At 46.5% G+C, this 121,896-nt stretch overlaps 1 protein-coding gene across 2 annotated transcripts; it reads right to left on the bottom strand.

Annotated features, from left to right (window-relative positions):
* Positions 1-51,794: 51,794 nt before the first annotated feature.
* CTDSPL2 (CTD small phosphatase like 2) lies at positions 51,795-114,908 on the bottom strand. 2 transcript variants are annotated; one of them, XM_069766463.1, is made up of 14 exons: positions 114,739-114,903; positions 107,572-107,657; positions 97,441-97,654; positions 95,616-95,754; positions 95,081-95,230; positions 94,750-94,965; positions 94,154-94,232; positions 92,008-92,119; positions 91,838-91,924; positions 91,522-91,584; positions 85,181-85,260; positions 83,674-83,800; positions 55,213-55,308; positions 52,016-53,301 (listed from the first exon to the last, which is right to left on the bottom strand). In XM_069766463.1, exons 3-14 carry the CDS (start codon positions 97,630-97,632, stop codon positions 53,236-53,238), a joined length of 1,407 nt encoding a protein of 468 aa, XP_069622564.1. In that variant the 5' UTR covers positions 97,633-97,654; positions 107,572-107,657; positions 114,739-114,903; the 3' UTR covers positions 52,016-53,235. The 2 variants fall into 2 exon arrangements, with proteins under 2 accessions (XP_069622563.1, XP_069622564.1); XM_069766462.1 differs by lacking the exon at positions 107,572-107,657 and having other exon boundaries at positions 51,795-53,301; positions 114,739-114,908.
* Positions 114,909-121,896: the final 6,988 nt, after the last annotated feature.

Consider the following 121,896-nt stretch of genomic DNA (forward strand, 5'->3'; position numbering starts at 1 on the left):
AGAATACCAGAGTACCTCCTCAGGGTGGGATTACTGCCTGGAGAACTTTTCTCCCGAAAGCAGTCTGCTGGCCAGATAGTACGTCTAGTTTATAATTTGTGTTGAGCCACCACCCCTAGTGTTCGAGTTCGGTTCGGTTCAGTTCGATGAATGTTCGTCAAATGTTCAACGAACACCGTCGAACCCCATTGAAACCAATGGCAGGCAAACATAAACACATACAAACACATAGAAAACACCTTAAAAGGTGTCCAAAAGCTGACAAACTGCTCAGAAGACACAACAAACACATGGAAAAGTCACAACTACATATAGTCATGCGAAAAGAAAAGAGGTGGAGGAGTAAAAGGAGGAGGAGACACAGATATAGGCATGTCATGCCCTTCTAAAATCAAGAAAGGATGGAGTAAAAATCTAAAATCACCCTACCAACACCCAGACATCGTGACAAAATTAAAAAAATATATATCTTTAGGTAGAATGGCGGCAGGTCCATTCAGAGCACTTTCCTTAGAAGACGTAGTGGTACCCCGTTGGGAGTTGTGCCAAAAAAGGAACCCAATACATTCAGACTAATCCACATTTTGTCATATCCAGGGGGCAGGTAAGTAAATGACAACATCGACGCGGAACCAAGTACAGTACTATGTACTGTACCACCTTTGACGAGGCAATCAGGCGGGTCAAGAAGTTGGGAATGGGCACCCTAATGGCCAAAACAGACATTGAGGGGGCGTTCCGGTTACTACCTGTGCCTCCTAATAGTGTCCTCCCATTGGGCTGCTTCTGTGAAGGAGCATACTACATAGATCGCTGTTTGCCCATGGGGTGCTCCATATCCTGCTCACTATTTGAGGCGTTTAGTTGCTTCCTCGAATAGGTCATCATGGACGTTTCTAAGGTGGCAAATATTATCTATTACCTCGACGACTTCTTATGCCTGGGCCCAAAAAAATTGCCACAGTGTGAAAACGTGCGGAAGTCCACCTGTGAGAAGGAGAGAGCTGGAGGGAGAGTGGACACCCCAGAGCCAAGGGGTTAGATTGAGAAAGGAAGAAGGCGGTGTAGCTTGCTTAATGGGTGGGGTACTCTGCTGAGTAGCAGAAATTGCTACTAGGCCCAAAAGGATTTCCTGGGCCAGATGCCGTTAAAAAATAGTACGTAGGTAAACAGGCGGTGTAGCTTGCTTCATGTATGGGGTACTCTGCTGAGCAGCACAAAATGCTACTAGGTAGAAAACAATTTCCTGGGCTAGATGCAGTTAAAAATTAGTAATTAGATCAACAGGCGGTGTAGCTTGATTTATGGGTGGGGTACTCTGCTGAGTAGCAGAAATTGCTACTAGGCACAAAAGGATTTCCTGGGCCAGATGCCATTAAAAAATAGTACTTAGGTAAACAGGCGGTGTAGCTTGCTTCATGGGTGGGGTACTCTGCTGAGTAGCAGAAATTGCTACTAGGCCCAAAAGGATTTCCTGGGCCAGATGCACTTAAAAATAGTATTTAGGTAAACAGGCGGTGGGTGGGCTACTCTGCTGACTAGCAGACACTGAAGCTTTGGAGCAGACGTCTGAATCCCAGGCCATAGTATGAGTAAACAACTCTGCAGACGACCCCACCCACCTGGAATTGACGATGGCAACGTCATGTAAAACACAGCAAGGGGACTCAATAGAGAGTCTCCATTTTTTCCAAAAATTCGGCCACAGACACCACTTAAGTGGCATCAATTTGGCCAGAGTTTTTAAAACGGTTGGTGAGGTGATTTTCAAAAATCATCATCAAGCTTTTAGTCTCCCCAGGATGACACAGGGGTAGAAAAGTCCTTGCGGGTCCAGGATTTGTTCATCTTGATGAACGTTAGTCTGTCTACATTGTCACTGGACAGCCGCGTGCGCTTATCTGTCAGCACACCACCAGCAGCGCTGAACACAGGTTCAGAGAGAACGCTGGCTGCGGGGCACGACAAGATCTCCAAAGCGTGAGTGGTGAGCTCAGGCCATTTTTCAAGATTGGAAGCCCAAAATGAGCAAGGGTCCAGTTCCACAGTCATGGCATCAATGTTAACTTGGAGATACTCTTGTACCATTCTCTCTAGGCGTTGGTTGTGCGTCAGACTTCTTGTCTCCTGTGGCCTTGCAAAGGATGGTCTAAAAAAAATCTTGAAACGATTGGAAAAAATTGCAGTTACCATCAGATACGATGTTACTGTTGAGTGATGACTCGATAGTCCCACGGTTGGCAAGTTAGAACTCAGATTCACTACGTGCACCACTGGTGTTTTGTGGAAAAGCAGATGTTAGATTCTGTAACAGTCTCTGCTGATATTCCTGCATGCGTGAATCCCTTTCTATGGCAGGAATTATTCGGCCAAATTCACTTTTGTACCGGGGATCTAAGAGTGTAGCAACACAGTAGTCGGCATTACTTCGGATTCTGACAATCTGAGGGTCATGTTGCAGGTAGTGCAGCAAGAAGGCACTCATGTGTCTTGCACATCCAGGAGGACAAAGTCCTTGTTGTTTTGGTGGCGGGGAGGTGAGAATCATGCTTCCTTCCTCTGCCCTCACCCCTCAACCTCGCACAACAGAAATTTGATCACGGTCTCCCTCATCTGATGAGTTTTCCATGCCCAGCGCCACTTCTTCCTCGCCTCCCGCACCTTCCTCAACAGTTTGGCTGCTACCATGCGCCCTCGGTAATCTCTCTTCCCCAGCCTCCAATGCCAGCCGCCTTGGTGCTGCCGACCGTCTGGACCTTGGAGATATTATCCCTTTCGCATACGACTCCTCCTCCTCTTGTTCCACCACCTGACTCCGAATACTGTTTAAGGTGTGCTCCAGCATGTACATCACCGGATTAGTCATGCTGATAATGGCATCGTTAGCACTAAACATCTTTGTCGCTATTTCAAAACTGTGCAGAAGGGTGCATAGGTCCCTGATCTGAGACCACTCCTGCAGCGTGATTTGCCCCACCTCTGGATCTCGTTGGCCCATTCTATACGTCATAACGTATTGCACCAGGGCTCGTCGGTGCTGCCACAGTCGCTGCAACATGTGCAGAGTTCAATTCCACCGTGTGGACACATCGCATTTCAGTCTGTGAACTGGCAGGCCCAACGACTTCTGTAGAGATGTAAGTTGTTGAGCTGCGAGATGCGAACGGCGGAAGTGAGCACACAGCGATCGTGCCCTCTGCAGAAGCCCATCTAGTCCGGGATAGTGGGATAAAAATTGCTGGACAACCAGGTTCAAAACGTGAGCCATACAAGGCACGTGTGTGACATTGCCCCGGCAAAGGGCCGCACCCAGGTTTGCAGCATTATCGCACATGGCCTTCCCTGGCTGCAGGTTGAGTGGAGACAACTCGGTCTCCAGAGCTGACCACAACTCCTCAGCTGTGTGACTCACATTTCCCAGACATTTCAATGTAAACACCGCCTGATGCCGTGGAGCCCTGGTGACAGCATAGTAAGGAGGTGTGCAGGATTCCTTCTGCACAGTTAGAACGCGGGTGGCATTGCCAGACAGGCTTTGGGTGCAGGTGGGAGGACCGAGAGGAGGTTGAGGAGGCAGAAGAAGTGGAGGAACTTCTAGAGGATCGACGAGCAACTCGTGGGGACGGCAAGACTTGGACAGCAGCCCCTTCTCCTGATGTCACCATAGTTACCCAGTGCCCAGTCACCGACATGTAACGCCCCTGTCCATGTCTACTCGTCCAAATGTCTGTGGTGAAATGCACCCTGTCACACACAGAGTTTCTCAAGGAAGCAGTGATGTTGTGTGCGACATGCTGGTGTAGCACAGGCACAGCTTTCTTTGAGAAGTAGTGGCGTCTGGGCATCTGGTACTGGGGCACTGCGACGGACATAAGGTCTCGAAAATCGAGCTGCGTCATCCTTTGCAATGCCAAAAAATGCCCAGGCTATGCAAGGCTTAGAGCCCGTGCGACCTGAAGAGCCACCACGACTTCTGCTCAGAGGCACAGTTGGGGTTAATGCAGTTGTTTATGTGCTTCCAGTACTCCATCTCTGTCCAGGAAGGTGCAACCTAACCTCGTCGTCAGGTTCATCACTAGCATCCTCCTCTGCTGACCTCATGGACTGGCGGACTGTGGGTTGACAGTAAGTGGGGTCTCCAACCTCGTCATCATCATCCTGTGTGTTCTCACACCCGTCGTCCTCAGAGTCAACCTCTTCCTGCCTGACTGAAAAGTCAAGTTTTAGTTCCAATCAGGTATCTCAGTCTCATGATCATTTTCCTCGTTGTCTCCACCAACAGAAGTTACAGTTTGGGAACGAGGGTCTACATTATGCTCAGAACCTTCTTCATCTGGGCCTGGATCCGACTCACAAAAATTCTGGGCATCAGTGCAGACCATTTCCTCCTCTGGATTCACAGAAGCTCTGGAGCAGACCTCTGATTACCAGGCTATAGTATGAGTAAACAGCTCTGCAGACTCAACCATCTGTGTTACCCCATACTCAGACGGGCGGCTGGAGACTTGGGAGCTGTGAGGAAGCAAGTGCGATTGGGGTGACAACTCTGAGGTCTGGAGTAGTTGTGATGTTGAAGTTGACATGGAGGAGAGCCCACTTGAACGAGCACTTGATATCCGTTCAAACACCCGCTGTTTTTGTGCCTCATCTGGAATTTTGGGCGATGCTCATAACGATGGTCGTAAGAAAGGGATCATATCAGATTGTCCACGAAAAGAAGTAGACATCTTACTTTGGCTGGAAGATGGTCTTTCTTCTGCAAATGTTACTGTTGCTTCACCCCCTACCACACGGACACAACCTTTTTTCCCTTTCCAACACGCCTATTCCCCTTTCCACCAGCAGCAGGCCTTTTGCCACTCATTTTGGTGCTTAACTAATTGGCAACTCTATATCTGTAGTTGTTGGCATAACAACCGATGGATGAAAACCGAGCAGAACTGAGTGGCCAAACTGTGGTACTAGGCCCAAAAGGATTTACTGGGTTAGATGCAGTAAAAATTTAGATACACAGGCGGTGTAGCTAGCTTCACAGGCGGGCTACTCCGCTGACGTGCAGACACTGCTACTAAGCCCAAAACGATTTGCTGGGTTAGATGCAGTAAAAATTTAGATTCACAGGCGTGCAGACACTGCTTCTAGGCCCAAAACTATTTACTAGGTTAGATGCAGTAAAAATTTAGATACACAGGCGGTGTAGCTAGCTTCACAGGTGGGCTACTCCCCTGATGTGCAGACACTGCTACTAAGCTCAAAAAGATTTACTGGGTTAGATGCAGTAAAAATTTAGATACACAGGTGGTGTAGCTAGCTTCACAGGCGGGCTACTCTGCTGACGTGCAGACACTGCTACTAAGCCCAAAACGATTTCCTGGGTTAGATGCAGTAAAAATTTAGCTTCACAGGCAGGCTACTCAGATGACTATCAGACAATGCTACTAGCCCAAAAGGATTGGCTGAGCTAGATTACACCAAATGCTGTGGCAAACACTAGCACAGCACTCGCACAGACCTGCCTGGCAAAAAGTGCTAGGAACTGCTGTAACCTACCCTGAAAAGGGCTGATATTACAACTAGTCCTGACTCCTCCCGAATCCCTAAACCTATCTCTCTGAAAATTCGCTCCCAAGACTCTTAGTCTGTATAGCGCCCACAGCAGCAGCAGTGCTGTCTAACACTAAGCTGCAGCAGTGAGGAAATGGTGGCGACGGGGCAAATGGCTGGTTCTTATAAGGCAAGGACATGGGACATACACAGCCAATGACACATGCCCTTGCTTGTGTGCGCTTACTATACACTGAAACAGTCTATTAACAATGATAAACAGTTTTAATGTGAAAATCAAGTTAGGCTTTTGGTGATTGAACAGTTATCGAAGAGAAACTCGAACAGCCGAGATTTAAGCAAATTGTTCGAGTTCGACGAACGACTCGAGCACTGCCCAAAACAGCTCGAATTTGAAATTGGCGAACAGTTCGACTCGAACACCGCTCATCTCTATTTATAATGCCTGCAAAATGTGTCAAGCCTGGCCCAAGTTGCAGCCCTACAGATCCGTCCTAATGAGGTTCCCGCTCTCTCTGCCCAAGAAGTTGAAACTGCTTTAGTTGAGTGGGCTCAAACCTTTGGGGGGATTAACGCCTTTTGACTGGTAGGCTAAGGAAATAACAAAGGTAATCCATCTGGCAATAGATGCTTTAGAGGCTTTCTTCCCCTTATTTCTACCCCCAAAAAGGACAAATAAGTTAGGATCTTGTCTCCAACTACAGGTAGCCTCCAGGCAATCAAAAACCACCAGTCTAACGTCCAATGAGTGGAAGGCCTGTTCCTTCTCATTTGAGGGCTTCTCACAGAAAGAAGGCAAAACAATCTCTTGGTTTAGGTTCTGGTGGGATGCTACCTTAGGTAAAAAGGTGGGGTCCAATTTTAAGATTATACGATACTCCCAGATTTGAAGATATGGGTCCTGAGTAGACAGGGCCTGAATCTCCCCTACCCGTTTAGCCGTGGTAATGGCCACTAGGTATGCCGTTTTTAAAGTGCGGACCGAGATAGGCATCTGTTCCTCTGGAGCGCAAGGTTCCTTGCATAGGGATCTCAGGACCAAATTTAGATCCCAGGGAGGGGATGACTGCCTGATGGTAGGGCGCAGTCTCTGCACTGCTGACAAACCTTATTATCCAAGGATGGGTGGCCAGGGAATAATCGAAGAATGAGCTCAGTGCCGATATTTGGACTTTTAGGCTGTGTGCCCAAATTGTGTTTTTTTAAGCGTTTCCTCCGCGTTTTTTGATGCAGCGGAAATGCTTTAAAACGCATTCCCATGCAATCCTATGGGATTCCGAAGTTGATGTGCCCATGCTGCAGATTTTCCCGCTGCGGAATTGCATAGCGGTAAAATCCGCAGCATGTTCATTATTTCTGCCATCATAGTATTGCATTGAAACGCTCACTTTACGCATGTGGTTATGCCCACCATGCGTAAAGTGAGCGCTTCATGTGCGGATGGTACCCAGGGTTTGGAGGAGGGGAGACTCTCCTCCAGACCCTGGGTACAATATTCCTGTAAAAATAAAAATTAAAATAGGAATATACTTACCTTCTGATGGCACCTGGAATCCTCCCGCCTCTCAGCGGCGCCTTCCACTCCCAGGGATGCATTTCGCAAATCACCTGATATGATGTTGCGGTCACGCGACAGTGACGTCACAAAGGTCCTTCGCGCAAAGCATCCCTGGGAACGGAACGTACCAGGAGCGCTGCTGTGGAGATTGGGGGCTTTCGGAAAGTGAGAATAGCCATATTTTTTTAATTCTTTTTAAAATTCTATCTTTTACTATTGATGGCTGCTGCATAGGCAGCATCAATAGTAAAAAGTTGGTCACACTTGTCAAGCACTATGCTTGACAAGTGTGACCAACCTGTCAATCACTTTTCCAAGCGATGCTTCAAATCGCTTGTAAAAGCGCAAGCATTCTGCAAGGAAAATGCATGCAAATTCCGCATACATTTTACCCGCGGTAGGGAGTTGTGGAAATGCTGCGGACATTTCCGCAGCATTTTTGCAACGTGGCAACAAAGCTTTAGGGTACTGGGTCTAAGTCCCTTATTAAATCCCACTTGTAGGAAATCTAGGATCCCTGGGATATCAGGAACCCCTGCCACAAGGTCGGATCTGCCACCCTCCAAGCAGAACCTCTTCCAAATTTTATAATACACTGTTCAAAAAAATAAAGTGAACACTTAAACAACAGAACTTCAAGTAAATTAAACTTCTGTGAAATCAAACTGTTCACTTAGGAAGCAACACTGTTTGCCAATACTTTCCATCTGTTGTTTATTCCATTTGCACAACAGTATGTGAAATTGATTGTCAATCATCAAGACACACTCAAAGGAGTGGTTCTGCAGGTGGGGACCACATACCACATCTTGGTACCAATCCTTTCTGGCTGATGTTTTGGTCACTTTTGAATGTTGGTTGTGCTTTCACACTCATGTTAGCATGAGATGGACTCTGCAACCCACAAAAGTAGCTCAGGTAGTGCAGCTCATCCAGGATGGCACATCAATGTGAGCTGTGGAAAGAAGGTTTGCTGTGTCTGTCAGTGTAGTGTCCAGAGGCTGGAGGCACTACCAGGAGACGTGGAGGGGGCCATAGGAGGGCAACAACCCAGCAGCAGGACCGCTACCTCAGCCTTTGTGCAAGGAGGAACAGGCTGAGCACTGCCAGAGCCCTGCAAAATGACCTCCAGTCTGAGTGCCCGACATCCACAGATGGAGGTTATGCTCACAGCCCAACACCGCGCAGGACGCTTGGCATTTGCCACACTTCCCCTGACGAAGCTGCGGAGGCAGCGATACGCGTGGGGTGCGCTCCCACCTTATCCTTCTCCTACCTCAGGGCCATTTTGGGGCTGTTATGTTCCCTGGCTCTATGTGGATTTAACCCTTGTGGTGCTCTGTGCCCTTTGACATTGCTGCATCTCCATATGCCAGAATTGACGCAGGACAGGTTGTATCCACAGCTGTTATATAGCATGCTATCACATTCCAATCTCAGGACTATGTATTGCATGGATGTTTCATTTTTTGGTTATTAGCAGTGGATACTGACATATTGTGGTCGAGTCCTTTGCGGCCTGTATAGGCACATTTTTGCAGGAGAGCATATGTGACTAGGTGCATCTAGGGTAGCGCAGGGCCGCGCTTAGTAACCCGATGTTTACCCTGGTTACCATGCTAAAAGTAAAAAAAAACAAACACTACATACTTACCTACCGCTGTCTGTCCTCCAGCGCTGCGCTCTGCTTCTCTGCTCTCCTCTTGTACTGTCTGGGAGCCGGAAAGCAGAGCGGTGACGTCACCGCTCTGCTTTCCGGCTCACAGCCAGTACAGGAGGAGTGCAGAGCGCAGCGCTGGAGGACAGGCAGCGGTAGGTAAGTATGTAGTGTTTGTTTTTTTTTACTTTTAGCATGGTAACCAGGGTAAACATCGGGTTACTAAGCGCGGCCCTGCGCTTAGTTACCCGATGTTTACCCTGGTTACCAGTGAAGACATCGCTGGATCGGTGTCACACACGCCGATCCAGCGATGTCTCCAGGGAGTCCAGCGACGAAATAAAGTTCTGGACTTTATTCAGCGACCAACGATCTCCCAGCAGGGGCCTGATAGTTGGTCGCTGTCACACATAACGATTTCATTAACGATATCGTTGCTACGTCACAAATAGCAACGATATCGTTAACAATATCGTTATGTGTGAAGGTACCTTAAGAAACTAGCTAGCCTGAAGATAGAAAAATAGGCCTGACTTGCCCCAGAGAAATTCCCCAAAGGAAAAGGCAGCCCCCCACATATAATGACTGTGAGTAAGATGAAAAGACAAAACGTAGGGATGAAATAGATTCAGCAAAGTGGGGCCCGATATTCTAGGACAGAGCGAGGACAGTAAAGCGAACTTTGCAGTCTACAAAAAACCCTAAAGCAAAACCACGCAAAGGGGGCAAAAAAAACCCACCGTGCCGAACTAACGGCACGGCGGTACACCCTTTGCGTCTCAGAGCTTCCAGCAAAACAAAAGACAAGCTGGACAGAAAAAAAGCAACAAAAAAGCAAAAAGCACTTAGCTATACAGAGCAGCAGGTCACAGGAACAATCAGGAGAAGCTCAGATCCAACACTGAAACATTGACAAGGAGCAAGGATAGCAGCATCAGGCGGAGTTAAGTAATGAAGCAGTTAACGAGCTCACCAGAACACCTGAGGGAGGAAGCTCAGAAGCTGCAGTACCACTTGTGACCACAGGAGTGAATTCAGCCACAGAATTCACAACAGGTTTTATGATGGAGAATAGGGAGGAATAGTGACCCTTGCCCACCTCTGCCAGGGGAACCGGGACTATGACTGCTGAGCTGGCCAGTTCTTCCAGGTCTGCTAACATAGCTTAAAGGGAACCTGTCACCTGAATTTGGCAGGACCGGTTTTGGGTCATATGGGCAGAGTTTTCGGGTGTTTGATTCACCCTTTCCTTAACCGCTGGCTGCATGCTGGCCGCAATATTGTATTGAAGTTCATTCTCTGTCCTCCGTAGTACACGCCTGCACAAGGCAATGCGCAGGCGTGTACTACGGAGGACAGAGAATGAACTTCAATACAATATTGCGGCCAGCATGCAGCCAGCGGGTAAGGAAAGGGTGAATCAAACACCCGAAAACTCCGCCCATATGACCCAAAACCAGTCCCGCCAAATTCAGGTGACAGGTTCCCTTTAAACTGCTACCACAATAGTAGGGGCGATGTATCTTTTCGAGGGAGGAGGAGAATTCTATTCTGTACCCTTCTGATATGGTCCTGAGGACCCATTGGTTTTGGGTAAACAGACTTCCAGTTTCCCGCAAAATGTTTGCGCCTCCCCCAATGAAATTGGCGTCATTGTCTCCTGGGTCTGAAGCTTGACCCAAAACAGGGAGCCTCTGCTCTTTCCTCTTGTACTGTAGGAGCTGCAGTAGGTTCCTTTATTGGCCTTCCCCTGATTTCTGTTTTCATGCTGCCTCTGGTTAGGGCTCCCTCTCCAAAAGGACTCAAACCTTCTTGACCTGTCATCTGGGAACCCCTTCTTTTTGTCGAAAGCCAGCCCCAGATTGTCCAATGCTAGCCCGAAAACTCTCAACCCGGAAAAGGGGATGGAGCACAGCTTGGTCTTAGATGCATTATCCCGACCAGGATTTTAGCCAGATAGCTCTACGGTCCGCATTGGACAGTGAGCTGTTCCGAGCCGCGAATCTAACCGATTTGGCTGAGGTATCGGCCAAGAAGGCAGTGGCGGATTTAATTATGGGAAGGGAGGCCAAGAGGTCGTCTCTAGGGGTCTTATTGGACAGATATTCCTCTAATTACCCCATCCATAGCAACATAGACCTAGCCACTGAAGTAGCCGCTATTTTTGCCCTGATCAGGGCCGCAGTGACTCCCAGGCCCGTTTCAAGAGAATATCCACATTTCTGTCGATTGGATCACGTAAACTCGAAGAGTCCTCAAATAGGATGAATGTCTTCTTAGCAACCTTAGCCACTGCAAAGTCAATCTTAGGTATTTCTTCCAGGACCTTAATGTACTCTTGGTCAAAAGGTAGTCGATTCCTGAAGTCACAGGACAACACCAGCCGACGTTCCGCATCCTCCCAATACTCTAACACCATGGCGCGAATATGATCACTTAACGGGAATACTTGCTGCTTTTGCTCTCTAAGTCCCCTGAACATTAAAGGGAACCTGTCACCCCCAAAATCGAGGGTGAGCTAAGCCCACCAGCATCAGGGGCTTATCTACAGCCCGACTGCCATTAGATACCGAGATGAGATCCTCAGACCCCTTGTGAGACCATATGCTGGTGCGGTTGGCACTGGGTTCCTCCTAATGCAAGACAATGCCAGACCTCATGTGGCTGGAGTGTGTCAGCAGTTCCTGCAAGATGAAGGCATTGAAGCTATGGACTGGCCCGCCCGTTCCCCTCACCTGAATCTGATTGAACACATCTGGTACATCATGTCTTGCACCATCCACTGTCACATTGCACCAGACTGTCCAGGAGTTGGCCGATGCTTTAGTCCAGGTCTGGGAGATCCCTCAGGAAACCATCTGCCGCCTCATCAGGAGCATGCCCAGGCATTGTAGGGAGGTCATACAGGCACGTGTAGGCCACAAACACTACTGAGCATCATTTCCTTGTCTTAAGGCATTTCCACTGAAGTTGGATCAGCCTGTAACTTCATTTTCCACTTTGATTTTGAGCATCATTCCAACTCCAGACCTCTGTGAGATATTAGTTGTGATTTACGTTGATCATTTTTAAGTTTTATTGTTCTCAACACATTCCACTATGTAATGAATAAAGATTTACAACTAGAATATTTCATTCAGTGATATCTAGGATGTGGGATTTTAGTGTTCCCTTTATTTTTTGATTTCTGACCATCGGATCACATAAACTCGAAGAGTCCTCAAATAGGACTTAGCAACCTTAGCCACTGCAACGTCGATCTTAGGTATTTCTTCCAGGACCTTAATGTACTCTGGGTCAAAAGGTAGGCGATTCCTGAAGTCACGGGACAACACCAGCCGACGTTCCGCATCCTCCCATTCCTCTAACACCATGGCGCGAATATGATCACTTAACGGGAATACTCACTGCTTTTGCTCTCTAAGGCCCCTGAACATTAAAGGGAACCTGTCACCCCCAAAATTAAGGGTGAGCTAAGCCCACCAGCATCAGGGGCTTATCTACAGCATTCTGGAATGCTGTTGATAAGCCCCCGATGTATTCTAAAAGATAAGAAAAAGAGGTTAGATTATACTCACCCAAGGGCCGTCCCAATCCAGCACCTCCCATCTTAATCAGATGACGTCCTCTTCTAGTCTTCACACTGCGGCTCTGGCACAGGTGTACTTTGTCTGCCCTGTTGAGGGCAAAGTACAGCAGTGTGCAGGCGCCGGGCCTCTCTGACCTTTCCCGGTGCCTGCGCACTGCAGTACTTTGCTCTGCCCTCAACAGGGCAGACAAAGTACGCCTGCGCCGGAGCCACAGCGTGAAGACCCGAAGAGGACGTCATCCTATGAAGATCGGAGGCCCCGGATCGGACCGCCCGCCCAGGTGAGTATAATCTAAACTCTTTCTCATCTTTTAGGGTACATCGGGGGCTTATCTACAGCATTACAGAATGCTGTAGATAAGCCCCTGATGCCGGTGGGCTTAGCCAACCCTCGATTTTGAGGGAGACCGGTTCCCTTTAAGTCCTGCCTGGACAGCGGTTTAGGGATCTCCTCCACCTGCATCGTATTCCTCAGAGAATGAATGAGCTCGTCTGTATCCTCGGCTGAAAACAAATATTGTCTGGCCCGATCCTGATTTTCTTTCTCGCCCCCTTCCTCCTGGTCTGACCCCAGGGGGTGGGATGCCTCATCTGAGCTCAGTTCCATCTCCCAGCTAGGCCGCTTATGGCACGGCCCCGGGCTGGGGAGCTGCTGACGGGAGAGGCTGGATATGGAGGTCTGTACTTCTTCCCGGATCATGGACCTCATCTCAGACAAGAGGGATGGCTGCTCTTCCCTTAAGACCTTGGTAGTGCAAGTGACACAAAGCGTTCTGTTGTAGGTGTCAGCGAGCTTAACGGGACATACGAGGTATTGCTTGGATTTTGCGGAGGCTTTGCCAGACCATTTGGGCATAGGCAGGGGCAGAGCTGGAGTTCCCTTATCCTGTACGGCACAAGAGAGGGAATAGTCAGGGCAAAGTGCTCGAGCACTGGCTTTGTGCTGAGGACTTATTAGGTGCTGGGACGGGTAGTGTGCTGAGGGCTGACTAGGTGCTGTGGATGTTCTGCGAGCTGAGGGTAATCTGCGCACAGCGCACTTACCCCATCATGTTGTTTCATTTTGCTGGAATCCTCCATAACACCGCCACACTGATCACCCTGTAACACACACCAACCTTTGCCCCAAACTCCTGACGTCACCGGAAGTGCGACGGCCATGGTTCCCGACTTCCGAAAGCGATGTCTAGCCGGCCAGTGTCCGAGCCAAGAGCCTCCCACTGGGAGAAGCAGCTCAACCCAGGAGCACATCCGCTGCCTTGTCTCTTAGGCAGAGGGACTCGCCACTGGGGAGTGGTGGCCCTGGGCCTCTTGAAAGGGGGAAGGATCTTGGACAAGCTGCACGATCTCCCTGAGCCCTCCGGTAAGCTCCACTGCACTCTGCTCTCGTGTGTCCCTCCATGCAGGGACAGGAAAAACACTAAGGGATTTGGGCTGAGGCAAGACCTTTTAACTGCTTGTCTGCTTTTCCTGTCCCTGTAAGGAGGAGGACGTCCTCCATGGTGCTGTCAGGAGGGACGTCCTGGAAAACAGGGATCTCACGGTAAAATCCTTTTCTCTGAGCCACTCATTTGGGGGGGGGGGGGCACAGGACCATGAGTGTATGCTGCTGCCACTAAGTGAATACATAAAAAGATTAGTTCCTCCTCTGCAGTATACACCCACACACTGACTCCAGCCAAATCAGTTCAGTGACAAAGCAGTAGGAGATCATAAACATCAAATAAGGGTACAACATGTCAAACCAAGGAACATACTTAAGGCTTCAGGCAAACAGGGTGGGTGCTGTGTTCCCCAATGAGTGGCTCAGAGAAAAGGATTTTACAGTGAGTACACAAAAATCCCTGTTTCTCCTTCACCTCATTGGGGGGACACAGGACCATGGGATGTCCCAAAGCAGTCACTGGGTGGGGAAAATACAAACGGAATGAACCCCAAGTGCCAGCTGCCTAGAGGTGCGCTACAACTGCCTGCAAGATTCTTCTTCCCAGGCCTGTATCTGCGGAAGCCTGAGTGTGAACGTTGTAGTGTTTGGAGAAGGTGTGCAGACCGGACCAGGTCGCAGCCCTGCAAACCTGTTCCAACGCCTGGTTCCGAACAGCCCAGGATGCGCCCACCGACCGAGTGGAGTGTGCCTTTATCCCCACTGGGATAGGCTTTCCTCTGACATGGTAGGACTTCTGAATAGCCGAGCATATCCACCTGGCTATTGCTGACTTTGAAACGGCCAAACCCGTCCTGAGACCCTCAGGAAGAACGAATAAAGTGTTGGTCTTTCAGAAGGATGCTGTCCAGGAGATGTACCTCCTAAGAGCCTTCACTAGACTCAGAGTGTGGAAAGCCCTTTCAAAACGATGCACCGGTGCCAAACTAAACAAGGGTAGGACAATGTTCTCGTTATGAGGAAAGGGAGAGATCACCTTGGGCAAGAAGGATGCAGACGGACGGAGAACCACCTTGTCCTGGTGAAAGATTAGAAAAGAAACTCAGGAAAAGATTAGAAAAGAAACAGGAAAGGGAGGATAGCTCCGAAACCCGCCTGATCAACGTCATCACAACCAAGAGTGATCCCAAGAGAGTCCTGCAGCAGCTCAGACGGAGCCTCCTATCGGACCCCCAGGACTAAGTTAAGGTCCCAAGGTTCCAACGGCCTTCCATAGGGGGAACCCTGTGGGAGACCCCCTGAATGAAAGTCGTGGCTTAGACACAATTCAGCGCTGGAACAAAACTGATAAGGCAGACCTTTGAGAGAGCTAAGAGCAAGACCTGAGTCCCTGTCTGAAGAAACTCCAAATTAGTCGTTATAAAGAGCCGAGAAGGTAGTGGGCTCGTTCCGTGCACCATGTGAGGAAAAAAAAAAAAGCTTTCCAGGTGCGATGATAAATGTGCATTGATGCAGGTCTTCGAGCGCTAATCAAAGTGGAAACCACTTCTTAGGAGGACCCAGCTTGGGTTAGGATTCAACTGTCAGGCCATTAAACACAGGGCTTAAGTTCTGGTGGCAATCGGTCTTGTGAAAGATCTGGTCATTCCAGTAGTCACCAGGGAACGTCGGCGACGAACTGCACCAACTCCGCGTACCACACCCAGCAAGGCCAGCCCGGATCGACTAGAATGATCAGATCCCCTTCCGTCTTGATAACCCTCAGAAGTAATCGAATTGGAGGGAATCCATAAGGCAGACGAAAGGGACGCCACAAAAGGATTAGTGCGTTCACCCCGATGGCCTCGATCTCGGGACTGAGCTATGACCTCAGGCACCCTGGCATATAGCCCTGATGCCATGAGGTCCACGTCCGGAGTCTCCCGGTGATGACAATCTGTTGGAAGACCTCCTGATGAAGAGACACTTCCCTGAGGCGAGACCCTGACGGGTGAGATGTACCGGCCAGTTTTTTTAAGCCCAGGATGTGAATCGTGGAGATCACCGGCTTATCTTGGCCCAGCTGAGAATGTGTTCCACCTTGCGCATTACCGCCCTGCTGCGGGTGCCCACCTGATGGTTAATGTACTGACTATAGATGGGGCGACCAGCTAGACTGGATGGAACTGCCGCCAGGACAACTGGATGACCTGCATTTCCAGGATGTCGATCGGAAGAAGCGCTTGTAGGCGTTGTGATGATCAGAAGACTGCCTCCCAGCCGAGGAAACTGGCGTCGGTGGAGACCACCAGCACTTGCTAGGAGAAATGAATTCCCCTGAGGAAGAACTGAAGAGTCCACCACCTAAGCATCCGCTTGATCTGTGGAGACAGGCGGCACAGACGATCGAAAGAGAAGGGATTCCTGTCCCAGGCCGACAGAAGCAGAATCTGCAGAGGACAGAAGTGTAGCAGAACAAAGGGAACAGCTTCCATCGCTTGCACCATCCTGCTGAGGGCCCACTTCCCAAAACAAAAGAGATGGGCAACAGTGCCCAGGCTCCTTGTTGAAGGGCTATCAACTTTCCCCCAAGGGCAAAGTATTAACCCTCATGAGGTATCCAAGTTCATCCCTAAAAGAGATATCTGCTGAGCCCTGGCTGGGGAAGACTTGAAGTTTATCAGCCAACCCAGATGATAAAGTGCATCCAAGGTTATATGGACGCACTCTGCGCAGTCCTGAGAGGAAAGCCATTTGATCGAGAAGATCATCCAGGTATGGAAGGACGACCATGCCCCGAGAGTGCAGAATGCACATGATGGCCACCATGACCTTGTGAACACTCTGGGAGCAGTAGCGAGGCGGAAGGGCAGTAAAATTGGAAATATTCCTCACTAACAGCGAAATTCAGGAACCTTTGGAGTAACTTCAGGTCCAGGATGGGCCTATTGGTGTCCGGAAGACCCCAGGTCTCTGACCCATTCTTCGTGGACGGAGAGTCAGTTATGACAAAATAGAAGTAGACGTCCACCTACCCTGCTGGAGTCGACTGGCTAAGAATCATTTGGCTAAAAATCTGTGGGACTTGAGCACAGATTGGTTGGTTTACGCGAGACCTGGGTACTCCTGTTGTTGAGGGAGGATCTAAAGTGATCCTTCACGGTTGACTCAGTGATTTCCAAATTAATCTAAAGGGCGTTGCCGGCAACTGAAAATGACCAGACGGAGACTCGTGCCTCTGTGTGGGGGATCGAGCAGATCTCTGGGCTCCCGTTTATTGTGTATGAGTTTTCATAGTCATAGAAATTATACTTCAACCAATCAGCATAAGAATACGCTCACAATTCTTAACCTATAAGAATGCAGGAAAAACTTAACCCATGAGGATACAGGAAAAATGGAAACTACAGATATGGTCATGTCTTTTTGGCATAGAAAAACATATTAACAGATGCCTCAGTCTTGTATAGCGATACACCTACGAGTCTCTTATCTGGCTCACTCGAGTTAGAATACTCAAGGTCTTTATACCAATTATGAACCATAGACTAGCTGAATAACAAAATGTTATCTTCGTGAGAAACAGGACAGTTACTTCATAGCAGCTGTAACCTTCTACCTAAGTAAATAACAGAATTTATCTTTAACCAACAACAAAATGGAGTCAAAGCACAAAATGGAGAATCTTTCATAATTTGTTCCTTCACATTTCCCCCTAGATAAATTTTGTAAATTAATATCCAGCATCAGAGGTACTATCCCAAGCTATAAGCTCGAGGGGTACTGGTCTTCACATGACTGGTGCCATGTTACCAGCCATGGCTGTTGCGGCGTACCCGTCTTCCCTGTATGCTAGAATTTACGAATAACAATTGTTGATGACGGTGGTGGGGATCTTTTGAAGATAGCCATGCGCTTGGCTTCAACATCTTCATCTGGTAACTTTGTGAAATCGGTGTAGAGAGCAGGGGTGGCAACGCTTTTGGTTTCATCATTAGTTGTCTTAGTGCAGAATTTCCTAATACATACAGAAATACACCAAAAAACAAATTTTAGTATTACATACATGACAAGGATAAAGGCAGCGATGTGTAACAAACTTCACAAGATTCCAGCTATCCAGCCCCCAAGTGCCTCCAACCAATTGGCTGGATTAAGAAAGGAGAAGGTGTCTGCCCACCAACTGTCCTTATTATGGTCATTGTCTTTATCATATTGATCTCTAAGTCTTTGAATGTCCTCTAACTTTAACTTCATTGTACTATTGGGATCTATATAATGACAGCAAGCGGGTCCAATAACCTGACACATACCACCCTGTGCTGCTGTTAAGTAATCCAGTACTACAGTATGTTGATTAATAACTATGATAAGTTGGTTTTGGACAGCGACAGTAGTATTAAGTATATCCAATATATCCCAAATTTGATCATCAGGATAATCTGTGGCCCTAAGCAATTTATCCCACATTTGTGTAATCATAGGGTAAATGAAAATAGAACTGAATTTTATTGGCTATACCCATCTGTACTATTAATCTTTCATGATATTGTACAAACTTATTATTCAAGGATGTTGGAGAATTTAGGCTGTCCCATTCGGTTATCAATATTATTATATGGAAATACGAAAAACCAAAACATCATGTCCCCTTATTTGCCACTAGTCTGTTTGACCAGCTTGCAGTGCGATATGTGGATCCACGTCGGCCTTCCTTCCAGCTTTACTGACATAGGAATAATGAGGAGGACTTGGTAGGGACCGTCATACAAGGGTTCTAGTCCGTGTTTTCTGACATAGCTTTTCACGACCATAAAACCACCAGGCTTCAAATTGTGACAAGTGTCGGTTTCTGCTGAATCTGGAAGGGAAGAAGAAACTAAAACATGGGTGTTAGCAAGATTTTTACTAAACTGAATAACATATTGAACAGCACGGTCAGTTTCTTCTGATAACTACTGAGGCTGGAAATTTGTAACTGAGAACCTAGCACCAAACAATATCTCATATAGGGACAGGCCATGTTTTGCAATAGCGGTAGTACGAATGTGTAAGAGCCCTGGCCATGGAGCCGTAGTCTCCTGCATCATTTTGGTCAATTGTCCCCTCAGTGTGCCGTTCAGCCTCTTAACTTTCCCACTGGATTGTGGATGGTACGGAGTATGGAGGGCTACAGTGGATCCAAGCATTGTCAGAAACTCCTGATACACATGAGAAGAAAAGGCCGGGCCTTGGTCACTTTCAACAACTTCTGGAACACCATATCTGCATATAACTTCCATCACCAGTTTCTTTGCTGTGGTCTTTGCAGTCACGTTGGTAACGGGGAATGCTTCCGGCCAATTGGAGAACATGTCGACAACCACCAGACAATATTCATACCTTCCAGACTTGGGCAACGTGATGTGGTCCACCTGGAGCCTTTGGAAAGGATAGTCGGGCTTAGCAAGGTGCTTTGGGGTACACATTGAAGTTGACCGGGATTGCAGGTCTGACAGATATTACATACACGGTTGAGTGCTGTCAGGACTGTAGAAATACCTGGAGTCCAGTAGAATTTTTGTACCAGGGCTAGGGCCTGTTTTTTTTTTCCCTCGATATGTGGGCCCATGCGCCCACGTGGCAATAGCAGGGTACATCCGCTTAGGGAGACACACAAGTTGGTCCTTTTTCCAGTGACCATTGTCCATACATGCTCCATCAGCTTCCACTGCTTCACTTCTTCCTTTGGAAACATTCTCTGCATCGTCATTAAGCGGTCTCGCGGGGTCCGGCAGAAAACCTCAGTCTGGCATAGATCATCAGGTTCCTGTAGAGTCAGTGTTTCTTGTAACTGTTTACGCTGAGAGCGTGTGGTCACCATAGCTGGTATGGGCGGTTCAACGGGTAGAAGAGCAGCAGCTTTTGCTTGCATATCCACAAAGGCATTACCACCAGTCTGTGGACTGTTCCTAGGACCGTGCTCCTTAACTTTGATAATGGCCACCTGAGTAGGTAATTTGATTGAGTCCATGAGGGTTTTAACAGCTTCAGCATTTTTCACTGGAGTCCCGGCAGTAGTAACAAACCCTCGATTGGCCCATAGGGCTCCGAAATCATGAGCAATACCAAATGCATACTGTGAGTCCGTGTATATTTTAGCCCGCCTGTCTTTGGCTAGAACACATGCAGTAGACAGAGCCTGAAGTTCTGCTTCTTGTGCCGACTGTGAGGGAGGGAGTGCAGCTCCGGGCAATACAGTGTCTTCCGTAGTAACAGCTTATCCGGTGTGGAATCTGTCAAAATCATCACCATATCTTGAACTGTCTTTCAGGGCATTGTAGAGGGGTAGCATTATGCGGGATGCGTCCGGTATTCACTGACAACAATAAGTACATAGTCCAAGAAAACGCTGGAGTGCAGTCTCATCTTTTGGGAAAGGAAGGGAGCTGACGGCTATTTTTTTTTTCTTCTGTGAGGTGTCTGGCACCCTGAAGGAGACAGTGACCCAAAAATATCACTTGACCAAGGCAGAACTGAAGTTTCGAGGCCGAAACCCGACAGTTCAGATCTGCAATATACTTGAGGAAACTAACAGTGGCAACAATGGCTTCCTGCTCTGTCCATACACACAAGAAAAGATAATTCACATACTGAAGCAGCGTGACATAGGGGCGATTTAACTGCCAGGGTAAAAGACATTGGCCCATATTTTTTTTTCAAACTGATTGGGACTGTTTTGGGCTCCTTGTGGCATAACTGTCCACGTCAATTGTCGTCCCTGATAACTGAATGCAAACAGAAACTGGCAATCTGGGTGTAATGGAATGCTGAAGAAGGCATTGGCGAGGTCGATGACTGTGAACCAAGCAGCATCCTGAGGTATCTGGGACAAGAGTATGTGGATTAGGCACCACTGGAGTTTCTAGAACAGTGGCTGCATTAACTGCCCGTAGATCTGGTACCAGCCGGTACACAGGGGGTTGGCCGGGTGGGGTCTTTTTCTTAACGGGAAACAAGGGCATGTTACATGGAGAAACACAGGGTTCCAGGGCACCATTATCAAGTAACGTTTGTATTTGCCCCTTGAGGCCCTGCTCCTGATCATATTTCAAAGGGTACTGATGGACTTTGGGGAAAGGGGCACCAGGTTTGAGAAACACTTTTACTGGTTTTACAGGCATTATTGGGGGTGGTGTTGTGAATTCTGTGGCTGAGTTCACTTCTGTGGTCACAAGTGGTATTGCAGTCTCTGGGCTTCCTCCCTCAGGTGTTTTGGTGAGCTCGTTGGCTGCCTTGCTATTTAGCTCCACCTGAGTCTGTCTTCCTTGCTCCTTGTCAATGTTCCAGTGTTGGATCTGAGCTACTGCATCTTTCCTTGGGCCTGCTGCTCTGCTAGATAAGTGCTTCTAGTTTGTTTTCTGTTTTTTTCTGTCCAGCTTGCTATTATCTTTTGCTGGAAGCTCTGAGAAGCAAAGGGGTGCACCGCCGTGCTGTTAGTTCGGCACGGTGGGTCTTTTTGCCCCTTTGCGTGGTTTTCGTTTTAGGGTTTTTTGTAGACTGCATAGTTCTCTTTGCTATCCTCGCTCTGTCTAGAATATCGGGCCTCACTTTGCTGAATCTATTTCATTCCTACGTTTGTCTTTTCATCTTGCTAACAGTCATTATATGTGGGGGGCTGCCTATTCCTTTGGGGTATTTCTCTGAGGTAAGTCAGGCTTGTATTTCTATCTTCAGGCTAGTCAGCTCCTCAGGCAGTGCCGAGTTGCATAGGTAGTGATAGGCGCAATCCACTGCTGCTTATAGTTGTGTGAGGATAGATCAGGTACTGCAGTCTACAGAGATTCCACGTCTCAGAGCTCGTCCTATTGTTTTTGGTTATTGCCAGATCTCTGTATGTGCGCTGATTACTGCACGCTGTGTTGCCTGATTGCCAGCCATAACAGTACAAGGAGCCCCACCAATGATTCCCAATAGAGGGAAAAAAGAAATCCTGACATCATTTTTTTTTCTTAGCTCTGTCTTCAGTCTTTTTTTCCCCCTAGACATTAGAGTGCTTCAGGACACAGCTGTGGACATGGATATTCAGGCTCTGTGCTCCTCAATGGATAATCTCGTTGTAAATGTACAAAAGATTCAAGATACTATTGATCAGAAATCGATGCTAGAACCAAGAATTCCGATTCCTGATTTGTTTTTTGGTGACAGAACTAAGTTTCTGAGCTTCAGAAATAATTGTAAGCTATTTTTGGCCTTGAAACCTCATTCTTCTGGTAATCCTATTCAACAGGTTTTGATTATTATTTCTTTTTTGCGCGGCGACCCACAGGACTGGGTGTTTTCTCTTGCACCAGGAGATTCTGCATTGAGTAATGTTGATGCATTTTTCCAGGCGCTGGGATTGCTTTACGATGAGCCTAATTCAGTGGATCAGGCTGAGAAAAATCTGCTGGCTTTATGCCAGGGTCAGGATGATGTAGAAGTATATTGTCAGAAATTTAGGAAGTGGTCAGTACTCACTCTGTGGAATGAATCTGCACTAGCGGCTTTGTTCAGAAAGGGTCTCTCTGAAGCTCTTAAGGATGTTATGGTGGGATTTCCTATGACTGCTGGTTTGAATGAGTCTATGTCCTTGGCCATTCAGATCGGTCGTCGCTTGCGCGAGCGTAAATCTGTGCACCATCTGGCGGTATTGTCTGAGAGTAAACCTGAGCCTATGCAGTGCGACAGGACTATGACTAAAGTAGAACGGCAAGAACACAGACGTCTGAACAGACTGTGTTTCTATTGTGGTGATTCTACTCATGCTATTTCTAATTGTCCTAAACGCACTAGGCGGTTCGATAGCTCTGCCGTTATTGGTACTGTACAGTCCAAATTCCTTTTGTCCATTACCTTAATGTGCTCTTTGTCATCGTATTCTGTCATGGCGTTTGTGGATTCAGGCGCTGCCCTGAATCTGATGGATTTGGATTATGCTAAACGTTGTGGATTTTTCTTGGAGCCTTTGCGGTGTCCTATTCCGTTGAGAGGAATTGATGCTACACCTTTGGCCAAGAATAAGCCTCAGTACTGGGCCCAGCTGACCATGTGCATGGCTCCTGCACATCAGGAAGTTATTCGCTTTCTGGTACTGCATAATTTGCATGATGTGGTCGTGTTGGGGTTGCCATGGCTACAAACCCATAATCCAGTATTGGATTGGAACTCTATGTCGGTAACCAGCTGGGGTTGTCAGGGAGTACATGGTGATGTTCCATTTTTGTCTATTTCGTCATCCATTCCTTCTGACATCCCAGAGTTCTTGTCGGACTTTCAGGATGTATTTGAAGAGTCCAAGTCTGATGTCCTACCTCCGCATAGGAATTGTGATTGTGCTATCGATTTGATTCCTGGTAGTAAATTCCCTAAGGGTCGTTTATTTAATTTGTCCGTACCTGAACACACCGCTATGCGCAGTTATGTGAAGGAGTCCCTGGAGAAGGGACATATTCGCCCATCGTCGTCACCATTGGGAGCAGGGTTCTTTTTTGTAGCCAAGAAGGATGGTTCGCTAAGACCGTGTATTGATTACCGCCTTCTTAATAAGATCACTGTTAAGTTTCAGTATCCCTTGCCATTGATTTCTGACTTGTTTGCTCGGATTAAGGGGGCTAGTTGGTTTACTAAGATTGATCTTCGTGGTGCGTATAATCTGGTGAGAATCAGGCAGGGAGATGAATGGAAAACGGCATTTAATACGCCCGAGGGTCATTTTGAGTATCTGGTGATGCCGTTCGGACTTGCCAATGCTCCATCTGTTTTTCAGTCTTTTATGCATGACATTTTCCGTGAGTATCTGGATAAATTCTTGATTGTTTACTTGGATGACATTTTGATCTTCTCAGATGATTGGGAGTCTCATGTGAAGCAAGTCAGAATGGTTTTCCAGGTACTGCGTGCTAATTCCTTGTTCGTGAAGGGATCAAAGTGTCTCTTCGGTGTGCAGAAAGTTTCATTTTTGGGGTTCATCTTTTCCCCTTCTACTATCGAGATGGATCCGGTTAAGGTTCAGGCCATCCAGGATTGGACTCAGCCGACATCTCTAAAAAGTCTGCAGAAATTCCTGGGCTTTGCTAATTTTTATCGTCGCTTCATCTGTAATTTTTCTAGCATTGCCAGACCATTGACCAATTTGACCAAGAAGGGTGCTGATTTGGTTTATTGGTCTTCTGCTGCCGTGGAAGCTTTTCAGGAGTTGAAGCGTCGTTTTTGCTGTGCCCCTGTGTTGTGTCAACCTGATGTTTCTCTTCCGTTCCAGGTCGAGGTTGATGCTTCTGAGATTGGTGCAGGGGCGGTTTTGTCACAGAGAGGTTCTGGTTGCTCAGTGTTCAAACCATGTGCTTTCTTTTCCAGGAAATTTTCTGCTGCTGAGCGTAATTATGATGTGGGCAACCGAGAGTTGCTGGCCATGAAGTGGGCATTCGAGGAGTGGCGTCATTGGCTTGAGGGTGCTAAGCATCGCGTGGTGGTTTTGACTGATCATAAGAACCTTACTTATCTTGAGTCTGCCAAGCGCTTGAATCCTAGACAGGCCCGTTGGTCGTTATTTTTTGCTCGTTTTGATTTTGTGATTTCATACCTTCCGGGCTCTAAAAATGTGAAGGCGGATGCTCTGTCTAGGAGTTTTGTGCCCGACTCTCCGGGGTTATCTGAGCCGGCGAGTATCCTCAAGGAAGGAGTCATTGTGTCTGCCATCTCCCCTGATTTGCGGAGAGTGTTGCAGAAATTTCAGGCTAATAAACCTGATCGTTGTCCGGCCGAGAAACTGTTCGTCCCTGATAGGTGGACTAGTAAAGTTATCTCTGAACTTCATTGTTCGGTGCTGGCCGGTCATCCAGGAATGTTTGGTACCAGGGAGTTGGTTGCTAGATCCTTCTGGTGGCCGTCTCTGTCACGGGATGTGCGTGCTTTTGTGCAGTCCTGTGGAATTTGTGCTAGGGCTAAGCCCTGCTGTTCACGTGCCAGTGGGTTACTTTTGCCCTTGCCGGTCCCGAAGAGGCCTTGGACACATATTTCGATGGATTTCATTTCTGACCTTCCCGTTTCTCAAAAAATGTCGGTCATTTGGGTGGTCTGTGATCGCTTTTCTAAAATGGTCCATCTGGTGCCCTTGGTTAAATTGCCTTCCTCCTCTGATTTGGTGCCTTTGTTCTTCCAGCATGTGGTTCGTTTACATGGCATTCCTGAGAATATTGTTTCTGACAGAGGTTCCCAGTTTGTCTCGAGGTTCTGGCGAGCCTTTTGTGGTAGGATGGGCATTGACCTATCTTTCTCCTCGGCCTTCCATCCTCAGACTAATGGCCAGACCGAACGAACCAATCAGACCTTGGAAACATATCTGAGATGTTTTGTTTCCGCTGACCAGGATGATTGGGTGTCATTTTTGCCGTTGGCTGAGTTCGCCCTTAATAATCGGGCCAGCTCGGCTACCTTGGTCTCTCCATTTTTCTGCAATTCTGGGTTCCATCCTCGTTTCTCTTCAGGACAGGTTGAGTCTTCGGACTGTCCTGGTGTGGATTCTGTGGTGGACAGGTTGCAGCAGATCTGGACTCAGGTAGTGGACAATTTGACCTTGTCCCAGGAGAAGGCTCAGCTTTTCGCTAATCGCAGACGCCGTGTGGGACCCCGACTTCGTGTTGGGGATCTGGTTTGGTTATCTTCTCGTCATATTCCTATGAAGGTTTCCTCTCCTAAATTTAAACCTCGTTTTATTGGTCCGTATAGGATTTCTGAGATTCTCAATCCGGTGTCTTTTCGTCTGACCCTCCCAGACTCCTTTTCCATACATAATGTATTCCATAGGTCGTTGTTGAGGAGATACGTGGCACCTATGGTTCCATCTGTGGAGCCTCCTGCCCCTGTTTTGGTGGAGGGGGAATTGGAGTATATTGTGGAGAAGATTTTGGATTCTCGTGTCTCTAGACGGAAACTCCAGTATCTGGTCAAATGGAAGGGTTATGCTCAGGAAGATAATTCCTGGGTTTTTGCATCTGATGTCCATGCCCCAGATCTTGTTCGTGCCTTTCATGTGGCTCATCCTGGTCGGCCTGGGGGTTCTGGTGAGGGTTCGGTGACCCCTCCTCAAGGGGGGGGTACTGTTGTGAATTCTGTGGCTGAGTTCACTTCTGTGGTCACAAGTGGTATTGCAGTCTCTGGGCTTCCTCCCTCAGGTGTTTTGGTGAGCTCGTTGGCTGCCTTGCTATTTAGCTCCACCTGAGTCTGTCTTCTTTGCTCCTTGTCAATGTTCCAGTGTTAGATCTGAGCTACTGCATCTTTCCTTGGGCCTGCTGCTCTGCTAGATAAGTGCTTCTAGTTTGTTTTCTGTTTTTTCTGTCCAGCTTGCTATTATCTTTTGCTGGAAGCTCTGAGAAGCAAAGGGGTGCACCGCCGTGCTGTTAGTTCGGCACGGTGGGTCTTTTTGCCCCTTTGCGTGGTTTTCGTTTTAGGGTTTTTTGTAGACTGCATAGTTCTCTTTGCTATCCTCGCTCTGTCTAGAATATCGGGCCTCACTTTGCTGAATCTATTTCATTCCTACGTTTGTCTTTTCATCTTGCTAACAGTCATTATATGTGGGGGGCTGCCTATTCCTTTGGGGTATTTCTCTGAGGTAAGTCAGGCTTGTATTTCTATCTTCAGGCTAGTCAGCTCCTCAGGCAGTGCCGAGTTGCATAGGTAGTGATAGGCGCAATCCACTGCTGCTTATAGTTGTGTGAGGATAGATCAGGTACTGCAGTCTACAGAGATTCCACGTCTCAGAGCTCGTCCTATTGTTTTTGGTTATTGCCAGATCTCTGTATGTGCGCTGATTACTGCACGCTGTGTTGCCTGATTGCCAGCCATAACAGGGTGGATCTCGGCCTATTAGGGCCATCATCACTGTGGAAAGGGCATGTAAGATACAGATCTCATTGTGTTCATCTGCATAGGGGTTATATAACGTAAATACCATCTGACCATCATCTTGGAATTATATTCTGGAGCGGAACTGTGATAATAAATCTGCCCCCAGTAAATTTACCAGACATGAGGGAGAGATTACAAACTGAGCAGTAACTTCAGGGAAAGGTCCCACAGGGATGGGTTTTGTGAGAGTATATTTATTGAGTCTGCCATCTACTCTAATTAAAACAAGCTCTCGATCTGAGAATTGACATGCCGGGGCTTGGGAGGGAGATTCCCAGACATAGGGTTAAAATGGATATTGGGGTATGGGACTGGATTTGTGTAAGGTGGGAGGAGGGCTGGAGCTGGAGTCTGTTGGGCCACTGATAAGGAATGGAGCTGCGTCCTTGCAGCTGTGGGGGGGGGGGGGGGGCTGAGATTGGAGCAGAAATCCCTGCAGCTACTGCAGCTACAGTTTTAACCCTTGATTTTACTGTTGATGCAGAACGTGCTAAATTCTTTTGAAAACTTTTAATTACTTTTAGTGCATCGTCCGGAGTGGAATTCTCGATGTCAGGTCTAACTGACATTATTGCCTCTTTCAATTCAGATTTAAGGCCGGACATCAAAGCTGCCACAAAAAAATGTGAATGGGCTTTATTATACAGTGAAAACCCCAAATCTTTAAGTACTACCATAAGACGCCCATAGAACTTCTCGGCAGTCTCCCCCTTGTCCTGTGTGACATCTATGAGGGAGGTAGCTTGGTCCGCTAATCTATCTTGTGCCCAAACCTTTAAAGCATTACAGAAATCAACATCACTCTCATAGGTTCCCCCTCAATAATTGGAAAATACCCCTCTCCAGCCTTCACATGGAGTAAGTGTAACAGATCTCTCCGGGGAGTGGAATAAATCTCTCGATTCGCTGCTATTTGTCTATAGAAGGCCATGGGGGAGGTTTCTGAATCGGGTAACTAAAGTAGGAGGGGGTGGATACTCATAACCACTAGCAATACGAAGCATAGCAGGGACTGGTGCTGGCGGTGGCTGATAATAAGTGCCGTCAGCGTTTAGCAAGGGAAAGGTGGGGGCTACAACTCTGGGTCTTCTTGCTTCACAATTGTAACAGACCTGTCTCCACTGAGAATTATTAACTCTGCATACATTACAAATCCACCCGGCAGGATCATAGGGTGGGGGCGTACTGAGTTTTGGCAACCCAGGATATATTGGAGCTTTGGGGTTAAGGGGCACAGAGCTTACAGTCGGGAGAAGAGGCTTGATTTCCTGGGGAGGGACCTTATCATCTAGCAGGGAGACTCCCTGTTTCAGATTATTATTTTTAATTATTTGTCTTTCTAACACATTACCCTCAATCGCTTTCTCAGTTCCTTCTTGCACCACAAACATCCAGTTTTTGTCATAGTAATAGACAACTTTCCTTTTTTCAACGTAACAAAAACAAATCAGAATTCACTTTCTCTGTTAATCCTTAATTTGCTATATATCAACCACTCAACTTGAAGCAGGTGACTCTTTTACCAATCTTTCAATCACGCTGATAACCAAACAATCTCTTTCAAGTTTCCTTCTAAAACTAGGCGCCATTTTTTACTTTAAACTTATAATATTTCTTTCTACTTCAATACAATATTGTACTATTGCTTTAAATAAAGCACAGATCTCCCAGCATATACTACACAAGGATAGAAAATTCAGAGAGGATGCAGCATTGTGCCCCCTCCATACCAGAAACACAGAACAGATAAGAACATAACAGCATTCCTCAACACAAAAGAAAGCAATAGCGCAGCTGTTTGACCCCTCCCATTTTGGAAATTTTGGAAATCTATACACAGAAACAGAATACAGCAGTTCTCAGACTTAATTTCTACAAAACCTTCATCACACAATTCATATGCCAGAACACCTTAGAAAAACCAATGATTGAGAATATTTTCCCCATCTTTGGGCTAACAATATCAGATTCAACACACAAATTCAAAGTCTTCTCTTACTTCCATGGAAACATGATTCTCCTTTAGAGCTAAATATCCTCACTTTGTCATGCATAGTACCAGAGTGGCTGTATATAGTCTATTCCACTAGGTTTACCTGTCCCCCGCTGGGACAACCCAAAAACGCGGTACTCAGTGAAAGGAGGAGGGCGTCTTAGACTTCCCTCCGAATACCTCTGGATATATATACTGTATACTTCTATATATTCCTGAGTTACGTATCCTACCCAATCTTCAATCACCTCACCGCGCCTGATTCTAACAATGATCAGGAATTCAGGATATTTTGACTATAAACAGAATTACAATCACTGGTCAATCCGGGGTGTCCGTCCCTTATGAGGTACGGTTCGAGCACTAGGCTCCCAACGGAACTACACCTCTATATGATTCCACCCAAAAATCACCCACCATCGGGGACAAACCTCAGATCCTCTTTGCAGCAACAAACACAGGAAAACCACACCAAACGGTCAGTCTGGACAGTATAACTGCCAACTTACCGTGGTTGTTGTGGGGGATGATCAGTCCCAATTTTCCAGTGCCTGTGTCCGCTCCGAGGGTCCTTTGTCTTGTTGTCCTCCGGGGGGCAGAGGCGTTCCTGTTTGGGGCCCCACGTTTTCGGGCGCCAAGCTGTTGAGGGAGGATCTAAAGTGATCCTTCACGGTTGACTCAGTGATTTCCAAATTAATCTAAAGGGCGTTGCCGGCAACTGAAAATGACCAGACGGAGACTCGTGCCTCTGTGTGGGGGATCGAGCAGATCTCTGGGCCCCCGTTTATTGTGTATGAGTTTTCATAGTCATAGAAATTATACTTCAACCAATCAGCATAAGAATACGCTCACAATTTTTAACCTATAAGAATGCAGGAAAAACTTAACCCATGAGGATACAGGAAAAATGGAAACTACAGATATGGTCATGTCTTTTTGGCATAGAAAAACATATTAACAGATGCCTCAGTCTTGTATAGCGATACACCCACGAGTCTCTTATCTGGCTCACTCGAGTTAGAATACTCAAGGTCTTTATACCAATTATGAACCATAGACTAGCTGAATAACAAAATGTTATCTTCGTGAGAAACAGGACAGTTACTTCATAGCAGCTGTAACCTTCTACCTAAGTAAATAACAGAATTTATCTTTAACCAACAACAAAATGGAGTCAAAGCACAAAATGGAGAATCTTTCATAATTTGTTCCTTCACACTGTCCCCACGAAGGGAGCGCCCCAAGCTAGACGAGATGCCTAGTTTTTCACTGGGGAAAGAATTTACATTTTCCTCCTGTGGCGTCAGAGATAAGTTAATCCAACTTCTCGCCAAATTAACACCCACTTTGGTAGAGCAAAGACGTCAAGGACCTTTTGGATGCTCGCAATTCTCTAAACCACAGTGCACATCGGGTGGTGATGGCAATTCCGGCTGCAAGCACAGCACAATTAGCCGAGTCTAGGGACGCGTGCAACAAATATTCCCGGTCCAAGGAGTTTCAATTGGCTAGTTTTGCTGCTTCCGGAGGAAGGTCACTGTTCCGTATGGTCCTACACAGGGTATCGGGATTCTATCCATTCCTTTCCTCAACACAGGGTAAAGGAGGGGTATCTCGTCTCTGTAGTCTGCTGACCTGCGAAGCGTTTGTCCGGTCCCTCTCTGTGCTAATGAACTATGTCCTGGAACTCAGGGTAGTTGGAGGTAACCGTATGAGGCGTCTTGTCCTTTTAAAGAGCACCGCGTGATCTGAGACAGAACTAGGGTCCTCATCAACCTTTATTGTATGTATGGTTAATGGCTTCAATGAGCATGTCCACTGTCACCTGTTCAAGCTTTCTAATCCATAATCCAAGAGCTGAACCACTCAGCCATTGGCTCAAATGGCATATCCGGCGAGTCTAGGTCAAGGTGCATGTCAAATTCTGACGCAGAATCGTGAACCTTAGAGTTCTGGGGTCAGACGAGGGGAGAAGACCCATCCGCCTTCCAGCCATCACTGCTGTTCATCATGGGCGACTGGGAGAGGGGACGCACGGACACGGTAAATGCCTCTCTGGACATCCAAAGGGTTAATTTCCTGATTGGTTAGGGCTGTTGGTCCAGTGCAGGATGAAAAGGCTGGATGGGCCTGGGTGCAAGCGACACTTCATGTTCTTGTCTGTTGCTGGTGTGGGGAAAGCGGTACCCTGAAGGGATCCTTCGCCCTGGAACATCACAGGCATGCCCATATCACAAAGACTGGATCAGAACGGGGTAACGTGGAGGCGACACTCCGCTTTTGGATCCATCGCCTCTGTGTAATCTATGGATTTTACGCTTGAGGTCGACCCCTTCTGACCATGAAATAGAGAAGTCCTCCGAGGCAGACTGGCGAAGACCCCGGCTGATAGAAGAGGTGATGTAATGCACCACAGTATGCCCACTGACTTCTTATGCACCAATATCCACTGCTGGGAAGGGCCAATGGGGCTGATGTGTTTGCTGCAGGGTCAGAGCACTTACCCAGGTCCGTTGTGTCCCCTTTAAAGTGCCGCCGGGATCTGCACAGCGTTGAACCAGCATGTGAGAAGAGTGTCCTGGTGGATAAAGATGCCCCCCCTTCAGTTGCAGAGTCTGCGTGCAGAATTCTCGCAGTGAGCGAGAAGCGCCAAATCAGGAAGGAGGGGCTACAGGAGCAGCAGCATCCGGTGGGTGGAGCTCCGTGAATAGAGTGGTGCCCTGAAGGGACCATTCACCCCTAAAATAGAGCTCAGTCATATATTACAACGGTGCAGGAGGGGTACGTTGGGGCGACACTGCACATTCCCACCTGTTGTTGGTTTGGGGAGATCGGAACCGTGAAGGGATCCGTCACCCCTGTATTCCTTGAAAAAGTGCCAGCAGCATACACCCATGGTCCTGTGTCCCCCAATGATGCGAAGGAGAAAGTTAATTTACTTCAGTTCTTCAATACAAAAAGTGAAAATCATATTATAAAGGGAACAGCTTCAGATAACTCCTTATCCAAATAGCTGCATTAGTAACCCGGATTACCTGGAGCGCTACCGATAATCAGCTGTTTGGCACCACAGCTGCATGTGTCGCGACTGTGTGACAGGCTCTCCATGCATGTGTTGTGACTGTCACACAGCCGTGATACATGCAGCTGCGGCACCGAATAACTTATTATCGGGAGCACTTCAAGCATCCAAGTTACAAATGCAGCTCTTGGGGAAGCGCTATAGCTAGTCGGATAAGGCAATATAGAGAAAAACAGAGCAGCACAAGAAGCAAATCGAGTTCAGGTGCAAAAGGAGATATCCGAAGCCAATTGCTGATCCCTAGTCATTACAGAGTGATTGGTTTCAAGTGTTTATTCTGGTAATGTTTATGGCTTACAGCAAATGAAAACCCAAAAGTAATTATCTCAGTAAATTAGAAAATCTTTGCAGGTGTTTTTTGCTAAGCATTTAAAAAAAAAAGTCCCTTAGTTTCAGTAGGCTCCACAATCATGGGGGAAGACTGCTGACTTGACAGATGTCCAGAAGGCAGTTATTGACAGACTGCACAAGGAGGGTAAGCCACAAAAGGTTATTGCTAAAGGAGCTGCTTGTTCACAGAGTGCTGTATCCAAGCATATTAACCCTAGCATGCGTATTGGGGGCCTTTCAGGCCCCCATGCTCACTTTTTTGCTATTATCTGCAAAATTACTTAAGTTAGAATTTTGAAACTCCAGATAATCCTCAAGTATGTCGTTGTTGGTAATATCCAGTTCATATAATTTTTTTCATAGACATTTCGGTGTAACAATGCTTTTTTGGTGAAAACCACATCAGTACGGATAGGGGGCCTTTTAGGCCCCCATGTATTTATCATGTTCTCAGTAGTGTTTGTCTCAAGTTAATTTATTTGTACTCAGTAATGCTGGTGGAGGGGCCAGGGTGTGGATAATGCCATATGAGGATGTCATGTGATTTTTGGAGAGAGATAAGGTTATGACATCATCTCAGGTCCATCTGCACACAGTAATGAGCTGTGTAGAGAGTAATGAGGACAGTATACACTGTGAGCTATTTGTGAAGGACCTGAGATAAGATGTTGAGAGTTAAGGTATCGTCACACTCGGCAACGCTGCAGCGATATAGACAACGAGCCAACCAAAACTAGATCGCTGGAGCGTTGCTGTTTATGTCGCTGTAGAGATGTCAAACACACCAACTCCCGAACGATGCAGGAGCGATCCAGTGACGTAACAGCGACTCACTTATCGTTCTCGCTGGTTGTTAGCTCCTTGTCAAACAGCTGGGGTGTAACGATCCAACAAATTGCAGCGTATCCAGATAGGCGTGTTTCTCCACAGGGAGACACCCAGGATGTGACGTCCCGGAATATAAACCGCGACTCTACAGTGATTGAATCTATATTGGTTGAGAGCTGCATCTTCACGTTATTCTGCCTTTCCAGCGTCCTGTCCGGAACGATCCTCCGCCAGCTAAGATCCTCTTCTCCCGTGAACGTTCTGTCCGGAACGCTGTACTCAGTATACTGCAGGCGTCTTCATTGGTTCTTTTCTTGCTCATCAACGGTATGAAATATCTTGGAGTTGTTGTTTGTTTCTTCTATGTATAGTTATGGCTATGCAGCAATGCTTATCTATGTACACGGTAAAATGATGTATAAAACATCTCTGGCAGCCATCTTGTGCATCTGGCAAGCGGACGCACAAGATGGAGGCACTTTAGGATGCGGTTAGCAAACTCTTTTGCGCTGGCTGCCATTTTGTGCACACACTATATGGAAAGGTAAACCAACTCTTTTGTGTCTGCCTTGGGTTGGCTGGCCCTGGCCTGCTCCACTAGTTAATTAAAACAGCACACAACATAACGGTAATAAACTTTTTTTTTTGTGAAAAAAAACTGGGAATATAAACTTTTTTTTTTTAAACAATTAACAAACAATAAGAAAAAAAAAATTACATCCTCCCACGGCCCAACAGGTGTCGCAGCGTGCGGCCCTGCTGCTTTACTTGCTCCAGCAGGAGCGCTGCTGTCCTTTCAAGGCGCTTTTGCTTCGCCAGCAGCTCTCTCACGGTGGGCGATTCTGTGGATAGAAGAGGTCGGAAAACGGACGGTGATTACGCTGCAAATACGGCATGTGTGAACATACCCTGAGATTTACTACACACTCAATTTGGTCGTTTTTGTCGTTGTCAAATGTGACATCCCACCGATATAGACAGTGGGAGGGGTTACTTACGGAGAAGGGACGCCGGTTCTTCATCGCCGGAAGAGCTGCTCATCTCCCAGCCCCTCGCTCGGGCCACAGCTGCCACAGCTAAAAGGAAACAAATACATATCTGGTTAACAATTGAACACGCCGTTGGGAAGCGCTCGCAGTTTTGGTCACTTACGAATGCTCGCCTGTGGGGAGAATGTCGCCGACCCGGGGGAGGAAGATGAGTGGCGGAAGGGAGGTGTCGAGGATGGTGGAGGGGTGCTAGGGCGCCTGGTCCTTACTGCGCCTGTAATGTATACAATATTTCAGCTCCCCTCTAATGTCCCATATGCATTAATTCAATTGCAATGAATGATGGTTAACATACGTGAAGTCCCGGGCTGTGGGCTGCCGCTGGTGGCGGAAGAAGGCGTGCTGGCAGGTGCTGGTGCCTGTTGTCGGCGCCATTGTCTCCCTACACAAACATTAAAGAACCGCAATGTTTAGACAGTAAAAGTACAGGGCTCCAGACTAAAAAAAATTAAATACCTAGGCCATTGGCGGCAAGGAGTAAAATGAAATTTTGAGTCGCCAAATGTACGTACATATATAGAAAATAGTGATCACACTTCCCAGTGATGCTATACTCTGCATTGTCTGGGGGCTCAGGTGTTCAATGGTCTGCCTGGCCTGGGACACGTATTATTGCATCACTAGGAAGCGCGCGTCTCCTGATTCCCCCCTCTCAGCAATTGCAGACATCCCAAAATTTTATATGTTGGTGGAGATTCTGAAACCCCTTACCTGACCATTTTTCACATTCCCCCCTCCCGGCAGCGTGCGTCACCCGATTCCCCCATACTGGTACTTGCCTTGACTGGTATCTGCCCGCAACTCTGCCAGAAGCTGTGGGGTTTTGAATTTAAGGTCCACCCACTTCTTGCGCAGCTGGAGCGCACTGCGGCGGATGCCAAAACGCCTCTCCATGTGCCCAGCAATGCGGCGCAGAACCTCCTGCTTGTGGAAGTTGATGTGGGCAGGTGCCGTCTGAAGACCCTCATAGTCCCAGGCTGTCATTTTCCCTACAAAAAAACACAACTCTGCCTGGCCTAGAGGAGCGCAACATAGTCTCGCCGCCATTTTACCTGAAATGACGCTGAACGGCACCGCCTAACCACGCCCAGAGGACCGCGATCCGCATCGCTATAGCGTCTCCCTTTAAGCACAGCATCGCGGTTGTGACGCCGGCTCGTGAAATCACTCTTGGGTGTTCCCAGTTTCAAGCCGCAGCGCTTTTCGTCCTGGTATCAATGTTTCAGCGGCTTGTACTGTGATTTTAGGGTATCTATGGGGTACGGCAGTTGCGTTAACGCAGCTTATTAGCCCTGTGTTTTTAACGTACGTATGATATGCGGTAAAAACGCTTTGTGTGAATGCTACATTACAGTATTGGATGTTTTGTGTCAGTTTAGAAAATCATAAGTACGAATTATTTTTTTTTTGGCTTTTTCAGGTTGCCATGTCTATTTCTGATGTACCTGTGATTGTAGCGGCTGCATTGTTGGTTGAAGCTGACCGCCAGCTGGAGGCTCACACGCGGAACACTCGTACTAAGCGACAGCGCCGCATGTGGACCAGACAGTGGCTGCAGAAGAGGAATCAATTGTCCCATATGGGCCTAATAAGGGAACTGCAGGAAAACAACCAGCATGATTTCAGGAACTACCTGCGAATGTCGGAGGATTCCTTTAATGTGCTACTTGCTGCTGTGGAACCTTATATCAGGCGGCAAAATACCAGGATGCGAGCTGCTGTCCCTGTGGATGAGAGACTGGCTGTCACGCTGCGGTTCCTGGTGACTGGCAGGTCTATGCAAGACTTGCATTACTGCGCAGCTATTTCCCGATCCCTGCTCAGCGTTATCATCCCAGAGACATGTAATGCAATTGTCTCAGCTTTACACCACACTTACATGCCTTTCCCAGAGACCCCGGATGATTGGAAACATATTTCCCATGGATTGCAGCAGCAATGGCAGTTCCAAAATTGTGGTGGGGCCTTGGATGGGAAACATGTCCGCATCACCCAACCACCACACTCCGGCTCATTTTTCTACAATTATAAGGGTTATTTCAGCGTTATTCTCATCGCCCTCGTTAATGCAAACTAAAAATTTATAAGTGTGGCTGTAGGGATCAACGGGAGAGTATCTGATGGCGGAGTTTTGGAGCACACCGATTTTGGGGGCCGCTTGAAAGAACACAAACTGGCATTGCCGCCAAACAGCGACAACTGAAAACATGAACTTTGTGTTTGTCGGAGATGAGGTGTTCCCACTGCATCCCAACCTTCTGAAGCCCTTCTCCCAGAAAACTCTGACACCGGAGCGACGCATTTTTAATTAGACTTTCCAGAGCTAGACGCGTTGTGGAGAATCTTTTTGGCATTATGGCAAACCGATTTCGGGTTTTCCACACTGCACTCAACATGAAACTCATCTATTGACTCTGTGGTGCTTGCCTGTTGCGTCCTGCACAACTTTCTACGCCGCCGAGATGCCAGTGCATACAGCCCTCCACAATATGTTGACTCTGTTGACCCTGCAAACGGAGATGTAACCCAGGGCGAATGGCGTCTAGACAAGCACAGGGTTTCAGGCTTGGAAAGTCTTGGATCCAGAAGGAACTCTGATGATGCGACAATTTGCAGGGAGAAGTACTGTGACTTTTTCAATAGGCCAGGGGCTGTCCCATGGCAGCATCTCCAGCAGTAGCATAACTGTAGCCATTACTTTTACCATGTATTATGGAATACATTTTTTTGGGTTGATGTGCCCTCGTGTACTTGTACCATGTATTATGCAATATATATTTTTTGGGGTTGATGTGCTCTCGTGTACCATTTTGTTGATGACCCATGCAATTCCATTTTCTGTCTCAATGTCTACATAAAGATATATCTATCTATGCACATACTCTAGTTCTGTATCAAACATATCAATAAATATATCTATCTATGCACATACTCTGCTTCTGTATCAAACATATGAATCCTGGGAGTCCGCAGCATCCTCTGCCCTAGCGCCTCCCTGATTTTCATCTCTATATATAGATATATATGGACATGCATATTCTCGAATACCCGATGCGTTAGATTCGGGCCACCATCTACTATATATAGTAGATGGTGGCCCGAATCTAACGCATCGGGTATTCGAGAATATGCATGTCTACGTGGTATATTGCCCAGCCACGTAGCATATTGCCCAGCCACGCAGAATATTGCCCAGCCAAGTAGCATATTGCCCAGCCACGTAGTATATTGCCCAGTCACATAGCATATTGCCCAGCAATGTAGTATATTGCCCAGCCACGTATATTGCCCAGCAATGTAGTATATTGCCCAGCCACGTAGCATATTGCCCAGCCACGTAGCATATTGCCCAGCCACGTAGCATATTGCCCAGCCACGTAGCATATTGCCCAGCCACGTAGCATATTGCCCAGCTACGTAGCATATTGCCCAGCCACGTAGTTTTTTGCCCAGCCACGTAGCATATTGCCCAGTCACATAGCATATTGCCCAGCAATGTAGTATATTGCCCAGCCACGTAGCATATTGCCCAGCCACGTAGCATATTGTCCAGCCACGTAGTCACGTAGTATAGAGACTTAAAAAGTAAATAATTTTTTATTAGTTTTGACATGACATTTTTACTATTGATGCTGCATAGGGGATTACGGAGTGGGCGCCGGGCAGTGAGTGCAGGGGAGGGACTAATCGGACTTATAAAGTTTATTAACATATAAATATATATACACTCACCTTCCGAAGTCCCGTTGAAGTCCTGCTATACTCACCCTACGCCGCCTTTCCCTGGGACCGTAAGCTGCCGCTTGCAATGGAGTGGTCCCGGGAGCGGGAAATGCGGCGGAGGGTGAGCATAGCAGGTGTTTTTTTTTTTTGACATGACATTTTTACTATTGATGCTGCATAGGGGATTACGGAGCGGGCGCCGGGCAGTGAGTGTAGGGGAGTAGGCATAGGGGACTACGGAGCTTATGAAACAGAAGTCTCTATTGTTTTCAAGCCAAGAACCCTACAGATGTTGATAGTAGGTGTCCATCTCACTGTACTGGTGTGTGGCCGTAGGAGGTCCTTGCGAAAAGTCACCAAACGAAGGGGGTGGAGGTGGTGTCCGGAACTGCAAATGATGTGGGCCAGGTCTGCGGACAGGAGTGCTGTGCATGGGCTCCTGCTGGTGTCCCCAATAAAACTGGCCACTGGGCTGACGGTTGCTGATGGTCACTGTTGATGTCTCGCTCAGTTTGCCAGCGGCTGCCGCGTTCAAAACGTCAAACATTAATCTCTCCGCGTGCGTTCGCTGGGTAACGTCCATTCTGTTTAACTGTTCCGCAATGAAGGATGGGAATCCAGTGAGCTGGGTTGTGGCATGCTAGGTCATAATGTTGTTGGCCAGTGCCAGGAGATCCACAGGTGTGCCACGCAGTCGCCTTTCTTTTGCGAGATGGCCGCTGTGGACGTGTCAGCTCCTCGAGACACGGGCTTATGGAGGACTGAGGGGTCTGGTCATCGTTCCCTTCCGTTGTTTCAACCTGTTGCGGAGGCACCTGCGAGTACAGGAAAAAAAAAAAGTCAATAACATACAAACAAATCAGCCCTAGAGAGCCCCCACCTCCCCAACACCTCTATGCCCGTCCATGGGAAGCTATGAGGAACAGTTATCTAGGTAGCAAACCACAGGGGTTACAGAGCTTACAGAGCTGGGCTGAACTACTTTTGCCGGCTATACTGTACGAATGTGCGGAAGACACAAAATGTAAATTTATGTATATTTAGGTTATAGACTTTTGAAATAATAAGACAGCATTTAAAGGAAGGGAAGGACTGTTTGGACATACTTATCTGAACAGGAAGTGGCAACTGTTATTATCTGGGGGATTAAACATGAAAAACGTGAATCATTATTATTGGAAACCGTGCAGTCTCAAACATACAAGACACACGGCATGCTACAAGAAGGGAAGCTAGGGGGTACTTACATGCTCGTCAGGAGACTCGGGCAGGATCTCTTCGGCAGATGGCGCACAAAGGCTTGTGACAGTCTGGCACGGGCGAGGGATTTCCTGGTCACGAATGAACGCCAGCAGGTCATAGTACCACAACTTGGGCACATAGACGTCGTCAGTTCCGGCCCCAGACTTCATGGACTTTTTGACTTTGTTTACTTCTTTTTTGTACACTGTGCGGAGAGCCTGGATCTTCTTCCGCACAATGTTTTCATCCACCGTCTCAGTGGGATGATGCTCCTTGTAGATGGCCACCAGCTTCTCGTACGCTGCTTTCTTTTTGTAGCAGTTGCTGTAATCCGCAGACTTTATCTTCCACAAGCAGGGCAGGGAGCGGTACATATCGATGAGCGTCCGAACACAGTCCTGGTCATTGGCAGACATCTGAAAAAAAAGAAATAGTTAAGTTACAGCAAGCAAGAAAGTGATGGGCCGTGTGCTGTTCCTATTGTTTGCAGCCATTTTTTGTATGGGATGGGCCGTGGGCTTTTTCCTATTGTTAGCAGCCATTTTGTAGATGGGATGGGCTGTATGCTTTTTCCTATTGTTAGCCGCCATTTTGTGGATGGGATGGGCTGTGGGCTTTTTCCTATTGTTAGCCGCCATTTTGTGGATGGGATGGGCTGTGGGCTTTTTCCTATTGTTAGCCGCCATTTTGTGGATGGGATGGGCTGTGGGCTTTTTCCTATTGTTAGCAGCCATTTTGTAGATGGGATGGGCCGCATGCTTTTTCCTATTGTTAGCCGCCATTTTGTGGATGGGATGGGCCGCATGCTTTTTCCTATTGTTAGCCGCCATTTTGTGGATGGGATGGGCTGTGGGCTTTTTCCTATTGTTAGCAGCCATTTTGTAGATGGGATGGGCCGCATGCTTTTTCCTATTGTTAGCAGCCATTTTGTGGGTTGAAAAGGTGTTAATTCTAATGGTGGCTATTTTGTGGATGGCAAATGTTAATTTGACGGTGGCCATTTTGTTGGTGAACATCTTAACATACCACATCACCAAATCCTTGTTACCCAGTAATGACCACTAACAGCCAATACTACAGTGCAAAAGCGTATTTGTTTACAAACTTGCAAGCTCAAACAGATCTCTGCAGAGATGTAGTATACATCACTCTACAATACACTTTCCATAAAGCAATAGCTCAAAAGGGCTGCCAGCCAGCGTAAAAACGTATTGGTTTACCTTTCCATACAGTGAAAGCACAAAGTGGCTGCCAGCCAGCGCAAAAGCGTATTTGTTAAACTTGCAAGCTCAAACAAATCACTGCAGAGATGTAGTATACATCACTTTACAATACACAAATTAGCATTGCTGCATGGCAGATGAATAACAGCACAAAGATATACTTACCGTTGAGCTGATAGAGAACGAAGACGATGCCGAGTTCAAGATCTCCAAACAGGACGCTCACGAGAGGCTAGAGAACGAAGACGATGCAGAGTTCACGATTTCCAACCAGGACGCTCACGAGATGGAGAATGAACACGATGCTGAGTTCAGGATCTCCAAACAAGACGCTCACGAGAGGCTAGAGAACGAAGACGGTGCAAAGATCTGGATTTCCAACCAGGACGCTCACGAGATGATGGAGAATGAACACGATGCTGAGTTCAGGATTTCCAACCAGGACGCTCACGAGATGCTCGTAGATGGCGGAGTACGCACAAGTGATTGCAAAGGAGTAGAGTCGCAGTTTATATTTCGGAACGCAGCTGAGGGCGTCTCCTTTTGTAATGTAAAGGCGTCTCCTTTTGTAATGTAACACGCCACCTCCCAGGCCGTCACGACTGAGGGCATCTCCTTTTGTAATGTAAAACGCCTACCTGGCTAGAAGGAGACGCTGCGACGCCCCCTATGCTCGTTGCTGGCGTCGTTGCTTTTGATGTCAAACATGACGATACACGCCGACCTGACGACGAAATAAAGTTCTGGACTTCTAGCTCCGACCAGCAATATCACAGCGGGTTCCAGATCGCTGCTGTGTCAAACACAACGAGATCGCTATCCAGGAGGCTGCAACGTCACAGATCGTTGTCGTTCTTGTTGGAAAGTTGTTTAGTGTGAAGGTACCTTAAGGCTGATTCAGTTTCTCTGATTTTAAGAAGCCTGCAAAAGGTAAAGCTATTGAGCTACAGCCATCCAGAGAATTGTACAACACCTAAAAGTAAGTATAAAAGGTAAGAGGTGCTGAGGGTGAGAGGAGGGAGGGGGCACTTTACAATTACAGTGTGTCACACAAAAGCAAAGAGTGGACAACCCTGATTGTGTTCATTATTTTTTTCTTTTAGTTTGCTAACATCTAGTCAGCAATGGCACAGTCTTCCTCCAAGCGTCTGAGTGACCAAGAGATTGAACCAATTGTTTCAAAGTGATGATGAAAGTGAACTATCTTTGTCCGATGACGAGTACCTGCCACCAGAGAATCAAACATCTTCAAGTGATTCTTCTTCTGATGAAGTGAATACAGTGGATCCTCAAGAAGTGATAAGTAGAACATCCAAAACGAATGTTTTTTGGGACAGTAATCCTACATTAGTCGGACGTACTGCAATCCATAATATTGTGAGACAGGCTCAAGGAGCTATGGGAAGTCCCAGTTACTTTTCCCCCTAACGACGTATTCTGTACTTTTTCTGACAATATTGCAGAAGAGGTCCTTTTATGTTCAAACCTAGAAGGAAGACGTATCGCTTCTGCAAAAAATAAGTCCTGGAAAAATATCTCAAAAGAGGAATTTTATGCATACACTGGACTTTTACTGCTGGCAGTTAGTCAAAAATTGTATGATGTTCCAATACGAGATTTCTGGACCCACTTTCTGATACACACTATAAGGCGACAATGTCAGTGGACAGATATGAGGAAATTAGAAGACACATTTGATTTGATAAGCGAATACGTGCATTGAGGTTTGAAAATTAGCCCCTATCAGTTATATCTGGAACATATTTATCAAAAATTGCACCAAACTTTACAATCCTAGTACTAATGTTACAGTAGATTAGCAACTTGTACCGTTCAGAGGACGCTGCAAGTTCATATAATACATGCCCAGCAAGCCAGCCAAATATGGAATCAAAATCTTCTGGATGTGTGATTCTGCAAATTATTATGGCATAAATGGCGTAATCTACTGTGGCAAAGAGATTGGTGCACCAGTACAGCTGGGGTCTGAAATTGTCAAAACTCTTGCTGTTCCAATATTCATTTCAGGTAGAAACATTACCACGGACAATTATTTCACCAATGTTGAACTAGGCAATGTTCTGCTTCAAAAAGCTATTACACTTGTTGGTACTATCAAGCCAAACTGACGAGAAATTCCAGAAGCACTGAAACACAATCGTCAGCGAGCACTTTATGAGAGCGTCTTTGGATTCAATAACAAAGTGACTTTGGTATCTTACAAAGCGAAGGAGGAGAAATCAGTGATTTTACTCAGTACCATGCATCACAATTGCAGTATTGACAGCAATGACAGAAAATGAAAACCAGAAATCATCCTGCATTACAATAAAACAAAAGGTGTAGACAAAATGGATGAGATGGTGGGAGAATATTCATGCAAGAGGCAAACAAAAAGATGGCCTGTAGTACTTTATTTTCAAATATGCTTGATGTAGCAGCCCTAAATTGATTCATTTATACAGAAACTCATCCAGAATTCCATGCACGGAGGAAGGACAGGAGACGCCCATTTTTGAAGGACCTTTGTCATGAACTTGTAATGCCTCACATGATACAGCGAAGCGACGTGAAAGGCTTGCTAAGGATACTTTCACACTAGCGTCGGATTCGGCCCGTCGCATTGCGTCGGGCCGAGACTCCGACGCTAGCGTTTGTTGTGCTGCACAACGGGTGCAGCGGATGCATTTCTCCGGGGCATCCGCTGCCCCATTGTGAGGTGTGGGGGCGGAGTTCCGGCCACGCATGCGCGGTCGGAAAAAGCGGTCCGTCGGCTGCAAAAAACGTTACATTTAACGTTTTTTGCTCCCAGCGGTCCACAACACGGCGCAACCGTCGCAAGACTGTTGCGACGCGTGTCAATACGTCGCAATGTGTCGGTAATGTAACTCTATGGGGCAAAAACGCATCCTGCAAACAACTTTGCAGGATGCGTTTTTTCCCCTAAACGATGCATTGCGACGTATTATAAAAAACACCAGTGTGAAAGTAGCCTTCAGCAAATTAAAGAAGCAATGAAACAGTGTGGCGTAGTTTCAGATGATTCCAAGGCCAAGAGAAAGAAAAAGAAAGAGCTGTTTCATGTGTCCAAGAAACATAGAAAGGAAAACAGAGATTTTGCTCAATTTGTAAGGAAAAGGTCTGCAAAGAACATTCTTCCGAAAAAATAACTTGTCAAAATTGTTTGGAAGACTAATATAGAAAAGAAACGTAATAGAAATGTAGCTGCAGCTAGTTTGGTATAGATTTCTATGCGTTTTTTCATATGTTTGCGTGAAAATTAAAAAAAAAAACCTTTTTGTGCTTTCGGTGAAAAGTTATAATTAAAATTTAGTTTACTAATCATTTTATTTAGCAGTTTTAAAATAAACTTGTAAAAGTTATATAAGTGTTTTTCCATATGATTTGCATGGGGGCCTTTTAGGCCCCCAATACGTTAATATGAAGATTTCTGATGTCACGCATACTAGGGTTAATGGACAGTTGAGTGGAAGGAGGTGTGGTAGAAAAAGGTGAACAAGCAACCGGCATAACTGCAGCCTTGAAAGGATTGTTAAGAAAAGGTCAATCAAAAGTTTGGGGGAGATTCACAAGGAGTGGACTGCTGACGTATCCAGGACTTGGGCTGCAAGTGTCGCATTTTTTTGCATCAAGTCACTCATGACCAATAGACGCCGGAAACGTCTTACCTGGGCAAAGAAAAAAAAAAAAAAAAGATCTGGACTGTTGCTCTGTGGTCCAAGGTGTTTTCAGATTAAAGTAAATTTTGCATTTCATCTAGAGTAAGAGTGGAGACTTAATGCTTCCCTCTGCCGACTAGATTTCTGAAGATGGAAATTTCTTTCTCCAGCAGGACTTGGCACCTGTCCACACTGCCAGAAGTACCAATACCTGGTTTAAAAACAACAGTATCACTGTGCTTGATTGGCCAGCAAAATCGCCTGACCTTAACCCCATAGAGAGTCTATGGGGTATTGTGAAGAGGAAGATGAGAGACACCAGACCCAACAATGCAGACAAGCTGAAGGGTGGTATCAATGGCACCATGACATGCCACATTGATGCAGTAATTGATGCGAAAGGAGCCCCGACCAAGTATTGAGTGCATTTACTGAACATACATTTCAGAAGGCCAACATTTCGGTTTTTTTTTTTTCAAAACAATTTTCAAGCTGGTGTTATAAAGTATTCTAATTTACTGACATAATTACTTTTGGGTTTTCACTGGCTGCAAGCCATAATCATCAACATTAACAGAAATAATTTTTGAGATACATCAGTTTTTTAATGATTGTATAAAATATCAGTTTCACTTTTTGTATTGAAGAACTGAAATAAATTAACTTTTTGATGATATAATTTTGTGAGAAGCACCTGTATATTATGACACACCAAGATACTATTACGCAGGACAAGTAAAAACAAATTAAATGAACCGCATCTTGATCAAGTGCAGTAAATTTACAGCTCAAGGTTAAAGCTGCTGCAATTTAGAGGTTGGGAAAGGTCGTCGGCTGTCAAGACACCAGGGGAGAAAAAACACCGGATTACGTACCGGTAATGCTCTTTTATAGAGCCACGACAGCACCCACTTGAGAGAGGGGATCCGCCCCTTAAGAACAGGAAACCCTATGGAGAGAATAAAAGGGGCGGTCCCCCTCGCTCCCACAGTTGGGTTAGAGATTGAGAGGAACCGCCCACCAGTATTAGTAGGCAATCCAATATTATCGTTTATTTTTAGTTAACATAAGTATAGCTAACTACAAGAACCATTCACCCTTATCAGTGCATCTATGAAAGAATAATTATTAGGGAGGGAAGTGAAGGGGTGCTGTCGTGGCTCTATAAAAGAGCATTACCGGTACGTAATCTGGTGTTTTCTCCTTGCCACGACAGCACCCACTTGAGAGACTTACAGAGATAGTCATTTGGGAGGGATCACCGTGTTAAGGACTGATCTACCGAAGGACAAGTCAGATGAGGAAGACAAGTCCAATCTATAGTGACTATAGAAAGTAGTAGGAGAGGACCAGTTTGCGGCCTTACATATCAGTTCTATTGGAACCTCCGCTCTCTCAGCCCAGGAAGAAGACATCGCCCGGGTAGAGAGTGCATTTACAGTCTCAGGAGGGTTCTCTCCACTTGCTAGATAGGCCAAGCGAATCGCATCCCGAATCCCCCGGGATAACGTGCTCTTCGTTACCCCAGAACCTTTTTTGTGGCCCTGGAAGGAAATAGAGAGCCCTGCTCTTCTTCCAGAGACTAGTCCTATCTAGGTATGCTATTACAGCCCTTTTTTACATCTAAAGTATGGTATCTTTTCCTCTTCCTGATTTGTAGGGTTACTATAGAAGGAAGGAAGGAAGATTTCTTGGGATCTGTGGAATTTAGTCCCTACTTTAGGTAAGTAGGAAAGATCTGTCTTTAACACAATCATATCCTGGAATATTGATAAAAAAGGAGGGTCTACCGATAATGCTTGAATATTGCTTACTCTTCTGGCTGATACTAAAGCAACAAGAAAAGCGGTTTTAATAGATACAAATTTTATGTGGGCCGAGTGCATCGGCTCGAATGGTTCCCCTGTTAGGGCTTCTAGGACTAAATTAAGATCCCATGGTGGTATGTGGGGAATTTGGATCGGTTCTGTTCTTTGGCATGCTGAAATGAACCGTGCTACCCATCTGTCTCCTGCAATATTATGACTATATAGCGCTCCTAGAGCCGAAACCTATACTTTTAGCGTACTGACTGACAAGCCTAAGTCACGCCCCTTCTGGAGAAATTCCAAGATGGCGGAAATAGGAACTTCTCCTGACAGAGCTGTAGGGTAGAAAGTTAGGAATTTTTTCCATATTCTTACATATATGGTTGTTGTAGACCTCTTCCTACTAAGTAAAAGGGTATCAATCAACCTCTCTGAAAAACCTCTGTTTTAATAGTTGCCTTTCAAACACCAGGCTGTCAACCGTAGGCCCTTCACCTGAGGGTGGTTGAAAGGACCTTGAGAGAGAAGGTCCTGAGTCTCTGGAAGAATCCACGGATCTGAGACAGACATGGCTCTGAGGCAGGAAAACCATGGTCTCTTGGGCCAGAATGGTGCTATCAGGATTATGTTCGCTTTGTCTTCCCGTATCTGACTGATTACAGTTGGAAGTATTAATGGAGGAAATGCGTAAGCTTGCCGGAATGTCCATGGAACTTGGAGAGCATCCAGGATATCGGGGTTGTCGGAGAGGAACAATGAAGCGAACTTTTTGACCTGTCTGTTGTCTCTCGTTGCAAAAAGGCCTATGTCGGGAGTGCCCCACTTCTTGGCTATCATCATGAAGATACGCCGACTGAATACCCACTCTCCCTGATGGAGAGTGTGATGGCTGAGGAAATCTGCCTTTGAATTGTCCACTCCCCTGACGTGTAGTGCGGACAACGAAAGGAGATGTTTTTCGGCTATGGAAAGAATGTCGTTTGCTATGGACATGAGAGCTCCTGATCTCGTTCCTCCTTGATGGTTTATATATGCCACAGAAGTCGTGTTGTCTGATAGTATTCTCGTGTGAGTTCCGTGTAACTGCGGAAGGAATTTACATATGGCATAATAAACTGCTTTCAGTTCCCTTTCGTTAGACGAATCATCTGACTCACTAACAGCCCATTGGCCTTGAACTATCAGGTCCTCTAGATGTGCCCCCCAACCAGTAGGACTGGCGTCAGTAAAAATTATCTTGGAAGGTTTAATTACCCAAGGGACTCCCCCGACCAGATTATTCGGCTCTAACCACCAATAGAGGGACACTATTACATTTGATGGGAGGTTTAAACGACTACTTAAATGGCTTTGAAATTTACCTTCCTCCTGTAAAATTAAATATTGTAACCGCCTAGTGTGGAATTGAGCCCATGGAACCGCCGGAATGCACGACGTAAAGGAACCTAAAAGGGACATACCATCCCTAAGGGAGATTACAGAGTTATTAATTACCAACTGTACCATTTTTATTATTATGGGCTGCTTGGATTCCGGAAGGAAACATCTCTGACATTCAGAGTCTAGGATAAGACCCAAGAACGTTTGACGGGTTGTTGGAGATAATCTGGATTTTTCCCAGTTAATCAACCATCCTATTTCCTGCAGGGATGAGATTGTGTTGGATAGACGCTGTTTACACTGTGAGGGGGAGTTCCCAACTACCAGAAGGTAATCTAAATATGGAATTATGAGTGTATCTTTTAATCTTAAAAATGACATCACTTCCGACATTAATTTAGTAAACACTCTAGGAGCTATTGATAGTCCGAAGAGCATGGCCGTGTATTGAAAATGTTGTATTTGCTCATTAATCATTATCGCCACACACAGATACTGCTGGTGTTCAATATAAATTGGTAGATGATAGTATGCATCTTTTAAGTCGATGACTGCCATAAAGCACCCCGGAAATAGAAGTTTAATCGCGGACCTGATTGATTCCATCTTGAAGGTCTGGTTTTCCAGAAAGATGTTCAGCTTTTTTAGATTTATTATAGTTCTATATGATCCGTCAGGTTTTGGGATCAAAAATAAAGGGGAGTAAAAACCTTTTCCCCTCTGATAAGGAACTTCAACTAATACTTTTTTGGAAAGGAGATAAATTATTTCCTGTTCCAAAAACTTGTTGAGATTGAGACTTCAACGCCACTTGGAGCTGTCTTAGCAGCTACTTAAAGGTCAACGACAATCTATATTATACCAATAGGAACCCTTTATGTACTAAAGATAACACAGATAAAATATAGCTTTTAATTAATATACCAATTAAAACCATGCCACAAATACAACCAGATAAACACATAAAACACACAACCGTGCACTCTGGGATAACCCTGCCAAACAATACCTCTTAGTACTGCCTACCTATCAGTGGAGGTTGGCACCCTAAACACAGATACGAGATTGGCGCCCCCACTCACCGTCGGCTGTCCCTATGTCTCCTAGTATGGATCCTAATATAGGTGTCACATACAGACCAGCACTTACACTAGACAGGAAAAAGATAGGCAGACTAACTGGCTGATTGTATATATATATATTTATGAAATAGTCAGCGGAATGGCGCCCCCACTCAGCGACGACTGGCCCTGGGAAGCCCTAATATTAAATCCCAGCCTGATAGGTAGGCAGTACTAAGGCTAGGTTCACACTAGCGTTGCGCCGCCCTGCGTCGGCGACGCAACGCGCGACGCACGTAAAAACGCGCGCAAAAACGCGCGCGTTTTGCGACGCGTGCGTCGTTTTTGACGAAAATCGGACGCACAGAAAATGCTACAATGTAGCGTTTTCTTGCGCCCGACGCTAGCGTCGGAAACGACGCACGTGGCGAAAAACGCCACCAAAACAACGCACGCGTCCCCTATGTTAAACATAGGGGCGCGTCGCCGCTGCGTCGCCGGCGCAACAGCGACGCACATTGGCGGAACGCCAATGTGAACGTAGCCTTAGAGGTATTGTTTGGCAGGGTTATCCCAGAGTGCACGGTTGTGTGTTTTATGTGTTTATCTGGTTGTATTTGTGGCATGGTTTTAATTGGTATATTAATTAAAAGCTATATTTTATCTGTGTTATCTTTAGTACATAAAGGGTTCCTATTGGTATAATTGAGATTGAGACTTCACAGAAGTCAACAGGAATGAGTCCGGAGGGACTCGGGCAAATCTTAACTTTAAGCCTGAGGTTATGAGGCTAGTTGCCCAAGAGTTGGAGGTTACTGCATGCCACTGCGGGGCGAAAAAAGATAGTCTACCACCCACTGGTAGATCCGTATTAACGCGGTTTATCTTCCATTTTAAATGGACGTTTTCCGAAAAAGGAGCCTCTGTTTGTTATCCTTATTTGCACAACGGTCTGGGTTTTTGAAATCCCTTCTCTTATTAAAGATAGGCTTCCGGAAGGCTCTCCTATAGGACGGAAAATAGTTATTAGGGAACCCCTTTTTTCTTTCGCCCGCTTTGGTGAGGATCTCATCTAACTTTGTACCAAAAAGGTACTCACCCTGGGAAGGAAGGCCACATAATTTTGTTCCTGTAAGGAACCCGAATCTTCTACGGGGAGTAAGGATTTTTTGGACGTGGATGCAACCGCTGCGTCTACCTTCGGAGCTTTGGCCCAGATAGACATGTCCTCATCCTTAAAGGGATAACGTCTTTTTGACGAAGATGGTAAACCTCTTTGCCCTTAGCTCTCCCATTCTTTTTTAATTAACTCTTTGATTGGAGTTATTACAGGAAAGGTAGGCCTTTTCTTTTCTGACAATCCTGCAAACATTATATCCTGCGGTGTTTTAGGATCTTTACTACTTTTAATACCCATGGTGTTACATACATCTTTCACCAGATTATCTATACTCTCCGTAGGAAAACACGTATCCCCTTCTGAGGAAATATATTCCAGAGAGGCATCCGTATCTGCTTTATCAGAAGAATGATCGGATCTTGGCGAACTATACTTCCTGCTCCTAGAATCAGGAATACTTTCTGTACTATGGAAGGCCCGTAACTCGTACCTAATCATCTGTCTGATGTCTTCGGATCTTACAGAGGCTTCCTCCCGTACCGTCTTCTCTATACAGACATAACACAATTTCTTTGCATAATTATCCGGGAGGGGCTGGGTACATAAGGCACATTGTTTGTGCTTTGATTTTTCTGATCTTTTTGCCTAGGGTATATAAATAAGAGGGGCCATAATCAGCTTAACAGGGAGGGTACACACTCACCCCAGTGAAGCAGATGATCAAGGTACAGGCCGTAGAGGACGAGATGCAGGCACAGGCTGAGATGAAGATCGGTCAGACCTCTTCTCCTTAGCAGTCTTTGTGGAGGATTTTCTTCCGCTGCTTGCGCTGCTGCGAGGGAATTTGGCTGTGTCCTCTGAAAACACCGTTGAGTCCTGAGGTGGCGTCGCCATGCTTGAACGCCGAGAGATCAGCGCTGGAGCGTTTTAATGCTGGGCGCCGCCATTTTCTTCCTGTTGAACCCGGAAGTACTCACCACTTTCGGGTCGTGGCCATCTTGGATCTCGTGCTGCACTGCCCGGCGTCATCTCTCCTCTGCTCCCACACTGGATGCTTCTACCATGCCTCCAGGGGAGCGAAAATGGCAGCTATACCCCCACACCTACCGCCAGCAGCGGCGCCGCACTCTGGGGTATAATCATCTGCCGCAGGCTCGCCTGATGAGTCCTCCTGCCCGTGACCCATGCGACCTGCTGCCCTGGCCTCACGGAGCTTGCCAGCGGAGGGGGGAAACTGATGCCAGGACCCCCCGACGCTGCTTCCAGCACCGGAGCCCCTGCCGTCCTCACAGGTAAACCGCACAGGCGGCATCCAGGCTAGGAATCCTCTTCTCCATGGGTTCCCTTAGGAACAGGAAACCAACTGTGGGAGCGAGGGGGACCTCCCCTTTTATTCTCTCCATAGGGTTTCCTGTTCCTAAGGGGCGGATACCCTCTCTCAAGTGGGTGCTGTCGTGGCGAGGAGAAAAGAACCGGTTTATTACTTCTCCTTTATTTCGCTGCTTCCTAATCCAGTACTTTGCCTGCAGCCCCAGCTCCCCACACTTGCCTAAAAAGTAAACTGCACAGCAACCTTCCCGCACCACACTGCTCCCTTCAGGGCTCCATCTTTAGGCTAGGTTCACATTGCGTTAATGGGTTAACGCTAACGGACTCCGTTGCACGGCGAAATTATTGCAATTAACGCCATGCAACGGGTCCGTTAGCGCACCCATTGATGGCAATGTAATTTTTATCATTTTCGGCACGCACTGGCGATGTGCCGTTATTTTGTGACGATCCTCGGACGCTGCTTGCAGCGTCTGAGGTGCGTCCGAGGTCCGTTCCTCGCTAGCGCAGATCAGGGATCTGCGCTAGTGGGATAGGCAAACGCGATCCCTCTAAAGAGAGTGCGTTAGAGCAATCCGCTAGCGCTATGCGCTTAACGGATTGCCCTAACGCAATGTGAACCTAGCCTTACTCACCACTTTTCATCACCATGCTTTTTAGGCACTTTTTTTAGAAATATGATGGGTGCACTGCCACCGCCATACTGCTCAGTTTACAGTCTTTAGAGTAGACACTAGCCATCGCTGGGCACAAAGGCCTCATTTTTATTTAATTTTTCTTTAGTCGCAATGAAACTTTTTAACAATGGCTTTCTATCAGTAGCAGTCATGACACCCTACTAGAGTCTGTTTTAGAACATCACACGGTTTTCTATGTCCCCCAATGGAACACATTGGAGGAAAACAACTACACATTAAACAATGCTTGCCTTTGGTTATGTTTTGCTGTTCCTACCTTACCCCTTTGTCACAGGTTTAATACACTTTTCCTAGTGTACAAACTGAATATATCAGTATCCATCAGCAGGGTAACGCCCGAGTAGGATAAGCCAACTTATTCTTCTAAGTGTCACATCTCGTAAGTGGCAGCACACAAATCACAGGGTTTCCTGTATTCACCATTGAAGGGTACAAGGTAAAAAGAAAATCTTTTCTTGCATCAGACTTGACCACTGAATAAAAATTAAGCCACTCTTAGGACAAGGTGGTGCTGTTGGGGAAGCCCCAATCATGGCCTTGGCACAAAAGTAGAAAACACACGACAGTACGGAGTAAAAGAGCCACGCGGAAGAAAGGTTAAAATCTTCATTAATACACTGAAAATATGACAGAACTCATGCTTTTTCTTTAAAATCAAAAATACAAAAATTAAATGTTTTCCTAAAAACTTACTAAAAAAAACTCCTTACTTTAAGGAGTGACTTGAAAATGAATGCATGTGTAAATTTATACAATAAAATGGTATACAGTTAAAACAGGTAATATACATAGAAACAAAAAGAATGAACAGCCTCCACTGTAGAGTTTTAATTTCCAATACTGTACTCTCTGAACACGCTTACAAAATACAAACCTTATTTTATTTTTTATTTTTTTTTTAGAAAAGGAGGGGCAAAAAAAGGGAAAAAAAAAAGGAAAAAAAAAGTGCCTTCTCTTCTTTCTTTATGCATTAAGTGCACAACTGAAACAGTGCACACACCAGAAACCGCAAGCATCCTTGCACCCACATCTTCTGCACTTCTTCCTGCAGGACAGAGCACCTCATACAAAAATACCCACCAAATTAGCTGCATCAGTACCAGAGCTGTGGATGGATACGTAAAGGAGGGAGAGGCTGCGTGGATACATGTGTGAACGTAAATATATATATATATTTATATGTGAATGATGGGTGTTTGGCTCTGCATGTACAGACAGAGGGGAAAGAATGTGATAACAGAAACCTGGCCTAGTCGCAGGTCATATATCCCCTCAACCCTGTACTGTATGCAAAGTCCACACCTACTGTACAAGCCTCCATATTCCCCACTTCTCTCTACTTTGCCTTTTAAAAGCTTTTTTTTTTTTAAAAAAAGGTAATAGAATGGATTACAGATAAAATATAAAATATATATGAATTTCTAAAATGGAGCTTACATGGATTGAACCTTAAGAATTTCATTATCTAAAAAAAAAAAAAAAAAAGAAAGAAAAAAAAATACATTATGCAAGCAGAGAATAGGAACAGCCAAACATATCATACAAAATAAAAAGTAAAATTTGGCTACTAGAACAGATTGAAGCGACTGAAATACAAGGAATGGATAATGAATAATCTACACTAATAAGGATCACTGTGTAGGAAGATAAATCCCCAAACATTTGAGAAAAACTATCTGTTCCTGCTGACACGAACAAACTATTCAACAGCGGATAGGATGCAATCTGCAGCTCACAGACAGCGGGGTTTCTCTCGGAGACATAATTCCTGGGAGGAGGCCAAGCTGCCCAGTGATGTGCCACCAAACCAGTCACAACACGTCACGGTGAAACCGTTCCTTTTTTTTTTTTTATCCCATATAGAATTTTGTTTGTTTTTTTTTTAGACAGCAAAGTAAAGAAATGCCTTCAGCAGTTATGGCAAATGTTTGTGTACATGAACGCTCAGTCCTGTGGTTGTGCAGCTTTGCTCCCCTGCAGGTATCTGAAAGCTGCCCCCCTGTTGGGGGATCCTGCAGGTGCGTGATGTCCTCCTAATCTGGTGGCAAACAGTCATGTAAGCGAAATCTGTCTCTGATGTGAGGCCGCACATCCTCATTCTGTAAGAGAAGGGAAAAAAAAACAACAATAAATGTGTGCTGAAAGTGATTAAATTTGTAGAGAAGTCACCTTCTACAAAAAAAAAAAAAAAAACATACACTGAAACTCTTCATTTTCACAAACAAACCTAAATTGAGCATGTCTGCACTGCTCAAATACTGATATTGAAGGTGTACATTAAAAATGGACATTAGAACGATGCCTAGAGAGAGTAGTAAATCTTGCCCATGACCATTACATTGCATTTCCTAATTATCGTATATACTCGAGTATAAGCGGAGATTTTCAGCCCATTTTTTTTTTGTTTGACTAAAAGTGCCTCTCTTGGCTTATACTCAAGTCATTGTCCCAGGGGGTCGGCGGGGAGAAGGAGTGGCGGCTGTCACATCATACTCACCTGCTCCCAGCGCAGTCTCTGCTTCTCCGATTGTCTCCGGCGCCCACAGCTCTTCCTGTGTTCAGCAGCCATGTGGTACCGCTCTTTAAAGTAATGAATATGGAAGGGTCTCCACTCCCACAGGCGTGGAGCGCATATTCATTACTTTAATGAGTGGTGCCATGTGACCACTGAACACAGGAACAAGCTGCCAATGACTATCAGAAGGACTGCGTCAGGAGGGGGTGAGTATGACGGGGGAGGGTGAGCCATGCAATATTCACCTGTCCCCGTTCCACCGCTGGGCTCTGTCTTCCACATCCTCTGGCTGTGACATTCAGGTTAGAGTGTGCGATGACATGGCTAGTGCGCGCCCTCTGCCTGAACAGTCACTGCAGAGAGTCGGAAGACACAGCGGCGCACGGGGACAGGTGACTATCGCAAGTGCCAGGGGCGACTCCCACACCCCCATAGCGCGCCGGTGTCCCCGCCTGCTCAAGACACCGGCACCTCTCCCCCAACAACGAGAGGAGAGTATGTAATTTTTTTTCTTTTTTAATCGCAGCAGCAGCATCATATTGGGCATAATATTCTATGAAGCATCTTATTGGGCCATCAATCTTTGTGCAGCATCTTATGGGGCATAATATTCTATGGAGCATCTTATGGGGCCATCAACCTTTGTGCAGCATTATATGGGGCATCTTATGGGGCCATCATTAGCCTTTTATGCAGCATTATATAGGGCGTATTTTAATATGGAGCATCTTATGGGGCCCATCATGCACTTTATGGAGCTTTATATGGGGCTCCTGATTCAATATGGATATTCAAAAACACTTAACCTACTGATATCTCAATTAATTTTACTTTTATTGGTATCTATTTTTATTTTTGAAATTTACCAGTAGCTGCTGTATTTTCCACTCTAGGCTTATACTTGAGTCAATAGGTTTTCCCAGTATTTTGTGGCAAAATTAGGGGTCTCTGCTTATGCTGGGGTCAAATATATACGGTACATTACTTGGTTACCTGTTCACACTGAAAAAGACCTTTAAGCTCCCAGAAACGTCAATTTTACTATAATTGAAAACAAATATGCAGCATCTTTTAAGAAATTACAAACTTGATACCAGTTGTCAATTTATTCTCAACCTTAAAAAGGCATTGAGGAAACAAAATGCTTTAGAAATGGTATTCTTGGGGAATACAAGCATTTACTAAAAAAAGACATTACTTATAGAGCAGACAGGTTCTTTTTAAAGGCTTGCTCCAATATTTAACCTTTTTCCGAGATATGACGTACTGTTACATTATATGCTGGGTCCCTGACTGAGATGAGGGCTTGCAAGCCAAGCCTGCATCTTTCTTTTCTGTAATCAATTTTAATTAATAAAAGTTTCATGATGAACAGGCAACACTGATGCAAGAAAAACAATATGGAGAATAGCCGACTTTCTTTTTTCTCTTGCTCCAATTGAACCTGGAACAGAAGCAACAATTAGCCCTGTATAAAAACGTGGGTGAAGCTTACCAGTTCTACAAGCTTCTCCAGGAAAGGGACAAGCTTCAGCAGCTCCTTGTCATTTTTATCCATAAACCAACTCTCAATGGGGATACCGTTTGAAAGCTAAAAGAAGCAAATTATATATATTACTGCATACAGCATATTTGCTATAGGTAGAACACATGTCAGCCTACACAATAATACATCAATGGGGCCACAGTCATGTCAACCAAAAATGCACTGAAACATGTCAAAACATGTTGAAAACCAAATATACAACCAATTCTACTGTACACTCTGATGCAAATGTTGTACCAAAAGGTATACAGTGGAAACAAAAGAAATTAAAACACCAAGGTTACTTACCGGTAGCCATTAATTCCAGAACCCATGACAGCACACCTGAGAGAGGGATCCACCCAGCCAGAGAGAGAGAGAGAATGAATGAGAATATACCGATGCCGTCAAGGGTTCCAGAAACACCGGCTCCCGGCAAGTAACCTTGTTGTTTTCCCCTCACCCATGACAGTACACCTGAGAGATTTCTGGAGAAATGAAAACACCATAGGGAGAGACCACTGCTTGCAGCATCCTTTTACCCAAGGTTAGATCAGCCGAGGAGGACAGATTTAGTCTGTAGTGCTTAAAGAAGGTAGATGGTGAGGACCAGGTAGCGGACTTACAGATCTGATCAATTGATACCTCCGCCTTTTCTGGCCAGGAAGTAGCCACGGCTCTGGTGGAGTGAGCCTTGATGCCTTCAAGAACCTGAGCGCCACTCGCAGAGTAGGATAAATGGCATCCCTGATCCATCTAGCAATGGTACCTTTAGATACCCCGTAACGTTTCTGCTACACTGGAAGGCTATGAATAGGGACTGATCTTTTGTCCACTAACTAGTCTTGGACATGTACTCTAACATGGACCTCCTCACGTCCAAAGTATGGAATTCTTCCTCTCCTGGATTGTTAAAATCACAGAAGGAGGGTAAGGTGATCTCCTGGCTCCTATAGAATTTAAGAACTACCTAGGGAAGATAAGCTGGATCTGGCCGTAGAACAACCCTGTCCTCATACACTTGCGTGTAAGGGGGGGCATATAGACAGAGCTTGTATGTCACTTACCCTACAGGCTACTGTTAAGGCCACTAGCAACACTGTTTTAAGCTTGAGGAATTTCGCAGACAACTCCTGTAAGGGCTCAAATGGTTCCCTAGTCAGCGCCTCTAAAACTAGGTTCAGGTCCCATGGAGGAATTTTTGAAACTAAGCGGTCTAGATCTACTACAGGATTTTATAAATCAGGACACCCATCTATTGGATGCTAGGTTGCAATTATACAAGGCACCTAAGGCCAACACCTGTACCTTGAGAGTATTAGTTGCTAACCCTAGTTGCTATCCCGACTGTAGAAATTCTAGAATAGCCCCTACCGGAACTTCATCCCCCAAGGGCTGTCCTAAAAACTCCAGGAATTTCTTCCATATTCTACCATAGATCCTTGATGCAATAGTTTTCCTACTTTTCAACAGGGTGGACACTAACCTTGGTGAGAATCCCTGCCAACTCAGTAACGCCCTCTGAAAATCCATGCTGCCAGATGAAAGTCCTTCACTTGAGAGTAGCACACTGGTCTTTGTGTAAGCAGTTTCGGGATCTCTGGTAGAATCCATGGATCAGTAATAGACATCCACCTTAGAAGGGAGAACCATGGTCTCCTCGACCAAAACGGAGCTGTGAGAATTACTGTCGCCTGAACCTCTCTGATCTTTCTCACGACCGCTGGAATAATCGCTATCGGGGAAATGCATAGGCCACACTGAATTTCCAAGGTATCTGAAGGGCATCTACCGCGAATGGATTCTCCCTTGAGTTTAATGAGCAAAGGTTCCTCACTTACCGGTTGTGTAAACCGGCAAAACAGATCTATCTCGGACTGCCCATATCTGCAATATTTGCTGGACCATTCTCCCTGTCTCAATTTCTTGCAACTCAGGAAGTCTGCTTATCAATTTTCTATTCCCCTTATGTGAAGTGTTGTAAGAGATAGTAGGTGTTGCTCTGCTAGCTGGAGCAGGATGTTTGCTGCCTTCATAAGGGTATGGGACCTCGTTTTCCCTTGGTGGTTAATATAAGCCACAACCACACGATTGCCGACATGACCTGGGCATGGCGACCCCGAAGGAAGGGGAGAAAGTGTCTTAAAGTTCTTTCCACAGCCCTTCTAAAGTTTGAACCCTGATCTCTTTTTAGAGGAGACCAGGTTCCCTGCACTGAGTAGGATTTCAGATGTGCTCCCCATCCGGTACTGCTCACGTCCGTCGTGATAACGTCCTCCACCGGCCTCAACCCGGACGCCAAAAGCTCTCTTACTGTCCACTAGGCTAGGGAGTCTCTTACAGCTAAGGAAAGATATACCTTTCCCTCTAAATGCCCTTTTAACGACCTCTGTAGCTGCCTCAGGTGAAACTGTGCCCATTTTACTGCCGGTATAAAGGATGTTAGGGATCCTTGCAAGGACATCGACTTCCTTAATGTCATTATAAACTGCTGTATTGCTGACAGTGCCAGGGCCATTATTTTGGCTATCTTGTTCTCTGGTAGGAGACAGACCAGGCACCTGGAGTCCAGAACCAACCCCAGGAAGGATTGTTTATGTTCCGGTCTTGGCTTTGATTTGAGGGTATTTACCAACCAGCCTATCTCCTGTAGGGCCACAGTCACTTTTTTCACCTGTTCTACACTGATTATTCGACCACCCGACTATAAGGAAGTCGTCCAGGTACGGGATGATAATGATGTCCCCAGAACGAAGGTAGGCCATCACCTCCAATATTACCTTGGTAGACACCCTTTGAGCCACTGACAGACCAAATTAGGACAGCCTGACCTGTCCCTGGACATACAGAGCCACCCTCAGGAACTTTTGATGGTCCCGATGGATTGGGATGTTGTAGTAGGCATCTTTTAAGTCTATGACCGCCATGACGCAATCCTGGAACAATAGCTTTATTGCCGTGTTCACGGACTCCATTTTGAAGGAATAATTCTCAACCCATCATTTGAGCTACCTCAGGTGGACAATTGTACTTAGAGAACCGAACGGCTTCTGTATCAAAAAGAGGTGGGGGGGGGGAATAAAATCCACTTTCTATCTCTTCCACCGGGACTTTGCAGAGAACTCGCTTTTGTATCAGTCCCAAAATCTCCGCCTCCAGGGCTAGCTGTTCTGCTGGCGATTTCCTGCTGGGTGTTAATATAAATGTCTGACGGGGTGAATGGACGAAGTCTATCTTCAGACCGTTCTTGACACTTAAGATCCAGCGACTGGGGGAGATGTTCACCCAGGCAATAGAGAGCCTCCCCCTACCTCTGACATGACATCATTGGGGGGGCATTGTTGATGATGCAGAGGGTTCTCGTAACATATATCCAGACCCCTATTAAATTTTCTCCTCCGAAAAGAAGGCCTCCTAGCTTCCACCGAGAAACCCCTTCTTCTGGTCCCCTGCCTTCTCTAAGATGTCCTCTAGCTTCTGACCAAAGAGAAACTGGCCATCACACAGGATGGAGCAAAGTATTTATCGAAGGCGGGTCTCCCGGACACCATTTTAGCTCTAAGGCCCATCTAGCCGCTTTGGATAGGCTTGCCGACCTAGCCGCTAACCTCAGAGTCTAGAAAGACCGTTGCTCCTTGCAACAGAGACATATTGGCCAAGGTTGCATCTCTTGGAACCTTACTCTTCAGTTGTTCCTCCATTTGTTGCAGCCAGACCTTGAGAGAGCGGGCAGTACATGTCCCAGCTATTGTCGACTTCAGACCACCTGCGGCTGCCTCAGGAACCAACAACTTTCTTATCTAATGGGTCTCTAAGCGTGCCGGAGTCCTCCAAGAGCAGGGATAATTTTTTAGAAGACTTTGCTACTGTCCTGTTGATCTTAGGGATTTAATCCCAACCCTCCGAGTCCTTCTCAAAGAGGTATCTCCTTCTGGAAGATGAGGTCAGGCTACCAGACCTCTACGCTTCTTCCAACCTATGAGCACTTTTATCCTAGTGTTAACTGGAAAGGTGCGCTTTTTTTCCCTCCAGGCCACCAACCATAACATCCTCTAAGGATTTAGGTGCCCTTTCCTCCATTACACCAATTGTTGACCTGACTGACCTAACCAGTATATCCGTGCCCTTGGCTGGAAAGCAGGGTCGGCCACCTATATCACTGTCCGAAGAGAAGGTGGATGAGGATTCCGCATGATATTCCTCACCGGATTGTGAGGCCTCTGAATCCGTGACAAGCCCCCGAGCTCTTTTGCTTCTTTTTAGAGAATCTTTCACCTCCGCCCTGATTACGGTCCTAAGGCCCGTGGCGACGTCACGGTCTCTTCCCGTATTGTTTTCTGTATGCAGTCAGCGCAGAGATCCTTCTGCCACTGAACTGCCACCGGGGTTTTACAAAGGGCACACTCTTTATTCTCCCTCTTGGCCCTAGCCTTCCTAGGCCTCTAATGATTAAGCAGAAAATGGCCCCTATTAAACAACAAAGGTGACATTCTGGTAGATCACTTACCACCCACTGTCAAATCAAGGGTACCGGATTTGGAGGCTGATCAGGGGTACGTATAACGTCCCTCCTGGATACTGAGGAGTCCCGCGACCTCTGGTCAGGACGGCTGCCACTCAAGCGGCTGCTCCTCTTAGTGTGTCCAAGTTGGTGACCAGGCATAGACAATGGTGAATGCTCCTGCTGTAAGGGGTGCTGCTGCTGTCCACTGGGACAGTGGTTGTGGTAATTACTAGTTGACACACCATTTGTCTACCTGTTTCTCTTGCTGAACATGTAATCATTACTATTTTACTTATGTTTATTCACTATTGTATGTAATCAATTTTAAATTTTCATGCAATAAATTTATACCTTTTTAGTAATTTATGGACTTGGGCTCCACTTTTTCTTTTTTGGTTTAAGGATTCAGCCTTTGGAGTGTCCCTTTTTTCTCTTCTGCTTCCCCACTTGGTGTGGAGCATGTATAGCAGATTATTTATGTTTCCCGTTTTGGGCTGTATTCATCTTGGCCCTGCCGCACACCCCCTGACTTCACGCGGGAACACCCTTTGCCAGCGTGCCTTGCGCGCGCCCCCGGAAGCCAGGCTCACTATGGAGCGGCGGTCAGGAGGCAGAGCGGCGCGGCGGCTGCAGAAGAGGTTTCAGCACGCGGGTCCTCATCAGGACAGGAAACCCAGCTGAAGTAGGGGGAGAGGTACTGCCCTCTTATGTCAGTAGGTTTCCTGTCCAGGCTGGGCGGATCCCCCTCTCAGGTGTGCTGTAATGGGTGAAGGGAAAAACAATAGATTGTGCAATTTGTTTAACCCCTTCACGCCATGTACCGTACATGTACAGTGCATTTCAGGTCTCCTCCTCTGATGTGGGCTCCGGGATCCAACTTTTATTTCTTATTTTTTAATTGATGACGCTGTATGGCGGCTCGTTTTTATCGAGACAATGATGTTTTCAGCGGTACGATGTTTATTTATATCTGTCTTTTTGATCGCGTGTTATTCCATTGTTTTTTGCTTCTTTATTTTTCTTTTTTACGGTGTTCACATAAGGGGTTAACTAGTAGGACAGTTTTATAGGTCAGGTCGTTACGGACATGGCGATACTAAATATGTGTACTTTTATTTTTTTATTTACATAAAGAAATGTATTTATTGGAACAATATTTATTTTTTTCTTCATTTAGGAATTTTTAATAAAATATTTTTTACACCGTGTAATAAGGAGATTTTTGTGTACCCACCGTAAAATCCTTTTCTCCGAGCCAATCATTGGGGGACACAGGACCATGGGTGTTATGCTGCTGCTACTAGGAGGACACTAAGCAAATACAGAAAGAATAGCTCCTCCCCTGCAGTATACACCCTCCTGCTGGCTCTAAGTGAATATGTGAGGTATTCGTTTATATTCTGGCCAAAATATGTAAGCTCGTAACCCAACATCAAGGGTCCCCACGCTTACGAGTCCTACTCTAACCAATGCTAGCACAAATGCACTCTCAAGATGCAGTGGACCCATATGGTTAAGATAGCAACACAGGTAAGCGTGGGGACCCGTGACGTTGGGTTACGAGCTTACATATTTTGGCCAGAATATAAACTAATACATCGCATATTTTTTTTAGATATGTGTTTTTTACATTTTTTCGGGGTGCAGTTGGGCCCATTCTGTCTTGTAAACTATGGTGTCTGTTCACATGGGATAGCGCTGGGCAGCCCACCTGAGCTAATAGAAGGGCGTCACTAATAGGCTGATAACCTGGATGCTGTGCATTCCCATTGTGTGAACAGCGCCACATGCAAGTCTCTAATGTGCAGTCATATACCAAACAGCCACCCCCTCCATTAATTTGGTAGGTTGCGAGTGGCTGCCTCATCAGTATTTCTGCACCTGTGTTGCCATCTTAACCATATGGGTCCACTGCATCCTGATAGTGCATGTGTTTGGAGGCCTAGGCAGGGAAGCATCTCCTGCCCTTTTTGCTATTTTTCTGGCTCTAAGTGAACCAGTTCGGTAACAAAAGCAGTAGGAGCTTAACATTTAACAAGGATGAACTGTGTCACAACCAAGTCAACACAGAAAAAAACAAAGCCAATAGGCTAACAGGGTGGGTGCTGTGTCCCCCAATGATTGGCTCGGAGAAAAGGATTTTACGGTGAGTACACAAAAATCTCCATTTCTCCTACGCCTCATTGGGGGACACAGGACCATGGGATGTCCTAAAGCAGTCCCTGTGTGGGAAAGCAATCAACTGCAATTGTTCCTTGTACCCACAAGTTACAGATGCGGCACCGCCGCCTGCAAAATTCGTCTGCCGACGGTCGCATCTGCTGAGGCCTGAGAGTGAATATGGTAATGTTTTGTAAACGTATGCAGGCTGGACCAAGTCGCCGCTTTGCAAACTTGTGCTGCCGAAGCTTGGTGCTGGATGGCCCAAGACGCACCCACTGACCGAGTGGAGTGAGCCTTAATCCCTGCTGAGACAGGAAGACCTCTGACTCGGTAAAACTCCTCAATAGCCGAACAAATCCATTTGGCTATTATCTCCTAAGAGCTCTCACTAAATCCAGTGTGTGTAGGGCCTTCTCGATGCGATGTACTGGTGCCGAACACAGTGACGGTAAAACAATGTCCTCATTGAGATGAAAAGAGGAGACAACCTTCGGTAGAAAAGACGGGGATGTTCTCAACACCACCTCATCCTGATGAAAATTCAGGAACGGAACTTTACAAGACAGAGCCGCCAGCTCTGAGACTCGTCTAATGGACGTGACCAGGAAGGCAACCTTCCATGAAAGAAAGGACAGGGAAATCTCCTGTAAAGGTTCGAAAGGAGCTTCCCGCAAGACTCCGAGGACCAGATTAAGGTCCCATGGTTCCAACGGCATCTTATAGGGTGGCACCCTATGGGAGACTCCCTGAATGAACGTCTTCACTTGTAACCTATTGGCAATCCTGCATTGGAACAGAACAGACAGGGCTGAAATCTGCCCCTTGAGAAAACTAAGGGCGAGACCTAAGTCCAAACCCGTTTGTAAAAATTCGAGGATGGAAGGAATGAAAAATTCAAGAGGAGAACGTCCCCGGTCGTTGCACCAGGAAAAGAAGATTTTCCAAGTGCGATGATAAATGCGCATAGACGCAGGATTTCTAGCGCTGATCATGGTAGAGATGACATCCGGAGAAAAACCTGCCTGGGTTAGAACCCAGGACTCAACGGCCATGCCGTCAAACACAGGTCCTCGGAGTTCTGGTGGTAAATGGGGCCCTGTGATAGCAGGTCTGGGCAATTCGGTAATCGCCAGGGAACAGCGGCAAATAGTTCCGTGTACCACGCACGACCAATCTGGCGCAATCAGGATTACCAGTACCCTCTCCGCTCTGATCTTCTTGATGACTCTCGGCAGTAAAGGAAGCGGGGGAAATATGTACGGAAGTCGAAAATGATGCTATGGGAGCACAAGAGCATCTGCCCCGATGGCTGCCGGCTCGTGGGACCAAGCTATGAAGTCGGGAACTTTGTAGCTTAACCGTGAGGCCATCAGATCCACATCCGGAATTCCCCAACGACAGCAGATCTGGTGGAAGATCTCCGCATGGAGAGACCACTCCCCGGAGTCGCGGCCTTGATGACCGAGGAAATCTGCCTCCCAATTGTCCACTCCCGGTATGTGAACCGCAGAAATCATTGAGCGGTTTTCCTCGGCCCATTGGAGGATGTGGCCTACCTGGCGGTTGATGTATGCCACTGCAGTGGCGTTGTCAGACTGAATCCTGATTGGGTGACCCACCAGGAAGGGATGGAATTGGAGAAGCGCCAACCTGATTGACCGAATTTCCAAGATGTTGATCGGAAGGCGTGATTCCTGGGGGGACCAGCGCCCCTGAGCAGTGTGATGAAGGAACACCGCTCCTCAGCCTAGAAGACTGGCATCTGTTGTCAGAACTAACCAATGTACTGGAAGAAAAGACTTCCCTTGATTCAGGGAGGATTTTAATGTCCACCACCTGAGAGACTGTGACTCGCTGGGGAAGGAGGAACCGATAGTCGAGGGAGAACGGGTTCCTGTCCCAAACAGCCAGGAGGGCATGCTGTAGGGGGGCGGAGGTGTAATTGAGCAAATGGAACCGCCTCCATAGCTGCTACCATCCTGCCGAGAACTCTCATACTGAGGCGCAGAGAGTGAGTGCAAGGCTGAGAGAGCTTCTCGTAAGACTGAGTATCAAGTAAGGTTGGTATCAAGTAAGATTGGTAGACAAGACCTCAGCCCAGTGGGTCATAGCCTTAGCCATCCACGTAGCGGCAAAAGATGGGAAGAGTGCGGCTGCTGAGGCTCCAAAGGCTGAACGTGCCATATTGTCGATCTGACGATCGGTTGGATTTTTAATCGAGGCGCCCTCCGAAGAGGCTAAAACAGATTTAGTAGCCAGGCGCGATACTGGAGGATCTACCAGAGGATCTACCAGAGGAGACTGCGACCAATCTTTTCTTAGTTCCTGTGCAAAGGGATATTTTGACTCCATGGGCTTCTGCCCTGTGAATCGTTTATCTGGACAGATCCTGTGAGATTCAACGATTTCCTTAAATTCGGGATGAGTGGCGAACGCTATGAGCTTGCTTGGTCCTCTTAAAGGACACGGCATGATCCGTTTTAGATAAAGGTTCCTCCTCAAGTTTCAAAGCCTTATTCACTGACTTTCCTGAGTTTCCTGGGGAAGGGTTAAGCTATGTTTCTGCAGCTTACCCAGGTCCTATGTCTTGAGTCCCCAGTGTATGCCCAGAAATCGCTAGTCCTGAAGGCTGTGATCCAAAAAAGGCTGCGGCAGCGCTGCAGCAGCATCAGCCCTGTGGGTGTCCCAAGATGGCCGCCGAGATCAGGAAGGGAGAGCGCTTCTCAGGGAACGAGAAGCACCAGAAAGAGTGGGCGGCGGTAACTGCCAGTGCGTGTGGCCAAAACTCCGGCCTGTATGAGGGGGAAAAGCCGGGGGCTAAATTTTTAAAACCTGCCCTGCAGGCCGCAACCGCTATTAGCGCCATCCTTAAGCCACACTCCTTCATTGAATTGCCGCACTGCCAACCACCCACAGACCCGGGCTTTAAGGTGCGGACCTCCCATACCCCGGGGACCAGGACCCCCAGTGCCTCGGCCCCCGAAGTGTACGCACGGTAAATGCGGTGGGCCGGTGCTCAATCCACCTTGCATCATCCGCTATATCACTTAGGATGCAGTGGGGGGCTGCACGGACGCCATCCGGCTATTCACCTGGCTCCAGGAGAGGTAGATGGAGGGCTACTCTATGTGGTCGCCTGCTATGGAGGGGGGAGATCGGAACGCGAAGGAACCGTCGCCCGTAAGGTGAGCTCAGGGCTGGCATCCAACGTTGCTTGAAAGGATATGGGAAGAATGCTCAACGTACTTGCCTGTTGGTGAATTGGGGGAGATCGGAACCTAGAAAGGATCCGTCGCCCCCATTAGCTCCGTTAAGGGCAAAAATAGAATAAAAAGTAAAAAACTAAAATAAAAACGGTGGGGTCTGAAAGCAGACCCAAGTGCCTCCTACAGACACTAAGCAAGAACTGGTTCACTTAGAGCCAGCAGGAGGGTGTATACTGCAGGGGAGGAGCTATTCTTTCTGTATTTGCTTAGTGTCCTCCTAGTGGCAGCAGCATAACACCCATGGTCCTGTGTCCCCCAATGAGGCGTAGGAGAAATTTAAAAAAAAAACTTTTTTACATTGTCCCAGGGTGGGACATCACTATATTGCTGATCTGACACTTTGCAGGGCACTGTGTCAGATCAGCGATCTGACAGACAGTGCAGGAGGCTTGCCGGCGCCTGCTCTCAGCAGGCACTGACAAGCTACCTCCGCGGCAATCTTGGATCCAGGGGCCTGCAGGGAGGAGACGCTCGGAACGTGATCACATCGTGTTGTTCTGAGGGTCTCATGGAAGAACGCAGGGAGCCCCCCTCCTCCCTGTGCAATGCTTCCGTATGCCACCGGAATGCTGCAATCATGTTTGATTGCAGTGTTCCTGGGGTTTACGTGCCCGGAATGGTCCGTGACCGCTCCTGGAACTTCGTGCCGGATGTCAGCTGTGATAATCAGCTGACACCTGGCCACGATAAGCTGCGCTCCCCCAGTGAGCACGGCTGATGGCATAGGACGTACTATCCCGTCGATGGTCATACAGACCAAAGTGACCTCGACGGGATAGTAAGTCTAATGTCAGAAAGGGGTTAAACACCTTCTCCACGGTATTCACGGTGGAAAATGAAATGCTAGGTGAAATGCTGAGAGACAAAGAAAATCCTATATTAAGGGTCACCAATCTAACCCAAGAAGAGGTGCGAAAACTGCTAAATCGATAAATCTCCAGGTCTGGATGGTATACACCCATGCTTAATAAGAGGACCAAGTAACGTAATAGACGTGGCGTGTCCTGGACGGCCATGTGAGCGGACGCTGAGGAAAGCTCCCGTGGCCACAAGCAAAATTATCCTGAACAGACATGGCTGGCTGCCATAAATCTAGCCTTTTCTGGAAGCTGAGTCACCCGAGCGTGAAGGAGAGCTGTGGGGACACCCAGAGAGGCTCGCAATGATGCGGAGGAGGCAGAGAGATGTGGGTGCAGGAGAGGCTGGAGGGACCCAAGATGGCGCTGAGGCCAGAGCGAACGCTGTGAAGGAGAACGCTGCCTGTCAGAAGCGCATGGAAGCTGCAGCAAAACTTCAAAGGTTTGCCCGGGATGTCGGTGGGGAAGAGGCACAAGATACTATAGAGGAGAGAGCTGAAGGAGAGGAAGAGGAGGAGAAAGCTGATGAAGGAGCGAGGGGGGCACAGAAGGGGGAGGAAGAAAGTAGCATGGCTGCGGCAGGAGAGCCTTAGAAGGAAGTGGAATTGAGAGGGGAGCCAACCCTAAAGGAAGTCTTTATCCTCTTGTAACCAGTCCCTGAATGATTTAACCCTTCAGATGAAGGAGGTGAAAGGGGAGATTATACAAATAAAGGCTGCCATACAGAAAATGGATAAACGCATGGGGGAGGTGGAGGAGAGGATGAGTACTGCAGAGGATCATGTGGTTCAACTACAAAAGGCAGAGAGAAAGTTTGCCCAACAGATATCGGAATTGGCGGCAAAAAATGAGGACCTAGAAAACAGATCCAGAGAAATAAGGTCAGGATACTGGGTCTGCCGGAAAAAAAAAGAGGGGAGAAATCCTACTGAATTTATTGAAAACTGGTTGAAGGAGAAGGTTTGAGCCGAGGTTCTGACAAGGGTCTTTGCTGTGGAAAGAGTGCACAGAGTTCCGCCACTGCCCCATCCCCCTGGAGCCAATCCTCGTACCATGTTGGCTAAGACATTAAACTACAGAGACATTGTTCTTAAGAAGGCCAGAGAAATTGAGGATCTCACCGTTGACGGACAGAGGATTACCATCTACCCGAATTACTCTGCTGCGGTCCAGAAACAGAGAATGAAATTTACTGGTGTCAAGAGGCGACAAAGAACTGGGGGCGCAATACTCCGTGTTTTTCCCTGCGAGGTTGAGAGTGGTTGCTCATTTTTTCACGACACCAGAGGACGCTACCCAATGGATTGACATCAATGCCAAGAAACTACAAGCGGCGGCAGACTGACTTTCAGCAGAGGCGTGAGCTGTTGTTGTCTAGATGTTTGGGATAAGAGAACTGGGTTGCTACTCATTTAATACTTGTGTCTCTCACTTTTGGAGGAGTGGAATATGGCTGGGTTTAACTATTATGCCAGTTAGAGTTGTGCTGGAAAATGAGGGGTGGGGATTGTTAATAGGGTGCACTCCAAACGATGTGTTTTTTTTTTTTACTCTCTTTACTTCACTGTTTGTTCTGTACTGTTAATAATTAATGTAAAGAGATGTGGTTCTGAGGGTCGCGGGAGCCAGTTAGAGGAGGTTACCTAGATGAGAGTGCTTCAAACAGGCCAAGGAGCCCCACTCTCGATGGAGGAAAATGCTTTATCTTGGGGGGAGGTAGGGTGGGTTATTAAGTCTAAAGGGTGGGAGAGGGGTTAGATAGCTCAGGTTAAGGAGTACGATTTTCTTGATGACTGTTCTGCATCATGATGGGGGACCGTATTAAAATACGGAGTTGAAACGATAGAGGCCTGGCAGACAAAACTAGACGAGCGGCGGTGTTACAATAAGCACGAGACCAGAGGGCATCACTGATATGTCTGCTGGAGACACCCTTGGATCGTGAGAGGGAGGACGTCTTACGTAGGCGGCGGCTGCAAAAAAGTATCATTCCACCTTCTCTACATACTCAAGGAGGGTATCGGTATTGGTCCCAGCAGGGGCGCGCTATGAAGAGCTGAAGGTGTATGCTGATGTGGATGGACAGTATGTGGTAGTGAAATGCAGAATGTTTGGTATTGTGATGTGTGTGGTGGCTATGTACATTCCTCCCCCTTATTCGAGTAAAAAACTTAGAGAAGTGTTGGAATTGATTGGACGGGGAGATTCGATGCCGTTTTTAATTATTGGAGAACTCAACAATATATGTGATGATTTCTGGGATAAAAACAAAAATACACAAAACAGGTCGGAAAGCCATATTACGCCGTTCGGAACATATATTCTAGAGATCGGTATGACTGATTTGTGGAGAGTGCGACACGTGGGGGAGAGGGGATACTCTTGCTATTCACCGGCTCATGATACTTTATCCAGAATAGATATGGCGCTCGGAAACAATATGTTTGATGCTATGGTGGGAGAAGTGAGATACCTGCCACGGGCGATCTCCGATCATATTCCGATAGAGGTGGTGTTATGGCCAATGGGGACACAAGCACGGCATAGGGGAGAGTGGAAATTTCACCCTAACTGGCTGAATAGTGTCAGTTTGGAGGGAATACAGCGGGAGGTGGAGGAGTTTTTTTAGATTAACGAGGGTAACTCAGACATACCCACTATATGGGAGACGAAGGCATATTTGAGAGGTTTGCTGTTCAGGGACATCAGTAGATGTAAGCGGCAATCAAAACAGGCGGAGAATGTCGCAAAGGGAAAGGCTGAGAATTGCTGAATATGAGATAGCCACACTGGGTACCCCTGAGGCTGGGAAACGTTTAAGAGAAGCCCAGAATAATATGGATAAAATTCTTTTGGAAAGGGCAGTGAGGAAGAGAGTTCCAACGACTAGCCTTTTACCAGGAGGGGGAGGTAGTGGGGCATATGCTCTCGCTGGTGGCGACAGCCCAGATGGGTACACCATTCGTACATTCAGCCTGTTAACGGTATAAACGTGTCAGAGACCTCTGAGATCTTAAGGGTCTTTACGGACTTCTACGCGGATCTGTACTTCTCTGGTGTGGACCCATCGGGGACAACGCAGCATTTCTAGAAGGTATTGTCTTACCTAGACTGAGTGAGGAGGATAGGGAAAGTTTGGAGAGACCTATCACGGATGAAGAACTAAGTCGTGCTTTAAGAGCCATGGCAAGAGGTAAGGCCCCACGGGCAGATGGACTGCCAGGTGAAATTTATAAGGAGATGGAGGAGGTGTTGCTACCCAGATTACGAGTAGTTTTGGAGGAGGCTAGGAATGGGGGGATTCTTCCAGCCTCCATGAGGGAGGCCATAATAGTTGTAATCCCTAAGGAACATAAAGATCTATGACTGCCTGAATCATATCGCCCGATTTCTTTGCTCACAACGGATGTTGAACTTCTGGCTGGGGTGTTGGCGGCCCGATTGTCGGGTGTTATTTCTAAGTTGATTCATCCAGATCAGTCTGGCTTTATGCCCGACAGGTCCATAACAGTCAATCTTAGAAGGCTTTTTTTGAATTTACAATTGGGGGCTGATAAAAGTGGGCATAGAGTTATTGCTTCTTTAGATGCCCATAAGGCATTCAACAGTGTGGAATGGGGATACTTGTGGCAGGTATTGCAATGCTTTGGCCCACAATTTGTGTCCCGGGTTCAGCTATTGTACGTGCACCCATCAGTTAGGATGAGAGTGAATGGGGAGCTTTCTTATACGATTAGGCTACATAGAGGGACGAGACAGGGGTGTCCGCTCTCCCCTCTAGTTTGCTTTAGCCGTGGAGCTGTTGGCCGCCAGCATCTGACAGTCCGCTGAGGTCTCTGGGTTTAAATATGGATAGAGGAAAAGATAGCGCTTTATGCGGATGATATACTGCTGTTCTTGAGTGATTCACATGATTCATTGAGTAATGCAATTCAGCTCATCGAGGGATTTGGTGCTTTGTTGGGGCTTAAAATAAATTGGAATAAGTCAACTTTGTTTCTGGTGGATGATGCAGTTGGTAAGCTTGGATATTCTATGAAAGAGGGTAGACAAAGTAGCAGATCAATTCAAATATTTGGGGATACTAATCTCTTTGCCGATCACGAATTACTTGCATATGAATCTTACACCGGTGCTGGGAACTCTTAAGGCAAAGGTAGGGGCTTGGTCTAAAGGTACCGACACACTGAACGATATCGCTAGCGATCTGTGACGTTGCAGCGTCCTGGCTAGCGATATCGTTCAGTTTGACACACAGCAGCGATCAGGATACTGCTGTGATGTCGTTGGTCGCTGCAGAAAGTCCAGCACTTTATTTTGTCGCTGGACTCCCTGCAGACATCGCTGAATCGGCGTGTGTGACGCCGATTCAGCGATGTCTTCACTGGTAACCAGGGTAAACATCAGGTTACTAAGCGCAGGGCCGCGCTTAGTAACCCGATGTTTACCCTGGTTACCATCGTAAAAGTAAAAAAAACAAACACTACATACATACCTTCCGCTGCCTGTCCCCGGTGCTGTGCTTCTCTGCACTGGCTGTGAGCGCCGGCCAACCGTAAAGCACAGCGGTGACGTCACCGCTCTGCTTTCCGGCCGCTGTGCTCACAGCCAGTGCAGGAAAGCACAGCGCCGGGGACAGACAGCGGAAGGTATGCATGTAGTGTTTGTTTTTTTTAACTTTTACGCTGGTAACCAGGGTAAACATCGGGTTACTAAGCGTGGCCCTGCACTTAGTAACCAGATGTTTACCCTGGTTACCCGGGGACCTCGGGATCGTTGGTCGCTGGAGAGCTGTCTGTGTGACAGCTCTCCAGCGACCAAACTGCGACGCTGCAGCGATCGACATCGTTGTCGGTATCGCTGCAGCGTCGCTGAGTGTGAAGGTACCTTAAGTTGCATTTATCTGTTGTAGGCCGAATTAATCTCATTAAGATGATTCTGATGCCTAAGATACTGTGTGTTCTCCATAACTGGCCTATCTGGATAGCACGTGTAAAATTCAAACTGATTAACTCTTTATTTAGAGACCTGGTGTGGGGGAGGCAACACCCGCGAATTAGATTGGAGACGCTTCAAAGCCCTAAAGGTACCTTCACACATAACGATATCGTTAACGATATCGTTGCTATTTGTGACGTAGCAACGATATCGTTAATGAAATCGTTATGTGTGACAGCGACCAACGATCAGGCCCCTGCTGGGAGATCGTTGGTCGCTGAATAAAGTCCAGAACTTTATTTCGTCGCTGGATCTCCTGCTGACATCGCTGGATCGGCGTGTGTGACACAGATCCAGCGATGTCTTCACTGGTAACCAGGGTAAACATCGGGTAACTAAGCGCAGGGCCGCGCTTAGTAACCCGATGTTTACCCTGGTTACCATCCTAAAAGTAAAAAAAAACAAACACTAGATACTTACCTACAGCTGTCTGTCCTCCAGCGCTGCGCTCTGCACTCCTCCTGTGCTGGCTGTGAGCCGGAAAGCAGAGCGGTGACGTCACCGCTCTGCTTTCCGGCTCCCAGACAGTACAGGAGGAGAGCAGAGAAGCAGAGCGCAGCGCTGGAGGACAGACAGCTGTAGGTAAGTATGTACTGTTTGTTTTTTTTTACTTTTAGCATGGTAACCAGGGTAAACATCGGGTTACTAAGCGCGGCCCTGCGCTTAGTTACCCGATGTTTACCCTGGTTACCGGGGACCTCGGGATCGTTGGTCGCTGGAGAGCGGTCTGTGTGACAGCTCTCCAGCGACCAAACAGCGACGCTGCAGCGATCCGGATCGTTGTCGGTATCGCTGCAGCGTCGCTTAATGTGAAGGGGCCTTAAGGACGTGGGAGAATTTAAAGGGCTGGGAACATGAGTCGTCTTCCAATGTAGCACAACTTTTGATAGAAAGTGTGGTGAAGAGAAGTCTGGCGGTACAGTGTCTGGAAGATGGATCCCTAGGGATACTGGGGAAGAAATACCCAACATTATTTCTGATAAAGTATGGGGGAGAGTTATCCTTGGTTGGAACTAGGCTAGGGGAGGCTACGAGAAGTTAGGCCTGAGGAGGGTTCGCCTATATATTTACAGTGTATTCGTTTACAAATAAAAGTTATTGTATATGGTTAACGTATATAATACCACAGGATATGTTAAGAGGAAAGCGTGAGCTGTCCAAAAGGGAAGGAGGGGGGCGGGCAGGGTAAGGGGGATTAAGAGTGGGGAAAATAGAAATTTTTGTGAAATGTTTTATTGGACTCTTATATTTAATAAAAAACATTTGAGTAAAAAAGTAATGTAAAACAGACAGGCAGATTCGTGGGGTTACAGGGCTGACTAAATTCACACCGATATGGTCTAACAACAATTTAAAGGAATTTGAGGCTCTGGGAGGACTGATGGAATGGCAGACTAAGGGAATTTGCTTCGTTCATCAGATAATCCAGCAGCAAGCATTGAAATCCTTTTCCCAATTGCAGGTAGAGTTTGGTCTGAGATCCGCAGGGGAATATCAGTATGCGCAGATGAGACAGGCCTTTAGAGCTCAGAATAAGAAAGCTGATATCAGGATTCAAGATGATATAGTTTTGGAGTATGTGTGTGGTGACGGGACTACAAGGGGAGTTATTTCTACCCTGTATAAGGACCTTATGCACACGTTTTTGCTAGATTTCCCTATAAAGGCGAGAGCTAAATGGGAGAGAGACGTGGGGCCGATAGAGAATGAAACCTGGGAATCGGTGATGGAGTGGATTCCGCGACTGTCCTTGAGTGAACCATATAGACTCTCGCAGCTATATATTTTGCACAGAGTTTATAAATCTCCGGAAGTGCTACACAAAGCGGGGTTGCGTGCCAATTCTGAGTGCCCGAGGTGTGCGAGTGAGAATGCAGGAATATATCACATGATGTGGACGTGTCCTAGGCTGGCTGCTTTTTGGGTGGTGGTTTTGAGCCGGGTAGAAGTAGCTTATAAGTGTAGAGTTCTTAGAGATCCGATAGTATGCTTACTGGGATATGTGGAAGAAATTGGAGTTGACAACACCTGGAAGATTGCAATCGCTAGGCTACTATACATGGCTAGAAAAGTGATAGCACGAAATTGGATAAACGCTGAACCACCTGCGAGGAGGGAATTTCTCCAGTATGTACAACATGGTCTAAAATTGGAAAAGGGGGTGTACAAAAAAAGGGGGAAAATAGAAATGTTTAATAGAATGTGGTCTCCATGGCTTGAGCTGGATTGAGGAGTAATAAAAGTCGGGTTTCTTAAGACCTGGATAAGGGTAAATTACTCGAGGCAGAGATGGCCTCAGAGGAGTGCAGATTGGGAATGAGCTGTCTTATGGGGGAGGGGGGCTGTAGGGGTAATGTTGGGGTTTATTAAAATAAGAAAATGTGTATGTAACATATTGTAATGTAAATGGCATTCTGATGTTCTTCTTTATATTGTCAATAAAAATCTATTTAAATAAAAAAAAAAAAAAAAAAAAGTAATGTAATGTACAAGCCATTATTTCTTATATTTAGGGACTCTACTGGGATGGGGTTTTTTCCCACAGGACTGGTGTGGTACCAATACTCAAAAAGGGCTCTAAAAGTGAACCTGGAAATTATAGGCCAGTAAATCTAATCTCTATTATTGGTAAAATATTTGAAGGGTTTCTGAGGGATGTTATTGTGGATTATCTCAATGAGAATAACTGTTTAACTCCATATCAGCATGGGTTTATGAGAAATCGCTCCTGTCAAACCAATCTAATCAGTTTTTATGAAGAGGTGAGCTATAGACTGGACCAAGGTGAGTCATTGGACGTGGTATATCTTGATTTTTCCAAAGCGTTTGATACCGTGCCACACAAGAGGTTGGTACACAAAATGAGAATGCTTGGTCTGGGGGAAAATGTGTGTAAATGGGTTAGTAACTGGCTTAGTGATAGAAAGCAGAGGGTGGTTATAAATGGTATAGTCTCTAACTGGGTCGCTGTGAGCAGTGGGGTACCGCAGGGGTCGGTGTTGGGACCCATTCTCTTCAACATATTTATTAACGATCTGGTAGAAGGTTTACACAAGTAAAAGATCGGTATTTGCAGATGATACAAAACTATGTAAAACCGTCAATACAAGGGAAGATGGTATTCTGCTACAGATGGATCTGGATAAGTTGGAAACTTGGGCTGAAAGGTGGCAGATGCGGTTTAACAATGGTAAATGTAAAGTTATACACATGGGAAGAAGGAATCAATATCAAACTGAATGGTTAACCACTGGGTAAATCTGACATGGAGAAGGACTTGAGGATCCTAGTTAAAGATAAACTTAACTGGAGCAGCCAGTGCCAGGTAGCAGCTGCCAGGGCAAACAGGATCATGGGCTGCATTAAAAGGCCTGAATACACAATGAGAACATTATACTGCCTCTGTACAAATCCCTGGATAGACCGCATATGGAGTACTGTGTACAGTTTTGGGCACCGGTGCTCAGGAAGGATATAATGGAACTAGAGCGAGTACAAAAGGAGGGCAACAAAATTAATAAAGGGGATGGGGGAACTACAATACCCAGAGAGATTAGCAAAATTAGGATTATTTATTCTAGAAAAAAAAAAAGACAACTGAGGGGCGATGTAATAACCATGTATAAGTATATAAAGGGACAATACAAATATCTCTCCGAGGATCTGTTTATACTAAGGAAGATGACGGTCACAAGGAGGCATTTTCTGCGTCTGGAGGAGAGAAGATTTTTCCCACCAACATAGAAGAGGATTCTTTACTGTCAGGGCAGTGAGAATCTGGAATTCCTCGTCTGAGGAGGTGGTGATGGCGAACTCAGTCGAGATGTTCAAGAGAGGCCTGGATGTCTTCCTGGAGCGTAACAATATTGCATCTTACAGTTATTAGGTTCTTTAGAAGGACGAACATCTGGTGATTTATTCTGACGGAATATAGGCTGAACTGGATGGACAAATGTCTTTTTTCACTTTGCTAACTATGTTACATGTGCCTTTAACAGCCACGGATGGAATCAAGATCCACCTGTGGCTGTTAACGCGTTAAATGCCGCTGTCAATCTCTGACAGCGGCATTTAACTCACGCTTCTGTGAAGCTTGCCAGAAATCCCACCCATCTGTGACCCAGTCACGTGATCGCAGGTCAATGATGGGTTGGCATGACAACCAGAGATCTCCAGCAGACCTCTATGGTTGTCATAGCCGGATTGCTGAGAGCGCCGCATGGTGGTCGGTGCTCATAGCAAGTAAGAATTTCTGCTACACACAGGTGATCTGCGTGTAGCAGAGCCGATCAGGTTATTGCAGCGCAGCATTTAATCTCCCATAAAAGTTCAAATCACCACCCTTTCGCCCCATTTAAAACAAAAAATAAATAAAAATAAAACACATATTTCGTATCGCAGCGTTCAGAATCGCCCGATCTACCAAGCTATAAAAGATATAAAAGACAAAATTTGGGGGGGTTTTTTTGGTCGCTGCGCTGCAAAATTGCATTAAAATGGAATAACGGGTGATCAAATGATCGTATACACACGAACATGGTATTATCAAAAATGTCAGCTCGCCACACAAAAAGTAAGCCTTCAGTCGGCCCCAGAATCTGAAAAATGGAGGCGCTACAAGGCTCGGAAAATTATGCAGAACAAAAAAACAAAACACACAAATAAACAAACAAAAAACAAAACAAACTTTGGATTTTCTTTTCACAACTTAAATAAAAAAAAAAAAAAAAAAAAAGGAGATTTTTGTGTACTCACCGTAAAATCTTTCTCTTAGCCTCTAACTGGGGGACACAGGACCATGGGTGTTATGCTGCTGTCCACTAGGAGGCGACACTATGCATAATTTGAAAAAGATTAACTGTGGCTCCTCCTCTGCAGTATACACCCCTGGACAGCGTCGGCCTTCTCCAGTTTTGTGCAAAAGCAGTAGGAGGAATGTAACATGAATAACATAACCATGCCTATAAGAAGGCAACTATGTACAAGCTCAATAAAACAATATGAGAACTCAACAGTAACAACGACCCGGAAAGGGCAACAGGGTGGGAGCTGTGTCCCCCAATTAGAGGCTAAGAGAAAGATTTTACAGTGAGTACACAAATCTCCTTTACTCTGTCGCCTCATGGACACAGGACCATGGGACGTCCCAAAGCAGTCCCTGGGTGGGAAGCAATGGATGAATATTGTGCATACAGGTCCCATACACTTGGGGCACCGCTGCCTGCAGAACACATCTACCCAGGCTCGCGTCCGCTGAGGACTGGGTATGAACCCTGTAGTGTTTAGTAAACGTGTGTAGGCTAGTCCAAGTGGCCGCCTTACACACTTGTTGTGCCGAATGGCCCAGGAGGCCCCTACCGCCCATGTAGAGTGTGCCGTTATACCGGCTGGAATAGGAGAATTCTTAAGGCGGTAGGCCTCTTGTATGGTGGATTTGATCCACCTGGCAAGGGTAGCTTTGGAAGCTGGCAGACCCTTGTGGCCACCTTCCGGAAGAAGGAAAAGAGAATCAGACCTCCGGAAGAACGCAGTCCTAGACACATATACGCAATGCCCTGACAAGGTCAAGCATATGCAGAGCCTTCTCCACTCTATGAACCGAGACCGGACAAAGGGATGGCAATAAAATTTCCTCATTGAGGTGGAAGTTGGACACAACCTTCGGAAGAAAGCATGGGACCGTACGGAGAACAACCTTGTCATGGTGAAAGGCCAGGAAAAGCCGGCTGCAGGAGAGTGCTGTCAGTTCAGACACCCTGCGTAGCGAGGTGATTGCCACCAGGAAAAACCACCTTCTGGGATAGAAGGCAGACAGGGACCTCCTTCATTAAGGGGTTTGAAGGGTGGTTCCTGCAATGCTGTCAGGACCAGGTTGAGGTCCCATGTTTCTAGTGGTCGTCTGTAGGGGGGAACCAATCGGGAAACCCCCTGAAGAAAAGTCCTTACTTGCGGCTTGGTAGCAATGCGCCTTTGTAAAAGCACTGAGAGGGCTGACACCTGGCTCTTAAGCGAGCCCAGGGGCAGCCTGGCCTCCAGACCCGATTGGAGAAAACCAAGTACTTTGGGGAGGGAATAAGGGAGTGGGGTCTGGCCACGAGATCCGCATCAGGTAAAGAAAGCTTTCCAGGTACGGTAAAAAATCTTGGCAGAGGCTGGCTTCCGTGCCCTGATCATGGTCCTAATGACGTCCGGCGAGAGCCCTGCCTGGGTTAGAACCCAGGTTTCAATGGCCACGCCATCAAATTGAGAGCCCCTGAGTTCTGGTGGTAGAACGGGCCTTGTGATAGAAGATCCGGGCGGTCGGGGAGGCGCCTGCTGTAAGTTGTACGATGTTGGCGTACCATGTACGTCTGGGCCAGTCCGGTGCGATTAGGATGGTTGGAACTGCCTCTTGCTTTATCTTCCTCACCACTCTGGAAATCAGGGGGAGAGGTGGAAAAATGTACAGAAGCTGGAACTGGGTCCAATCCTGAACCAGAGCGTCTGCTCCGAGCGACTGCGGATCGTGTGCTCTGGCCATGAAGCTGGAGACCTTGGCATTGAAGTGGGGTTCCATTAGGTCCACATCCGGGGTCCCCTAGCGATGGCAGATCTGGCAAAAAATTTCGGGAGACCACTCTTCCGAGTCTATTCTTTGTCAGCTGAGGAAGTCTGCTTCCCAGTTGTCCACACCCGGAATGTGGATCGCCGAGAGAACCGACACTGTCCTCCGCCCAGTGGAGGATGTGTGACACTTCTCGCATCGCCTGGGTGCTGCGGGTCCCCCCTTGGTGATTCACATATGCCAAGCTGTGGCATTGTCCGACTGTATTCTAATGTGAGAGGCTGCCAGTAAGTGATGGAAGGCCCTCAGTGCCAGGAGGATGGCACGAATTTCCAGGATGTTGATGGGCATGGTCACTTCCACTGGGGACCATTTGCCCTGTGGTGTAGGTGCACTGCACCCCAATCCGTCAGGCTCGCATCGGTGGTCAGAACCTTCCATTGACCTGTGAGAAAGGATTTCCCCTTTGCAAGCGAGGTTGGCTTGAGCCACTAGTGCAGGGACCTCCTGGGTGACGACGTTAGCCGGAACTCCCTGTTGAGCGAGTAAGGGTTCTTGTCCCAGGACTTGAGGATGGCTAGTTTGAGAGGCCTGAGGTGAAACTGGGGAGATGGGACCGCTTCTATTGCTGCCCCCATCCTGCCGAGGACTCATGGCAAACCGTAGAGATCGAGGGGGTTTGCAGAGGAGGGTGCGAATTCCTAGGCGGAGAGCCAGTGCCTTGTCCTTGGGAAGGAGCACTAGACCCCTGGAGGTGTTGAATGGCATTCCCAGGAAGGTCAGAGACTGACTCGGGGTTGGTGATGACTTTTGTAGGATCACTAACCAGCCCATGCGACTCAGTGTCGATTGTGATGGAGATACTGAGCTCGCAGTCCCTGAAGGTGGGAGCCTTGATGAGTAGATCGTCCAGGTATGGAACGACTACTATGCCTCTCGTCCATGGTGACTGCCATGACTTTGGTAAACACTCTGGGAGCCGTGGCGAGTCCGAACGGGAGAGCTACGAACTGGTAGTGGTGCTGGTTGATTGCGAACCTGAGAAACCTCTGATAGGCAGGTGCAATCGGTATATGCAGGTATGCGTCTTGTATGTCTATGGAGGCGAGATATTCTCCCTTCTCAATGGACGCAATGATGGACCGAAGGGACTCCATGCGGAAGTGACGGACCCGTAGATATTTGTTGAGCTGTTTTAGGTGCAGTATGGGCAGCACGCTGCCTCCTTTCTTGGGGACTACGAATAGATTGGAGTAGAACCCTCGGAAGCGCTCGGCCGTGGGGACTGGTACTATGACTCCTGCTTGAAAAAGCGAGGAGACCGCTTGTCGGAAGGCACGAGCCTTGGCTGGTGGTTTTGGGGGGACAGAGAGGAAGAATCGGTCTGGTGGGTTGGAAGTGAACTCTACCTTGTATCCGGAAGACACTAATTCCCTGCCCAACCTGTCTTCTGTAATAGGCAGCCAGACTTGATGAAAGAGCAAAAGTCGGCCGCAGGGTGGATTTGATTTAAATCTCACTGATTTAAATCACTAGTCAGTAAGGCTTGATTTAAATCAGTGATTTAAATCAAAAGTTTCTACCTAACTGAATTTGACTCCGCAGAGGCCCCAGCCTCTTCTTCACGGCAAAAATGTTACAACATGAACAGAGTTGAGAAAAAGACCTTAATCCTATTGTTCTACAAACCTATGACTACAGAATCAACCCCTTCAGTGCCAAGTCCAAGAAGTTAGACAATATGTTTCTGATTGTTTGGAGTGGAATAGATCTGCACAACACAAGAAGAATGTGAATTTAAGTGTGAGGAGGAGGAAGGGCAAGCAGACAAGAAAATGAAAGTGAAACTGAGCACAATACTGCAGCATAGCCACAGACAGACAAGTCTGGATCTGTTTGTGTGTACGATCTGAGGTTTATTACATTCTTTCCTTGTAATGGCAGCAGGCCGTAAAAGAGACCCAGTTTGGGAATATTTTAATGAAGCTCATCTTCATCACCGCACTTCTCATGATGTTGCCTCATTCGCGCCACCAGGCCTTGCATTTCTTTGTTGCATCGTTTGCATTTTGCACGCATGCCTGCCTTACCGATAGGCGAAGGAGCTTCATTAAAATATTCCCAAACTGGGTCTCTTTTACGGCCTGCTGCTATTATAAGGAAAGAATGTAATAAACCTCAGATCGTACACACAAACAGATCCAGACTTGTCTGTCTGTGGCTATGCTGCAGTATTGTGCTCAGTTTCACTTTCATTTTCTTGTCTGCTTGCCCTTCCTCCTCCTCACACTTAGATTCACATTCTTCTTGTGTTGTGCAGATCTATTCCACTCCAAACAATCAGAAACATATTGTCTAACTTCTTGGACTTGGCACTGAAGGGGTTGATTCTGTATTCATAGGTTTGTAGAACAATAGGATTAAGGTCTTTTTCTCAACTCTGTTCATGTTGTAACATTGTTGCCGTGAAGAAGAGGCTGGGACCTCTGCGGAGTCAAATTCAGTTTTGAGAACTGCGTAAGTAAAGCGAGCGTCTGTGATAATATAGGAGAGAAACTGCCCACTAATCCTACAGAAACCTCTGGAAGAGCATGGCATTGTGAATGTTACACATATACAGCCTTTATTCTACTGAGTTAAACAACTCAGCTTTATCTCATGATGGAAGAACCTTTGGATGGTAAAATATTTTCCTCAAAAATCAGTTTATTGAAAAAAATCCAATTTAAATTAAAAAAATCCGATTTTTTTGATTTTTAAAAAAAACAAACATTGATTTTTATCCACCCTACTCGGCCGACTACGGGTGTGGTGTCTCCCGGAGTCCGTGAGTCAAGATGAGAAGAAAGTCTTTCCTCCTCTGGGCTTAGACTGGGCTGCTTTTGACTGCCAGGTCTTGTCCGACCTTTACGTCGATTGTGAGTTGTCCTTGCGTGGGGAACGGCTACGATTTTGTGCTGGATGCGAGACCGACCAGCCCGAGGAGTTCCGAAAGGATCGGAATAGAGTTTGTTTACGCTTCTTGTAAGTGCGTTTAAGGTTTCAGTTGGGGAAGAGAGGTGCTCTTACCCCCAGTGGCGTTGGATATCATCGTGTCCAACTGTTCACCAAAAAGTCGCCCACTGGGGTAGGGGAGGTGCGTGAGGGACTTCTTTGAGGCTGCGTCCGCTTTCCATTCCCGCAGCTAGAGGATACGCCGAATTGTGATGGCGTTTGATGCTATCCCCGCTACACCCCTTGCTGAATCCAGAGCTGCATGAAGCATGTAATCTGCTATGACTGCTATTTGAACCGCTTGGTCCGACAACTCAGGAGCGGATGCTTGGACGCCAGCTTGTAAATTTTTGGTCCAGGCTAGAATGGCCTTGGCAGCCCAAACTGAAGCGAACGCGGGAGCCAGGGATGCCCCCGCAGCCTCGAAAATTGAACGAGCCATGCTTTCTACCTGCCGGTCTGCTGCGTCCCTGGGGGTTGAGCTATCTGGCAGTGAAAGGAGTGTCTGTGCTGCTAGTCTAGAGACTGGGGGGTCCACTTCGGGTGGGTCTGTCCATTCCTTGGTATCCTTCTGCAGGAAGGGGTACCTCGCCTCCAGATATTTGGGATTAGCAAATTTTTTCTCAGGCTGTGAGAGCTGCTTTTTAAGGATCGCCTTAAACTCTGGGTGGTTAGAGAAAACCTTAGGCGGCTTCAGAGGTCCTTCAAAGGAAATCTTGTGTTCTGGGGCCTCTGGTGGCGGATCAGAAAAGTCCAGCACCCGATGGATGGAAGAGATTAAGTCCTCAACTAGCGCTGCTAGGGGGGATTGGGATCAGGGACCCCTCCGTTTCCTTGTCTGAGTCGGAGTCACAGATGCCTTCCGAATCCTGTGTATCACTGAGGCGTCCCCTGCTGGGTGAGCTGGGGCGGAGGCCTTCTCTGATCAGGGATTGCGGAGATCTGCATTGTCTGCCCCTGGAAGGGGACGGTCTAGATGACCTGGAACTACGGTGTCTTACCCTAGAAGGGGATGTGACCGTGTGCTATAGGATGACGCAGGTGGGCTGACCTATGGGTCCGCTTGCGTCCTGACCTAGACGTGGACGTGCCAGGGTCGTCCTGTCCCCGAGTCAAGCTCTCCCTTTGCTGGGTAACGGTCATAGCTGAGGCATGACTCTGCAGAGCCTGAAGCAATGTGGAGGTTAGGTTATCTATAGACAGCATCATAGATTGCAACATCTGAGTGACCCAATCTGGCGTGGCATTAGACACTGAAGCATTGTCAGGGGCTTCTTGGGGCTCTGACACAGTAGTCTGAGTGCAATCCAGGCTGTGCAGAATGCATAATAGGAGTCCTGCCTGGTTCTCTTGGACCTTGACCCCGACATAGTGCACAGAGTGCAGAAGGGCTGGCTATGCAGAGGACCTTACAGGGGTAGCTATGCAGAGGAAACTATAGGGGAGCCTTATAGGGAATATGGATTCACAGCCGAGTAAAACCAACCCAGCTGTGATCTTACCCCACCAGTTTGCCCCTAGGTCCAGCGCCGAAGATCCACAGTCCTGTGCCCCCCGGAGACTGGCTGGCCTGGTCCTGCTGACCAGGAGATGCAGGGTTAATCCTTGCTGCAGTAGAAATGGCTGCCGAGGAGAAGAGGAAGGGGGAGAAGGTGGCGGAGAGCAAAGGCGGCAAAGCTGTGTAAAAACGCGCCCTTTCTGTCTCGATCCGTCCCCACTATGACACTGTAGTGTCATTTGTCATCCCGGGGCAGGCCGGGGGGGGGGGGGGGGGGCGGAGAGAAGGCGGCGGCTTCAGCTAGGCCGAAGCCGCGGCCTAAATTAGATGTCTGATGCCCAGAAAAGGCTCCAGGCTGGCGCGAAAGTCTTGGAGGGGGTCGGATCTGAACCGGACCCCCCCGGATTTAAGGCAGGATAGCGGTGGGGCTATAAGAGGAAGGGGGGCTATAAGCGGAAGGGGGCCCTGTGAGGGGTCCCCCTGAGGCAGTATAGAGCTGGTGCTGCCGCAGAGGCAGGGAGCCCTGTGTCTCTATATTGTGCCATGCCTGCCTGCACTCCCCTCGGCCCCGACAGGAGCCCGCAGCTGGGCTGGGGTCCCTGGATGCAGGCGCAGTATGCTGGTCCATTGCTGGGAGCTGCAGTGTGGTCCCTGTACAGGCCCTACCTGAGGCGTCTCAACCTAATGCCCCCAAAGGGGGATTAGGGAGGGTGCTGATGTCACCATCAGGGGGCTTTATCCTCGCCTCGACCCAGAAACCAAAAGGAATTGGGGAAGGAGGGGGGGGGGGGGGGGTCTTTACTTCGAACCAGCACCCAAGGGATTGGGGAAGGAGCAACATGGGGAATAGCCATCTCGACTTCAACCACGCACCCCGTAATAGGGGGCCGTGGAAGGAGCCATGCTGGGAGTCTCACAGGAGACCCAGTTGTCTTCATCTGTAATCCATCGGAAAAAAAACGGAGTAAAAAATTTTAGGTGTGCCCCCTATTTGACACTAAACAAAAACTGGAGAAGACTGACGCCGTCCAGGGGTGTATACTGCAGAGGAGGAGCCACGGTTAATCTTTCAGATTATGCATAGTGTCGCCTCCTAGTGGACAGCAGCATAACACCCATGGTTCTGTGTCCCCCCAAGGAGGCGACAGAGTTATAACCTAGACATGTTTGGTGTCTATGAACTCGTAATGACCTGAAGAATCATAATGGCAGATCAGTTTTAGCATTTGGTGAAAATGGTAAAAAAAAAAAAAAAAGTTGTGGAACTACACTTTTTCGCAATTTCATTGCATTTGGAATTGTTTTCCAGTACACGGTATGGTAAAACTAACCATGTCGCTCAAAAGTAAAAACCCGTTCCGCAAAAAACAAGCCCTCACATGGCCATATTGATGGAAAAATAAAAAAAGTTATGGCTCTGGGAAGAAAGGGGGGGAGGGGGCGCAAAACAAACGCGTAAACAAAAAAGGGCTCCATCATGAAGGGGTTAAAAAGACAGTTCGGACTAACAGGCCCAAAACCAATGGCCATTCATTATGCAGGCTGCATGCACAGCTACGGTTTTGACATCTATTAATATCTCAAATATAACCACAAAATTAACTTACCTGGTATGCAAAGGCTTGTGGTGAGTTATCAATGATGATTGTTTTAGAAAGATCCCTCCCCAGGATGTTCAGGTCTTTGATGTAGTTCCCTTGGACACAAACACAATGCTCCCGAAACAATCTGTGTCTGGGAAATTCAGATATACAAGGTGAAAAATAGTAAGGCTCGTTAACTGGGAAAAACAGATGTGTGTGTGTGTGTGTGTATATACACGATTACGTCAAAGGGTTGCCGTGGCGACGATGTCAATCAGTTGCCGTGGCGACGATGTCATAATGGGTTGCCGTGGCGACGATGTCATAATGGGTTGCCGTGGCGACGATGTCATAATGGGTTGCCGTGGGGACGTCATAATGGGTTGCCGTGGCGACGTCATAATGGGTTGCCGTGGCGACGTCATAATGGGTTGCCGTGGCGACGCTGGCGATGTCATAATGGGTTGCCGTGGCGACGCTGGCGATGTCATAATGGGTTGCCGTGGCGACGCTGGCGATGTCATAATGGGTTGCCGTGGCGACGCTGGCGATGTCATAATGGGTTGCCGTGGCGACGCTGGCGATGTCATAATGGGTTGCCGTGGCGACGCTGGCGATGTCATAATGGGTTGCCGTGGCGACGCTGGCGATGTCATAATGGGTTGCCGTGGCGACGCTGGCGATGTCATAATGGGTTGCCGTGGCGACGCTGGCGATGTCATAATGGGTTGCCGTGGCGATGCTGGCGGTGTCATAATGGGTTGCCGTGGCGACGATGTTGATGTCATAATGGGTTGCCGTGGCGACGATGTTGATGTCATAATGGGTTGCCGTGGCGACGATGTTGATGTCATAATGGGTTGCCGTGGCGACAATGTTGATGTCATAATGGGTTGCCGTGGCGACAATGTTGATGTCATAATGGGTTGCCGTGGCGACAATGTTGATGTCAATGGGTTGCCGTGGCGACAATGTTGATGTCATAATGGGTTGCCGTGGCGGCGATGATGTCATAATGGGTTGCCGTGGCGACGTTGATTGTGTCATAAAAGGTTGCCGTGGTTACGATGATGGTGTCATAATGGGTTGCCGTGGTGACGATGATGGTGTCATAATGGGTTGCTGTGGCGACGATGATGGTGTCATAATGGGTTGCCGTGGTGACGATGATGGTGTCATAATGGGTATATGGGCACGGGACTATGGGTAGAGGATAATCATAATTTGTTATAACCAACCACAGTTAGTTACTATGCCTGGGCAATGCCGGGCTCTTCAGCTAGTTGATTAATAAAGCCCCTTTTCACCAGAAAAGTCAGACTAGTGGAAAGTCACTTTTTTATGCCAGGTTCCGGAGTCATGACAGGAGCATTTTCCTGACTCCGGTATGCAGGTGGATATATGACGTGCCAAATTACCAAAGACTTGTGCAACGTAAAATAATTTGGTGCATCTTACTCCAGAAGATCTTGGGTAGAATGCCAGTCTGGATGAACGCCCCCTATATTTCTTAAGCTTGGTGTGAACTTACCTGACCAGTCGTTTTTTGGGATCCAAAATATTCAGTAATTTGTCTGCATAGACTTTCTTTGAGGCCGTAAAAAGGATTATCTGTGGAATACAAGAAGATGGTGTGAAAGAGGGGAAAAAATATATATATATACAGTGGGGCAAAAAAGTATTTAGTCAGTTAGCAATAGTGCAAGTTCCACCACTTAAAAAGATGAGAGGCGTCTGTAATTTACATCATAGGTAGACCTCAACTATGGGAGACAAACTGAGAAAAAATAATCCAGAAAATCACATTGTCTGTTTTTTTATCATTTTTTTGCATATTATGGTGGAAAATAAGTATTTGGTCAGAAACAAACAATCAAGATTTCTGTCTCTCACAGACCTGTAACTTCTTCTTTAAGAGGCTCCTCTTTCCTCCACTCATTACCTGTAGTAATGGCACCTGTTTAAACTTGTTATCAGTATAAAAAGACACCTGTGCACACCCTCAAACAGTCTGACTCCAAACTCCACTATGGTGAAGACCAAAGAGCTGTCAAAGGACACCAGAAACAAAATTGTAGCCCTGCACCAGGCTGGGAAGACTAAATCTGCAATAGCCAATCAGCTTGGAGTGAAGAAATCAACAGTGGGAGCAATAATTAGAAAATGGAAGACATACAAGACCACTGATAATCTCCCTCGATCTGGGGCTCCACGCAAAATCCCACCCCGTGGGGTCAGAATGATCACAAGAACGGTGAGCAAAAATCCCAGAACCACGTGGGGGGACCTAGTGAATGAACTGCAGAGAGCTGGGACCAATGTAACAAGGCCTACCATAAGTAACACACTACGCCACCATGGACTCAGATCCTGCATTGCCAGACGTGTCCCACTGCTTAAGCCAGTACATGTCCGGGCCCGTCTGAAGTTTGCTAGAGAGCATTTGGATGATCCAGAGGAGTTTTGGGAGAATGTCCTATGGTCTGATGAAACCAAACTGGAACTGTTTGGTAGAAACACAACTTGTCGTGTTTGGAGGAAAAAGAATACTGAGTTGCATCCATCAAACACCATACCTACTGTAAAGCATGGTGGTGGAAACATCATGCTTTGGGGCTGTTTCTCTGCAAAGGGGCCAGGACGACTGATCAGGGTACATGAAAGAATGAATGGGGCCATGTATCGTGAGATTTTGAGTGCAAACCTCCTTCCATCAGCAAGGGCATTGAAGATGAAACGTGGCTGGGTCTTTCAACATGACAATGATCCAAAGCACACCGCCAGGGCAACGAAGGAGTGGCTTCGTAAGAAGCATTTCAAGGTCCTGGAGTGGCCTAGCCAGTCTCCAGATCTCAACCCTATAGAAAACCTTTGGAGGGAGTTGAAAGTCCGTGTTGCCAAGCGAAAAGCCAAAAACATCACTGCTCTAGAGGAGATCCGCATTGAGGAATGGGCCAACATACCAACAACAGTGTGTGGCAACCTTGTGAAGACTTACAGAAAACGTTTGACCTCTGTCATTGCCAACAAAGGATATATTACAAAGTATTGAGATGAAATTTTGTTTCTGACCAAATACTTATTTTCCACCATAATATGCAAATAAAATGTTAAAAAAACAGACAATGTGATTTTCTGGATTTTTTTTCTCAGTTTGTCTCCCATAGTTGAGGTCTACCTATGATGTAAATTACAGTCGCCTCTCATCTTTTTAAGTGGTGGAATTTGCACTATTGCTGACTGACTAAATACTTTTTTGCCCCACTGTATATGTCTACTATATAATTGTCTAAGGGTCACTTCCGTCTTTCTGTCTGTCACGGATATTCATTGGTCGCGGCCTCTGTCTGTCAAGGAAATCCAAGTCGCTGATTGGTCGCAGCAAAACAGCCACGACCAATCAGCGACGGGCACAGTCTGGAAGACAATGGCCGCTCCTTACTCCCCGCAGTCACTGCCCGGCGCCCACATACTCCCCTCCGGCCACCGCTAACACAGGGTCAAAGCCGGCGGTAACGGACCGCGTTATGCCGCGGGTAACGCACTCCATTACCGCTGCTATTAACCCTGTGTGTCCCCAACCTTTTACTATTGATGCTGCTTATCCGGCATCAATAGTAAAAAAAATGTCATGTTAAAAATTTAAAAAAAAAAAAAAAAAAAAAAAGAAAAAAAATCTAAAAACCTGCTATACTCACCCTCCGTTGTCCGCCGAGCCGCGCGCGGCCTCCGCCATCTTCCGTTCCCCTAGATGCATTGCGAAATTACCCAGAATACTTGGCCACCATCTAGTATATATCTACATATCTATAATATAACGCTGGGAGCGTCACTCTGTCCGAAGCCTTTATAGACTGCGCAGGCGCAAGCGCCGGCGCAGTCTGGCCCCCACAGAGTGACGCTCCCAGGAGATCGCGGTATGCGTAAACACTGAACGCATACCGCGATCTCCACCGGAGAGTCAGGGACCGCCAGGAGGGTAAGTATATTCACCTTTCCCCGTTCCAGCGCTGCATGCGGCTCCGTCTCCCGGCTCCTCTGCTGTGACAGTTCAGAGGGCGCGATGACGCGCTTAATCCGCGCCGGCGCCGCCCTCTGACTTACCAGTGTGTGTCTTCAAGAAAATGGCGCCGGAAAGCGTGGACTGCGCAGGCGCTGATTCCTGCTGCCGGAATCGGCGCCTGCGCAGTCCGCGCTTTCCGGCGCCATTTTCTTGAAGACACACTCCGGCTCCACTGCAGGTGTGTCTTCAATAAAAATGGCGCCAGAAAGCGCGGACTGCGCAGGCGCCGATTCCTGCTGCCGGAATCGGCGCCTGCGCAGTCCGCGCTTTCCGGCGCCATTTTCTTGAAGACACACCTGCAGTGGAGCCGGACGATAGGTGAGTATGGTATTTTTTTTTTATATATATGGCAGCAGTATACGGGGGCATACACACTGGAGCGTCTTATGGGGGGCATATCATACAATGGTGGCGCAGGATGGGAGCAGCACATGACAGAACGGGCGCAGGATGGCAGCAGCACATGACAGAACGGGCGCAGGATGGGAGCAGCACATGACAGAACGGGGGCGCAGGATGGGAGCAGCACATGACAGAACGGGGGCGCAGGATGGGAGCAGCACATGACAGGATGGGGATGCAGGATGGAGCAGCACATGACAGGATGGGGACGCAGGATGGAGCAGCACATACCAGGATGGAGACCATATACCAATATAAATGCTCGCCACCCGGGGCGTAGAACGGGTTCAATAGCTAGTCTACTATATAATTGTCTAAGGGTCACTTCTGTCACGGATATTCATTGGTCGCGGCCTCTGTCTGTCATGGAATCCAAGTCGCTGATTGGTCGTGGCAAAACGCCCACGAACAATCAGTGACGGGCGCAGTCCGGCGGCAACATGGCCGCTCCTTCCTCCCCGCAGTCAGTGCCTGCTCCGTACTCCCATCCAGTCAGCGCTCACACAGGGTTAATGGCAGCGCTAATGGACCGCTACGTCATCATCTCGCGAGACTGCAATGCACTCTTGAGACCGGAGCGCGCGAGGAGTGTCGGTAAATGCTTCCTGGATCCCAGGGGCCAACGGAAGGTGAGTATATAACTATTTTTTATTTTAATTCTTTTTATTTAACATGGATATGATGCCCACATTGCTATATACTACGTGGGTTGGGCAATATACGACGCGCGCTGTGCAATATACTACGTGGGCTGTGCAATATAGTACGTGCCTGGGCAATATAGTACGTGGACATGCATATTCTAGAATACCCGATGCGTTAGAATTGGGCCACCATCTAGTATATATACACACATCTCACACATACAATACATACATATATACCGTATATACTCGAGTATAAACCGACCCGAGTCTAAGCCGAGACCCCTAATTTTGCAACAAAAAACTGGGAAAACTTAAAGGGAACCTGTCACCCCCAAAATCGATGGCGAGGTAAGCTCACCGTCATCAGGGGCTTATCTACAGCATTCTGTAATGCTGTAGACAAGCCGCCGATGTTACCTGAAAGAGGAGAAAAAGAGGTTAGATTATACTCACCTGGGGGCGGTCCAGCTGCGGTCCGGTCAAATGGGTGTCTCGGGTCCGCTCTGTCGCCTCCTATCTTCATTCCATGACGTCATCTTCTGGTCTTCACGCCGCGGCTCCGGCGTACTTTGTCTGCCCTGTTGAGGGCAGAGAAATGTACTGCAGTGCGCAGGCGCCGGGCCTCTCTGACCTTTCCGGCGCCTGCGCACTGCAGTACTTTGCTCTGCCCTCAACAGGGCAGACAAAGTACGCCTGCGCCGGGGCGTGAAGACCAGAAGAGGACGTCATGGAATGAAGATGGGAGGCGCAGTTCCGGACCTGAGACACCAATCGGAGCAGGACCGCCCCTGGGTGAGTATAATCTAACCTCTTTTTCTCCTCTTTCAGGTAACATCGGCGGCTTATCTACAGCATTACAGAATACTGTAGATAAGCCCCCGATGACGGTGAGCTTACCTCACCATCGATTTTGGGGGTGACCGGTTCCCTTTAATGACTTGAGCATAAACCTAGGGTGGAAAATGCAGCAGTTACCGGTAAAATGTCAAAAATAAAAATAGATACCAATAAAAGTTAAATTAATTGAGATATCAGTAGGTTAAGTGTTTTTGAATATCCATACTGAATCAGGAGCCCATATAATATAGAGTTCATGATGGGCCCCATAAGATACTCCATACAAAATACGCCCCATATAATGATCCATAAAATTTATGATGGGCCATATAAGATGCTCCATATTAAAATATGCCCCATATAATGTTGCACAAATGCTGATTATAGCCCCATAAGATGCTCCATAGACTATTATGCCCCATATAATGCTGCATAAATGCTGATTATGGCCCCATAAGATGATCCATATAACAATGTGCCACATATAATGCTCCATACAGTTCATAATGGCCCCATAAGATGCTCCATATAAAAATGTGCCACATGTAATGCTCCATACAGTTCATTATGGTCCCATAAGATGCTCCATATAACAATATGCTCCATATAATGCTCCATGCAGTTCTTTATGGCCCCATAAGATGCTCCATATAACAATGTGCCCCATATAATGATTCATACAGTTCAGTATGGCCCCATAGATGCTCCATATAGCAATGTGCCACATATAATGCTGCTGCTGCAATAAAAAAAAAAAAAAAAAAAAGACATACTCACCTCTTGTCGCTGCTCCTCAGCGTCCCGTATCTCCGCAGTGACTGTTCAGGCAGAGGGCGGCGCACACACTAATACGTCATCGCACCCTTTGACCTTAACAGTCACTGCAGAGGACGCAGAAGACGGGGCGGCGCCGACACTGGAACAGGGAAAGGTGAGACACTGGAACAGGGAAAGGTGAATATGAAATATTCACCTGCTCCCGGCACGGTCCCTGGCAGCTTCTCCCGGACACATGGTCTCCGTGAGCCGGCAGCTTTTTCCTCTGTTCAGCGGTCACGTGGTACCGCGCATTACAGGAATTAATATGCGGCTCCTCCCTTATGGGAGTGGAGTCCATATTCATTACTTTAATGAGCAGTACCACATAACCGCTGAACAGGGGAAAAGCTGCCGGTGACGGAGACCATGGGACATGCAGGGACCGCGCCAGGAGCAGGTGAGTTTGTGACCGTAGATGCTCCCCTTCACCCGCCGACCATGACTCGAGTATAAGCCGAGAGGGGCACTTTCAGACCATTTTTTTGGGCTGAAAATCTTGGCTTATACTCGAGTATATACACACACACACACACACCGACTTGTTAGTGACAGCAAAATTAAAAAGGTCAGTGTTGTACCTGGACCTCAAAATAGTAGTCGAAAGAATGAGTTATTCAGTTTGGAAAAACCGAAGGGGCCAGAGGAAAGAAGGTTCAATCGTAATCACAGGTGCAGATTCTTTACTGTAAGAACAGTGAGACTTAAAGGATATTTCTGCCACATGATGTTGTAATGGTGGATTCAATACAAAAAGTAAAAAGTCCTGGATGATCATCATATGTGGAGCTGGGAAGGAGTATTTCCATTAATGTTGGACAATTAACATCTGCCTCATGGGCTTTCTTACAACTCTTGCTTTGTGTAGTTCCTCCTCCTTGCCATTTATATATAGACAACTGGGTGTTACTAGTATAGAGCGTGTAGCTGCATACACTGATTGCACTTAGTTGATCGTATCAGACGTAACATACATCCTTTTGACAAGGTATCACACCCCAAGTTGTCAATTTATTCACACGGAGGCAAAATAACAGGAGCGGCAGTACACATACACAGATCTAAGGAAAGACAAAAAAAGTGTGAAAAAAACATTTAAAAACTCACCTCATAAATCTGAGACATACGTTCTAAAAACTCGCGAAAGAAAGGTCTTAACCGTACATAAACCTACAAAAATAAGATAAATGGGAAAATGTTACTCAAGAACAAGAGAATTTTGAGAACAGCAAGTCTGTGAGGAAGATGCACTGACAAGAGCAGGGAAGAGATCTGGTAACACCACACAAACATTTGTTAAAATGCAGATAGTGTGGACAAGTCAAGCTTCTAAAATGTTTTTTGGTCTTAACACATTGAAAAGCCAACAGAGTAATCCTCACAGTGACCATCTGCGTACAAGCAGCTACTGAATAATGCTCACCTGGTAAATGACATCTTGGAACAGCACTGGAAATGTCAGCGCAGCATCTTCCAGCTCATTGAGGCTGCAGTGAACCAGAGTCTCATCCTGTTAAAGAGAAAAAAAAAAAAGTTAAACCAACAACAAAAACTCAGACTCCTGTTTGAAAGTCCATAAGAGTGACACCTTACCAAGTCCAGGACAAGAGAGAACTCAGGTGTACTTCTAGTCTTTAAAGGGAGAGCCGGCTTCCTGTTGAGTTGCTCTTCAGTCAGGGGTGGTACATGTTTAATGAAATAGTATCTACAGTGGAGAGAGCAGCCATTAGCTAATGATGGGAAATCACTTCTCATATGAGCTACAGGTTTTTCCAAGCACATGAAAAACTGCAAGTGTGGCCTTAATGCAAACCAGTCACCAATTTTCACAATATAAGCCGCATAGATCTTAGACCTGATGAGGCTGGTGTATTTACTTGAGAACAGATGCGAGAAGGTTACATTTTCACAAATGATAATACAGCCAATCTCTGTCCACCTAGACTGATTCGATTATAAAGGAATCTGGAAAGATAAAGAGCGCAATACGGTCTTATCGGGGTTAAAAAAAGTTTAAATGTAGAGGAAATGCTCACCTGTCGGGGTTGTGAAAGTCACAACCCGTGTGTCAGTTTGGAAAGGTATCGGTCGCTGCAGATCCACAATGGTATATCATGTAGAAGCTGGAGAAAAGGTGGGGATAAATAAGAACTGCCAAACGCATCAAACGCAGAGGGAACATAGAAATTTAAATGCGTTTTTTTTTACTTACCGCGTTTTGAAGCACACCTGCTTCTTCCTCAGGACAAAGCACAGATAAGTTATCTCTATGGTTTGTCCTGAGGAAGAAGCAGGCGTGCTTCAAAACAAGGTAAATATAAACCTCATTTTAATTTATACTTTTTCTGCATTTGATACCCCGACCTTTTCTCCAGTTTCTATATCTAGACTGTTATTTCCTCAGTGTTCCTCCTGCCTGTAGAGATCTCACACTGCTCAATACAAGCTGCAGCTACCAGTCAGGTTGGGTAAGTGGAAAATAACTACGCTTGGACTCTTCTTAAAAATTAAGATTATAAAGCTATACTGACATGGGTTTCCAAAGTAATTACACAAGTCTCACCAGGTCTAAAATCTAGTCTATTTAAAAGGGAGTTTGTTACCCTCAAGAATGCATTTTAAATTGGCTATACACAGTGTTGTAAGAGACTTAGCCCCTACAACAATCAATCCAACACTTATTGGTACAGTGCCTGAGAAAATAGCTTGACTGCACACTGTAACACCTTTTCATTTGTATATAAGAGACCTAACCTTGCTTCTGATTGACAGGGCTCCCTCCAAAAAGCAAGCACTGTCTGAATGCTGCTGGAGTGTAAGCACATGTGCATTGCCTGTGCCAAGTCACGTACTCTCTGAAGCCCATGGATGGGCGTGGGGAGCAGTGAACATTCATTCTTTTTTATAGCGGACACATGTTATCGCTCAGCCACTGCAGGAGTCGGCAGCTGTGGCTAAAAGGGTGCCTGCTATAATAATAATATAATAATAATCTTTATTTTTATATAGCGCTAACATATTCCGCAGCGCTTTAGTGTTTGCACACATTATCATCGCTGTCCCTGATGAGGCTCACAATCTAAATTCCCTATCAGTATGTCTTTGGAATGTGGGAGGAAACCGGAGAACCCGGAGGACACCCACGCAGACACGGAGAGAACATACAAACTATTTGCAGATCTTGTCCTTGGTGAGGATTGAACCCAGGACTCCAGCGCTGCAAGGCTGCTGTGCTAACCACTGCTATTAAAGATGATGAATATTCACTGCTCCCCACGCCCATAGTCCCCCACCCCTCCTCGGCGAAAGCTTCAGTGCAGAGAATTGGGAAGGACTATGGGCTTGGGGAGCAGCAGTGAATTTTAATTTTCTTTAACAGTGGGCACAGGTGTTAGCTGCAAAATCCAGCTCCTGCTGTGACCCGCTCGTCTGCTGCTGCTGCCCCTCCATCCACAGCAGATACATCCCGACTAGAAGGCGCACTCCCCTCCCCCATTTTCCACCAAAATCTGAGGAAAAATTGTATCTTATAATCCGAGAAATACGGTACTACAATCTGTATCAAGAAATCGGGTAACAGATCCGCTATGAGAAATAGCGAACTAAATATAGATTATTCAGAAAAGGAGGGAAAAAAAAAAAATGTTTTGAATATGTATTTCTATCGAGTGCAAAAACAGCAGCAACAACAACAAAAAAAAAAAGCTGTAAATGAAAAGAGAAAGATGCTGGAACTCACGGATCAAACACCTCCCAGTCTTCCTCATATGCTGCTTCAGCATGGGCAGATGAGTAACCACTGTCTGGGGACACTGGGGCTAAAAACAAGCAAAAATAAATAAAACCACACATCAGGATCAACAGGTTAAATTGACTAAAACAAGTTAGAAGTAAGAGTATGCGTGTGAGGAAGTGAATGATTTTTTGTAAGGTAGTTGTCTGAACAATTAAATCGTAAATGTATTCTGGGGAAGCCATGATGAAGTGTTCAAAGAATTAGAACAAGCTAAAAACTGTCCGATCAAGAGTGGAGTATCAAAGTTATTGTTTTAAAGAAGAAAAAAAAATTAACAGGGGTGGGGTAGTATAAAGAAAGCAAATAAGAGATTTTATAACAACTTTTGTTGCATCTTAAATTGATAATTGTGCAAAAGGAAAGTTAAAATTAGTAATTAATTATATCAATGGTGGTTGTGGAAAGTGAACTAAAACCTACAGCAAATAAGTAAACAAGTAAGGAGTAGACATTTATCAGAACATTATAGGTTGCAAGTCTAGCAGCTTTGTACTCAACATTACCCTACATTACAAACATTAAACTAAGTGCAGACCAACCTGTTAATGTTGGGATTTCCCGCTCAGGGGCATTCTCACCAGCATCCAGCCAGCTAGTGGCTGCTGAACGGACAGGTGGCCCCTGACTGGGGTAGGATGTTCCATTAGTGGAGGTGGTGGTGCTGGTGCTGATCTCGTCCACCTGCTCCATTTCCAATTGTTTTACTATTTCCTCAGCTTCCACTGCTTGACCGGGAGAGTCTGATCCTGACGTGCCTGAGATAAAGATGGATTTATTTTGGGGTTCAAATGAATGAGGTCTGATACAGTGAACTGTATACAAAACCAACAGTACGTAGAAGACATAATTATAGTTTACATAAACACTCACCATTTTTATTTGCTGGTGAGAAAAAGTTGAAGACGGGGGAGAAAATGGTCCCCAGCAGCGTGGTCCTGGGTGGACTGGTTGCAACCGATGCATCGTCCAGCTTTCCATTTTGTTTTAGATGTTGAGGGGTCACCTCGTAACTTGCAGCCTCTACAATAAGAAGAGTCTGTCAGAATGCTAAACGAGCCAAAAGCTATAGATCATATTCCAGCAAACAGATTATCAGAGCCCTGGAACACTGGGGTACTGATATAATGTAGAAGAGGGTTCCAACATTTGACATTCTCCCAGGAGTCTCTGCATGGGTGGAGTTGTAGCTTTATAACAACTGGAGCGTTGCAGGCCGCTGACCGCTGTGGTAAAATGCGTCTCCACCGATGTAGCGGTCAGAAATCTATCTGCACTCTCTAGAACACATTAGTTTGTACCATATTTTTGACTTCTGAATCACAGGATGAATTGGTTGTGATTTTGTGACTGACACAGTAAGTGAACATGTTCTCAGTAAAGCTGAAGGATAAAGCATTGGGTCTACCTCCATTTACTTGACTTTTCCGCCGGACGCGTGCAATGGGCTTGCTTGATTTGTCACCGGTACGTGGAGTTGAGGTGATGAGGTTGTTATCGAGGTCACGCTCCAACCTGCTCCTCTTTGCGGGGTTCTCTCGATCCTCCTAGTAATAGAAAGTTGTGCCGTTATGTCTTTAGTGTATGGCTGCATCTGTGGGTTAAGTCGGCCATGCACATTAGAAGGCTTTCAGTCAATTGGGCGACAGCTGACGGCCATCTCAGCTGACCGTCACATACATAAGAGCAATCATTCGGCCAACACTCCTGTTATCTCTGTGACAAAGCCTCTGGCTAACACATTGGCTCGTCCCCCAGGAGAACAGTGATCAGCAGTCCAAAATCAGACATACGCGATCAACATCTCACCCAACCATTAGTGGGTCAGCACCCACATGTACATTAGATTTTTGTCTGAACCTGTTGATATAGATGGATACGGCCGACATTAGTCTTGTGTGTACGGGGACCCTTCGGGTTTGTTTTCAAAGAGCGGCAAAATTATTTCTGATTAGCCTGTAGGAACGTTCAGCCGCACATTTATGGAATTGGCGCTATATCAATTGCTGCCCCCTGTTTTAATAGCCAGGATTAGAAGCTGGGGTCAATGGGGAATTGAGGCGGACAAGCAGTTAGGCATGGTTAAAGGTACCTTCACACATAACGATATCATTAACGATATCGTTGCTTTTTGTGACGTAGCAACGATATCGTTAAGGAAATCGTTCTGTGTGACAGCGACCAACGATCAGGCCCCTGCTGGGAGATCGTTGGTCGCTGAGGAATGTCCAGAACTTTATTTCGTCGCTGGACTCCCTGCAGACATCGCTGGATCGGCGTGTGTGACACCGATCCAGCGATGTCTTCACTGGTAACCAGGGTAAACATCGGGTTACTAAGCGCAGGGCCGCGCTTAGTAACCCGATGTTTACCCTAGTTACCAGCGTAAAAGTAAAAAAAAAAAAAAACACTACATACTTACCTACCGCTGTCTGTCCCCGGCGCTGTGCTTCTCTGCACTCCTCCTGCACTGGCTGTGAGCGTCGGTCAGCCGGAAAGCAGAGCGGTGACGTCACCGCTCTGCTTTCCGGCCGCTGTGCTCACAGCCAGTGCAGGAGGAGTGCAGAGAAGCTGAGCGCCGGGGACAGACAGCGGTAGGTAAGTATGTAGTGTTTGTTTTTTTTACTTTTACGCTGGTAACCAGGGTAAACATCGGGTTACTAAGCGGGGCCCTGCGCTTAGTAACCCGATATTTACCCTGGTTACCCGGGGACCTCGGGATCGTTGGTCGCTGGAGAGCTGTCTGTGTGACAGCTCTCCAGCGACCAAACAGCGACGCTGCAGCGATCGACATCGTTGTCGGTATCGCTGCAGCGTCGCTGAGTGTGAAGGTACCTTAAGTCCCTTAGTGGAATTAAGCCTATTAAGGAGGGAACCGATGAGATTCGCTCATGTCTAATGAATACCTAATCAGAGCACCACATGAAGACTCCCACCCCCCCAGGCCACGAGCATATCATTAACCGAAAATAAATATCAAACAACCACAAGACAGATTTCAACCAAGGTATCGATGTAATCAGCATAATGGCGCCGACCTGACATAGTCTGTAGGTTACTGAGCACAATCCTGCTGACAGGTTCCCTTTAAGTGGTTAAAAGGAGTACTGTTAGTAAAGACTTATGGCATATAGACTAGACATAAGCCACCATCGCACCATTAAAAATAATCTTCACATTTTTCTAAGACTTCTCAAACAAGCCACCCATACTGACACAGGCCTCAGACTTACCTTTGCTGTGCTGCCTTTGATGAAATTTTTGATGGTGGACAGCAGACCAGTGTCTGGTTTAGACAACTTTTCTGCAAGAGGTGAGCTCTCCTCCTCCTCCTCTTCTTCCGAGTGCTTCCTCTTAGTACGTGCAGTGCGCCCGGCAGGACCGTGACTGCTGCGCGGAGACCCCTTCCGCGTTCTTAGCCTCATCTTTATGATTGCCACATAAAAGCTACAAAAGAATAAAAAAAATGAAAAGGCAAATGAAAGCTCACATATCTTTGCATTAATTACTGAATAACAATACTAGCACAAAAAGAGGATTCAGAGATTCTGTCTTGTAAACTGTGGTGTCTGTTCACATGGGATGCATCTTAATAGCGCTGGACAGACCGCCTGAGCTAATAGAAGGGCGTCACTACTAGGCTGTTAACCTGGATGCTGTGCATTCCCATTGTGTGAACAGCGCTACATACAAGTCTCTAATGTGCAGTCATATGCCAAGCAACCACTCCCTCCATTAGTTTGGTAGGCTGTGAGTGGCTGCCTCATCGGTATTTCTGCACCTGTGTTGCCGCCACCTTAACCACATGGGTCCACTGCATCCTGCAATGCATTTGTTTGGAGGCTTAGGCAGATTTTTGCTATTTTTATTAATTACTGAATAATAAAAAAGGTATGTGCCCTCAATTGTGCAAAAAACTGATGCAGAAGAAAATTGCAACATACACCCCATGGTTTCCTGTGTCCCCCAGTGAAGCGATAGAGAAACACCACTGTCCTACTTCACACCCTCCCAGTGCACGCCACCTATTATCAGCAGCATTCATGGTTATCCTCAATATCTCCCCCAGCATCTCTAATGCATGTTCTTGGGACAGCTGGAGGACAACTAATATGACCATACATGAACGGCAAATTATTATTACGGTGTTTAGATATCCTATACACACACACACACGTGAACAAAATTGTTGTCACCCTTTGTATATAAAAAAAAGACCTCACAGCAGTGACTGACATTTTATTTAAATTTACAGATTATCAGCTAGAGAAAACCAAACATTGATTTTGAATTATAGCTCAAGAGAAAAAAAATATGAAAAATTAAATGGAAAAACCATGATGGTATCCCTAGAAAAGATTGAAATTAATTTGATCAGAGGAACATGTTGAACTAAGGTGTATCCAGTAATTAGCATCACAGGTGTCTACTTGTAATCTGTCAGTCTGGCCATTTTGAGGGTGAAAAGTAGTCACAGTTCTGTTTGGTACCGCACTGAACATGGTGAAAAGAAAAGCAAGAGCATTGATGTCTCTGGAGATTAGAAAGAAAATTATAGACAAACAAGGTAAAAGCTATAAGATATCTCCAAACAGCATCATATTCTAGTTATTACAGTTGTTCATATTATTCAGAAGTTTAAGGCTTATTGGACTGTAGCAAACCTCCCTGGACATGGCCTCAAGAGGAAAATTGATGATAAATTGAAGAGATGCATATCACGAATGGTACCAAAGAGGCCAGAACAACATCCAAAAAGATTAGAGGTGAACTCCAAGGTCAAGGAACATCAGTGTAAGATCGCACAATCCGTCAATGTCTTGGACAAAGGACTTCATGGACGATGACAGAGAGGAGTAAACCACTCTGGAAAGTAAATCATGAAGCAAGTCTGGAATTTGCCAAATTGTATATTGGACAAGACACAAAGCTTCTGGGAGAATGTCCTCTGGACAGATGAGAAAGCTGGAGCTTCTGCCAAGGCAAATGAGCTAAAGAACATTGTACCTACTGTGAAACACGGAGGAGGCTCGGTTATGTTTTGGGGCTGCTTTGATGTATCTATATAATAAATTGGGACCAGTAGTTCAATGAAGTATGTGCTGTAAACTTTTTCTTAATTTGGGAAAGTTATGAAATGTCCTAGAAATGTCGGTTTTGCTCCTGTAGAGTCTGAGTCAGGGAAATTTATGAGTCAGAGGTTAGACGTAACGACTCCAGAGCCCTGCTAACAGTCCCTTTCAGGCTATGTGCACATTCGTGTGGGGATTTTTTCGCACCGTTTTTGACAAATCTGCTGGTAAGACGCACCGCATTTTACCTGCGGATTTCGTGCATTTTTGATGTATTTCATCTGCGGATTCCTACTGAGGAGCAGGTGTAAAACACTGCGGAATCCACACAAAGAATTGACATGCCGCGGAAAATAACGCAGCATTTCCGCGTGGTATTTTCCGCACCATGGGCACAGCGGATTTGGTTTTCCATAGGTTTACATGGTACTGTAAACCTGAAGGAAAACTGCTGCGGATCCGCACTGGCCAATCCGCAACGTGTGCACATACCCTTATTCCCAGCAAAGAGGATCACCTTGTCGTTGGCTGTTGGGCATACATAAATTGGAAAATTTATGAAATAAGTATCTTTATTTTAATCTATTTTCTAAAGCAGTAATGAAATTCATATATTTCTTACATATGTTGTTTGCATGCTGTAGCGTTAGAGTGCAGCTTTGTTAGTTATAGATGGAGGTGGCTACTCTTAGCTTGCACCTGTTCACACCTGTTTTCTGTTTGGAAATGACAGGCAGGCTTTGACCTTTTTGTTATGTTTGACAAACAAATCATTAAAAAAAAGTATTGCTAAAGTATGTTTATCAAATGCAAATTAACCCTTTAACTACTCAATGGGGCATTTGTTTCCCCAATTTAGTCATCCAACTCAGCATGTTACCAGGCCCCTGTGGGCATGAACACAGTTTACAAGAGACTCATCGCCAACTCTCTGTAAATCATACGCATGCGCGCAGCTTTATTTCATACAAGTCATTGCGCCTGTGAAGCTTGGTGTATGCTTCCCAGCTTCAGGGGCGCACTGCGCATATCTGGAAGAGGAGAATCTTCATCTTCAGCTCCTCCATTGACATCAGGATTCTTTTCTACCTCCAGACATGTGCAGTGCGCCTCTGAAGCTGGGAAGCGCACACCCTTCAGAGGCGCAAAGAAATTGGTGAAGAAAGCCACATTCAGGGGAATGATAACTTGCTGAGTGAGAAGACTAATCTGGGGAAATGCCCCATCAACTAGTCAAAGGGTTAATTTGCATATGATGGTTCCTTGACTGAAAACCTATCACTTTTGTCCAAGCAGTCTTCATTAGTTTTTCTTTATTTTTTTCTATTGAACCACAATTCAAAAGCAATGTCTGATTTCCATTAGCAGATATTTAGTAAATTTAAATTGAATATTACTTTTGCCAGCTTCAAGTTATTTCAGTGAACATTCTGGGTTTTTCTTACTTTAAAGGGCCACTGTCACCCGCTCCAGCCGTTATAAACTAAAAGAGCCACCTTGTGCAGCAGTAATGCTGCATTCTAACAATGTGGCTCTTTTAGTTTTTGGTGCATTTATTCCCAAAATAAATCGTTTTATTACTTCTCCAAAATACCAGTCTTTCGCCAGGGAGGCAGGTCCTCACCCCCCTGCTTGAAACGCCATACTGCCGTCACTCAAATATTCAGGGGCTCCGGGCGCCGCCCCTCCGCGCTGTTTTCGCTTGAAATCCGGCGCCTGCGCTGTGTACTACTGTGTGGGGCAGGCGCAGTGAGCTCTGGCCGTGTGACGTCACAGCCAGGCTTGCAGACTGCGCGTGTGCGGACAGTGCGGCCACCCACCTTGGGAATCCCAGCCCCGCACTGTGTTATGCATTATGCACAGTGCGGGGCTGGGATTCATAGGCAGGGCAGTCGCACAGGCGCAGACTGCAAGCCTGGCTGTGACGTCAGACCTCACTGCGCCTGCCCCACAGTAGTACACAGCGCAGGCGCCGGATTTCAAGCGAAAACAGAGCGGAGGGGGCGGCGCCCGGAGCCCCTGAATATTTGAGTGACGGCAGTGTGGCGTTTCAGGCAGGGGGGTGAGGACCTGCCTCCCTGGCGAAAGACAGGTATTTTGGAGTAGTAATAAAACGCTTTATTTTGGGAATACATGCACCAAAAACTAAAAGAGCCACCTTGTTAAAATGCAGCATTACTGCTGCACAAGGTGGCTCTTTTAGTTTACAACGGCTGGAGGGGGTGACAGTGGCCCTTTAACAGAAGGGTACAAACAAGTTTTATTATGGGAATATCATTAAATGGAATATGTCAGCAGTTTATGCTATGTAATCTGATGTCAGCATAGGGTAGAAGCTGAAAGACAGATTTCATGATATAAAGTGAATGTTTTATCACCAGATTATCACTACCCAGATTAGCTGCATCCTGCAAAGTTGTCCAACCCTGCCCACACTCCTGATAAGCAGCTCACTGTCAATAGACAATGTACATAGAGAGCCTGGTGTGGTTTATTATGAGCTTTCCTACATCTAAAAACTCAGTGTCACAATTGCTGCACACAGTAAACTAAAGGTACCGTCACATTTAGCGACGCTGCAGCGATCTAGACAACGATCCCGATCGCTGCAGCGTCGCTGTGTGGTCGCTGGAGAGCTGTCACACAGACAGCTCTCCAGAGACCAACGATGCGAAGTCCCCTGGTAACCAGGGTAAACATCGGGTTACTAAGCGCAGGGCCGCGCTTAGTAACCCGATGTTTACCCTGGTTACCAGTGCTAATTTTAAAAAAAAAACAAAACACTACATACTTACATTCCGGTGTCTGTCCCCCATCGCTGTGCTTTCCTGCACTGACTGTGAGCGCCGGCTGGCCGTAAAGCACAGCGGTGACGTCACCGCTGTAATCTGCTTTACGGCTGGCCGGCGCTGACAGTGCAGGGAAGCAGAGCACCGGGGGACGCGACAGACACCGGAATGTAAATATGAAGTGTTTGGTTTTTTTTACATTTACACCGAGTAACCCAATGTTTACCCTGGTTACCAGTTAAGACATCGCTGAATCGGCGTCACACACGCCGATTCAGCGATGTCAGCGGGTGATCCAGCGACGAAATAAAGTTCTGGACTTTCAGCTCCGACCAACGATGTCACAGCAGGATATAGATCGCTGCTGCGTGTCAAACACAACGATATTGCTATCCAGGACGCTGCAACGTCACGGATCGCTAGCAATATCGTTGTGAAATTGGTCAGTGTGAAGGTACCTTAAGTGTTACATCAGGGTCTCTTTTCCTACATCATGCTGCTCAGAAGTGGTAGCAAAACCTGGTGACAAAACTTGGTGACAGGTTGCCTTTAATAAGATATGCCATACAATAGCCAGAAAATTAGAGAACATTACTCGTGGGAGTTAAAGTGTCAAAAATGCTGGTTTTCACCAAGGTTTACAAAAAATGGATGTAATTAAGAAATTTCAGAGCAGAAGTTATAAGAAGCTACATAATCCAATAATGCCAGAAAAGAAAACTATCTGATGCTTTCTTGAATAGCACTCAGACCGATGTTATACTATGGAGCAGTGCTGATCAGTCGTTCATACAGATTCGGCATGAGGAAAAACAGGAAAAAAGGAAGAAAAAAAAAATTGGATCAGCGGATCAAGCCATTCAAGTCTATGGGTGCAGTCTGATTTCCGCAGCCTGACAGAACAGAGAAGATAGAGAAATCTTGCTCTCCATCTTCTCCTCACCTGGGCTATGATTCTCTGAGCGAGAATTGGATCACACTAAAGGTACCTTCACACTCAGCGACGCTGCAGCGATACCGACAACGATGTCGATCGCTGCAGCGTCGCTGTTTGGTCGCTGGAGAGCTGTCACACAGACAGCTCTCCAGCGACCAACGATGCCGGTAACCAGGGTAAACATCGGGTTACTAAGCGCAGGGCCGCGCTTAGTAACCCGATGTTTACCCTGGTTACCATCGTAAAAGTTAAAAAAAACAAACACTACATACTTACCTTCCGCTGTCTGTCCCCGGCGCTGTGCTTTCCTGCACTGACTGTGAGCACAGCGGCCGGAAAGCAGAGCGCTCTGCTTTCCGGCTGGCCGGCGCTCACAACCAGTACAGAGAAGCACAGCGCCGGGGACAGACAGCGGAAGGTAAGTATGTAGTGTTTGTTTTTTTTAACTTTTACGCTGGTAACCAGGGTAAACATCGGGTTACTAAGTGCGGCCCTGCGCTTAGTAACCCGATGTTTACCCTGGTTACCAGTGAAGACATCGCTGAATCGGCGTCACACACGCGGATTCAGCGATGTCTGCAGGGAGTCCAGCGACGAAATAAAGTGCTGGACTTTCTGCAGCGATCCTGCAGGATCCTGATCGCTGCTGCGTGTCAAACTGAATGATATCGCTAGCCAGGACGCTGCAACGTCACGGATCGCTAGCGATATCGTTCAGTGTGACGGTACCTTTAGCAGACAGTGATCAAACACAGATCAGAGTTTGATTGAGTGTCATTACCATAAATCGATGCAACTTTCTCAGAGGAGAGAATCTTTGATGGAGTGACTGATCTAATTAATGGTCTTGTGCAGGGTTAAAAAGTAGATGAGTAGTGCTATGAACTACAGCCATAAGGCAAAATAAATAGGACCACTGTCAAGAGACAGTCTGACACCTCAATCAGTGCTGCCAGTATCAGACTGCAGGCACACACCCCATCAACAATGGCAATGTTAACACCCCGTGGTCACTTATTTACACATTGCAAGGAGTAATAATAATGGAAAGGCACAACATAGATCTAAGAAATTCATCCAAAAAGGTTTAGTTTATTAATTAATGGCATTAACAAAAAGTCAGAAGAGATGATGTGTTATCACAAAATGATTTATTTAAATCGTGATTTTGCTTCTTTTTGCCAAGTTGTTTTTCATATCACAATGTGTATTAAAAATAAAAATCTTGCAATTTTCACACTGGTCCCTGGAGCCATTTTAGCCCACCTGTATCAGGAAACACGTACATTAGCAGCAATAAACAGACTCTGATCCTATGTTTTGTATTGAATCATCTAATGGTAAAAACGTAAAGGGAGTGGGGACAGCTACAGATTGGTGGATCCTATGTTATCAGCTGTGTATGGAGGTGTTACCAATCATTGTAATCATGCCTCTAATAAGGACATCCCTGACAGGAAAGCACTGCCATGCTATAACCATTGTGACATGTACAGGGATCAGCCAGGTTTCCCTATTGCAGTATGGACCCAATGGCTTCTATTGATCTCAGGCCGTTGGACAACATCTTTTCCTGGTTTTTTTACATTTTTCATATCTGTCAACAAGAAAGCAGAAAACAAAGCACAATATATACAGTTGTGGCCAAAAGTATTGACACCCCTGCAATTCTGTCATAATACAACACTGGAGCTCCTGCAACCCCCAACCTACTGTCTCCTTCCTCATAATCCTGTAGAATGTAAGCCCGCAAGGGCAGGGTCCTCGCCCCTCTGTATCAGTATGTCATTGTTAGTTTGTTTACTGTAAGTGATATCTGTAACTTGTATGTAACCCCTTCTCATGTACAGCACCATGGAATCAATGGTGCTATATAAATAAATAATAATAAATAATACTCAGTTTCTTCCTGAAAATGATTGCAATCACAAATTCTTTGGTATTATTATCTTCATTTAAAATGTCTTAAATGAAAAAACAAGAGAGAATGAAGCAAAAAGCAAAACATTGATCATTTCACACAAAGCTCCAAAAATGGGCCAGACAAAAGTATTGGCACCCTCAGCCTAATACTTGGTTGCACAACCTTTAGCCAAAATAACTGCGACCAACCACTTCCGGTAACCATCAATGAGTTTCTTACAATGCTCTGCTGGAATTTTAGACCATTCTTCTTTGGCAAACTGCTCCAGGTCCCTGATATTTGAAGGGTGCCTTCTCCAAACTGCCATTTTTAGATCTCTCCACAGGTGTTCTATGGGATTCAGGTCTGGACTCATTGCTGGCCACCTTAGAAGTCTCCGGTGCTTTCTCTCAAACCATTTTCTAGTGCTTTTTGAAGTGTGTTTTGGGTCATTGTCCTGCTGGAAGACCCATGACCTCTGAGGGAGACCCAGCTTTCTCACACTGGGCCCTGCATTATGCTGCAAAATTTGTTGGTAGTCTTCAGACTTCATAATGCCATGCACACAGTCTAGCAGTCCAGTGCCAGAGGCAGCAAAGCAACCCCAAAACATCAGGGAACCTCCGCCATGTTTGACTGTAGGACCGTGTTCTTTTCTCCTGTAAATTCTATGTTGATGCTTTTGCCCAAAGAGCTCTACTTTTGTCTCAATCTAACCAGAGAACATTCTTCCAAAACATTTTAGGCTTTTTCAGGTAAGTTTTGGCAAACTCCAGCCTGGCTTTTTTATGTCTCGGGGTAAGAAGTGGGGTCTTCCTGGGTCTCCTACCATAAAGTCCCTTTTCATTCAGACGCCGACAGATAGTATGGGTTGACACTGTTGTACCCTCGGACTGCAGGGCAGCTTGAACTTGTTTGGATGTTAGTTGAGGTTCTTTATCCAACATCCGCACAATCTTGCGTTGAAATCTCTTGTCAATTTTTCTTTTCCATCCACATCTAGGGAGGTTAGCCACAGTGACATGGGCTGTAAACTTCTTGATGACACTGCGCAAGGTAGACACAGGAACATTCAGGTCTTTGGAGATGGACTTGTAGCCTTGAGATTGCTCATACTTCCTCACAATTTGGTTTCTCAAGTCCTCAGACAGTTCTTTGGTCTTCTTTCTTTTCTCCATGCTCAATGTGGTACACACAAGGACCCAGGACAGAGGTTGAGTCAACTCTAATCCATGTCAACTGGCTGCAAGTGTGATTTAGTTATTGCCAACACCTGTTAGGTGCCACAGGTAAGTTACAGGTGCTGTTAATTACACAAATTAGAGAAGCATCACATGATTTTTCAAACAGTGCCAATACTTTTGTCCGCCCCCTTTTTATGTTTGGTGTGGAATTATATCCAATTTGGCTTTAGGAGAATTCTTGTGTTTTTTCATTTAAAACAAATTAAATGAAGATACTAATAACAAAGAATGTGTTTGCAATCATTTTCAGGAAGAAAATTAGTATTAAGGCCCCTTCACATTAAGCGATGCTGCAGCGATACCGACAACGATCCGAATCGCTGCAGCGTCGCTGTTTGGTCGCTGGAGAGCTGTCACACAGACCGCTCTCCAGCGACCAACGATGCCGGTAACCAGGGTAAACATCGGGTAACTAAGCGCAGGGCCGCGCTTAGTAACCCGATGTTTACCCTGGTTACCATCCTAAAAGTAAAAAAAACAAACAGTACATACTTACCTACAGCCGTCTGTCCTCCAGCGCTGCGCTCTGCTTCTCTGCTCTCCTCCTGTACTGTCTGGGAGCCGGAAAGCAGAGCGGTGACGTCACCGCTCTGCTTTCCGGCTCACAGCCAGTACAGGAGGAGTGCAGAGCACAGCGCTGGAGGACAGACGGCTGTAGGTAAGTATGTACTGTTTGTTTTTTTTTACTTTTAGCATGGTAACCAGGGTAAACATCGGGTTACTAAGCGCGGCCCTGCGCTTAGTTACCCGATGTTTACCCTGGTTACCAGTGAAGACATCGCTGGATCGGTGTCACACACACCGATCCAGCGATGTCTCCAGGGAGTCCAGCGACGAAATAAAGTTCTGGACTTTATTCAGCGACCAACGATCTCCCAGCAGGGGCCTGATCGTTGGTCGCTGTCACACATAACGATTTCATTAACGATATCGTTGCTACGTCACAAATAGCAACGATATCGTTAACAATATCGTTATGTGTGAAGGTACCTTTATCTGACAGAATTGCAGGGGTGTCAATACTTCTGGCCACAACTGTAGAAGTGTAGAAGTGCCTTCATTTAATTCTGTCAGCTTGCATAAAAAGGTGACTTAAGAGTAATCCATAGCTATCAGTACTGGGAAATACTATTATGCAAAGGCACCTATAGAATGTTGCAGGGATAAAGGTGTGGCTGCTCCACCAGCTGCAAGTGCAGACTGTTATACAGCTGACACCCCATTTTAGTGGCCAGGATTAAGGAGAACGTTGATCTCACTCAGTCTTTTTCCCTTTAAGGCTACGTTCTCACGATGCGCTTTAGGTGCATTTTTGCGGCGTAAAAAATGCAGCATCTCACAGTTCCAGGAAAGTGAATGGGATTTATACAAATCTCTGGCCCACTGTGCTTTTTAAACAGAGTAACAGAGTAAACTGACCTGCGGTGCGTACGTTTCAAATCCACATGTCAATTTCTCTTGCGGGTACGATGAGGAAACGTATCAAAAACACATGTAATATGCACCTAAGTATATCAATAAAGTTGTGTCAAAGACAAGTACTAGGAAGTATCGAAAACAAAGCAGCTTTATTTAAAGCATGACAACAAAAGGCAAAAACATGTAAAAAAAAAAAAAAAAGGCAAAAAGTTAATCAAAAGAGCAATGAAAAAAAAAGCACAAATAATTTAACCCCTTTCTGCCATTAGACGTACTATTGCGTCCATGTGGGGTGGGCTTTACTTCCCAAGGACGCAATAGTACGTCATATGCGATCGGCAGCGCTCACGGGGGGAGCGCCGCCGATCGCGGCCGGGTGTCAGCTGTTTATCGCAGCTGACATCCGGCACTATGTGCCAGGAGCGGTCACGGACCGCCCCCGGCACATTAACCCCCGGCACACCGCGATCAAAGATGATCGCGATGTGCCGGCGGTACAGGGAAGCACCGCGCAGGGAGGGGGCTCCCTGCGGGCTTCCCTGAGCCCCCCGCAGCAACGCGATGTGATCGCGTTGCTGCGAGGGTCTCACCTCCCTCCCTGCTCCCTCCAGCCCCGGATCCAAGATGGCCGCGGATCCGGGTCCTGCAGGGAGGGAGGTGGCTTCACAGAGCCTGCTCAGAGCAGGCACTGTGAAGGCTGCAGCGCTGCATGTCAGATCAGTGATCTGACAGAGTGCTGTGCAAACTGTCAGATCACTGATCTGTGATGTCCCCCCCTGGGACAAAGTAAAAAGGTAAAAAAAAAAAAATTTCAAATGTGTAAAAAAAAATAAAAAAAAATATTCCAAAATAATGAAAAAAAAAAAAAATATTATTCCCATAAATACATTTCTTTATCTAAATAAAAAAAAAAAAACAATAAAAGTACACATATTTAGTATCGCCGCGTCCGTAACGGCCCGACCTATAAAACTGGCCCACTAGTTAACCCCTTCAGTAAACACCGTAAGAAAAAAAAAAAAAAAAACGAGGCAAAAAACAACGCTTTATTATCATACCGCCGAACAAAAAGTGGAATAACACGCGATCAAAAAGACAGATATAACTAACCATGGTACCGCTGAAAACGTCATCTTGTCCCGCAAAAAACGAGCCGCCATACAGCATCATCAGCAAAAAAATAAAAAAGTTATAGTCCTGAGAATAAAGCGATGCAAAAATAATTATTTTTTCTATAAAATAGTTTTTATCATATAAAAGCGCCAAAACATAAAAAAAATGATATAAATGAGGTGTCGCTGTAATCGTACTGACCCGAAGAATAAAACTGCTTCATCAATTTTACCAAACGCGGAACGGTATAAACGCCTCCCCCAAAAGAAATTCATGAATAGCTGGTTTTTGGTCATTCTGCCTCACAAAAATCGGAATAAAAAGCGATCAAAAAATGTCACGTGCCCGAAAATGTTACCAATAAAAACATCAACTCGTCCCGCAAAAAACAAGACCTCACATGACTCTGTGGACCAAAATATAGAAAAATTATAGCTCTCAAAATGTGGTAACGCAAAAAATATTTTTTGCAATAAAAAGCGTCTTTCAGTGTGTGACGGCTGCCAATCATAAAAATCCGCTAAAAAAACCGCTATAAAAGTAAATCAAACCCCCCCTTCATCACCCCCTTAGTTAGGGAAAAATTAAAAAAATGTATTTATTTCCATTTTCCCATTAGGGCTAGGGTTAGGGCTAGGGTTAGGGCTAGGGTTAGGGCTAGGGCTACAGTTTGGGTTGGGGCTAAAGTTACAGTTAGGGTTTAGATTACATTTACGGTTGGGAATAGGGTTGGGATTAGGGTTAGGGGTGTGTCAGGGTTAGAGGTGTGGTTAGGGTTACTGTTGGGATTAGGGTTAGGGATGTGTTTGGATTAGGGTTTCAGTTATAATTGGGGGGTTTCCACTGTTTAGGCACATCAGGGGCTCTCCAAACGCGACATGGCGTCCGATCTCAATTCCAGCCAATTCTGCGTTGAAAAAGTAAAACAGTGCTTCTTCCCTTCCGAGCTCTCCCGTGTGCCAACATATGGGGTATCAGCGTACTCAGGACAAATAGGACAACAACTTTTGGGGTCCAATTTCTCCTGTTACCCTTGGGAAAATACAAAACTCGGGGCTAAAACATTTTTTGTGGGAAAAAAAAAGATTTTTTATTTTCACGGCTCTGCGTTATAAACTGTAGTGAAACACTTGGGGGTTCAAAGTTCTCACAACACATCTAGATTAGTTCCCTGGGGGGTCTAGTTTCCAATATGGGGTCACTTGTGGGGGGTTTCTACTGTTTTGGTTACATTAGGGGTTCTGCAAACGCAATGTGACTTCTGCAGACCATTCCATCTAAGTCTGCATTCCAAATGGCGCTCCTTCCCTTCCGAGCTCTGCCATGCGCTCAAACGGTGGTTTCCCCCAACATTCGGGGTATCAGCGTACTCAGGACAAATTGGACAACAACTTTTGGGGTCGAATTTCTCCTCTTACCCTCGGGCAAATACAAAACTGGGGGCTAAAAAATAATTTTGGGGGGAAAGATTTTTTTTTTTAATTTTCACGGCTCTGCGTTACAAACTGTAGTGAAACACTTGGGGGTTCAAAGCTATCACAACACATCTAGATGAGTTCCTTAGGGGGTCTAGTTTCCAAAATGGTGTCACTTGTGGGAGGTTTCTACTGTTTAGGTACATTAGGGGCTCTGCAAATGCAATGTGACACCTGCAGACCATTCCATCTAAGTCCTCATTCCAAATGGAGCTCCTTCCCTTCCGAGCCCTCCCATGCGCCCAAACAGTGGTTCCCCCCCACATATGGGATATCAGCGCACTCAGGACAAATTGGACAACAAATTGTGGGGTCGAATTTCTCCTGTTACCCTCGGGAAAATACAAAACTGGGGGCTAAAAAATAATTTTTGTGGGAAAAAATTTTTGTTTTATTTTTACGGCTCTCCATTATAAACTTCTGTGAAGCCCTTGGTGGGTCAAAGCGCTCAGCACACATCTAGATAAGTTCCTAAGGGGGTCTACTTTCCAAAATGGTGTCACTTGTGGGGGGTTTCTACTGTTTAGGTACATTAGGGGCTCTGCAAACGCAATGTGACACCTGCAGACCATTCCATCTAAGTCTGCATTCAAATGGCACTCCTTCCCTTCTGAGCCCTCCCATGTGCCCAAACAGTGGTTCCCCCCACATATGGTGTATCATCGCACTCAGGACAAATTGGGCAACAAATTTTGGGGTCCAATTTCTCCTGTTACCCTCAGGAAAATACAAAACTGGGGGCTAAAAAAATAATTTTTGTGGGAAAAAAATTTTGTTTTATTTTTACGGCTCTGCATTATAAACTTCTGTGAAGCACTTGGTGGGTCAAAGTGCTCACCACACCTCTAGATAAGTTCCTTAGGGGGTCTACTTTTCAAAATGGTGTCACTTGTGGGGGGTTTCAATGTTTAGGCACATCAGTGGCTCTTCAAACGCAACATGACGTCCCATCTCAATTCCTGTCAATTTTGCATTGAAAAGTCAAATGGCACTCCTTCCCTTCCGAGCTCTCCCATCCGCCCAAACAGTGGTTTACCCCCACATATGGGCTATCAGCGTACTCAGGACAAATTGTACAACAACCTTTGGGGTCCAATTTCTTCTCTTACCCTTGGGAAAATAAAAAATTGGGGGCAAAAAGATAATTTTTGTGAAAAAATATGATTTTTTATTTTTACGGTTCTACATTATAAACTTCTGTGAAGCACTTGTTCGGTCAAAGTGCTCACCACACCTCTAGATAAGTTCCTTAGGGGGTCTACTTTCCAAAATGGTGTCACTTGTGGGGGGTTTCAATGTTTAGCCACATCAGGGGCTCTCCAAACGAAACATGGCGTCCCATCTCAATTCCAGTCAATTTTGCATTGAAAAGTCAAATGGCACTCCTTCGCTTCCGAGCTCTGCCATGCGCCCAAACAGTGGTTTACCCCCACATGTGGGGTATTGGCATACTCAGGACAAATTGTACAACAATGTTTGGGGTCCATTTTCTCCTGTTACCCTTGGTAAAATAAAACAAATTGGAGCTGAATTAAATTTTTTGTGAAAAAAAGTTAAATATTCATTTTTATTTAAACATTCAAAAAATTCCTGTGAAGCACCAGAAGGGTTAATAAACTTCTTGAATATGGTTTTGAGCACCTTGAGGGGTGTAGTTTTTAGAATGGTGTCACACTTGGGTATTTTCTATCATATAGACCCCTCAAAATGACTTCAAATGAGATGTGGTCCCTAAAATAAAATGGTGTTGTAGAAATGAGAAATTGCTGGTCAACTTTTAACCCTTATAACTCCCTAACAAAAAAAAATTTTGGTTCCAAAATTGTGCTGATGTAAAGTAGACATGTGGGAAATGTTACTTATTAAGTATTTTGTGTGACATATCTCTGTGATTTAATTGCATAAAAATTCAAAGTTGGAAAATTGCGAAATTTTCATAATTTTCGCCAAATTTCCGTTTTTTTCACAAATAAACGCAGGTACTATCAAATAATTTTTACCATTGTCATGAAGTACAATATGTCACGAGAAAACAATGTCAGAATCACCAGGATCCATTGAAGCGTTCCAGAGTTATAACCTCATAAAGGGACAGTGGTCAGAATTGTAAAAATTGGCCCGGTCATTAACGTGCAAACCACCCTTGGGGGTAAAGGGGTTAAATAACGAGCAGAAAACATTTTCGACCATTCAGGTCCTATTCATGGTAGGAACCATGAATAAGACTTGACTGGTCAAAATGCGTCAGTTTTGACCACCAGGGACCCCATTTCCATGTTGCATATAGCCTAATTATGGTCTTAAATATGTCTCCAATAAAATTGATGTTTTAATTCTATGAAAATCCACACTGGAGAACGTTCTCTCTTCACTATTGGCTTAATACTATACACAGGCGCACAATATCTCAACTAAAGGGAAAAAAAATAATAAAAAAAACAAACAAACCTAAAAGACACAGGAAGTAATGTTTTAGAGTACAACGAATCCAAAGTATTGCATGAGTAATGAAATGATAGCTACTGATCAATGGAGCAGTTGTTTTATTAAAGAATACTCACACTTTGATACTTTAGAATAAAGAGTTCCTTATTTGGTACTTTAGGAATCATAACTTGAAGAAAATGGGTTACACTCAGGGCTGTGGAGTTGGGAGTCAGTGTCCATTTTGGTGGAGTCGGTATAAAATGGACCAACGCCGACTCCTAAAACATATATACTCCAGGATGCCCATGCATGTGCTGGCACACAGCCCTGACGCCGATCAGCCAGTGCGATCCAGGAAGCCGGGTCCCCTCAGCAGCTTATTCGGTAAGGGCTATAGCTTGCCGAATAAGAGGGAACCCGAACAAATTTGCTCAACTCTACTTACAATCAGCTAATTAACATAGAAGTGCTTAGAGTAATGGGTCTGTCCAAATTGGGGAACACGGCGGTGTAGGTCATTATTGGAATGTGCCCCTACAGAAATGGGGAATATCTTGTACCATAGCAGAGCACTGGAAAGAGGAAAAAAAATATCACAGATAACACTAAAGACTGAGCACACAACAGTACCCAACATACCATGCAATGACTGGCACCTGTGCTCAGCAAGTGAATGGCAGAAACCACTCTGTAGTCTGCACAGTAAGATCGGATTGCACCAGCCCATTGAAAGGACAATCCAAATTACACACAACTCCTAAAATGTTTCAATAAGTGGAAACCTTTGTAATGTGCCTTCTGCACACCTCACCTTCAATGACAAGTGTAATGGCCCCAGGAAACAATATTTTCAACTTGCAATGGACTTTCCTGAGACATTGTAACGACACACTACAGTACAATGTCAGCGAGAGACTCGATCTATGGCACATGTGAATGACAGAAGGATGCAGCCAATCAGCACGGTCACTATAAACACCTTAGTGATGTGCATGCACTGATAAGTATCAGCGCCTCCTGCAGCACAGTGCGGTACTACACGTTCTGTACAACCGTTTACCAGCGTCAGGAGGAGCTGCTGTGGCTCCATGTTATTCTGGTACCCTGCGTGCTGTACTGGGCCCTGAAGACGCTCCTGTCATCAAGTGATGTCCAGCACCCATTTCTCTGTGTGTAAAGTTGCTATTTTTTTTCCGTTCCTTCCATCACTATCAGTCCTGTAGAGAATGACTACAGCAGAGGTGCGCATGTCGGCCATCACTTCATTCAGACTGGGGTTATTTCAGAGAAACATTTTTGGTTTGGGACCCAGCAGTCGGATCCCCATCAATAGGTGTTAACTTCTAAAGATGGGAGTGAGCCTGTAATATTGCACACATAAGGATGCATAATGCAAGTCTATGGATGGGAGCGTCTCTTCAGGCCCTGCCAATATTCACTATGGCCCAGGTGGAGGATAGACACCGCAGGATGGGCAGACACCGCAGGATGGGCAGACACCGCAGGATGGGCAGACACCGCAGGATGGGCAGACACCGCAGGATGGGCAGACACCGCAGGATGGGCAGACACCGCAGGATGGGCAGACACCGCAGGATGGGCAGACACCGCAGGATGGGCAGACACCGCAGGATGGGCAGACACCGCAGGATGGGCAGACACTATAGGATGGATAGACACCACAGGATGCACAGACACCATAGGATGGATATACATGTGGTGGAAATCCCCAAAGGCACATTCACAGGGGTGTAAAGCCCAACAGGCTGAATACTGTAATATATATATATTTATTACACATATACACACGTACATCCCCCATACACAAACATTATGTAATACCGACCACTGGTCCATACATATATGTACATCATACACAGACCTGACATTGTAGAACACACAGTATATAGATCCCCTGTAGATAAACACTGTATACTCCTCCTATATACACCGCCTATACATAGATTACACACATCCATTATATACAATGTCCCCGTGCACACAGTGGCGCCATGTCCGGTTATTGCAGGCCCCGCACTGTACACGGCCGTGTCCGCACCGGAGGAGGCGGGATACCTGTACACACACCGGCCATTCCGGGCCTCTCTTCCCCGAAGGCCTCTCCCCATCCGCAGCCTCTATTACCCCATACCTGGAGTGTCCCGGCGTCCTCCGGGTGATAAGCGGTGAAACCACAGAGTGCTACGATATTGTTCTCGGCCTCCCCCCGGGCCGGTGTCCTCCGTATCCACGGACCGCGGCTGCTAAATCCTGGGCGCCATTTCCCGCCGACCAAGGGAACGCAGGACCCGGATACAAGGCAGTGCGCCTGCGCGAAGAGACAGTGAGTAGGGAGGGGGAGGAGGGAATGTGGAGAGGGGGGCGAGGGTCAGTATCAGCAATGAGCACTGAGGAGGAGGCCGGGGATACAATGGGCAGGTTGTGTGCGCGGCGCTGAGGGCCACTAATGTGTAGCACCTGTGGGACCCCCTCTATGGCTGGTACATAGTGCAGGACCACCGGTGCCGCGGCGACCCCAATACCGCAGGCTGGCACCATTCCTTCCACAGCGGTTTCTCTCACGATTTACAGGTCACGTAATAATTCTAGAGCTGTGCGATCCACTAGTGACGTGTGGAAAATGCCACAGCCAAATGGTGTCTCACCTGTGCCCTCCCCGAGGTGCTGGCATCAGTCACCGGCCAATACAGCGGTGTTCACACCTGGTGCAGAGGTTACACCGCGTAGTTGGTAAATCCGCATGTAGCCCCTGAGCCGGCCGTCATTACACGCAGGGTTTTCTGATGTGGCATCATGTACGTTTACACCAAGTATTTTATTTTGAGGCGGAGAAATCCGTGTTTTTTTGTTCTTTTTTTACTAGATTTTCAGTTGTTGAACCGCGTGTCATACGACCACGTTGGGGAGTCGGACTGCGCATCAGAGTTATAGACCGCGTGTCGGGGAGTCGGACCGCATGTCGGGGATTCGGACCGTGCGTCACAGAGTTGTAGGACCACGTGTCAGGGAGTCGGAACGCGCGTCACAGAGTTGTAGAACCGCGTGTCGGACCGCATGTCACAGAGTTGTAGAACCGCGAGTCGGACCGCGTGTCACAGAGGTGTAGAACTGCATGTCGGGGAGTCGGACCGCGCGTCACAGACTTGTAGAACCGCGAGTCGGACCGCGCGTCACAGTTGTAGAACCGCGAGTCACAGAGTTGTAGAATCGCTTGTCGGGGAGTCGGGCCGCGCGTCACAGAGTTGTAGAACCACATGTCGGAGAGTCGGACGGCACGTCACAGAGTTGTAGAACCACGTGTCGGTGAGTCGGACCGCACGTCACAGAGTTGTAGAACCACGTGTCGGTGATTCGGACAGCACGTCACAGAGTTGTAGAACCACGTGTCGGAGAGTCGGACGGCACGTCACAGAGTTGTAGAACCGCGTGTCGGAGAGTCGGACGGCACATCACAGAGTTGTAGAACCGCGAGTCGGACCGCGTGTCACAGAGGTGTAGAACTGCATGTCGGGGAGTCGGACCGCACGTCACAGAGTTGTAGAACCGCGAGTCGGACCGCGTGTCACAGAGGTGTGGAACCGCATGTCGGGGAGAAGGACCGCAGGTCACAGAGTTGAAGGCACAAAAGAGAATAGTAAAACCAAAAACACTCAGTTTGAAAAAATGTTGCAGTAATCCGCAAGTGCTAGTAAAAGATGTAAAAAACAGGGTATTTGGTTGATACGTTTTTTGCAAAAAATGTATACTAAGCTGCTCTACCAATCTTCACGGTATACCCTTATCAGAGCAGTCCTAACTAATGTATGCAATCCCTATCTAATGTATTTAAAAACCTGATCATCTGTATATAACCTGTGTGAACAGGGTTCAGAGAGGAAAAATCCATGTGTGCATACAGGGTAGAACAGCTTTTGTGCAGATAGCCCAAGAGGAGTGGTGGAACTCCCCAGTCTTGTAGACACAAGAGAACAATTATGGAAACAGGAACACATGGGCTACTTGCACAGTGAACAAGTCTGTATGATCATGTTCACACACCACCAAGAAACCTGAAGACACAAAAGAGAATAGTAAAACCAAAAACACTCAGTTTGAAAAAATGTTGCAGTAATCCGCAAGTGCCAGGTTATATACAGATGATCAGGTTTTTAAATACATCAGATAGGGATTGCATACATTAGTTAGGACTGCTCTGATAAGGGTATACCGTGAAGATTGGTAGAGCAGCTTCGTATACATTTTTTGCAAAAAACGTATCAACCAAATACCCTGTTTTTTACATCTTTTACTAGCACTTGCGGATTACTGCAACATTTTTTCAAACTGAGTGTTTTTGGTTTTACTATTCTCTTTTGTGTCTTCAGGTTTTTTGGTGGTGTGTGAACATGATCATACAGACTTGTTCACTGTGCAAGTAGCCCATGTGTTCCTGTTTCCATAATAGGTCACAGAGTTGTAGAACCGCGTGTCGGAGAGTCCGACGGCACGTCACAGAGTTGTAGAACCGCGAGTCGGACCGCGTGTCACAGATCTGTAGAACTGCATGTCGGGGAGTCGGACCGCACGTCACAGAGTTGTAGAACCGCGTGTCGGAGAGTCCGACGGCACGTCACAGAGTTGTAGAACAGCGAGTCGGACCGCGTGTCACAGATGTGTAGAACTGCATGTCGGGGAGTCGGACCGCACGTCACAGAGTTGTAGAACCGCGAGTCGGACCGCGTGTCACAGAGGTGTAGAACTGCATGTCGGGGAGTCGGACCGCACGTCACAGAGTTGTAGAACCGCGAGTCGGACCGCGTGTCACAGAGGTGTAGAACTGCATGTCCGGGAGTCGGACCGCACATCAGAGTTGTAGAACGGGGAGTCGGACTGCGCGTCAGAGTTGTAGAACCGCGAGTTGGACCGCGCGTCACAGAGTTGTAGAACTGCGAGTCACAGAGTTGTAGAACCGTGAGTCGGACCGCGCATCACAGAGTTGTAGAACCGCATGTCGGTGAGTCGGACGGCACATCACAGAGTTGTAGAACCGCGTGTCGGAGAGTTGGACGGCACGTCACAGAGTTGTAGAACCGCGTGTCTGGGAGTCGGACGGCGCGTCACAGAATTGTAGAACCGCGAGTCGGACCGCGTGTCACAGAGGTGTAGAACCGCGAGTCGGGGAGTCGGACCGCGCGTCACAGAGTTGTAGAACGGGGAGTCGGACTGCGCGTCACAGAGTTGTAGAACGGGGAGTCGGACTGCGCGTCACAGAGTTGTAGAACGGGGAGTCAGACCGCGCGTCACAGAGTTGTAGAACCACGAGTCGGACCGCGTGTCACAGAGTTGTAGAACCACGAGTCGGACCGCGCGTCGGACCTCGCGTCACAGAGTTGTAGAACAGCGTGTCGGAGAGTCGGATGGCACGTCACAGAGTTGTAGAACCACGTGTCGGTGAGTCGGACCGCACGTCACAGAGTTGTAGAACCATGTGTCGGTGAGTCGGACGGCACGTCACAGTTGTAGAACTGCGTGTCGGAGAGTCGGACCACGTTTCACAGAGTTGGACCACGTGTCACAGAGTTGTGGGACCGCGTGTTATGGAGTTTTCCACTTCAAGGAAAAATGTAGTGCTGTAGATTTTAACATGCACAGTCCAGGAAAAACCCTTCACAATTCCCTCTCGTGAGGACTTGGCCTGAGGCTGCATCCACACATCTACACGATATATCCATGTGCGGCCTTGGTTTTTTTTTTTTTTAATCCGTCACTCACAGACTCATTGGGGCCGATGGACCAGGACTGGTGTAGGCTCGCTCACGCTAGGCCAGTGTTTATGGAGAAGAGGCACAGAAAACACCAATACTTTATGGATGAGGCATCTCTTCTGAATTAGTGATACATTTGAATAAGGCCGGTTTAGTCTCTCATCCAGTAAAATTTGATTGATTATGCAAATCACACTTATCAAACTCTGATCAGTGTCAGCACAATGTGATCAGATTTTATCAGATGAGAAGATGAAGAAAATATGTCTCCGTCTTCTGCATTGTGTCAGTGCACGCAAACTGAACTGCACTCAGATGTCATCCAAGTTAACTCCGATGGTTTCCCACACACTCATTGACTTGCATGGCTGAGTGTGATCAAACTCAGGCATGCTATGATTTTTTTTTTTTTCCCCGCATCAGTGCTGTCCAAGGAAAAAAATTGGAAATGTGCCCGACCCCATAATATAACATTCATCCGAGTGTGATACAATGTTTTGTCGGATCGCACTCGGACGAATAATACGTTCATCTGCATGAGCCCCAAAACACAATCTTCCGAGGGTCTTTTTAGTTTCTTGGAAGCAAGCACACTTCTTCATTGCATAAAAAAAAAATCTAAAAAAAAAAACAGGACTAACTAGGATGCCACTTAGGCCGGGATCACACATACGAGAAACACGTCCGTGTTTCGCATGTGAAATCCAAGCTCTGGCGCCGGCACTCCAGAGCGGAGCGTGCGGCTCCATGTGTTGCTATGCAGCCGCACGCTCTGCTCTGGAGTGCCGGCGCCAGAGGAGATTTCACATGCGAGACACGGACGTGTTTCTCGCATGTGTGATCCCGGCCTTAGAGGGGAAATTGGTCCGTTTCCCTCAGATGGTAACACTCAATTAGATGTGCGTTACCATCCGACAAATATTTTTTTTATCAATCTGCTGGATCCAAATCTCATTCATTTTTGGGCCAAGTGTCTGTTTTCACCATCAGTGTGACATCCATTTTTCTTGTATGCAGGAAAAAAAATTCCAAGCTTCTCAATCAAAAATGGGAGAAAAAAAAAAGAAAAAAACATAGATCTAGGTATCTGCACGTTTTTGTTTTTTTAACGGACCATTGACTTGCATGGGTGCATTTGATCTGTCATTTTTGTGAGGAGACTGTCCTGAGTGGAACACACGTGTGAACGAGGCCTAACTATAATGATCATGGTGAGATCAGTTATAATTAATGGTCATGGGTGCAGAATCCACAACAAACACCAGAATACTTTTGCATGTACTGTAAACGGGCCACGCACCGATGTGGACATCACGTCACCAGGACAAATGTTTTTCTACTCGAAGGAAACGATGAAGGTTCCTGGTGAATGACAGCAAGCAGGGGTCTTTAAGACCACAAGAAAAAACAATACATAACTAGTGCTATATAAACAACGCACTTTATTTGGGGAACCTCTAATACTACTTTAGGCCTCATTCACACGTCCTTGTTTTTTTTTTGTTTTTTTTTCACAGATAGAACAGGTACGCATTATAATCTATGGTGCTATTCACATGTGTTTTTTCAAGTCTATAGGTCTGTGAAAGACACATACAGCACATGCATGGCGTCCTTGTCATGTTCATACTTAAGATTGCAAAGTATATGAGAAGCTTTATCATGAAAAACACCGATGACACACTGATGGTTAAAGCGGACGCCCGCATCGTGCACCGATGGTTAAAGCGGACGCACGCATCGTGCACCGATGGTTAAAGCGGACGCCCGCATCGTGCACCGATGGTTAAAGCGGACGCACGCATCGTGCACCGATGGTTAAAGCGGACGCCCGCATCGTGCACCGATGGTTAAAGCGGACGCCCGCATCGTGCACCGATGGTTAAAGCGGACGCCCGCATCGTGCACCGATGGTTAAAGCGGACGCCCGCATCGTGCACTGATGACACATTGATCCAACACACTGATGACACAGGTACCATTTTTTTTTTCACATACATATGAATAAGACCTCAAATTGATATAAAAGTTCAGTAAGTTTTAAGTACCACAGTTTCTCTCTTCGGTTAATCATTCACTACAAGTTGGATGCAGATAAATATAAGGATGTAGGACTACGTTTATAGCAGTGAACAGAAGCCATACTTTCAACATTCTTCTGTATGTTGCATATATTTTGGTTAAGGCCACAATGAGCATTTTGCAAGTTTTTGATGTTGCAGCAACAACTAGAATGATCATGGAAGCGTGAAACCGAAACAACAGATTCTTTTAGACTTGCTTTTGCAGTACCTTGCTATCACCATGTAGTCCCAACTTAAAAGTGTCCCCTATAACCAGGCCGGTGGAGCCGGAGTCCGTGTCCATGTTTGTGTAGGCGATATAAAATGGACCGACTCAGACCTCTAAAATATATAATACATTGGGCACAGTAGTACAATGCAGTATACGCTGTAAAAGGTCTTCATAACAATTTGGGAAAGTCATCAAATGTCCTATAAATGTCTTTTCTGTTCCAAATCTAAGGATTTCGGCTTTTAGTTGAGATGAATCTGTGGTGCACTTTATGTACATGCTCAGTAGTGACCAATAGTGATGAGCGAGTGTACTTGTTGCTCGGGTGACTCCTGAGTATTTGTGACAGCTCGGAGATTTAGTTTTGATCGCCCCAGCTGAATGATTTACAGCTACTAGCCAGGCTGAGTACATGCGGGGGTTGCCTGGTTGCTTCGGAATCCCCACATGTAATCATGCAGGCTAGTAGCTGTAAATCATTCAGCTGCCGCGATGAAAACTATATCTCCGAGCAGTCACAAATACTTGAAGGTCACCCGAGCGTGCTCAGGAAAACCCAAGCAACGATTACACTCGCTCATCACTACTAGTTACTAGTGAGGAGCGAGTATACTCGTTGCTTGGGTTATCTCGAGCACGCTCGGGTGACCTTCAAGTATTTGTTATTGCTCAGAGATATAGTTTATCTCCTCAGCTGCATGATTTACAGCTTCCAGATACGCTGAATACATGTGGGAATTCCCTAACAGACAGGCATTCCTCCCATGTATTCAGCATATCTGGAGGCCGTAAATCATGCAACTGAGGCAATGAAAACTAAATCTCTGGGAAGTAACAAGTACTTGGAGGTCACCCGAGCGTGCTCAAGAAAACCCGAGCAACGAGTACACTCGCTCATCACTAATAGTGACCAGTGCTATAGAGTCGGAGGTGGAAGTCAGGGAAATTGAGGAGTCTGAGTCAGTGGTTTGGCTCACCGACTCCACATCCCTGCCTATAACCATGATGGAAAGAATAATAATAAAAAAAAAAAACACTACTTTTCAAATTGGATGACCAACACAACCATGGCAGTATTCAGACGCATACTGCATTATTACCACTTGAGGCTCTTGTCCTGAAGCTTGTTCATTAAAATAAATGACCGCCTTTTCATTTCACTGCAGGACATATTTACTGCACCTGAAACATTCAATTATTCTCCAAATATAGTAAGGTGGATATTAGATTTATGGTCTTTTTAAAGGGGT

Source organism: Ranitomeya imitator, chromosome 4 (genome assembly GCF_032444005.1).
Source record: "Ranitomeya imitator isolate aRanImi1 chromosome 4, aRanImi1.pri, whole genome shotgun sequence".
In the NCBI taxonomy this organism is placed as follows: domain Eukaryota; kingdom Metazoa; phylum Chordata; class Amphibia; order Anura; family Dendrobatidae; genus Ranitomeya; species Ranitomeya imitator.

Bases quoted from the DNA above. Each gene is read 5' to 3' on its own strand.
- CTDSPL2 (XM_069766462.1), bottom strand. From the start codon at position 97,632: ATGAGGCTAAGAACGCGGAAGGGGTCTCCGCGCAGCAGTCACGGTCCT. The intron at 94,233-94,749 runs GTTGGTCTGCAC...GCTTGTTTTTAG, and splicing joins GGAAATCCCAACATTAACAG to CCCCAGTGTCCCCAGACAGT. The intron at 83,801-85,180 runs GTAAGTTCACAC...TGAATTTCCCAG, and splicing joins CCCAAAAAACGACTGGTCAG to ACACAGATTGTTTCGGGAGC.